Source organism: Strigops habroptila, chromosome 2 (assembly GCF_004027225.2).
Source record: "Strigops habroptila isolate Jane chromosome 2, bStrHab1.2.pri, whole genome shotgun sequence".
Lineage (NCBI taxonomy): Eukaryota > Metazoa > Chordata > Aves > Psittaciformes > Psittacidae > Strigops > Strigops habroptila.
The window spans coordinates 109,527,987-109,672,165 of NC_044278.2; the positions used below are offsets into that span (position 1 = coordinate 109,527,987).

Here is a 144,179-nt window from a genome sequence, read left to right on the forward strand (position 1 = left end):
GACCTTCACACCTCAAACTTATAAATTATTAGAAGCTTCACACCTTAAACTTACAAATCTCACTTAAATCAAAATGAAAAGGAAATAGAAAATGTTGAAGCTGTTATGCCACATAATTCTCATGGCTGTATGTGATCATGTCAAGCTAAACAACTCATTTGTACAAACACACTTCTTTGCCAGTAAAGATTAAATGTCATTAATAATTGTTTGAAATTTTAAGAACATATACTTGCTCTAACTTATTTGTCACTATTTATGGTACTTTTTTATCCCTTATCCATTAGTATGTCTAAAAATCAAATCTCCAATATGAGTACCACATACTGATTCTGTAAAATATGTCTGTGAAAGGCTTCAGTGTATCACATTCTTCACTCCTGTGATAAAATGAAGTGACAAGTGGAGATGCTTTGAACCGCTTGGGCAGGACACAGAAGTTAATATCCTATCTTGAGTGAACATGGAAGGCAAACTAAAAAGCTCTTAGGTAAGTCATTAAAAGGACAAAGGGTTATTGACAATATTTTGTTACTTTATGTAATGACAGAAGGTAGATAAAGGAAAAAATCTAACTTTGATCTCACACTGATTTAATAATGCTGTAATTCTATTGATTACTGTCAGATTACTCTGACGTTCTACAGCATACACGATCTTTGGTCCAACATCTCTTTACATATACACTCTTTTTGGAAGGTTCATACTTTTCCACTTTCTTGGAAACTCGCAAGATATTTTCTACTTAATTCTGTATAGGTTTGACATCAAATATCCTCCTACTCACTTATAATGCAGAAGGAGTATCTTATTATCTGTAATGGGAATAGGGTCTTGATCGCTAGTAGTGTTCTTATCTTTGAGCAGCAAGCCTCAGACTAGTGGGTTGGAAACACAGTATTTATCCCAAACCCACAAAATTATGTGCCCTGGTTTTGGCTGGGATTGAGTTATTTCTTTTTTCCTTAGTAGCCAGTACTGTGCTGTATTTTGGTTTTAATACAAGAATAATGTTGATAACATACTGATGTTTTAGTTGTTGCTAAGTTCTGTTTATACTAAGTCAAGAACTTCTCAGTCTCTCATGCTCTGCCAGTGAGGAGAGACACGAGAAGCCAGGGGGCAGGGGAGCACAGTCAGGACAGCTGACCCAAACTAGCCAAAGAGGTATTCCATACCACAGCATGTCATTCCCAGTATATAAATTGGGGGGAGTTGGCTGGAAGGAGCCAGTCACTGTTGAGAGGATGGGTATTGGTCAGCAGAGGTTTATTCCTCTTTCTCTCTCTTTGTTACCTCCTTTTTCACTACTATAATATTTTATTTTATTCCAGTTATTAAACTGATCTTATCTCAACCCACAGGTTTTATCTTTTTCCAATTCTCCCCATCCCATTGGTGAGGAGTGGGGGGAGTGAGTGAGCGCCTGCATGGTACTTAGTTGCCGGCTGTGGTTAAACTGTGACAGTGATAAAACTGCAATGGATTTAATGACAATATTTCAGTTGTACTGACTTTTGCATTGTAGATACAGTACAAGTGGGTGTTAGTGTGTTTCAGATTTTTAAAACTAATTGACAATAATTAATCATACCATGTAAACCAAGGCAAATGTAGCATGACAGACCTTGTGTGAAAGTGCATACAGAAGAATTGAAGATTTCTGACAGCAAAAAATAGTATAATGGCTGAGTGGGATCCTGTAAGTTGTGTGTGTATACACACAGGTGAGTGATGGTGGTAGGAAACTGACAGGCCAGCAATAATGATGATCCTGATCTCTGTCTCCACACAAACTAGAGTCCTGAGTATAAATATCCAGGTAGGAATACATCCTTAAATTCATTCCTTCCCATCACAGACCCTACTTCTCTCCCTTCTCTCTTAGAGTGCAAAAGTCCTTCAGCATCTCCGGCCCCTGAACACCCCACACTTTATTAGCCAAGACGTTTTGGACAGTTTTTGAAAACATTTCTTGTGTTTCTGTGATCCAGTCCTAGTGCTCTCACCTGGCTGTTCACAACCAGTAGCCAGCTGAGCCCACCTCCTGATCAAGCTCTCCTTTGCAGAAAAAAGGCTCAGTTGTAATTTATGACAGAGATTAAAATTAGCACTTTGGTTTCATAAATGTATCCAGGCAGCATTCTTAGGGAAGAAAAGGAGTACAGGTATGAAAGCTTGGATCTGGAGCAGTAGGCTGGATCATGGCCAGAAGAGACTATACAGAGGAATAATTTTAGAAACAGGGAAAGTTTTCTGGTGGCACAGCATGATTCTGCCTTCACTCACATTTAGACAAATGCAGAAATTATCTGTGATTAGAACTAGTAGTTGACAATGGTTATTCCACTTTTCTTATGGAGAGAACTAACAAAACCACTGAGTTGCAGTAGTTTGATTTGTTGGCGAGTTTTGCGTCCTGTACTATGCAGTAGGAAGGAATTCCAGCAGGCATCTCTCACACTTCCAAGAAACTAGCATCCTTTCACTGCACAGCATACTTCTTTCCAAGTAATGCTCACACCTACAGCAGTGACACTGCTTAGCCATGGCACAATTACGCTGACTTGCCCTTTTCCTGGCTTACTCAAGTGTATCTTTGACAGTATTTCAGTGCAGAACAGAGCCAGGAAACTACGACTGTGGTGTATGCTGGAGCATCTTTGTTAGTGCCTTTTAACCAGCTCACATAACAAGACATTGGTTGAACACAAGCAACCAAACATCATTCTACGAAACCTTGAAAGTTTCCTGGAAACTACAGGCTGATGTTGCCACTTTTGTTCCTAAACAGGTTTAGATTAGTCTGCAAGGAAGCAATACAATCGCACCTATGTTCTGCTGTACAGTGATAACCTTTATACAAGTTATTCAGTGAGGCTGAATCATGCTACTGTGCTATTCTGCATGGCTTCCTTTGCAGCTTTCATTGCCATGGTACCCAAGTGACTTCTAGCAGTGCATTAAGCAATGTGCCTGTCACTTGTCACGCAAGTTCACTCTGTCTCTCATCTTTTCCCCTGTACAGGGAACAGGAGCTTTCAGTTTCTTTTTCATCTTTCTGAGTGAAATATCTCAGTCACTACACTTGATTGAGTGAATGATGATGGAATAGTTTGTAACTTGCTGTCTGTAACACAATTAATTAAGCAAGCTTTAAAGTAACAATTCTATTTCACACTAAATATATCAGTTCTTTTTATCCAAGAAGACAGATGTATTTTCAGATTCTGTAATAAAAACGGGTGTACAAAAGGGAAATATTAAGCAGGTAATTTTTGCAGATTTTATATCATCAGACAGGGCTATAGATTTTTTTATTTCAAAAGAACAAAGGGTTAATATGTGTACAAACCGGATAAAGACTCTGTGGTGGGTTAACCCTGGCTGGACACCAGGTGCCCGCCAAATTTGATCTATAACTCCCCTCCTCAGCTGGACAGGGGAGGGAAAATGTAACAGAAGGTTCATGTGTCGAGATGAGGACAGGGAGAGATCACTCACCAATTCCTGTCATGGGCAAAACAGACACAACTTGGGGAAAATTAGCTTAATTTACTACATGTAATCAGAGTAGGGTAATGAGAAATTAAAACTAAATCTTAAAACACCTTCCCCCCAGTGGTGCAGGGGGACAGGGAATGGGAGTTTTGGTCAGTTTATCACACATTGTCTCTGCCGCTCCTTCCTCCTCAGGGGGAGGACTCTTCACACGCTTCCCTGCTGCAGCGTGGGGTCCCTCCCACAGGAGACAGCTCTCCATGAACTTCTCCAACGTGAGTCCTTCCCATGGGCTGCAGTTCTTCACAAACTGCTCCAGCGTGGGTCCCTTCCACGGGTGCAGTCCTTCAGGAACAGACTGCTCCAGCGTGAGTCCCTTCCATGGGGTGCAGCCCTTCAGGAACAAACTGCTCCAGCGTGGGTCGCTTCCACGGAGTGCAGCTCTCCAGGAACAGGCTGCTCCAGCGTGAGTCCCCTGCAACATCACAAGTCCTGCCAGCAAACCTGCTCCAGCGTGGGCTCCTCCCTCCACGGGGCCACAGGTCCTGCCAGGAGTCTGCTCCAGTGTGGACTTCCTACAGGGTCACAGCTTCCTTTGGGCATCCCACTGCTGCGGTGTGGGGTCTTCCCTGGGCTGCAGGTGGATATCTGCTCCACCATGGACCTCCATGGGCTGCAGGGTCACAGCCTGCTTCACCATGGGCTGCACCATGGACTACAGGGGAATCTCTGCTTGGATGCCTGCAGTATGTCTTTTCCTCCTTCTGCACTCACCTTGGTGTCTGCAGGGATGCTTCTCTCACATTTTCTCACTCCTCTCTCCAGCTGCAATTGCTCCTGTGCAGTAACTTTTCCCCTTCTTAACTATGTTATCCCAGAGGCACTACCACTGTCACTGATGAGGTCAGCCTTGGCAAATGGTGGGTCCATCTTGAAGCCAGCCAGAACTGGCTCTATTGGACATGGAAAAAGCTTCTAGCAGCTTCTCACAGAAGCTACCCCTATAACCCTCTGTTACTAAAGCCTTCCCATGAAAAACCAATACAGGCTCAGAAAAAATAGCTCTTTTGTCTAGCTCTGTATGCATTCTGATTTAAAAAAATACCTGGATGGGAAAGACAGCAGTGAAGATCTAGTAACTTTTTCTAGAGCAAATACAGCAATTTCATTGTAATTTGATTTGCAATTTACATGTGTAATGAAACACTGTATAAATATCATAGAAATATAGAATAATTTGGTTTGGAAGGGACCTTAAAGATCATCTAGTTCCAACCCATCTGCCATGGGCAGGGACACCTTCCGCTAGACCAAGTTGCTCAAAGCCCCGTCCAACCTGGCCTTAAACCTGCAAGGGATGAGGCAGCCACAGCTTCTCTGGTCAACTTGTGCCAGTGCCTCACTACTATCACAGTAAAGAATTTCTTCTCAATATCTAATCTGATTCTACCTTCTGTCAGCTTATAGCCACCCCCCCTTGTCCTGTCACTATATGCCCTTGTAAAAAGTCCCTCTCCTTTAAGAATGAGAAGGCTGCTTTAAGGTCTCCCTGGAGCCTTATCTTCTCCAGGCTGAACAAGCCCAGCTCTCTCAGCCTGTCTCCATAGCAGAGGTGTTCCAGCCCCATGATGATCTTCATGTCCTCCTCTGTCCTCGCTCAAGCAGGTCCATGTCCTCCTTACATTGGGGGCCCCAGAACTGGACACAGGACTGCAGGTGGGGTCTCACAGGAGCAGAGTAGAGGGGCAGAATCACTTCCCTTGACCTGCTGGACATGTTCCTTTTGATGCAGCCCAGGATACGGTTAAATACAAACACTGACAGTAGTTTCAATACGTGAATGTGGCCGAGGATGAGGGAGAGATTTTATCTGAATGTATGCATTTTTAACATTTACAAAATTTAGTTTTAAATGTTCCCGTGTGAAGCAGTAAGTCTATTATGTTTAATGTGGAAGATGCCTATGTTATTTCTTCAGTGCCTTACATTTTCTCCTAGAAAGGTTTGTCATTATTTTAGTCTATTTAAGCTATTATTATCTAAATAAGTAAAGTAAGAATACCATCAAAGTGCTACCAGTGAAGCAGAACTAGGAAATACAAGTGGACCGAGTTATTACTGCAGAACTATTGGTGGGGTTTTTGCTTTTAACGGTGGTATTTTGCCCCTGCTCTCCTCTGAAGTTATTAAAGGTGATAAATACAAGTTGCGTGAAAGGATACAAGCACAGCACACAGTGTATTGCCCATCCAAAACAAAGCCAGAGGACCCGACCTGCTCCTGGCCCCCAGCAGCGGAGCCAGCCGCACACGCTCCGTCCTGCCTTGCTCCCAGGCACAGCTCTGCGCGGTTTCCTTCGGACCAGGCTGTACAAGAAGCGGTGGAAGGGGAGCGCTGTCCCTGCTGGGGCGGTCTCTAGAACACGACCCCTTTGCGGGGCCCGCCCGGAGCACCGGCGTGCACACCTCGGCTCGGGAGGCTGCACCGTGCAGGCGCAGGTGAGGCGGTGCCACCTCGGCGGGCGGGCGGCCGCCGTCGTCCAGCTCCGTTGAGGCGGCGGGAGCCGGGGTGGGACCGGGCGGGAGCCGGGGCGGGACCGGGCGGGAGCTGGAGGGGGCGGTGACAGCGGCGCGGAGAGGGCACCGCAGCCCCTCGGGGAGGCGAGCGGCCCCGCCGCCCTCCCGGCGCCCGCCCCTCCCCGCCGGCCGCGGACCGCCGCGCCGCCTGACACGCCGCAAACTTTCCTGCGGCCGTTCTTGCTGCGCATCGACTCGACGCGGCGGGCGGGTGCTCCCGGGGCGGCGGCGGCGGCGGCAGCGGCACCGCTCGGTACAGGCACCGCCCAGCGGGGCGCGGTGGAAGCCGCTCCCGCGCTGCCCTGCTCCGCCGCGGGACACGGGCTGTGCGGAGACCGAGCCGCAGTGCCGCGCGCCGGCCGGCTCCGCGCTGCAGCCGCGGCGCGCTGAGGAGTCGCTGCGCGCCCCAGCCGCGGGGCACCATGAGCCAAGCGCAGCCCTACGCCCCGCGGAAGAGCAGCTCCCCGGCGGCCGGCGCCCGGCGGAACGACAGCCAAGACTACCTGCTGCTCGACGCGGAGCCCTGCGAGGAGAGCGCCCTGCCGCCTTACGCCTTCTACCCCGTGTGAGTCCCGCCGGCCGGGACCGGCTTCCCTTTTTCCCTGCCTCCCTCCCTGCGCGGGCGACATCAGTTAGGTGCATCAGTTGCTCCCACGGGGAGGATGCACAGTACAGGAGTGTTCATAAATCCATAATCCTTTCATTACTGTGTTTTGTCAAAGTAATACAGCTTCGTGTGCTTTTATTAAGTTTTGTTGGACAGTTATGATATAAAGTAGGATTGAAGAACATATGCAATAAAATCTAAATGAAATAGAAATTATAAGGGTTCCAGGAACGGCAGTTTTTAACATCCAGGTCAACTGACAGTCAGTGTTGACAGTATCCCTCTGGTTACCTCTTGTCAGCAGGACTTCTGTAATTACTGCTTGTTAATGCTTCTGAGAAGCCATCCCACAGAGGGGGAAATGGGTATTAAGCAGTGCAAAATGAGCCCTAAAATCTCAGGTGATTACCAGGATATGTGGTAATCCACTTTCTTTTGTACAAATTGTATTTTATTGCTTGACTGGCAAGTTCCCCTCCTAATTCTTGCTGTGTTATCTATGAGTGACTTAAAAGCCATTTGCCAACTACTTGGGTATAGGAAAGGAATAACAGCAACGGAAGCGGCAACACTCACAGTGTTTGATTATTTGTAAACTCAGCTATGAACAACCAGAGTTTTCAGAATTCACTGCTGTATTGCTCTTCTAACTGTCTTTTGGAGTACTAGTTCAGTATGCTCACGTAAGAGCACATGTAATTGCACATTGGACTTAAACTCCATATCAAAATATATGAATGCACCTGTTTAATGAATACTTTCTGAAGAAAAACCTCATGATGGTTAGTTCAGAGATTGGTTCTGATTAGTGGACTTCAACTTTGCACTAATATGGTAATTTGGAAGTTCCTTTGCTGTATATTCATTCAGAATGGTTGTGCAGCTCTGAGAGGATACATCTTGCAGAAGTGATTCGGAGCATTTCTTCAGACGAAATTGGCAAGGTCTGTGGGGTGCTGATATTTTCTCTTCAGCAGTATAAGCAGGCCTTGGTCCAGTACACAAGTGTGCAGATTGCCTCTCATCATCTCACAGTGGCTACGAGGACAGCCTACATCCTAATCAAGTGGCTTTGTAGAACTTTGTAGAACGAAGTGCAGGAATTTTTCTCCAGTTATTGTATGTCAAGCCCTTAGATGCCTGATTCTCTGTAAAGGTACAGGTAGGTCCAGGACGCTGGAGTCCCTCCCTGATGGAAGGTGCTTCCATCAGTCTGAGAGAATAGATGAAAGCTACATGATTTACGTCGTGGATATAAATCTGAGGAATGTGTTCCTTCTCAAATATATATAATCTTTACTAAAAAGGGTACTTTAGTAGGCAATGTTTGTTTTTTACATGCATGTTAAGCATGGGGAAGCTGTCCTTTGGGGCTTCTCTGGGTGTGGAAAGAAGCCACCTCTCAGGTGCCCATAGACAATGCCTACACACAACTTATGAAAGGACTTCCTTGGCTGGCAGGAGTGAATGCAGGGAGTATAGGCTTCTCCAGGGTATGCTGATTACTAAATACAGGTTTTGAATTTTCCTGCCTAAATTCTACCTACATCATGTTTTAGGTACATTTTGCAGATATGTCTTTTTGGCCAGAAGTCGTTAGCTTTACTAGCGGCCTTCGTATGGCCAAGAACAGATCAGATAGCCCATGTTTAGGATATATGGTTTATAATCTTTGTCATCTATGTGCAGTAAGAATACTTTTCTCTACTTTATCTGAAAATCCTCAAATGACCAGTATTTCCTGATGTTATTATGGTAGAGAGTACTGTATGAATCTTACCTTGTATCTGTAGAGTTGTAAGGTCTCTGGAGATTCTGAGCATATTGCTGATGGAGGGTCTGTATTACCCCAACAGATAAATTATGTAAAATCAGTATTTTATGTGCTGTGAATGTACTTGGACTCAGCATATGTGCCTTATGAAGTCTGCCCATACATGGCTTGTGAGTGTTTATTCTTTAGCTACTTGTCCAGAAATGTGGCAGCTCAGGAAGCTGGTCGTGCTGTCAGGTGCTGTATTTTTCCTTTAAAGTCCTTGTATGAATCTCTGGTGACCATTCAATTATGAGTCTAAACTATGGAGTCTGTGAGTCTGTCCATTGAAACGGAGCTATATGTTCCTTGAGGTTGAATGGTATGTCTCTGTTTAAATGCAAACACAAGAAAATAATCCTCCAGATTACATTAGTTGATGTATTTAAATGTTTTAACTAAACTTACATTTCACTTGGAGTGTTTTTTGGTATATCCAATTGCTAGGGTATTTTTTTTAACTAAGTGGAAAATGATAGGCATCATTTGCATGGGCAAAAATGCCCCAAGAACATCTCTTTGAAGGTGATAAATGCAGAACGGTAATGCAGAGTACAGCTGGCATCCAAAAAAAGCTGAAGTGACCCTCCTTTTAAACATTGAGAGGGTAACACGCTTACTGGTGTAATATGGCGTGTGACTGTCACTTGAAAAGTAGTCTGATACCAAGCAATAGTTTTCCGCAAGTGGTGATTTAGTGCTAATGCTGACATTATTGCTTGTGTTGTTTATAGAACATGTTTTTCATATGTTGTTTTGTGACTGCCTTTAAATGGTGTAGTGCCTGGATAATAACAACAATAATAAAAAACATTGTAAGAGTCTTATTTCTTGTATTTGTAGCTAAAGTCCTAATCCATCAAACTAGTTCAGTGGTGCTACTCCTGAGCCTTGATATACAGCCCCTTTGTAACAGCAAATAATTGTCTGTTTAATAAAAGACATTGAATTTGCTATTTTTTTCCCAGATGATTTTTCAGATGATTCATTAATTGTAAAAGAACAGGGTCACATTAAAAATCAGAAGAATTGTCAGTGTTAAACCCAGCTGGCTCGATGTGTCAGTGAGTTCAGCAGTGCTGACTGGGTTATTCTGTTATGTTCAGGCTGAGACATTTTGGTGTGCTTAAATATTAAGTTACCCGTAAATTGGAAAAACATTTGAAATACTGAGCTGTCAATGCTAACTGACTCTGTGAGTAAGTAGCAAGAGACCTGACAGACTTACGGATATTTTTGAGGCTTTCAGTTTCAGTACTGGTGCTCAACAGGCTGCCCAGGGAAGTGGTTAAGTCACAATCCATGGAGGTATTTAAAAGATGTGTAGATGTGGCACTTGATTTAGCGATGGACTTGGCAGTGCTGGGTTAGTTGTTGGATCCGATCATCTTAAAGGTCCTTTGCAACCTAAATGATTCTATATTGAATGAGTATGAATTCAGTACCACTCTTTCTGAAGAACAGCTTTATTGTGTCCGAGATAGCTGCTACCTCTGTTGCAAACAAGACTTCAGCAAGGTACCTTGGGCTCATCAGCTGTGCCAGTCTTTTGGCAGTACGTGGATAGAAGACTCTTACCTTTATTCTAATGGGATTTTGTGCTGAAAAATCTTGCTTTTCTTTTGAATTTCAAACCTTTGGTAGGAAAAACACACCTTAAGCTATCTGCAGAATTTGTAATTAAATGGTTTCCAAAAAGTGAGGCTACTTTTTAAGAACTGAATAATTGTGTATTAGAAATTATATGCAAGTAAACACTTTCTTTCTGGTAGTCCTATTCCACCTACTCATCAAGTCTTGCCTCTAATGTATCAAAACATACATTGTGACATACATGTCAAGATTGCCTCCTGTAGTACAGAAATGTGGATACATTTTTTTTCCTCTTGTGCAAGTATTTTGTTGGCAAAAAGCCCAGCTTTGTAGGTTAAAACAGGATAGAAAGTGCATTTTCAAGTCTAACCCCAAATCTGAGTGCTCATGTGTGGTGGGATTTGAAAGTGATAGCACTTGTACGTAAACTTCCTTTCTGAAAACACGTTATTGACGAACAGCTTGTCAGCGTACTAAGCTAGTGAGAATACACTAATTCAGTCAGACATCTGGTTATATTGAAGTTGGTTATATTTGAAATTTTTTGCACTGTGAAAAATAAATATGTTTTCTTGTACATGTGAGGAAGGGTAATTATGCGTTAAAATGTCAGTTGTAAAGTAAATGAGGCACACAAATTATCAGATGAAAACACAGGGGAAAAGGGTTCTGATGTGCATAACTGCCTTCAGGCATAGATTATTCCTCAGCTTTTGTGGTTTTCAGATCAAGTGCTTTTCAGCACTATCAAACCCAATGCAGACTTTTAAACCATTTCTTTGTTAAATAATATCTTTAATAATTCTTTCCTGCCCGCAATATTACAGTTTCTGCTATTGGCATAACATCAGTTTTATCTGCAGCCTCAACTATCTTGCTTGAAATGACCTGTAAAATTATCTTCCAGACTCTTCATTAGACATAATCTCTTCAGAGAGCACTGCACAGTGTGGCAGCTGTGTTTCAGATTACTCGTCTCGTTGCTGAGATGCTGTGTCCTCTGAAAATATGTTGCAATGGTTTTGTAAAAGGTAGAAGAGTTAGTATGGGGGAGGGGATTATTTCCTTTCATAGCCTAGTGGATGGAACACTTTCCTATGAATTAGGACTAGTGGATCTACTTTCTGCTGGGCTCAGGAAAAAAAAATCATGTCTAGATCTCTCATATTCTGGGTGACTGAATTTAATCCCCAAAGTCTTGGGTTAAAGAACATCACCATCATTACCAAGTGCCAGAAGAAAATCTAACTTCTAGTTCCCTCTGCATTTCCTAGCAGTATCTGGAAGAGAATGCTTCACTTTCAACAGTAAGTGTATCTTTAGTTCAGTTCTGCTTTTTTTTCCCCTTTTGATTTTGATGAAGATTTGTGGGATTTGTTGTGTTTAGTTGATAGGCACTTTTGTATTCACTTGGTGTGCTCTCTAATTTAGCTGTGAGCTTCCTTTTGTGGGCTACATTACCTGAATGGTTTCCTATGCTAATACTTCATAATTGATTTTGCTTCACCTATTGCAGTATTTCTGTAGGTTTATTCATACTTTAACCCTTACATAGTTACTGAACAAAAGAAAGTCACCTCCCTGTGGGGCCTAATTTTATGAAACTGGAAGCTTTCCATGCAAGTCATTTGTTAAAATTTGCATGAGGAAGGTGGAGTAGTGATTAAGAAATGTGTGGGATATGTATGGCGCACTTTTCACTGTAAATGTTAGTAACAAGTATGTTCTTTGTCAAACACCTTCACAGCAGTATTTGCTACCACAGAAGCTGAAGGTTGTAATAACTGGCTACTTGAAGAATTCCTGCCAGCTATCAGTGTCCCCAAGTGAAGGTGACTTGGCATGGTGGGTCTGCGTTCTCAAGCTGTATTTAGACTTTCCAGCTCTGCAAACACAAGCAAAAGAAAATTTTGGCAGTTAATCTGTATTCATCAAATTCTTTATAACTTCGTTTCATTCCTCAAACTGTGATGCAATGACTTAGCAAAGGGCTTCTATCTTAAAGTGCATATAACAAGTCTTACATACGTGTTTGTGCACGTTTGAGAGTATAAACACTTGCACACAGGGTCTACTCAAACTAGAGGCTTAAAGGATTTCTGTTGATAAGCAGTGTTTAAATGTAAGTTTTGGTAATTAAATGTGTACAAAAAGCTTAGTGGTAATTAAATTACATGCAGTTTTCTCTCGAAAGGATTATCACTTTTATCTTGCAGTAGAGTGGTTATTATTGGTTTAACAGTGACATTTTAAATACATAATGAAGTGTACTATTTTTAGCAAAATACAAGTTATGGAACATAATGTGAAGATGACTAATTAAAGCCTGGATTTATTTTCTATATCCATTTCTGTACAACTACGCTGTTTCATACCTTTAGTACAATCAACAGCAAATCTCTATGGTCCCCTCAACCTAATATATTTAAATAAGTGTCAGTATCAAAAAAGAAAAAAAGAGGAAAAGGCAAGCTTTGGCACTAGGAATGAAATGTGAGATTGGGTTGAAGAACCCCAAGTAAGTGGAGTAGCAAAGGAACTGCATATCAAGGGTTGTCATTTTAGGTGTGTTCTCAAAGCTGTGTGGGAAGTGTGGATAGCTTGTTTTCTGCCAGAGTTGAATATTTGTTTAAAAAAAGTTACTAATTTGAACAAATGGTAGTGGTGTGGGTGAAAGCTTTGTTGTGGATGGGCCACTTTCTTCTCATGTGAAGTAGTAGTGATGGAATAAAAATGACAAGTAGTAATAATAATAGCAATTGTGAAGAAGTAGATGTGATGCCTGCATCTTTGCTCAGACATTCCTTCAGTAGTGCCCTTAGTCATACTGCTGTTAATGTTCTCCCTTGTACATCAGTAATTACAACCAAAACCAATCTTGCCCACTGCCAGCTCAGAAGAATGTGACTGAGTTCTTTTTTGCCCTTAGAAGTTGATTAAATACTGGTTTTGATGTCAGTATTTACCTTAGTGAAGAGATTAAAGAACTGAGAGGTTTTTAAAAATTATTTAGTATCTGTGAGGTCTTCCCATGCAGGTAGAAGGAAGGATCATGAACCAAAAGATCATGGTTGTTGCAAACTGGATTTAAAAATACCCCAGAAAACAGAACATGGATCACAATGTCTGGTGCTGCAGCACTGTCAGTTTTACAGAGTATTCAGACTGGAGAATTTCTGTGAAACTTTGCTGCTTGTTGCCAAATCTTGGATGAAACAGCTCAATTCTTACAAATGGCATCTCATATTCTTTTGAGTTAAATCCTGGTTTGTTGAAGGGAGTTTTGGTGATAACTCAGGTGTTTAGCAGGTTCATATTAGAAATTGACTCAGTTGTAAATGACCAGCAGCAGCAGGAGCCACCACAGCCCCTTCTGACCATCTGCACAAATAGCTTTTCCAACAGGCTTACTCTGGGTGTACACCAATAGTTGTGCATGTGGCAGATTGTAATCCCTGAGCTGCACAGACCTCATACATTTCTAATCAGATGCTGGTTAATTGCTGCTAATAAGGGCAAATTACTGTGGAGCCAGATGAATTGTTACTTTGAAAAGAGGAACCTGGGTTTCACTATGACACATAGGGACCCACTATGTGCGAGCAGGCAGTGTCTAACTCAGAGCTGGACAGTAACTAGCCTGAAACTGAGGAGTTGTTGAAGAGAGTTGGCAGCCACAGCTTTTCTATTTTTTTCTGAAATGTTATTTTTATTAATCTTGATCAGCTTAGTTAGCAAATAGATATGTGCCCAGCAGACTGACAGGTAGACTACAGTGCTAATTGCACTGGTGTTAGTTCAGATGGACACTTGGCAGTGCTGATTTTCCTCCTGGCCCAGACTGGGTTTCTCCTCTTGTGCACATTGGCTGAATTTAGGAGTGATGACTGATTGTTGAAGCCTTTCAAAAGGGAAGATTCCCTTGTCTTTGAGGAGTGGTTTACATTTTCTTTCTCTTCTGTCAGTTTTTTGCCTGTGGTGTATGTTTCAGCTCTTATAGACATGATTTTTGTCCCCTGTTTTAGGACAGACTACTTTAGGTAGCCAGGTCAGACTGCTGAACTTTGTTAGACCTACTCTATGTACATGTCTTAGGCCTGCCAAGTGGTATTAATCCAACACTTGGTGCATTTTGGTCTCTTGAAGTGTATTGCAAACAGACCCGTTGCACACAGTCCAGCTGTCAGCCTTCCAGCTGCTGAGTGCTTAGCAGCAGAGAGAGCAGGTCTTTCAACAGCAGCGTTTTAAATCATGGATTGTGTCAATTAAACACCTCTACAGCACGTGGCACATTGCAGGAGAACGTAAAGGCGGTACCACCAGGAAATACTTGTAACTGAGGTGCAGCTTGTGGGAGGATGCTTTGGAAACTGGCATTGCGAAGCTCAGAATGACTGTGCCATTGAGACTTGAGCCATGAACGTCACAGTTACCATTTCTCTGCTCATTATGGTGTGGGAAAGTGCCCTCCCTTCCCCACATACCCATGTGTGTATGAATCACGCATAGCAGAAGCACACTTACGAGTGGGGGCTTGTGATGGGAACAGTGTCTGACATATCTGGTCATTTAGCAGTGGGTTCCGGCATCCCTCCCCCATGAAATAGATGGGCTTGAGAGATGTGTGTCGAGTCGCAAGCCCCACCACACAGGGAGCTTAGTGCTATGGAAGATCCCAGATATTAGTTAAAATAGGGGATTATATGGGTTGGTTTTTTTTTCTCTCTCCCTAAGCATTTGCAGCATGTTCCAATGTGGGATCAGAACCATTGTACTGGTATTTTTTTTTTAATGCATTCAGAAAACACAATGAGCTTCTTTGAGAATTGTTCCTAACCAGCTGGGGTTTTTTTATGATTAAAGACTATAAACCAATTTTCTCTTCTGTTTTGCAATGCAACAATTGATTTTTCTATATTAGTTTAGTTCTGCTCTGCTAATCTTTGGTTTTATGCATTATTTTCTCAAACTAATTTAAAATTTCAATTTTCAAGTGGGGTTTTTTAAATTTATTAATGGAATATCGCATGTACTAGAAATTTCTAGTCCATTATTAATTTCTCAAAACAGTTTTTGTAGAATGCTGCTCTTATGGCTTTCTTAAGTGAGTCTTAAAATCGTACTTCTCCCCTTACAATATAAGAATTCGTTTTTCTCTCTGTAAGTGTAGAAATCTGAACTAAAAAAATGCAACAACCATTGACAAAATTGGATCGAAGTGCTGTAGTGATAAGAGAAGTTAGTTAATATAATTTTATTTTCAGGTAGTGTGAATGGGATGAAACTTTCCCAGGGTACTAGATATTTTGTATGTAGTCTCACTTCAGGATCTTCAAAACTAAACCATACAACATCAAAATGTCTGGAAAGTTTGGGCAGCAATCTGTGTTACTGTTCAAGTCCCAGGGATGTCGGTGGGGTTGAGAGTCTGTAACAACCTCTTGCTGGCCAGGAAAGAATTAAGAGTTACAGCAACATGGCAGATGTGATGAAGGAAGAATAGCAGTATCTTGACATCTAAGTAACAAATAAAACAAGCGAAAATTAGAGTGAGAGAGGAATGTAAGTTTCTGAAGATAGCAGTTTATACAATCTAAAACATTTTGTAGAGCACTGGAACAAAAGACAGCAATAGCAGTATTTCCAGGAGGTCTAAAGAATGAACACTGCCTATGGTACAAAACAGTAGAAGTTAATGTTCTCCACTTTTCTCCAGAAAAAAGCCATAAAACTTCGAGGATTAAGTCAGAAATATTTTTAATCATTTAGCAACATCTGTTGTGAGCACAGTGGTAGGTAACAGCAGCTGATGTGATAGTGAAATTTCAGTACTGCTTTGTATGATAAAATAATAATGATCTTACCTAACAAGCTGATATATAAAATATATGCTGGGATTTCTTACTTCACAGCCACTTCCAGTCTAAAATCAGCAACAGCATTTAATACATAACAGGAAGGGAAACTTAAAAAAGAATCTAGGCAGGGATTTACAGACAGCAAGGCTAATTCCTTTAGTCTTACAAGGCTGTCTGAGGATCTTTAATCACCTGAGGTTTCTATGTTGTTGATTTTTACAGAAAATCTGAAATCCAGCAGAAATTTCCCCAATCATTCAGTGAGAACATTGATGATGCCTTAAAGGTAAAGAATATCCTTTGTGGATTACCCAGCTCCAGTTTGCGCAGGATTTGTGACATGTCTCCCTGGCTCAGCAAGGTGCACAGGTGGCAGGACGCCTGGGGATCTGCGTGTTGACCTCTGGCTGTGCAAGACTTCTTGCTCCAAGCATGCAGGTCTTGATATCCCTGGAGGGTCAGAAAAGACACGGAGGTACGCAGTGAGGAGGAGGGGAAATAGGGGAACTCACTGCAGTGTGAGGGATATGGTGCAGTTCCTGTCTGGATTTCCTTTTCATTGAAACTGGAGTAGGGGGTGAGAGGAATGGTGCATGTCCAACTATCACCCCAAAGACAGCATGCGTGCATGCCTACAGGAAGGTGCAGGAACTTGGGAGCACTCCTTGTGTTGGTGATGTATGCTTTTGATTGCTTCATGTTCCTGAGTTCCGCATTTCATGAGTCTTGAACTTCTAGATCACGTTCTAAGTATTGCATATTGTGGATAAAACATAGTAGGACTGGTAGAAACTCCACATCCATCCATGGTATGTTTTCAAAATCTATATACTTCAGTAAAATGTCTGGAACTTTACCATCTTCTTTTGATTTAGACATGGGATTTGAGGTTGTAAGGTAGAAATCTTCCTGGTACCTGCCTTCATCTCTCTGGTGGTCTTCAGGCTTTTAGTTGCTGCATCCCTGACTGCTGCTTTTGTGACAGGTGTGGCAGCAAATGTAGAAGAGGCTGAGACATTTGTCTGAAATGAAGCATTTAGCCTGACTTTGTGGTCTGGGCTCCTTCTGTAGTGCATGAAAGAGACGGGCCCCTTCAGAGGCTGGCTCATCAGATCTGTTTCAGGACTGGGTAAATCATGCTGGTGGCTAAAACACAGAAGATTGTTGATGAATGGCAAATCTATATTGTACCACATGCAGATGCGTTGATGCTGACTTCAGTGGGATTTGTGTTCATGTGCCTGTGGAGAATATTATCATCAGTCTTCAATATCCCATAATGCATATTTTGTGCTGTGTTTCACTGTTTGTGTTTGGGAACAGACTACAGAAATGTGAAATCCGTGATAGTGAAAATCAGCATGCATGTCTTTGATGAAAGCTAAAATCTGACATATGTATATTTATATAGATGGATTTTCTGACCTTTGGCTGCTGAACTATGCAACATTTAGATTGACTTTTTTTGGGAGAATTAAGAGGGGTACTCTGCATGTTAATCATCTGCACTGCATTAGTGAACAGAAGCAAGAAGAACATGATATATATGTAGACCCAAATGGTTTTGTTTTTTACCTAAAGTCATTTTGTTTCTAATCTTAAATTCAAATTTGAGCTAAGCAACTAGAGCGTAATCTTTCATTTTCATTAAAAGCTTTACTTGTAATTTGTGAAAGTATTAAATCTGATTTTTTTTTTTTTTAAGTAAACCGTAATGATAGATTCCATAAGCATCACAAAAGATTTTGCAGAACTTCAGTTCCTCTTTCCTGATTTCCCAGCTGTTCGTCATAGGTAAAGTAGCATTATTAGTGGTCAGGTAACTTTGTCTCAAAATAGGATTTCCTACAGCTAAGGCTGTTTACTAACATTCTGTGATATCAGATCATGTTCTTCCCTCTTGAATTATATGCATGGCTATATCACCTTTAATTAATGTAATGCTTCTGCAGTCTGCATGCAGGCTAGTTCAAACTGATGTTGAGACAGTACCTCACTTGTCTCCAAGATTTTGCTCTGCAATTATTTAAAATTTTAAAACATTAATTGCATAAAACTAGCATAAAGTTTACATAGACAACAGGAACATTTTCTTTTCAGGAATTAATCAAATTCTGAATTTTCAGTATCTTGGTCACCTGATTGTTCATGCAAAATGATTTTAATCCATTCACAAAGCATTTACATGTTTTTGTTTCAAGTGGCTAGTAACTGTCCCTGGAGTTTAAGGAAGGATCCTGCCCATGCTAATCGTAGGGTAGCATGCTGTTTTCTCCTCAAGGCTGAAAGACGCCATAGATAAAAGTCTCATTTGGAGACATGAGGACAGTTTTGGGGAATCCAAATTGCATGAGCGATGCAGCAGCACGCTGTCTTTTCTGAGTGAGAGGTAATTTCTTTATCTGGAATAGTTCTTTTAAATGTATCAGTGTTATATTGGGAGAAGGGGAATGTTACCCCAAATACGAATTACCATCGAGACAGCCCCTGGGCACTGGCACAGTACAGCTGGCTGCTTCTTATTGTAGGAAATATGGAACAAAAGTTGGAGTGCTGAATGTTACCTGAAAATTTGAGTGCATTCTTGTGTGCAGGCTCACAACTGGACCCAGCAGCAGGGTGCTGCTTCTTGGCTCACATGGGGTGTGAGTTGGCTCTTTTGGTGTGCAATGTAGCGTTGGGATTCTGCCTTTGTACCTGATGCTCTGCTGTGTGGTGGTAGTAAACAGTTAGGATTGTTGCAACTTTATCAGCATAATATCCCACCTCTTTGCACAAGATAAGCATATTTTTCTGTGGCGCTCATTGGGCATGTTTGCATGATGCTACACTTACAGCATTTGTCCTGAACATAGGCAATGAATTGTTATGGGACTGTGTTCAGTCATACCCACTGGTATCAATGGACTGGCTGAAGAGTCAGTGATGAATAGGATCACCGTACCTCTTGCTCTGCTTAATAACCCCTGAGCTCAGGTCTGAGACACAAGGTGGAAGAGAACAAGAAAGCATCTAATGCTGCTATTATGTATACCTGAAAGTATCCGTTCTGAGAATGTAAGAGGCAGTAAATACCAAATTATGACTGCTAAATACCTAACCAAAAAAAAAAAAAAAGGCAAGATGCTAAAATTATTGTAACTGTAACAAATGTTTCAAAGAATTGTAGAAAGTTAGGGATGTACAAAATAAGAATGACCTTTTCGCCACCTGTTTCAAATCATCAATCAACATCTTCAGAAAAATTCAAGGTAATTTCCATAAAAGAGCAAAGCCAGTTGAAGCTGCTGTACATTTTCCTGCCCTGTACCTGGACACTGCAGAGAGTTCCCCATTGTGGAGGAGAGGGACTTAGAAACTGTTTCATGACACTTTTCATATGCAGCATCCAGAGAAAAGGTACACTGACTAGGTTAACTTTATATCCCAGAGATTATTTCTGCATGAAGGTGTGACTGTTCGTTCCTCACACTTGTATACTTACTGCTGCTCCAGAGACTATGTATTATAACACTTACAAGAGGATCATGGGGAAAAATGCCAACTTCTAAGTAAATAAAAATTGTAAGTGAATCTCTGCAAGTGTGTGTTTTATCTCCTCCTCTTCGCCCCCCATCATTCTAAAGTGTCACCTTGTACACTTGGCAAAACAGAACAATTTCATTTTTCCAATAGGGAACACTGGGTTCCCATTTTCCCAAGTCCTATATAAAAGTGAAAGCTGAGTAGATTTGGAATTTCTATTCATGTGAAATGTTACTGTTTTGTATCTGTGTTCATGGTTAAAAAAATTACAGTTTCAGTTGGTTTATTTTGCCAAACAAGTCTTGTCAACACTGTTCTCAGAAATACTGATCATTTACTTTTTGATCCAAAATGTTTCAATATGTCTGAAATCAGAATGTTTAACTTTGGCTTGTTGAAGCCACCCACAATCACATGTGAGTCAATTTGATACTAATTGCTTCTGGTTTCCTCCCAGCTGACTGTGTAGAGGACAGTTTCAGCTCTCTGCTGTACTCTTTCCCATAACATATGTATGACGTGACTGTCTTGGCAGACAGCAGTATTCAGAGTGTATCTGTGTATGTTTGTGTTCAGTCAATTGTGTACTCTCAGGTTCAGCCCAGGCAAGGCAGTTGTGACCAAAACTACAATTCAGTCTCCCTTCATTAGGAAAATGTGGTTATTCGTTCTGTGGAGCTGATGCAAAGTGGCACGTTTCAGATGAGTTACAAAACAACTGTATTAATGCTTTCTGCTCATCCCCAGTGTTAAGGTTTGGATGCAAGAAACTCAACCTCCCCTTCTCCGCTTTATTTTAATGTATTTGTTTGAAATCTGGTAAGTGAAGTTAGACAGCCAAGCAAGAAAAATCCCTGTTGAAAGTTTTTGCATTTCAGAACGTGTATTCACCTCTGGATAAATTAAAAGGCCATTTTCATTGCTTATTCTCCTGGTTTAGTTTATTTCTCCAGCAGAAGAGTTTCCTTCTATCTCAAAGAACTGATGCTATAAGGGTCTTAACTCTGTTAGTGTACATGAGGTTTCACACTAAAAAATGCCTAAATTGTTATTTTGTTTTGAGTCACTGAATTCTCTGGGTATTAGTGTTAAGTTATAAAGGATGATGTTTCTATGTAATGAAAGTTTTAATTAAATGATAGTTCTTCTCGAGCATGGTGCAAACCCAGCATAATTTGATAATAAGTAGAACTAAGTAGGAACTATTTTTAGGTGATATTTACGGTTGCACCACAATGTCAGTGCTCCAAAATCTGCTTTTATATGTCAGTTTGAGTAAATACCACTTAGGAATAATTCTTGTTTCTTTGTTACACCACGGTGAATTACTGAATGATAAGGTGTGTTTACGCAGTGTCAAAGACCAAGTTGCAAGACCTGTTTCAGCTTCAGCAGAACAGAAATCTCAGTCCGCAGTTGCTACCTCCCAGAAAAATGTCAACAAGTTGGAACCATTGCCTGTCTTTTCCTTATGTTTCTTCTTGAAGATAAAGCTCTTGAGGTTTTCTCAGTGTATTTTGAAACTTTATTTTCTGCTGTGAAAGTGAACCTCTTGATTTCCATCTAGATACAATAACAGTCTTTCTCAAGTGGTTGTAAAAGCCTCCCTATGTTGTTCTATTATTGCTACCTAACTGGACAGCTTCAGTTACTAATGATATTGTCAAATATACTAGCTTATGGATTTCTTCTCTTCTGTGGGATCAAATGCAACACGGTATTCAGTGAATGCCAGGGCTTTTTCCTTTCTTTTGAGTGGTGAGGGCAGAAGATTCTTTAAATTTTACAGTTGTCACAGGAAAATATTCTGCAATTATGCAGTAACAGTAACTGTTAAAGGTCTCATTTTATGTTTTTGATCTATCAACTCAGGTCTCTCTTTTACATTGTACTGTTTATTGGAATTGTTTCTACATCTCAGGTCTGAGAAAGGCAATTCCCGCAGGAATTGCATGCGTGACTTGCCACCAATTTTCACTAGACATGTACCTGAGGTCAGGATACTAAATACTTTATTTGTGCATAGCAGGGAACAATAAATGTAGTGCAAGGTGTCCCTGCCCGTGGCAGAGGGTTTGGAACTAGATGATCTTAAGGTCCTTTCTAACCCTAACTATTCTATGATTCTATGATTATATAAGGAAGAAGTTCTTTACTGTGAGGGTGGTGAGGCACTGGAATGGGTTGCCCAACGATGTTGTGAATGCTCCATTTGTGACCATGTTCAAGGCTAGGTTGGATGGAGTTTTGGGGTGACATGGTTTAGTGTGAGGTGTCCCTGACTGTGGCAGGGGGGTTGGAACTAGATGATCTTAAGGTCCTTTGCAACCCTAACTATTCTATAATTCTATGATTCGTATAATTACTTTTTAATAACAGTAATTACAATTATTAACAGTAAACCAAAGTAATTACTTCTTTTTGGGTTTTGGGGGTTTTTTTGGGGGGGGGTTGGGGTTTTCTTTGGTGCTGAATGCATTATTTCTTCAGGCTACTTTGCAGCAGATGGTGGGAACATCTACAGAAGTAACTCTGCTCACTGCCTGTTTTCATGGAATTCAGTTTAATGCTTTTAAACTGGTTTTAGTTTTTTTCTGGGTAACAGCACTCAGCTGTTCTTTTTGTTGAATACCACTTTGGTTTTTAAGCACTTTTAAGGTGAATTTTATCATATTGCCTTGCTTCTTCCATTTAATTAATAATACATCATGTTTACATAATGAGAATTACTTCTTTTGAACATAGATGCAGGAAGAGTATAGACAGGCACATTGCATTATTTTCCCACAAGCAGATAAGGGGGCGGTGGGGAAAGACTTCTGTACTGGAACTAAAATTACTGTGGAAGTCCTTATTTTACTGAAGAAGGAAAAATTGGTTTAGATTTACTGTTTTCTCTGAACTTGTTAAAACCCAGAGTTGCTAGTTTTTAACAAGCAATCAGCATCAGCATTCCATCATTGGTTGAGTTACAACTGAAGCTATTCTGGGTAATTTTCAGTTTGTAGAAGTACTTGGTTAGACCAACATTCATATTGCTGATGGACACATTTCATTGTGTTACAGAGTATGGTGAATGAACAAATGGATAAATATGTTAAGGTCCTTAATCAGTCAAATGTTACTACTAGAATAATCATACCCATTACCTTTTTGGAACTGTGTTTGATATATTACTGCTTATCTGTTTTATGGGAAACAATTATCTCTAGGTTAATTGCTGTCTTTAATATGGTTATACACTCTTCTGCTTTTTTTGTGATGCAGAGACAACTTATTGTCTGTTCTTTCTTGGGTGCTGAGCAGAATGTCTATGTGCTGCTTCTGTAGAAGGTAGTTGTCACCAAACCCTAGTCACTTGCCTAAATGCAGCAGGTTCTCCTATTGCTCTTTCCTTTTCAGACATTTAAAAGATCTTTAGTGCTTTTTCCCATACTCTGAGTAGTCCTGGGGTTGTGAGTCGTCATTTTCCTAATCAGTTGTTTACATGGTTTTCATTTCATATTAGTCCCTTTTATCCACAATTGCATCCTCTCATAACTTACCATATTAGTCTGGTTCTCCTTCAATCATGAGACATTTGTGTTCAGCATGGAGAATCCGTGATGTTAAAGTCCATGTTTTTCTCCTTATTTTATTGGCAATTTTCTTCAGTTCAGAGCCCTCACGCATGAAGCTGACAAATATGATTAAAGCACAGTTCATTCTTATGTTGGAGTGCTAGTTCAGTGCTGACTGGAGGGCTTTCTCATGTGCCATATCCCTGTTACAGGCTTGCTGGTCTCTGCTGTACCAGTAGGTTTTACAGATAAAGCTTGCAGGTGTATTTCCCCTCATTCAATAAACTATTGTTTTTATTTCTTCCACTCTCTTCTATCTTTACTTGCATTGCTAGTGGAAATACTGAGGTGATTTTAGTTCCCACATCGTTTCCTATCTAGAATTCATACTTTGTAACTTGATGGGGTTTTATTGTCAACTCTGTACTATAGAGGATAAGAATTATTCTACTGAGGATCTTAATTTTTGTGCATCTTTTTCTTAAAAGATGCCCAGTAGCCTGGGTTTAGCACAAGCAATGAAAAATGTAAATAGCTAAAATGAATAAAGGTTTAAAACACTGAAGTGTTTGTTTCATATTTAGACTTCTTACCTTTGGCAGCATTTCTCTGACCAGGTAGCAGAGGAAGCAGCTAGCTGAAATGCTGTCTTGTTAAGGCATTTTCATTACTTCTATCATCCTTTTCTAAATCCTCTCCAGCTCTTCTATTGGAGATACTTTTTGTGTTTCTCTGACCTTTTTGCTGATTTTGTACCCTATTGCCTGAAACTACAGCTTTATGTAGTAAATTGTGCTAAAGGTAATGGTGAAAATTGTGTCTGACTCATGCCAAGAGAACAGGGAGGAGGAAGAAAAGGTGACCTTGTGAGTTTGGTCTGAGCTCCGTGCTGGTGTTTCACACTGTGCTTGAGTCTCCCCATGCAGTTCCTGGATTGCTGTTGGATTTAGATACATTCAGTGGCTGGGATGAGCTCATTAAACTGTGCTCTGTGATACATGTTTGTTTTCCCTCCTTTTATAAACCTATCTATAATACATGCATACACTCATACATGTTCCCTTTTTGAAAATAGATGGCATTAGATGGAATTAAAGGAAATTACTCTTTGTCGTTAAATGACAAAGGCTCAGTAGAGCTCTTGGCAACGCCAGCACTGGCTTGTGTTAGCCTGTCAGAATAGCGTCACATTGCTCCTCATCTGCTGGAGTCCTCTGAGTAGATGGTGCCTGGACCTTACATGGGTATGAATTGTGTGAAGGCAGTCAGGAGCTGCTTCTCCCTCCCCATGACCCCTGCGGGGCATTGCAGCTTCTGAGCTAAGGAAGCGTATAGCACTGCTGCCAGGATACCCTATGGCAAGGTTACCGAAAGACACAGAGAGGGACAGGGAGAAGACAGGATCATGTCTCTGTCCCAGAGGTACACAGAAGGGGTGGCCGAGGTAGTCATCCCTGTGGGATGCTGAGCAAGGGTTATTTTGCACCTTTATACATGCAGAACTGTTTTCTCTGGGTTTTGGAAATGCGATGTTAACTATTGCATGCCAATTCATCTCTCTCAAATGCCAACTGACATTGTTTAAAGGCTTGGACAGTTTGAGCATGAGTTTAGGGGGAACTGTCATGTCCTAGCATCACATCTTTTAAATGCAAGCCTAGAGAAGCTCTGAAGCAGAAAATCTCAGTGGCCAAGCACCCACATTGTTATTGCAATAATATGATTAAGCATGTGTTCTAGCATTTGGCAAGTGATTGCAAACATAAGCAAAGCACTTGAGTCAGACTATGGCATTTTCAAACAAGGCCCCACAGAGCTGAAGACACAAATATTTACTGCTTGACTTCAAATCTGTTGCCTGGAATGAAGATTCTTGGATTTTTATGTTGACCAGGCATAAAGTTGGGATGGCAAAAGGTAGAGTCCTAGTGAGCGCTGTCACAGATAGGTCTTGTTTGCCAGCCTGAAATCAGTTTTACTTCCTCTGTTTCAGCATATCCTGGCTAATATTTTTATACTTTGTTGCAGTTGCCAAACACAAGATGCTATCTGTACAATTCTCCAGGTTATATTGGCTAGAAAAAGATAGTGCTCTGTAAAGCTCACCTGCTGCTGGTAGATCATTACATTAATAAGGAAAGCAGTTAAATACTGTTTAAATATTGGAAAATAAACATATGTTGAAGAGATTGACAACTGAAGAATAAGAGATGTAGCTTGAGAACTTTTAAAAGAGAAACGTACTAAACATGGAACTGCAGAAGTGAAGATGCTATCCAGCCAAATGCCACAAAATCTGGTTTGACAAAAGCAACAGTAGCTTTATAATGCAGATGTTAAAATGGAGGGTACCACAGCTGTCCACCTGGCTTGCCCAGTTTCTGTGTTCTGCTTAATCACAGATGCCAGCCAGGGAGACTTTTGTGTCTGGGGAGGCATAACCCCAGGCCTGACAAGGAACAGGCAGTGCTACAAAAACTGCTGTACCTCTTCTATGGCTGTCTCTGCATATGGGGACTCCCTTCAAACAGAATAGCCATTAATTTCTGACCAGGAAAGCATGAAAGGATTGTTACTAGTAGTTTAAAATCAGAGGACTACCAGGCACTTGACAACTATCAGTTTGTTTTCACAACTGTTATTATATGCACTTAAATAGCAGCTCTGTTGAACCCTCTTTTGCTCTGAATTCATCTGTACATAACAGGAGTAGGGAGCAGTGACAGTGGTATGAAAATGTAAATTATCTAAGTCTATCCATAAGGTTGAATGCACATGTAAGGCTTCTCCAATTCAGAAAGCACTTGAGCTTGTGATTAAGTCTTCATGGTTTTAATGGAACTAGAGTGTGTCCTTAAGTGAAAACCACAGAGCGTCCTTAAGTTAAAACCTTTAGCTACAGAAGAGGAAATGGAAAGAACCCATTCTGGTATTTTACTATTCTTGTGCTCATAGAAAAAGGTTTTTTTTTTCTAGTTTCTCATGTATGGTATTTTCATTGTACAGAGCTTAAAGAAAAAAAAATTTAAATATATTAAAATAACTTTTAAGTTTCCCAGTGTGTATTTTACATCACATTCCTGAATACGGTTCTGGCATTTTGTGTTTTAAATAATTTAAATTATGGTTCTATTTTATTTTTCTTTTATGGTTTGTTTCATTGGGAAGCAATAAATCAAATTTTCTGTAGTGTTTATTTGAATATTAATAAGTCATTTAATTGAGTTGATAATAATATGAGTTAGAAATTTTGCAAGACATAAAAATTTAAGTTCCAGTATTTAAAATTAGTGAGCAGTATTCATATGATATGTTAGAAGGATGGGTAGGCAGAGAGGTATTTGTTATATGTATATTGACCTAATCTGTTTCTGTATGTGGATTTTATAAAGCTTGTTTTAAGGCTTTAAAACACTTGTCAGTTTTGCAAATTTAGAAGGGGATAAAAGCACAAGTTAATTTGCATAAATAGAGATTGAAAGATTATTTGGCACACATGAGCAATAGGACTTTTATCTGCTAAGAGATTCTATGAACTGTGAGATGTTAGGATGAGAATTAGTTTAACACTAGTGCTTTCTTTTTGCTACCTGAGTCAATTTAAACATGTCAGCACTGAGTAGTGGTGTTAACTGACACAGTATTTCATGCCTAGTTGAAGAACAAGAATTGGAGAATGAGGACTGCTCACTACAGGAAAAAAAATCAGTCACTCATTTAATTTAGAAGAGCAAATAAGAGTACTTAAGCACTAAAAACAGAACCTAAGTATATCTAAGGAAGTCTTTAAAAACATAGAGTGTATCTTGACTAGAGTCAAGCTGTTGGAACTACCTACTCTCGGAACTTCAGCTATTCCTACAGATGACAGTGAGCATGAGAACACCAGTGCTGCACTGTTATAGCTCTCCTGAACTAGCCCTGAAATTTGTGGTTTATGTTACAGAGAAGCAAGTTTCAGCTTAATTTAGCCACCTAGCATCTCTTCAGTCTATTTATGGCAGGTGGACTGGATTTGACTAGGTATTGTTATACTTACGCAAGACTTTATTTTCTAGTTATAAAACATGTGCTATGTTTTCTGCACTTCTCCAGGTATTTATCAGTTATCTTCTCAGTGTGTAGGCTGAAAGTTTGTGTGAATTCACGATTACATCCATGAGTTGCATTCTTACTGATTAAACTGCCTTTTGTGTGTGTTGTGAGGGGTGCTGTGTTTTGATTTGAGAACTTTAACAATTTGCATTTTTAGCAGTTAAGCATGACTGGATGATTTGTAATTTGAAAAACTACCAAAAAACCCCTTTACTATCATCCACTTTCTTTAATGACTGTTCAGATATCTTTATGGTTATCTCTGGAATTACTGTGAATTTACAAAAACAGAACTTGGCTGGGGAGCGGCTCTGTGGAAAGGGACCTGGGGGTCCTGGTGGACAGCAAGCTCAATATGAGTGTGCAGCTGCGGCAAAGAAAACCAGCAGGATGCTGGGTTACATCAACAAGGGCATCACCAGCAGAGATAAAGATGTCACCATCTTACTCTACTCGGCACTTGTCAGGCCACACCTGGAATATTGTGTTCAGTCTTGGTCCTTGCTGCCCAAAAAAGATGTGGACAGGCTGGAAAGCATCCAGAGAAGGGCTGCAAAGATGATCAAAGGACAGGGAAGTCATATGAGGAAAGGCTGAAAGAGCTGGGTTTGTTCAGCTTGGAGAAAAGAAGGCTCAGGGGAGACCTTATTAGCATGTTTCAGTAACTAAAGGATGGCTACAAAAAAGACAGAGACAAGGAGTCATGTGGAAAAAATGAGGGGTGATGGGCACAAGTTATTCCCAGGGAGATTCCAGTTGGACACTAGAGGAAAGTTTTTCACAGTGAGAACAACCAGCCATTGGAATAATCTCCTCAGGGAACTGGTGGATTCCCCAACACTGGACACTTTTAAAGATTCAGCTGGACAGAGCACTGGGACATCTAGTCTTGGTCATGCTTTGCCTAGAAGGGTTGAACCAGATGATCCCTGAGGTCCCTTCCAACCTGGTGTTCTGTGATTCTATGATACCTTAAGTGAGACACAGATAAATACTATGGTGATAATGGGGCATTTATGCATGTCATCATAACTGGGAAAAGATCAGTAGTTTTGTAACAGCTTACACCACCTGGAGATCACCCTTAGTTATGGCATGGTTTGGGGGAAGGGAGCGGTGTTTGGACAAATTTTATATGGATGGAAAACACTGAGAAACATTTTACTTGAACACCAAATTATTATGAACTTTAAAAAGCCATTTTTGTCATAATGAAAAGCCCTCCAAATAATAAAATTGTTTTAAAATTTTGAAGTTTAGTCTTTCTGATTATGAATGTTCATTTTGAAACATCACTTTTAGAATGAGGAACTTATTTTAAGGGCAATTGTACCTCCTGTGAAAATAAATGCCTTTGATTATTTGTATCTGATACTGGATTTAGGAGATTTTTGATTTTGAGACTTAAAAATGAATTTGCTAAAGTGAGCTTCAAGGTTTGATAAAGTTGCCAGTGTATGATCATGGCAGTAATTTTTTATGTGCATTCTGTCAGATTTTATCCTGAATCTGAAAATTAGAAGTACTAGTATGTCAGCAATTCAGTACTCAGCTATATTTCTTCAGTTACAAGTGTAATAACTTCAAGGAAAGCTAATGGTGACCTTCAAGTGTGAACAACACTGAAGCATTCTTTATTTTGAAGTTACATCTCAAGATATATAGTACACTTGCAAGCTGTGCATTTTCATTAATGATTTCTATACTGTGAGTTGATCTAATTTTGATTTTGGGGGTTTCAGCTCAGGGCAAATGGATACTCTTGACATTCTTATCCTAGGGCAAGTTTAGTGAGACTATTATTATCTATGTTTTCTTTTTTCTAAAATGTACAAAAAATTCTTGTTTAGGGCCTGAAGGCATCATCTCAATTGACACAATAATTAGAAATGGAATAATAATTAAATGGAATAATAATTAGATGGTGTGTGAAAGTATCTTTCCACATTTGGCGTTTGTTTAAAGTTTGCAATGTTTACTGCACATTGCACAGAAACTGGGGCAACTTTCAATTAAAATAGGTCCTACTTCTCATTCACAAGGCTGATTCTGATCCTTCTGCTTACGTTGGGAAGACCCAGACCCAACATATGCCCAGATTAATACTTGGGAAATGGTTTGTTTGTTCCCGTCTTAAGATGTCAGGTGCAAGATTTCTAAATAAGCTTCTTGGAAAGCATCGGAAATACAATTGATGGTTCGGGGACTTTGGGATTGGAAGAGGCAGAGACCCCACAGAGGTCAGTGGCCTGTTTGGCCAGTGCCTGGGAGAAGCCTGAGAGTTGGGTCAAGGTATGAATGTCATACACAGTGCATGAAACTTGACAAATGTGCAACAGTTGTCAAATAACTTGACTCTAAACAAAGGTGAAAGACAGCCAAGTGTATCTGGTAATGGTAATTACATCGTTTGGTGAACTACTCAAAGATGCTGAAGTGCTATGTTGAGGATTCCCAAAAAATTCTTGGAAGAGTGACACATACTCAGGTGAAAATATCAAGAGAGCTATAATGGTTTAAATGGTAATACAGTAATAATTAGCACAGCTAAATTGTTATAAAACCAGTCATGGCTATCTTCAAAGAGCACTGCTCTAATGCGAACTTTCAGCATCACTGGACATGACTTTTGTCATCACTTTCCTTAAAAAAAAAATAGGCTTGCACTGTGTTGTACATAATATACTTGATCATTGATATAATTAATTAGATCACTCGAGTTACCCAAAGGTCTCTTCATAATCAATAGAGAGAAATAGTCATCTTTACTGCACTGTTTACATCAACCTGAATGTACAACTCTAAGATGTCTACAGTAGTGCAAAATCGGTGAGGTGTACCCCAGGGATTTCTGGTTCTGCCAGTTAGGTGTGAGTGTGTGGCCAAGCTCATGTGCCCCTTTCCACGTTGTGTTCCTAAGGGTATGTTATTTGAATAACTGCATAGAAATGCAGAGCACAGCATATCTCCATGGTGGCGTAACACTCAAATGTATATGAATTGTGTTTAAATTAATCTTTCAGGCAAATTAAATGGAATATCTGAACTTCTGTAGATTTCTTCCTGCTTCACAATAGAAAGGCTATTTTCATATGAGTACTGAAATGTCAAAGGGTCATGTAGAGCACCCAAATCAGAAGCTTTTTCATCTTGGAACAAGTAGAACATGACCTATGAGAGGCTCAGCTCTGCCATTTTTTACTCCATTGTGTCAGTTAAGAGGAGACATATTGAGCAATGTCTGTTCCAAAATGAACTCTTCATAGCCTTTTTTTGACTATATTTTTGCATTTTGATTGTGAATCTCTGCTAATTTAGTCTTTTCTCTTTTTAAATACTACTAATTGTGATAGGATCCCTTTGTCCCTGTATTATCTTTTTTTAAAATAAAAGGTCAGTGAAGACTGATGCCAGCAGTACATTAACTGCTTTGGGATTCTTAGATGCATCCACTGTAGCTCCCCTTGTGGTGAAGCACTGGACCAAGACTTGTCCTGGTTCCTTGCTTCCTATTAATGTGTTCTTGGAATAATCTCTGACTATTCTTCAGGCACCTTCAAGCTGTTTGAATTTCATTTCCTGCCTCTATGCTTTCTGCTTCTATATTCTCTTTCTGTCGTTTTATTATTTCTTAGGAAGCTGCCACTTTTGTTTCCAGTATTTTCCTCATGTATCCAAAAAGGCGCATGGTTTGGTCAAGATCAGCTGTTAACTTTTTTATCTTTCATGACAGAAAAACATGCATTTCCCTTTCAGAGATTTTTCAAGATTTATTTACTGTTTCTTGAAATATATCCTACTGTAATCCACTATTTTTTTTTTATTTGCCATTATACTTCCTTCTTGTATTAAAACTATTTCCCTTTCCATTTATTTATGAGGTTCTCATTTTCCTGACTCAAGCAATTCGCTCTGAAATGCATAAAATTAATTTCCTGTTGCTCTTCAACTGTTTTGTAAACAAAAATGAGATAGTTGATTGAAATGAATTTATGAAATATGATCAATAAAAAGTAAGCTACATTTAATTCAGAAGCTCAGAAGAATTATAAGACAGTCTCTGAAAATGAAAGTTCATGTTGGTGGAGTTGATTAAAAACATGTTATAAAAGGAATAGGGTAATATTACAGTCATTTTTTCCAAGGGTAACAGAAGCTTTCAGTTTCTAAAGGCAATCTTTCTTTTGCCATTTCAGTTTTTAATAGACCTATCAAATGGGGGTAATATTTCATGACTGGTGAATGGTAGATGTACTAACCCTGTTTTAAGAACAGTACACCAAGTTCTAGAAAAAAAAGTGAAGGAAAGAATAATTAGACAAAATGAAATAAAATGCATTGCAGGCTAGTGACTAGGAAGAAGAAGAGTTAATTTATGAGAACTCAGTAAAGCATTTCATATAATGTAGGAAATTATTTGTGAAGTTGGAAAAGATTGTTGTAATTGAAGAAATTGGTTTAGTGGAAGGCAATAGTGTTGAGTTCTGGTTTCCAAATCTTTAACTTTTACAGTTTTTTCTTGATGTAACTCCTTGCTTAGTCCAAAGGAATAGTTATTCCTTTCCTCTTTGAAGCATTACCTGCCTGAGTGGAAGCATTTCCAGATTGAGCATAAACAACACAGTTCCTTCAGTCTTTTCTGAAGAGCTTTTTTTCTTGACTTCTAACAATTTATTGCCACATGTTTGCTGGTGATGATTGGGTCCCTATTCAATTATTTGCAAATCTCTTAGATTCAGGTCTCTCCTGGAAAGCTGCTTTCTTTCCACTTGTCCTCCAGCTTGTTGCATTGAGTTTAATCCATCCCAGGCATAGGATTTACAATTGCCTTTGTTGATTTTACAGACACAATGGTGAAAAATGAAGGCTATGATGTTGAAGGCTATGATGTTCCATTCGGCCCATTTCTCTAGGCTACCCTCTGAATAGCAGCCCTACCCTCCAATGTATCAAACATTCCCACCATCTTGCTAAAGGTGAGCTCTGTCTCATCATCCATGTCACGCATTAAACACTATTTGCAGTAGGATCATTCCTGGAAGATGCAGTGTTAACCAGCTGCAGTTGGACTTTATACTGCTTATCACTACCTTTTGAGTCCAAACAGCCTGGCATTTTTCTGCTCATGTTATCATGTTCCTCTCCGAACCATATCCTGCCAGTTTGGCTATCCCACCATGGGATCATTTGAAGGCCTTGCTAAAATCAAGGCAAGTGGCAGCCTTTGGTCTATGGCAGTGCAATGCAGTCTCGGAAGACAATCAATCAAGTTGGTCATGTATAATTTACCCTTTAGTAAATTGATGATGGCTGTTCCCAGCCACCTTGTTATCCTTCATGTCCTGGCAATGTCTTCAGTGAGTATTTGCCACATAGCCTTCCTGAAGAAGTGAGACTGGGCTGATTTGCCTACAGTTCTGCAAATCCTATTTGTGGGGAAGCCCTGCTTTGAAAATAGATGCGACATTTGCCCTTGTCTGCTCATCAAGAATCAGGAGCCTTTCCTGATAGCCAAAACCTTTCAAACATAGTAGAAGGCAATCTTGCAATGGTATTGACAAGCTTCCTCAATAGCTTTGAATGTGGCTGATGAGATTTATTGCAGTTACGTATATCCAATTGGCCCAACTTAATCTTCTTTAAAGGTGGATGATGCTTCAGTCTCCAGAATCTGGTAGTTGGCTTGGGGATCTGAGGGTTAATGACTGAGATGAAGAAAACAGTGAGTACCTCAAACTTACTCATGCCACTAGGTTCACTGCCCCGTTAATGAATGAGCCCATGTTCTCTTTAGCCTTCCTTTTTCACTGTTGTATCTGTAAAAGATTTCTGGTTGTTTTTCACATCCTTTGCTATTTTTTTACCTGAACTTTGGTTTACCTAACTCCATCCCTGTGTGGTTAGGCAATATCTTTGTATTGCACTCAAATAGCTTGCTCCTTCTTCCACTATCTCTATGCTGCCTTTTTGTACCTGTAATCAACCAGGACTTTTTGTTCATTCATGGTGGCCTTGTACCATGATTTTTTGACTTGTTTGGTACAGCACAAAGGACTGTCTTCATGCTTTGAAGAGGGTGACCTGAAGATCAACAAGTTCTCCTTAACTTACTTGCCCTCCTACAGGATGCTACCAAGCAGGTCTCTGAGCTCACATTTGCTCTCCTGATGTCTAAGGCTCTAATTCTACTCTTTGTCTTGCTGCCTTCTTTCAGGGTTTGAACTGCACAACCCCACAGTCAACAGCAGACAAGGCTGTTGTTGACTTTCATATCTTTAACCAGTTCTTTATTTGCGAGTGACAAGTTGAAAAGTTCTCTGGTGTGCTTTTTGCCTAAGTCATCCAGTCTCCCAAACAATTCTCTTCACAGTTTGGGAATTAAGAGTGTTGCTGGAACTGTTCCCAGTTATTGGTTTTCATGCAGCCACTCTGTTTTCAACAGTAAGAGAGTTTACTGGAACTGAGCACTGTGGTTGTAGTTGTGGGCTACTAGATAGCAACTGACCTTAGTGACCTGAAACATTCATTTTTACTGGTGCAGATGTAGCTGAGGGTTAGTCTCACAGCCTGCCATGCAAGCAGTTGACTAAAATTGTGAAATTTGCTGTACCAGCTAGTGCCAATGAAAAGAACACATATCTTTGTCCTGTGAAATCAGACTTTCTTTAGGTCAGTCCTGCCCTAGAAAGGTTGTAAAGAGAGAGTTTGTTGCTGGTGAAAGACAAATGGTCTGTCTGGTCTCTCCATACCTCTGTTACTATACTCGTTTTCCTTGCTCCTAAAGTTTTCCATTGGACTTAAGTTTGCTCCATGCTGATTCTGAAAGGAAAGCTTGAAGGAGTAGCTGATACTTTTACTCTTTCTAAACTGGTCTGTGCACACTTCAAAAGCCCTGCATCTAAAACACGCCCTGGAAGCTTCCAGGATCACAGTGTCTGTTCTCCACCTCCATCTTCCCACACTCCCCCTGTCTCCATTTGGTTTTATAGGAAAGAAACTTTAATATGCAGGTTGGGAGGGAACCACAATAGCCACAATGTAAACATTGAAAAAAATAATCTCTGACAATAAACTGAAAGGGAATGTGTTTATATTTGTGCAATAGAAGTGTAAGCGTGTTCTTGAATCCTTCTAATAAAATCAAAATATGTCATGGTAAAAAAAAGAGAAATTGGCCTGAGGAACACCTATGAATTTATTATATGATAGTGTTTCATGGAAAAGTTATTCACAGTGTTCTAGGAATTTATGATTTTTTCCCCCCCCACTGTTCACAGTATCTCCAGTGGATGTTTTACATCCATGAACTCCTCTATTTGGTACTTCTTAAACAGTACCCTCTATATGGTGCTTTGTAAGTTTGTTGAAACTGCTTGGGAAGATCTTGCATTTGTAGTGCTGAAGTTTAAATCTGTTAATTGATGAAGTTCTGCAGTGATGGGCACCTCATTCTGGATGGAGGTATCTTACTCTGCCATGGCTTCTACCGCACTGGAGCTCATGAGCCAGGACCCATCAAAGCTGGCTCCTGTGGAATGACTGTCTTGGCACCAGCCAGCACTGCCAGAGAGACAGTAGCTAGGTACTGCGTGCTTTGTATGTATCTACTGGCCCATGTTTGCTCCAGTGCTGGAGTGAATCATTTCTCATGTATCGTAGAATCATAGAATTGTAGAATCGTAGAACAGTAAGGGTTGGAAAGGACCTTAAGATCATCTAGTTCCAACCCCCCTGCCGTGGGCAGGGACACCTTGCACTAAACCATGTGGCCCAAGACTCTGTCCAACCTGGCCTTGAACACCTCCAGGGATGTAGCATCCACAACTTCCCTGGGCAACCCATTCCAGTGCCTCACCACCCTCACTGTAAAGAACTTCCTTCTTATATCTAATCTAAACTTCCCCTGTTTAAGTTTGAACCCATTACCCCTTGCCCTACCACTACAGTCCCTAAGGAAGAGTCCCTCCCCAGCATCCTTGTAGGCCCCCTTCAGATACTGGAAGGCTGCTGTGAGGTCTCCACGCAGCCTTCTCTTCTCCAAGCTGAACAGCCCCAACTCTCTCAGCCTGTCTTCATACGGGAGGTGCTCCAGCCCTCTTATCATCCTCGTGGCCCTCCTCTGGACTTGCTCCAACCGCTCCATGTCCTTTTTCTGTTGAGGACACAGAACTGTACGCACTACTTCAAGTGAGGTCTTTCGAGAGCAGAGGGGCAGGATCACCTCCTTTGACCTGCTGGTCACGCTTCTTTTGATGCAGCCCAGGATACAGTTGGCTTTCTGGGCTGTGAGCTCACACTGCCGGCTCATGTTAAGCTTCTCATCAACCAACACCCCCAAGTCCTTCTCGGCAGGGCTGCTCTGAATCTCTTCTCCGCCCAACCTGTAGCAATGCCTGGGATTGCCCCGACCCAGGTGTAGGACCTTGCACTTGGCTTGGTTAAACTTCATAAGGTTGGCATCAGCCCACCTCACAAGCGTGTCAAGGTCCCTCTGAATGGCATCCCTTCCCTCCAGCGTATCAACCGAACCACACAGCTTGGTGTCATCGGCAAACTTGCTGAGGGCGCACTCAATCCCGCTGTCCATGTTGCCGACAAAGATGTTGAACAGGACAGGTCTCCACACTGATCCCTGAGGGACACCACTCGTTACAGTTTTCCAACTGGACATCGAGCCATTTACCACAACTCTTTGCGTGCGGCCATCGAGCCAGTTTTTTATCCACCGAGTGGTCCATCTATCAAATTGATGTCTCTCCAATTTAGAGACAAGGATGTCATGTGGGACAGTGTCGAATGCTTTGCACAAATCCAGGTAGATGACGTCAACTGCTCTGCCTCTGTCCATCAGTTCCATGGCTCCATCATAGAAGGCCACCAAATTGGTCAGGCAGGATTTCCCCTGTCAGCCATGTTGGCTGTCACCAACCACCTCATTGTTTTTCATGTGCCTCAGAATGCTTTCCAGGAGAATCTGCTCCAAGATTTTGCCAGGCACAGAGGTGAGACTGACTGGTCTGTAGTTCCCCGGGTCTTCCACCTTCCCTTTCTTGAAAATGGGGGTTATACTACCCTTCTTCCAGTCATCAAGAACTTCACCTGACTGCCATGATTTTTCAACTATGATGGACAGTGGCTTAGCAACTTCATTCGCCAGCTCCCTCAGGACCCGCGGATGGATTTCATCAGGTCCCATGGACTTGTGCACGTTCAGGTTCTTAAGATGATCTCGAACCTGATCCTCTCCTACAGTGGGCCTAAGGTCTTCATCCCAGAGTGCTGGATCATTGCAGAAGTCCTGTGGACTCTGTAACTTCTGTTTCTTGCCAGCATGGTAGCTCTAGGCTGGCTTTGTGCAGTGCAATCTATGTGTCTCTGCAGTACAATCCCACTGTGCAGATTGTCACAGTTTTTTCATTATCTTCATATTCCCAAAGTGCTGCTAATGGGAGGTTGACTGTGTTAACTATGTAGAAGTACTGGTTTGCAGAAAATGAAAATTCTTCTGTGCAAAGGATCATGGAATGAGATTTCCTCAAGATTTAAGTAGCCTGAAAACAGACTGAAAGAAGTATCATCTACAGGTCAAGATACATGTGAGGTTCATAAATGTTTCTCTTTGTGCTCTGTAAAAGTTTCTTAGGAAAATTTTTGCTTCTTAAACACAGATTATCTTCTTACTGTTGTGCGTGGTATGGACATTCCCCTTGTTAAAAGCAGGTAAACCAGAAAATATTCTGAAAAAGGATGTCAAGACAGGTCGTAGCTAAAGTATGCATATAGTGACAGAAACAAGTCTCGTCAGTCTAGATTTTAGTTGATCCTGGAAGACAGAAAAACTTGGTGGATGAATAATGGGGAGTCTTGAAAAGTCCCTCATGTTCTATCACTGCTCTATTACATCCAACATAAGAAGACACCTAATGCCCCCTTTCAAACCTCACAGAAGAGATTTTCTAACGCTTTATGAAATACTACAATCCCACTTGAGAAGTTTTCTTTAATTTCCTACTGCAGTTTTCAAAAGTTGGTTGACTTTTTTTATAGTTTACAATTTCATAAGCATTTGTGATTGGCTATCCAAGGACTCTAGTTTCAGCACATAAGTATAAAGAACTTCAAGCAGAAAGTTGTTCAAAATTCATCTTTTCAAATAAACAACGTCTTTTATATGAGTACCTCCAATGTTTCATGGTAACCTAAGAACAAGCAACACTGCAATAAAGTGTGAGAATGAGGCAATGATAAAGTTAAGAATCTTTTCCTCCTCAAGCGAATTCACATCTGAAAAGTGAAGGCAGGTTTCTTGAACCTTTCTCCAAACCATTCCCTGAGGATTACATAGCACCGCTGAGATTTTGTGGTGGCGGAATACAAGGACTTATACTTCTGTATAATCAATTCAAATCCACTCTGCTATTAACAATGTGGGAAAGATCCTTGACTAACTAAAAATACGATACTTCTTGGAACTTCAAGAATCTAGCTTCTAAATTATTTGTAGCCTCTTGCTCTGTATTCATAAGAAATTACTTGGCATTCCCATTTTAGTTTCGCAGGTACTATCAACATATATGCACATAATGCTTTTGGCTGTCCAGAAAATATTTCCTATGCATAGTATAGATGGCTTACAGTTCCCACAGAGAGCCTCTGCGTGGATACATATACAGACACAGGTGCCAGCTTGGCCTGAACTTGCTCTTAGCTTGTAAATGCCATTGGTATGGTGCAGCTTTTGAGTTACGAGCTCCTCCTGAAGGCATTGAACTTTGGGTTAGCTGTGGTTACTCAGCTTTGCAGTTGATGGAGGTTCACATCAGGCCAGCTTAGAAAGTCAGGAGAATGAATACTCACCTGCAGGAAAAGATTATACAAATGCCAGAGTCTCACTTTTGATGTCCAGTAATGTTTGTGTCCAGGAACTTCAATGTGGCTGTTTCTACTACATGACATAAAAAGAGAATCTCCAGTGACTACTGGTGTATGATCTATTTTTCTACCACTACCTTAACTATAATTAAGCCACTGAACTGTCACTTACCAATAACATTGATTACAATCTTTTTCTTCCACCAAAACATTAATTTCCTTGCAATTTTATTTTGATTTCACATTTAATAACATTTTCAAAGCCTTTGTTTCTTCTTACTGCTCTATTTTCCACGCAGCTTAGTGCTTACCTTCATGAACAGGTGAAAGATTGCAAATTACCTACATAGCAGGATTGAAAATACCCAAAGGATCCCAACAGTTTTGGTGAAATTGCTGTGCCATTCTTTTTGGGTGGATTTTCCTCACTTTGTTTCATTTTCTAGAAAATATCTTAACATATCATGTAACAATTATAGTCTTAGAGCGATCATTGTTGGTTGAAGTTTAAGGTTCATTAGATTGTTTTAATTTTTCATTCTTCAAACTCTCTCCATTTACAGAATCTACAAGTTTCACATAGCCATTAGAGCAGATCCCTCCCTTCTTTTATTAGGATACAGCTATCTTTTAATTTTAAAATAATATTTACATTTTTACATTGCAAACAATATGTCCAGAAGAAAAACCAGATGGCTGTTTTTTTTTCTAATAGGTGTAAATCTGAGTTGATTAAAAAGGAATTAAGGAAGACTGGGAAAAAAAGGCAGTGTGTTTTCTTGTAGAAAGGAATTTTTGCTTTAGGAAAATCATCCATTCCTCTCAAATCCATCAATAACTGCATGGCATTCTTTCCTCCTCTTTATTTTGTTTCATTGCTTGTCCTTGGAAATATATGAGGGACAGGGAATCTTGCCATTCAGCTAGCCATGTTTCCTGGAATATGCAAGGTTTATTATTTGTTTTGGAAACACAGGAGCTTTATTAGGGTTATTCTTGGGCATCTGCTCTCTCCAAATTTTATTTTTTTTTCAGGACCAAATGTGCCTTTTTCAACTTTTTGCGAGTACCCAGGAGTTTCACAAAACACCTGCAAACAGCATCGGTCAGTACTAAGAATTGAAATGAAATTTGTATTTTTGTCTTCCTCATAAACTTGTTGGGCACAAAGGTACTGATTTTCTCTTATGTGTCTGAACAGCATCTCACACAATGGGTTTCTGCTTAGTGACTGGAGTCCTTAGGCTATGTCTGTACTAATAAATGAATAAATGGCAGAGAGCGTTCCTAGGCAGCGGAACTCAGTTGTCTGTAAAGCTAAATTGTTAGCATGGTTCCTGGTATGTTTTTGCACTAAGTCAGCTAGCACTCCCAAATATTCCCACGCACTGCTCAGGAGTTAGCCCAGGCCATAGCAAATTCTCATTAGGTAGTCTGAATGCTGCCACCCTGTTTTGGTAACTAACTGAGCTTAATAAAGGGTCATGGGCTGTTCAGTGCCAGTTCACTTCAGTGGCCCCAGCACACTTCACTTTTTAGTGCAGATACAGTCTTAGAGCTTTTCCCAGTTCCCAGATGTGTGTCCCACTGATACCCTAGCTTTACATCAGAACAAGACCCGAGAACTCATTATTTCCTTCAGATTTTCCTCCCATGTCTTGAGGCTTCCAAAGAAAAAAATGAGTCTGCTGGCTGGAAAATGGCCATAGCATGCTCCAGACAGGTCCATGGCCTGGTCAGGGCCAGGGCTGGGATGAAGGAGCACACAGCAGAAAACACCTGCCATTCTGTAACTCTGTGACCTTACATAACGTGTCCCATTCTGAGCAATAAAACAATTATTTCAATTCTTGTTTCCTTCATTAAAAGGGAGGAGTCTATATCTTATGGGGAAATAACTTGTATTGCAGGAAGCCTGTCATTGTCTTCAGGACCGAATGTACCAGAAGCAGCTCATTACCCTTCCCTGTGATCCGACAGCTCACTGCGCCTGGCATATGAGAGCAAGAAGTGTGAATGAACCACAAGTTGACAAGTTGAGAGCAAGAGAAATGAATGAGCCTCATCCTCTCTATCTGGGATCCCATCTGTGAAAATTTATATCTTAATTATAGGGTTAAAGTCACATGCACACCTCTACCAAAAATGTGATAGGCACAGTTTTTCCAAGTTTACACAGATTGACTTATGTTTTACATAGTGCAGCAAAGCAGAATACATTTGTCTTTGAAGAGTTGTAACTCTTGACATTGCCAAGTCAAACAGTGATATCCCAGCCTCATTAAAGTGGGCAGCAAAGCTTCTGTTGTCTTCGATGGAGTAAGAGTTTTATTCCTGTTGGATTTTGGGGTTTTTTGGTAGGGTGTTTTGGGTTTTTGTTAACATTGATGTTCCCATACAGTGTGGTAACTAAAGATGGCTGCTTATTTTAGCAATGATTCATCTCTTCCAAATAGATAGTATTACTTCATCTCATCGCAGGACTTTTCAGACCCTTTTTGACCATTAAAGGTCCAGACCAGTTCCCACACAAGTCAGTAATACTTGGATCAGATCCAAAGAGATGTTTGGCTTTGTCTAGCTTATGCTGACATGGTACAAATGCAACTGCCCGGGAAATTTTCACAGCATTATTTGACCTTTTGCAAGAGCTTAGCATGAATATCAGAAAACTGTGTTTTGAGAGGGCATTGGTTCTTGTGTAAACCTCTCGTATCCATGCTTTAATAATTTTTGATATGACTTCAAGCGTAATTCTCTGCATTCTGCTTTATAGATAGAGGGGCTCAGTTTGAAAAGATAATATGTTTCAGGTTCCAGGGGCAATGTTCTTACAGTCAGAATGAATTAAGGATGTTGGCAAGGTAAGGTTTGTGGATAGGTGTGGTACCTTTCTTGGACCAAGTAGTGCAGACCTGAGTCAGGTTATGAAAAAGTCTTACTCTTCTCAGATAACTAGTGAAGTATATACAGGTATCTACATCTCAACCAGGCATGCTTAGCTCATTTTATAATCAGTGGTGATAAACAGGCATTTCTGATGCGCAGTTCGATTTAGACGTTTACTTGGGGTGGTGAATCATGCTGGGGAAGGGCTTATTTCTGTCCATCAGCAGTGTTGGAGGTTTGGGGTGCCGAGCTCAGTTGCAGATGTCTGCATTGTGTGCATCTATATTTAGTCAAATCAATCCCATCTGATTGTGTCACACATAATGGATATGATTAGACATTGTCTCATTTTCCAAGTCAGTTCTGTTGTCAACATGAGTATACTCCATTGCAAGCTATCAGATTGTTTTCTACAGTGCTGAATGACTAATGCTTAATTTTTTTTAAGAAAACTACACCATACTGACATACATTATGTTTCTTACTAGTGGGTTTCTTGTGGAGCTTAAGTCAGAAAGATCTAGTGTAATAATGTAGACTATGCACAACAGGAGAGAGCATGCTTGACAGAAGAGCTCCCTCCAGATCTCATTAGGAGTAGAAATGTGAATGAGTCATAGTCCTGAGTCCTTTTAGGGAGTATTTGGAAGTGCCTGCGGCATTCTGCTCAGATGTGTGGAACAGAGATTTCCTATGGCCTAAAAAATGTGTGTATGGTAGTTTTAGCAAGGATCCTATAATGCCCTCTAATGAACAGCTTGACAAGAGAATATCAGAGAAGTTGAAGCAGAGAGGTGCTTGTGGGGTTGCCCTTGTGTTGCATTGGCAGGTGCTCACATATGAATGCACCTACACAACCAGTTTTTACTCTCTGAAGTTAGACAATACTAAGGACACCTACAAAATAATAAAAATAGAAGTATGTAATTAAAGGAAATTCAGATCTGGAAAGGGAATTATATCTCCCCTGCTCCGACTCATCCTGGTGCATCGCAGGTCCTGGGTAAATGCCACTGCAGGAGATCTTGGCCAGGCAGGTCGTCCCAGCAGGAGATGTCATGCATAGGGCAGGTGGTGTGAATTTTGTCCCTTTATGAGCTGAGCCACAACATGAACTGCTTGCTTTGGAAACTGAGATGATAAAACATTATCATGAGAGAACATTCTGTGAAACCTCTCGAAGCCTACGATCATGATCATAGGAGGCCTGTATTTTTATACATTCTTGCCATAAAATGGATCAAGGTGGGGCATATATAGAGAACCCAGTGACAGCTGTGATAGTTGATGGGTAGTTTTGATTACCAGTTTGTCATCTTTCAAAAAATGTTTTTGTGACAGATGGTGCTCATAGAGGCATAGATCAAGATCCCTCTAAGTTCTTCTAAGTCTTCCTGGGTGTCTGTGAGGCAGCTAGCAAAGTAAGAATTAGAAGGCTTTAGATGCTACATTAGTAAATAATAATAACAGCAAAACCTTTGTCATAGAACGAGTGGGTATTATTTAGTTATGTGTAGTATTTTCAAAGAACTTCTGTCACGTCATTGAATTCAGTGCACCTGAAATGGATGTGTGTTTTTTTTGGGCATAGTGTCAAAAGGCGTTTCGGTGTACACAATCATAACCAGATACGGGATATGCAAAGAGCTGTGGCTGCCCATCACAAAAGCAATTTCAGAAGCTCAGGAAATAGAACATAAACAGTGATATTTCACAAAACACAGGACATTTATTAGTTCTTTACCAAGCGTTTAGGGCATACTTTAATCCTAGCAAAACAGGCTATTTGGGAACATTATTTAGCTTCTGATAGTGTTCAATATAAAACCACCCTAGACATAGTAATGCCTACTGCCACATAAATGTAAGAGGTTGCATTTTACTCCAGATTTATTTTATGATATTTATTATTCAGTTTCTAATAATTTTGCTTTTTTAAACCCTGAGGAAAAGCATACTGTTGCTTAGTGATCTGGTAACACAATGATAGTGTTTCCAGAAGCAAAAGCAGACAGAAATTGATTGTTACATCACAGGGCTGTTAACACCAAGTATGAGATGCTAACACAAGACTTATTTTTCTTTTTAAGGCCCAAAAATGGCAATTTGGCAACTAGCTTGTGACCCTGAAGATCAGGATCAAAGTGTGTCCTTTTCATGCTGAGCAAAGTACTTAAGACACTGGCAACTTTGCACGGATAGGCCTGCAGGGAATCCCACGTTAATATTCAGGTTTTGCTCCATGCCTGCAGTCACTGAAACCTTTCATTTCCTTAGTAGTGAACTTCAGGACAGAAAAAGAAGTTCCCCTAGAAAACAAGGTGCTTCATCCATTAAGTTCCTTTGGTGCTATCCCAAACCAGTGGGAAGTTTTTCCTTTGTTGTCTGGTTTTGGATTTGAGTTGCTGTTTTGAGTTGCTGTTTGCTGTTTCTCACAGTCCATTTATCCACAACGGTTCCTACGTACAAACTTGTGCATCGTGTCTGCTGGGGAGTAGCATTTCAGAGATGCATATCATCAGATCCATAAATCTTTCACTGTTCTGGAGAAGCACACTTAGACCACCTCACTAGTTACTGTGCTTATGGGAATGGAGAATACAAAAGATGATTTTATTTTTCTCTGTGTCTCTGTAGCTGTCTGGTGCTACAGTGTGAAGGTTCCCTGCTCTCTGAATATGCAGAGGTGACAAGTTTGAACTGGGTACTTTCACTGGCATGGAAATCCCATTAAATATTTTGTAGGGCACAAGAATTCTTCAAGTAAAGCAAGGAACATCATAGAGTTTGAACAGAGTAGACTAGCATGTTTTTCTTCTTTTTTTCTTCTTTTTCTTTCGTTGTGGAAAACAGTTGATTTAATGATGCAAAAGGAGAAGGGGGACATGCAGCCAGAAAAGGCCTGACAGTGCAGTGTCCTGGAGTGTGTATGATCCAAATTCAGGCCATCTCTGACACCCATGGATTTTAGTTTTGCAAAGAAACATCCAAGATCATACACTGCTTCAGGAAACTGAATCTGTATTCTTGAGTAATTTCCTGACCTGAGGTCCTGGTTGGTTGTTAACTTCTTCTTGAATTTTCTCATGCTCTCTCCTATTTAAAGAACATTTTTCCCCTTTGGATCATCTGACTGCCATCTTGTCATTTTTTAAGTGCCTTAAATAATCCAGGTGCCAGCATGAGAAGTATGTTTATGAGTCAGATTTCTTACATTATTTTCCTTCTTGTCATCAGGCTTCCTGATACAGCTGTGGAATGATAACACAACTGTTTTAGGTCATTTAGCCAATTTTTCATGGGGCAGTCCAGCAAGTCCTACTCAGAAGACTAAGACTTCATTCAGTTTTTACTTTTTCTCTAAGAAAAAAATCTCCAGTGAAGACTGATACTGTTGATGATGTTTCAATTATGTTGTTTGATATTAGATATTATTTATTTTGATTACTTATTTCCAATTTAACTAACTTAAATTTTTTTTCCTTCCCTGCTTTATCTTAGTGTTTGCTTCTCATTTTTTGTTAGTTGAAATTAGTAAAAAACTTGAAAAACCATACCTTGGAGGCAGCAGAAGTGAAAGGAAATACGTGGTCTCTGCCTTAGGATTGTTTTTCTTCTCTAATCAATTTGCAGTAAGTTTAGCATCTTTTCAGCAAGTTCATTATTGCTATTCTAAAGCTGTCATGATTCTTCCAGCGATTGCAGTAAACAGTAGTTTCAACAGAGGCACGGTATACATGAAAAGTTAAGCAAAGGAACACTGAAGAGTTAGACCATGATAAATAGACTGTTACGGTTGATGATGCAGACAAATGGAATGTAACATATGAAACTTACTTTCTCCCTGCTATGGCAATGGAAGACATTGATTTTCTTGGAAAAGATGAGGCTGACACAGCATATAAGCGTACTTTTGCTATTACTGGCCTGTATATAAAAATGGAACAAACTAAAAAGAAATACAATAAATTCTATTAAAATTTCTGGCCTGATTTTCTAAAGGTTTTTAAGACTCATTGTTAGAGACCACTGTATAAACAGATGAATAGAGAATGGGAAGAAATAGTACAACTTGTATATGAAGACCTAAGAACAAGGTCCCTACGTTTTGCGTCTGTAATTCTGGGCAATTACATACAAAACATAAGGAACATAGTAATCTGTTTGTATCTGTCCTTCCTGCCATTTCTACTTTATTTCATCATTTCCTTTTATTCAGTCTTGAATTTATTTTTAATTTGTTCTTAGTTCTCTATGTAAACTTTCTCATAATGGATAGTAGAAATCTATGCTCTTCTGCATGTTTCTTCTCAGACTTTCTTGTAATGCCTGTCTTTTTCCCCACAAGTCTTTTCCATTATGGTCTTCTGATCTGAGAAATAGAAAACACAATAACCAAAAGCATGCAGAACTCAAAAAGAATGAGCTCATGCACCACATTTTTAACTAACTTCTTTTAGTGCCAGGCATCGCACAGCTTTAAGAGGACACAAAAGGTGCTTCAGTAAGAAATTCATCCATTCTGAAATTAAAGATAGCCTGAAATGAATCTCTATGAATTTATCTTAAGTAAGTGAATCACTTTTTTTTTTTAATGATAGCTGAACTACTTTTTGTACAGTGAACTTGGCCCATATGCTTCACATCACTATTACTTATTTACAGGTAAAATCTAAAGTATTTTTAGAAAAAAGAAAAAGCCCATTCTTTGCTTACAAGAGTTCTTTATTTAGGTTCCATAAAAAGAAGGGAGTGGGAAATTTTATACAATATACATGAAATATGAATAAGGAAATGTAGTTCTCGCTGTGTTTCCAAAGGTACCACTCTAGATTGAAGCTGCAATGAGATTTGCAGCAAGGTGAGGAGAGGGTAACAGTTATACCAACCACTGGCTTCTTTCAGCTAAATTCAGCAAAGCTCTAGGAGATCTGAATTACTTTTTCTGCTTCCACAAATGAATTCATCTGATACATTTTTTCCCTTCAGTTTTGAGTACTGGAATGTGGAATGCTTTCACTTGGGTTTTCTGAGCATTTTCTGTTGCTTGTCTTGTATGTAGAGATATCAGGCATCTCTACAGAAAGTTTTTCTTTGGGCAGCATGCAGGTGGTATGTGAAGAGATTTTGATTTTTGGCATAATAAACTAAAGTTTAGACTTTGGGATGGTTCGCTTTCCCTGCTTACTGCAGAAAAAACAATTCAGAGTGACTTCTGGAGTCTTGAACAGTTGGACTAATTGAACAAGCTAGTTGAACAAGCAGTTGAATGGGTCGATCAGGTACCTTCTAAAATTGTCCAGTATGTTTGCTTAATATTCTTTATCAGTGTGGCGTTGAAGCATTGCACAAACTCCTAGATTAAATGACAGGACTTTTTTTTTTTCTCATTCTCTCCTAGTTGATATTCCACTTTATTATTTACATATGAGACTATCTTGCATCCACTGATTTTTTGCTGCATACAGAAGCTAATGTACCAATGAACCAGTGAAAGTCAAAGCTCAGCACTCAGCAAGGAGCACTCAGCCACTGGCTTCTGCTTCAGCAGAGTCCTCTGAGTGGAGTGGCCTTGACCTGTGGTGCTCTTCCCCTTAACAGAGGGTTTCCAAATATTTGAAACCCTGTTCGATGACAGCTTGTGTGAGCATAATTACCTTACTTCATCCCAGTCTATTTCCTTTTTTGTTGTGGGTATTTTTTTCACTTAAACCGGCCAAAGCATAAGTTGACTTTTTTGTTTATTTCTGGAAGATCAAAACTCACATGGATTTTGGGTAGATTTTGTTGTGTTTGTGTTGTGAGACAGATTTTTAGTGTAATACAGAGACAAATCTCCTACTAAGCAGAACAGAGCTGGAGACAGACAGCAGTGGTTTAGTTCTCAAATTTGGTTTACAGCCTGGAGTATTTCAGAGCACCTTTTGCTTGCAGAGACGTTGTCTTTTGTGATTCTTTTCAGTCTTCTTATACCTACTTCATCTCTATATCAATTACAGTTGCATGAAGTATGCTCATGTTGGTGGTAGGTGAAATCAGGAATTTGCATCAGGAAGATCCAGCTCGGGACCCGTCATGTTCTGATTTCTCTGCATTACCAGTAATCTGTGACAGCTCAGACGAAAAAAAAAAAAAGGAATAAAGAAAACGGAATGCTTTAAAAGGCATAGAGAGTGGGTGTATTTTTTTATCAGCTTAATTAAACAATCTTCAAATATAGTTTCTTGAGTGGCTATAAGAATTATTATTTTGGTACTTTTTTTCTCCCCCTTTCTACCCTGCAGAGAAAATAATGATTGTCCAGGCTTGATTTAATATCCATGTTATTACTTTAAAAATGGTCAGCAGCACTAGAAGATAACCTGCTCTTTGTACAGGTTTAGCACTGCTTGCTATGAAATGTGTGAATGAAAATTTGGCACTTTTGGAAATAGAATGTGAATCCAAGCTCTGTGTGGCAAGTCCATCTGGACATACAGCTTGTGTTCCTCCTGTGTTATTTCCAGTTCTTGTGCTTCCATGGCCATCTTTCATTCTGTTGCTGGACTGTTCAAAGGGAAAGAATGTCGAAAGGCAGCTATATACACTATATACAACTATAGTATTTTAATTTGGTAAAAGTTTGTTATATAAACACTGAAGTTTCTGTGGTTTGAGGAATCGGAGAATCCCTGGGAATAGGTGGTATATCTGTCAAAGGTCAGGAGAGTTTGAAAATGAGAGAGCATGCCTTGTAATTTTCGGAAGTCCTTTTTAAGTAAATTAAAAATTTTGCATCAGGTAAGTGATACTCCTTTATGTTTTCTAAAATCCTTTGACAAGATTCCTTGCTGGAGGTTATATGAGCTGTGTTAAAATGGTGTTGAGTGAAAGATGAAATAGGATATTGGCTAATTCCCAGGAACCAAGGAACAGCCATAGATGGGTCTTTTCATAATGGAAATGAGCTAAGCATGGAGTAATCCAGCAGCATATTCCTGTCGGAAGGGGAATTTTATTATACTGCTGGGCTTGTCTCAAAGGTGAAAGACAGCTGAAGAGTGGTGATAGCTCAGAGAAGAGAGACAAACACTGTCCTACATACTGAAAAAATTGTACCATGTGTTCTGGGAATGTAAACATACCCTCAGTATTTCAAAGAATCAGAAATGGAAATGGCAGTTGAGCGTTTTTTTTCTGAAAATATAATTTGGTTGGGATTGTTGGATTTTAAGGATAAGACCTCTACACTTATTTGTTACATCTGCAAGGCAAAAAAGGGATTTTGAGCCCTGATTACCTGGGTAGGTAGTTATCTGTCTGCCGGCATCTAGTGTATCTCTATGCAAAATTTGTGCATCTTTTCCCCTGTTGCACAGGGGAAATTCCCCTGTATTCCCTAGGGAAATTCAAAGTAGGGTGCCTTTTTGACATGTTCTGGTTCAATTGATTTGATTGCTATTAACAGTCATCTTCTAGGCTTAAACCATGTAAAGTGCAGCCTACTGCTGCCCTGAACAGCTTTCATTATACCCATAAAACCAGGGAGCCCACAGGTCTGGGAAGAAGGGTGCTGTGTTTTTCAATTTTTGTTCTAGTATTTTAATTTTATTGTGTATTATTATTTCCAGGCAATTTATTAATATCTGCTGGCAGGTTTTGAATGTGGATAAAGTAGATGACAGTATTGTCTCTAATGAGTGATAGTTTAAAAAGAAACAAAGAAGTTAAGAAAGTACTTAGGGAGAAGCATTTCACAACTGAGGTTAATTATCACATATGTCAGTAAGCAGGGTTCAGTTTAAGAAAATAAACCCCAGCAGAATGAACAAGGGCTGTGGTAAAGGAAATAAGGTGCAATTAAAATAAGCCAAAGAGGAGCAATACTAGCAAGAGTATCTCTGCTTTTAAAATGTCTTAGTGAATGTGGCAGCTTTACAAGCTGAAGTGAAATTAATCTTTAAACATGCAACTCCAGTGTTATCAGCAGGCTGATGCCTCAGGACCATAATAGGACATCTCTCCGTATCTGAGGCATAACTTAAACATATCCTTGCCCAGAACCGCTTGAGTTTTCTTTCTCCTTTCCTTTTTATTTTTTGGTCAACAATATTCAACCAGGACTTTTTCTTGTCCCTCAGTGCAGTATCCCACAGATCGACCTATTCCAGCAAGCAAAACAGTATACTCCATGAGATTCTGTTACTAAAGGCTGCCAAGTTAGGTTTACCCATGATTTCACAGATTTAGGCAGTCTTTTACATGCTGCACCTACCTACAGTGTTCAGCTGTGGTAACTATTGATGGTGTCACTTCCCTGGCCACAAACAGCCTGAAATTGTAGCTCTGCAAGTATGAACTGCCCAGTTATTCCAAATTACATATCTGAGGTTTTCTGCCTTTATTCAAGGTCGCCTGCTCCCAGCAGCGTTAAGCCTTGCATGTAGGAAAGCACTATTAAATGGGATTAAATGTACCTCACTGAAAGCCCTTGTAGTTGCATCTTGTGGCTTTTTTCCTCTGAAGGTCAAGATATGCTATGCAAAGTATGTTTTGTACGTTATTGTGTGCACTATTCAGAAGAGGGTAACTACTTTTAGAAAAAGGTTCTGAGCTGTCAGATACTTTAAAGGACTTGAATTTCAAACTAGGGTTGGAGAACACAGGGGAAAATTTTTCTCAGCTGTACTTTTTACAGTTAATTACTCTTGTAGGTAGAAGTTCATCATCAGAATCATGATGCTTACATCTTTTAGCTGTGTGCCATAGTTGTATAAGGTTTTGCAGAGGCAAGAAGGGTTGGGTGTAGAGGATGATAGATGACGGTACAGTAAATCAGAGTTGCTGCAGAGTTTATAGGCTGTTGCTGCAGCATCAAGAGCTCATGCCATTGAACTTTGACATTTCAGCTCTGGAATTTGCTGATGAAGAATGGACTACTGCATTGCAACCAATGGTTGATCTCCCCGTCTTTCTGATACATTGTACTCAGATGTTAGTGTCTTTTAAAGCTGGTTTTTAATATCAGACATTGATATTTCTTAGACAGGAACTTAAATCAAGATCAGCTGTCTGAACGCTTGAGTTCTTCACTATTCTAAAGAAAAAAATGTAACTCAGGCTAGTTTCTAATCCTGACACTTGTTTGCACTAATCTCTTTAGTATATTTTTCTCTTAGGTGTGAAGTGATTTTATAAACGTAAAGCCATTAACTGTAAATTACCACTATACTAAATCAGATTCCATGTCTCTCATATATTGTGGCTTTACTCAGAGGAGCAATGCAAATGTAATCTTGTCTCTAGTATATAGACATACTTTCCTGTTGCCTAATTTAATAATTTTTATCCATACTCAAGTTTATGTAACAAATGCTCATACAGAAAAGAATTTTTATTAAGCTACTTTGTTACAGCATGCACACATCTATGTAATACTTAAAAGTATTAAAATTATTGGCCTAAATCCAAAGCTATTCTAAGTCCTGGTCAGAGGATGAGGAAAGAAACAGTCCTTTGAAGAGGTTCCTGTGCTTTTCTTATTTGTAAGGCACCTAAAGGAAGGCTGTTCACCTCTCATGGTAGTCTGAGCAGCCTCAAAACCCTAGAGAACATGCCACTGTAATGTGCTCTTGGTGGGTTGACCCTGGCTAGACACAGGTGCTGGCCAAAGCCACCCTATTACTGCCCTCCTCAGCTGGACAGGGGAGAGAAAATCTAACAAAAGGCTCATGGGTCGAGGTAAGGACAGGGAGAGATCATCCCTCAATTACCATCATGAGCAGAACAGGCGTGACTTGGGGAAATTAATTTATTACCAATCAAATTTCAGTAGAATAATGAGAAATAAAAACTAAATCTTAAAACATCCTTACCCCAGTGGCAGAGGGGGCAGGGAATGGGGGTTGTGGTCTTTTCATCTCATGTTAGGTATGTACGTGGTTTTGTATATTAAAAAGATATATAAAAGGGCTAAATTACAGACCTCAGGGTATCCTGTCTCCAACAGGGGCCAAAAAAAGTCTCTAAAAAAGACTGTGAGGCTAGTGAAGACAAGAAGCCATACTTTTCTAGGAAAGTAGACTTCGGAAACTTGGTATTTAGTACCAGCAAGGGATTTCTGTTTGCTGGATTTGTCCAGGTGCCCCTTGAATCTGTTGTTAATATTTAGCACTTGTAGCATTGTGTGGCATATTCCACATACTAACTGCACGGTATAAAGGAGCATCTCTGATTTTTTTTTTCACGATTACCTGCTAATTTACTTGCTGCTCTATTTTCTTCAATTTCCTTTGTAGGGAAGAGTTACAGGCTCTGCTTTTACTTGGTCTTGGAAAAAAACCCAGGGAGAACAGGCAGTATAAATCATCAGCTCTCCCTCCAAGTGCTATTTAAAAACATGCCTATGTGTGGTCAAAATCAAAGAAGGCATGACAGAAGGAAAATACACATTATGGAAGCCCAATGTTGCATTGACAGATAGTTTTAAATATGTTGTTCTGTCAGTTCATCAACATATGCTCTCTAGAGGGAAAGTGTGTGTGTGTGTGTGTGTGTGTACACGTGTGTGTGTACACGTATGTGTGTAAATGCGGCTTTACTCTTTCTAGGCTCCTGGCTGTTCTCTTGGATTCCCAGTAGCAGAATTTCAGTAGTTGCCTTAAGGTGACTCAAAGATTTGATCGAGAGCTGTGCCTGAGCAGTCCTGGGGGCAGGAAGCAGACAAGGGGACCAACTGCAGGAATCCCATTTGTGAACTGTAGACAGTGAACAGAGAGTAAAGCATTAAATGCTGAGAAAATAACCTGGATCTTCTGGACCCATAGGTTTCAACTTGTTGTCTGTTTAGTATTCACTAAAACTGGAGATATAGTTGCTTTCAGGGCTTAATGCAGATGAGCTGAAGGACTACTGTTACTGATTTAAATATGAGTAATACGTCTGGGTTCTGTTGATGAGGTTATGACATGGGCAACCACAACACAGAGCTTGATAGAGAAAATCCACAGGAAATAACATTGTCTGTCCTGCTTTTTGCCTGTCTTCTAGACCATCTATCTGTCCACTTGATCATCATCATCTATCACTTGGTGAGCAAATACAAAATGTTGATTGGAAAAAAACCCCTATTTTTTACATCATAACCTGTTGTTCTGACTAACAGAGCTCACAATGTAAACATAAGATGACATGAAAGAGAGTTGTGCAATGGACAGAGGTAGAGCACAAGGAAACAACAAAGTCATACTAAGCAACTTGGTAGACAGCAAGTTGTCTTTGTGGCAGGCTGTAGAAGCTTGTTAAGTAATGTTAGATTTCCATACACTCCATTCTGGGTGACTGTAACAATCACTGTCACCACAAGAATCAAGTCTCCCTCTCTCCTCACTCCTTGCCACTAATTCATGTTTTCACACCACCTCCTAGCATGGGCTAGCACAAGTGTTTGCATCTCTATGATGAACTGAGTGAGAGAGCTGGGCTTAGACTAAGCTTGGGGTTTTTTTCATTTTTCTTCTGAAATGTGATTTTTCACTTAGATAAGCTCCTTGATTGGGGTCAACCTGGAGATGCCCCAGTACTTATGTCAGGATAACAAACAGCATGGTGTGAGAGTAGCAATGAGCAGAAGGTTGGGATTGCTTCTGTAAGAATGTACATGAAACAACATCCTGACCTAATGGACTAAGCAGTTAGCAAAACTGCTTCACCAGATAAATTACAAAAGTATAGGAATTAACCTGTTTAGTTGAATAGAAACCAATTTTAATCCTTTAGAGGCTAGGAAAAAAAATATATTTGTCCCTCCATCTCTACAGGATCAACATTTTGTGCCACCAGATTTGATTTGGAGAGATGAAGCACTGAACCTTGTCTGTAATTTATACTTTGGAAGACAGTTTCTCCTTAGGAAGAGTTTTCAACAGGGGAGTACCAAGTTCAAGTTGCTTGTATATAATAGAAGTTTGCTTTGTTTGTATCCAGTTTTAGCATTGGTACAAGTATCCGGGCTCTATTTTAAGTGTTTTTATTTATAACCAGTGGGACACAGCACTAAAGCACATACTGCACGGTAGCATAACATTCCAGAGATCTGTATGAGAAGTGGGGTTTGCTTTTGTTTGAACTTCTTGTTACTTTGTTCCTAAGGAATTCTGAGAAAATAACAAGGTCTATCTTGTTGATGTCTGCTACTTCATTACTAATGTAGTAATGTTCTGTTTATAGTAGCATGTTTGTTACAGCCAGCCAGCTGTGTTTGTGTTGCAGCGGTTGTATTGATTGTGTTCCTTCTAACTGGACAATGTTTTAGCTTCATTTAAAAAAACATGACCTGTTAGCTTTAGTGATTCAGTCTACAACTCATTGAGGATAGTTTTATGAGAATAATAATGAAAGAATAGTAATAGAAAGAAGTGACATTAAGAGAGTTATGAAAATTTTAGTGGTGGATCTAATATGAACTACATAGACTTTTTCATTGAGCTCATGCCTAGGTAAACAAATGGATCCTAAATTGCCATCTTGGATGAAGTCAGACCTTGAGTTTTTAGATTGCCAACTACAGTAGCTTATTAACACAGAAACCCCAGTGATAACTAATGGAAAGGAGAAGCTTGCTTGAGGCAGCCACTCACCTAACAATTGTTATCTATAGTAGTATTCATGATAGCAGCAACAACTAATAGTCATTTCATAATGAAGAAGTGAGTAATGGAAGCCAGTAACAGCAGGCTGCTTGCTTAGCACATATACTGTATGGCATTAATAGCTCTGGAAAAGACATGGCTTGAACTGGACAGCCAGCACTTGACTGGAAGACTCAGTTTCTGAAAGGGGAAATACTTTCCAACAGAAGGAACTTCAAAAAAAGCATCAGCTGCGGTGACAAAGACACTGCCTGATAAGTGCGTGAACAAGGCACAGGCCATTCAGATTTGCAGAGCATGCAAGCTCAGATAGACCTACACAAATTGTTTAATCCCCAGCTCCAAAGATACATAGGTACCTCTGGAATTGCAAAATTATTTGCTTCAGCTGAAAATGGCTGTTTGCCCTGTGTTGCGTGCTTTCTCTCCATCAACCATTAAATAGCCACTGAACTACTTTCAATGGGAGAGAGAAAAATCTTTTACTATTTCCTGAAGAAAATGTTTGTCAGATCACTACCCTTCCAGGTTCACACCAACAGACGTGAACTTTTCACCAAGCTGTGGACGAGGAAATACTCTCTAAAATGGAATTGGTTTTAACTGTTTCTGTACAAAAGCATTTGCACAATATAATCAATGAGCTTGGAGAAAACACTTCTCATCAGTATGTAAATAAAAAGCTATGACAGTCCAGGTCTCAGAAGTGCCTCCAGGGCAGTCCCAGAAGACGCATCAGTTTCAACCATAATGTCAGTTAACAGTCTTAAAGATGACATATTTTGTACTTGGTGTTGGATGTGCATGTTCTGGTAAAAAAACCCACGAGTAGAAACACTCTTATTTGTACCTTTCAAATGATGCAAAATGAAATACTTAAGGGATGTTCATTATGGGCTTTTCTCACTTCTAATGCAGTCAGTGTCATTGATTATTTGGAAATGTTGTAATGTGTACAGCTGGTTTTGGCTTGTTACAGAGCTTCAAGCTTTAGCTCTAGCCCACTTACAATTTTAGCACCAGCTTCTAAGGGTTGTGCGGGAACTGTAGATCCTGTACCAAAGTGGATGTTATTAAGAGGCCTTTCCCACTATCATTAAAAAGATCAAGGAATGATCAAAAATCATCCCAGTTAGAAAACCCCAGCAGAAGAAACCATATTGCTACCTGTAAAAGACAAACGTCTCTCTGATGCTGTATGGGTGGTGGCCCCGCAAGCTCCCCCATCAGCTGTGCTAACTTCAGATGTGAAGACTGTAATAACCAGTGCCTTGATTCCATGTCCAGACCTGTGAAATGGGCCATTATCAACACTCCACGCTCTGCATACTTCCAGTTTGTACAGGCTCTAACTTCAACCATCAGATTCAAGCCAGGTAGCAGTCATGGTCTGTAGGTTGTTACTAGTTTCCTGAAGGAGGCATATCTTGTTACTACTGCATGTGTGTGCTATGTAGAGTAGTAAAAGGACATGGGACTGTCGTTGGCTTTAGTGACTGACTGATAATGGAGAACTGCAGAAGCAGCACGAGTGCTGAAGATGGTCTGAGGGGTTTGTCTTCTCTCATGAGACAGATATATGTCCCTGTTAATAATTTCCAGCATCAAATTATAGACAATAGGAGTAGGAGACATGGACATCTTAGCTAATTCCTCTCCACCAAGCAAAGCCAGCTGTCCCCAAGCCATTGCTACCACTTGTTTATCTCAGCTGTTCTTCAAGATCTCTGGTGATGGAAAACCCAAGTTGTTTTTCAGATATTTGTTTCCAGATGTTCACTGTCATCAGATTTAGAATTTTAATCCAATCTTTTCTACAGCCTATCACTTTCTGTCCCTTAGCATGACATAGAGGTTCAGACCATGTGTCCGTCTAATCTCTTATTGGACTAAATATATATTGTTTTATTTTACATATGTTACTATATATTTTAAATATAACAATATATATTTTTATAAAATGTCTTGCAAATTATATAAAATATGTTGTATACTACGTATATTGTTATATTCTTATATAGGTATATGATAAAGAAGAGTAGAAGAATAGAATGTTCAAATAACCCTCTTTCCTCTGAAATTCTTTTGTACCATCAGGTTTTAGGAACTTCAGAGCTACAGGTTGCCTACTGATCCCAGACCCAGAGACAAATTATTCCCTTCCTTTTACACCATTGCTACATTACACCACTGTTGATCTTCCTTCAATCTTGTATAGATGAAACAAAACCAACTTGTATTTTATTTCATGTCTTCCAGACCTTTGATCAGCTCTGTAGTCATTCTCTGGGCTAATTGCAGTTGATTCGTATTGTTCTTGAAGCGTAGGGCCTGTGTCGCCACAAGGTTGCATAACACCAGTAGTATTTCACAACTACCCCTCCAAACTAATCTAGGCCATTCCTAGCTTTTGATGTGTGTTTGCTTATTCTTACTTAGGTGCAAGTCCTTTTACTTCTTGTTTTCAAATTGCATAACATTCATTTCACATCACTTCTTGTCAGGTCCAGTCAAAATGCCAGCCTTGCTTTCCACCTTCTTTTAGTTCCTCTCAGACTAAGTTCCTATGCAAATGTAAAACACAGAGCTTCAATTCCATCATCCTTCTCACTTAATGAATATATTAAATAATACCAGATCTAAGTAAGATTTTCTGACCAAATAGGCTTTATAACCTTGGATTGATAACTAGTTTTCCAACTAGCTGTGCTCCCTCTTCACGATTTCATTCAGCCTCTTTTCTCCAGTTTGCTTTTTAGAATATAATGTGTGACAGCAGCAAAAGCCTTGCTGAAGGCCTATGACATATACATGGGTCCTGCCTGGTTCACATAGCTTCTTATTCTGTCCCGGAAGAATGTTAGATTGTTTCAAGAGAATTAATTCTTGGGTGTTTGGTGTTGATGGTCTTATGTGGTGGTACTTCTTATCTGATCTAGCTAACTGATAATTATTGAAGTTTGCCAACAGCATATGAGAACCACAGAGGTAATTCAGAGGTGATTACTAATGGCTTCAACATTGTTTCAACTAGTTGCTTGAGTTTCAAAAAGCAGTAGATACTATTGTCACACTTAGTAATTGGCCAATTTTCAAAATTCCCGAACTTCAGGAGATTGAGGAGCTTGTCATTAAGCCAGTGTGGGCATGTAACTCTAATATTCTCCATTCACGGTGCTCTGAGACTATTTACAACTTAAATATTTTTCTTTAGGATGCTGACAGCAATCTCAGCCACCTTTTTTCCTTGCCGTGCTTCCTGTAGATTTGCATTGCTGTCAATCTACAGGGGTATGCATTTATTTTGTCTTCATGAGAACTACAGGCATTACGTCTGATTTGCATGAATATACACAAGTAAGGGACTTCAGTGTGGTGTCTTTTGCTAAAGCATGGTTATGAAGACAGAAGCATAACTGGATTCTGTGGGCTTATATGTTCTAATTTCCTAAGAAGTTGTATAGTCTTCTTCCAGAAGTAATAAACTTTTGAAGGTAAGCCAAACCTCAAGTTTAAATGAGTTAACAGGGTTCTCTTACACAGTAAGTTTAGAGCATAATAAACCTTTTTACATGAGTAAAGGAAAAAAGAGTAGGCTATCCTGTCACTATGCAAGCTTGTTCAGCCTCTAGCAGCTATTGCAGACTCTCCTAAAAAGCTTCTTACTTTGAATTATAGTGCCGTGGATGCTCACAGTTGTTTCCCACGCCCAAATTTACCCAGCTCCAGAACTCTTTGTAATGAAAGTTTGTGTCCTCAAAGAGAGCTGAGGGTCAAAATCGGATCTTTCAGCACAGTTCTTTCAGTTCATAAATCAGAGACTCACTGTCTGACACCTGATTAACGAATGTCAGCAAAGGCAGAAGACTTATCTCTGGCTCACAGAGGAATCCATATTGGGTGTAAATGCACCACAGAGATAGCCAAAGAAAGATGTATGTTTTAACACAGAATGGTTACTAATCATTTTACTGCGAACACTGACACATGGGATTACTGTATAGTTTAGGAAAGTGTGCTTGAGCATTTTTTTGTTCTGTGTCAGATTTAACTGCATGGACACAGCAGGAAATGAGAGGAGCTTTATTTAGCTCAGCAAAATGAAGGTTGAGAGAGGATATGATTGCTATCTGTTTGTGTGTTGCAGATAACCATGGTCAGGGGAAGGTGCTACTTAATTTGAAATACAATTCTGGTTCCTAAACAAAAACAAATAGATATAAATTGGCTGTTATTAAATTTAGGTTGAAAATTAGATGAATGTTTCTAGAAAAATCAAATTCTGGATTAGTCTTTCATTGGGATTATAAGAGAAAATAGAATTCCAGCAAGACAGCAATTTCCTTGAAGACAGAGTCTGATATTTTAATGGGAATTTTTGGGGATGATGGTATCTGTTCTTGTAAGACACTTCTTATCCTTCTGTGGCCTATGTTCCTACTAAATTATATACATTAAAAGATGTCTTAAACTCACCTAAACAGCTAGGATTCTTTTTTAAACAGTGGGAAAATGTAGATGCTCCACATGAAAATTTATGCTATCCTAAAATAAATCTTAAAGGTAGATGAGAGAGTAGTCTCTCCTTTACCTACGGAGTAGATTAAGATGACTAATTTATACTAGACTCCTACTGTTCCTGTAGGGGAACTGAGATGAGTGCAGTAACACCCTATATAGTTCGCAAAATCAACCTTACTATAAGGTGGAAAATACAGTAGAGACTGTGTGACCCCTGCTGCTCTCTGGCTTTTAATTTCTTGTTTTGTAGAACTCTGTCCTGTAATATGGTATCGAAAATTATGACAGTATTCCAAGCTTGGCCATGTTGGCTCTTAAGTAATAACTACTAATAAGTACGGTCATTTAGACCGTGTTTCCTCTCAAGTGCATTAATAATCTCTTGTAACCAACAGTTATTCAATAGTTGGGGAAGGTTGAGGTTTCAAGTGGCTTTAAGATTTATGTGGCCAGAATCTGTGACAACAGGTGCTAACATGGGTATCTTTTTGATTAAAAGGTGGACTGGAAGGATGTTAGTAATGGTGAAATAAATGTAAAAACATCAGGACAAAACCGGACTGAACATACTTTTGTAGATCATCAAATTCCTTTCCTTGCTCTTGGAGGTAGTCAAATATCTCATACTCTTCTTATCAAACTCCTGGATTAATATTTATTGTGTGTATCTAATTAAGCAGAAATAATAAAGCATAGCAATTTGCTTTCTCTGTTACAGTTAAACATATTTATAGTCTTGTGCTGCAAGGACCAGTTTAATTACAGACTGTTAACTTTTACTGTAATTGCAAATGGGTGAAACAGGAAATTTATATTTCTTACATATAAAATATATTGATGAAGGGAAAATGGATTACACTCAGATTCTAGAGCACTGCATCAAACATGTGCTACAGTCCAGCAAAAAATGCAATAATCTTCTGTTTCATTCTGTAATCAGTTCTACTCCAGAAGATGAGCTACTATCTAGGGAATGTATGTACTTCATCTCCCATTTAAGCAATGTTTTTCTTCTAAATACAGGCAAGGAAAGAGGAAATGCTACTGAACCAACAAGCTAATTCTAAGTATTCTTCACTAGCAATGATTACTCTTTGTTATGATAAATCATACTGAATGTATTCCTGGAATAGGAATATAATTGGTTTCTGTTATTTGAAAAATTAAAGTGTTTAATGAACTGCAGGTTTTGGCTGGTTAACCAAAGTTGTTAACATCTCAGGAAAAAATAATGACCATGATCCTGTTGAAAGGTTTGTTTCCTTGTATGAGGATCAAATGCTAGCAGAATAATTTTATACTGGATTAGTTTTGCAGGGTGCATAAAGATACGTATTTTAAATCAATGATACTGTTATTGTCACTTAGTTTAAATAAGATCTGAATCTACACTGAATGCATCTTTTTTTTTTTTGGAAGGTGTTTTAAAAATTATTATGATTATTTTATGGGCTGAATTTATTGTCTGTTCAAATTATTTCAGTATAAATTATTTAAATGATGTTTAGCATTAAATGACTGCTGCACAGATCATGAAGAAAGCAGCAGTTGAAGCTGGATACAGAATTTGCCAGCATGATGCTCAATAGGATGGTTTCTGCAGTTCAGATTATTGTGCTACTGTGATTCAATGATCAGTTTATTCAAAACTGAGAAGCCAGTGGGGAGCTAAGAAAGATGGAAAACCTGTTTCCAATTCCCCCAGTCACTATGCACTTTAAAAAGTGATAGAAAGCAGCTTTGCAATGATATATACCAGCTCCCTCTGTACCCTTGGATGCACAGTTTCAGGACTGTGTGTCTGGCTGGCTTAATTGTAGCCCAGGTCAGTCTTGCTTCAGTGTGGGTAGTGCTTTATTTTGCTGGGGACCTTTGGGGACTGGGGACCTCACTGGTGAAACCTGAGGCAAAGAAAGCATCGAGTACCTCAATCTCACCTGTGTCCTTGGCCTCTGAGTCCACCAGTCTGTTGAACAGTAGGTTCACATGAATTTCCTCAGTCTTCCTTTTACATACTTTCAGAAGACATTTTTTTGGGGGTCTTCACATCCTTTGCTACTTTAACTCCAGCTGAACCTTGGCTTTCCTAACTCCATCTCTGCCTGCACTCATATTGTCTCAATGTTTCTGCCAAAAGTGAGAACCAGTAGGATAAGCAGTAGAGATGTGTTATTATGAATTGAGCAGATGTGGGGAATTTAGGCTATTTGTCTTAGGCTAACATAAACATAACTTAGCTAATGTTAAGTTAATGATGCTAACCATCTTATATGCGGTAGATAATCTGCAAGAAGATGGAGTTCCTGCTCTGAATCCTGGTCTCATGGTGTCTGTTTGCCTTTACTGACTGTAGGAGTTGGAGAGATTAACCTCATTAAAACAAACTTAGTCTTTGTGAACACTTCCCATGCTATATAAGAGATGCAACATGGCTTTTGGGGTAGCAGATATTTGCAGGAGCAGCTTTCATGTACACAATCGCAACACATACAGAAGTAATGGGAGAGAAACTGATGAAATAAGGATTGAAGAGAGGTAGACCCATGATACCAGTTGAAGAAAGACAACAAATATTTCTTAAAACATGGTGGTTTGGGTATTTAGAATGAATTGTGGTGAAATAACGTAGAGGGAACACCTATGGTCTAGAGATTTCTAAGGTGAGAGATACTGCAGTGACTTATGCTGGAAGCTGGTCATCACATAGTGATGCACAATAAAATGGCTCACACCTGCTGGCCAATGCCTAGCTCATCCCTAAGCAGCGATTGGTCCCTTCCAGATAACTCCCCCCAGTTTATATACTGGGCATGACATGCTGTGGTATGGAATACCCCTTTGGCTAGTTTGGGTCAGGTGTCCTGTCTCTGCTTCCTCCTGGCTTCTTGTGCCCCTCCTTACTGGCAGAGCATGAGAGACTGAAAAGTCCTTGATCAGGGTGAGTGCTACTGAACAACAATTAAAACATCGGTGTGTTATCAGCGTTGTTCTCAGACTAGAATCATGGAATCATAGAATAGTTAGGGTTGGAAAGGACCTTAAGATTATCTAGTTCCAACCCCCCTGCCATGGGTAGGGACACCTCGCACTAAACTATGTCACCCAAGGCTCTGTCCAAGCTGGCCTTGAACACCGCCAGGGATAGAGACTAAAGCCAAACCACAGCACTACACCAGCTACTAGTAAGAATATTAACTCTATCCCAGCCAAAATGAGGACATCATCTCTGAAGAGTTATTCAGTGCATGAATCTTAAAACCCATTAGGTTTTAAAAGTTTCCCTTACGTTCTTTTCTTCCTCATCCCCATACATTGATCATCTTGCAACAAAATATTTCCATTTACATTGAAGACTTTAGCAATTTGAAGCATTTCCAATGCTGCAGAGGACTGTATCTCTGGAACTGAGAAGGCAAAAAGGAAATTTATACTGAAGTTAAATAGAAACAATCTAGCAGAAATAATATCTTGTACTGCTACTTTTTGTGAAGACGTTTTTAGTCACAAAGGACGGGATTTTTTACTGTCATTTAAATACTTAAATTCATATTCATTAGTAAGTAAATGAATAAACTATTGCTTGTGGTTATTATTTTGCAGGAAATACTAAAAATACTGAAGTGTATTCAAGCATATGTATGTAAAGAATCATTCAGCTACCATTCAAAATAAGAAAAAAGATGAAATTGTAGTGAATATTATGTAGTTTATTAGAGTAATTCTAGGAGAGAAAATTATTTGCAATTGAATTTCTGTTAAGGATTGGGATCTTAGTTGACTGAAATAAGAGAGTCATGAATTAGATTTTCTTCTTGTTAAAGAGAATGTAGCATTGCTCAGCAAACAGCTTCAATATGGTTCACTTCATGTTTTAATAAATAATTTTTAAGTAGCTAATTAATGTAAGAGATGAGGAATGGCTGAGGGTTTAAGTAGTAGAAGTAGAATAGCGGACAACATTTCAGAGCTATCTTGAAGCAAGAATTGGCAGGATTTGTTGGCAAGCCACTGAGTGGAGGAATAAATAGGCTATCAAGGCTATGAACTGTAAAAATGAAAAGGATGATGGAGATAAGGAGTAGCAGATGTCATATAATGTATTCAACATGCTTTTATCTTGTACAGATTCAATTTATGACTGAGAATTCAATCATAGATGTCATAAAATCATCAGCAGGGCTAAGAGGAGAAACCAGATCGAAAATGTAAGTTAGATAGATGCTGAAGTAGTGATGGGGATAAGAATACTAAGAGCAAGGGAAGTCAGGCTGCCTGTTTTCTGGAGGCAAAAGGTAGTTTAGAGAGCTTCCATGTTTGTGTGCCCTGTGCAGTACGTTGTCCCTCATCTCACCACTGCTGATTCCTGTCACACTGTGACTTCTCTTCACTCTGAGCTGTGACTTAGCATCAGCACAGATCAGGTGAAGAGCTTTAGGTGAATGGCATCCTGAAGGAATGGTTGCTTTCAGAAGGGCCTCCTGGGGGCACCTGGGCTCATGTGGGGTCACTGGACCTCCTCCTGACAGTTGGGCTGTTCTCACTGCAATGTGCTGTTGATACTGGCTGTCTCAGGAATGAGGCAGTCATTGCATGTCATCACTATTCTCTGGGTCATCTTTGTATTTAAAATACATATTTAAACAATGAACTTGAGATCTGATGGGTTTTTTTTTTTAATACCCACTTATTCAAGTGAAGTCCTGCAAGATATCTGCCAGATTTACCAAAGGTGTCAGGAAGTAGTACATTCATCCAGAGAAAACATAATTTCACTCTTGAAGCAATTCTCAAACTTAGCTGAATGTTTTCTGCTGGAAATAGTCTTGTAACCAGCAAGTGAAATCTTGGCATATAAAAACACTATAATGTTTTTCTTTCTTCTTTTCTAGATTAAAATAGGAAGCAGTTTTTCTGTGAAGTGGCCATACATATGAGAGGGATGTGTGGGATACCAGATGGTGATAACAAGTTTGAATAGAAGAGTGCTGGAAAAGCAGAGAGGGGCTTCTGTGTAAACCTAAGAACCTTACTTTTAAAAATGTTATTCTACCTATGTAGAATAAGCACAGTCCAGCTTCAGTAAAAATAATGCAAAAGCTGTCAAGGACAAAACAGGGAAATTCAAGTGTAATCTTAAATGGTGATTGACTAAGACTTTTTCTTCTTGTTGAAATAAAATGTAGCTGGCTGCTGATTCCAGGGCTGTGTAGTAACAGCGGTTATAAAATGCATCAAAGTCAGGGTTTCTGGTCTCCTGGCAGCATTAAAAATTTGCAGCAGATAAATGATTAAAATATTTGTCATAATTAGTATTTTAAACGGATATGCCCTTGCATAAAACAGAACTAATAATTTCTCTGTTTCCACACAGCCGAGGCAACGAGAACAGACTAGCACTACGACGACAGACCATTCTCCGGGAGAAGGGGAGGAGGCAGGCCAGTCGTGGGCCAGCCTATATGTTTAATGACCACTCAACAAGTCTTTCTCTGGAGGAAGAGCGCTTTTTGGATGCAGCAGAATATGGAAATATTCCAGTGATTCGCAAAATGCTGGAAGAATGTCCCTCACTCAACGTGAATTGTGTGGACTACATGGGGCAGAATGCCTTGCAGCTAGCAGTTGCCAATGAGCACCTGGAGATCACAGAACTTCTGCTGAAGAAGGAGAACCTGTCTCGGGTTGGGGATGCCTTGCTTTTGGCTATTAGCAAAGGTTACGTTCGGATAGTGGAAGCCATCCTAAACCATCCCGCATTTGCTGAAGGCAAGAGGCTTACATTGAGTCCTAGCCAGTCAGAACTCCAGCATGATGACTTTTATGCATATGATGAAGATGGGACACGTTTTTCCCATGATGTTACACCGATCATTCTGGCCGCTCATTGCCATGAGTATGAGATTGTCCACACTCTGCTGAGAAAAGGAGCTCGGATCGATAGGCCACATGACTATTTCTGCAAGTGCAGTGAATGCAATCAGAAACAAAAACATGACTCTTTCAGCCATTCAAGATCCAGAATCAATGCCTACAAAGGTCTGGCCAGCCCTGCTTATCTGTCTTTGTCCAGTGAAGATCCTGTAATGACTGCCTTAGAGCTCAGCAATGAGCTGGCCGTTCTTGCCAACATTGAGAAAGAGTTCAAGGTACGTAAAGGATACTGATTCTGGCAGACACAGATTTGGAAAATTCAATCAAAGCTCTTTCTCCCATTCCTTGAGCAGTAAGAGATCAGCATCATCTTCATAAATCAGAGGATAATATTGCAAAATATGTAATTGTTCAATGAATGGAAAATTTCAATCTTTGGGAATGTCTTATTGCTCTGTGCTGATTGTAATTCATGCTGCTTATGTAGAATGTATGAGTGAACTCATTTTCCACTTCCCATCAGTAAAGGAAGCCCTTCAAACCAATGGGTGAAGCTGGCTTAGGACAGGGGAAAGAGGAGACTGAAGTGGTACAGTTTGGTCACTGGTGCAAGACAAATTGCACAGCTGTGTTAAACTATCATGCATTCTCATTATTCTGTCATAGTTGGACTGAAAGCTTTCTCTTTGCAGTGTTTTTCATTTATTCACAAAAAGGACTCTAAATAATGTCCTTCTTTTCCTTCCTTAATGTGCTGATTTTCTCTGGTATTTCTACTCTGTTTTCCTTTTTTTTAGATCCTTGAAGCATGAGCTTTCTTTGGGACTTTTATATTATGTAGATACAATGGTGCACAATGTACAAAAATGTTTACCACAGTTTATTTCTGTTAAGACAGTAAGAATGTAAGCTTTTTGCTCTCATTAAATGCAAAGCCAGGCCTGGCAGTGCTAATTATGACTTAAGTTAGCTAATATCCCTTCAACTGTGTTTACCTTATGGGACACTGTTGAAAGCTAATGCTAGTATATGGTACTGCTGTGACAGAGCAAGATATGTAGACTTCACTAGGAGGAGATCAAACCCCCTCCAAAGCAGTAACAGAGTAATTTCCAAATTATGTTAAGAAGAGTTGGAAGTTGCTGTGATCAATATTTAACATTAATATTTTAGCAGTGGCACAGTTCACAAGGCCATGAACCACCCTCTGCACAGACAAACCTAAGCTGAGATGCTGCAATTCAGGATTAATTATTCCTGTCTCACGCTCATAGATGTACCTTTGTTGTGGCACCAATCTGTAATATGAAGCTGAAATATTTCTTGGAGAGAGGAAAGGAGGAGGAGGAATGTGCAAGGGGATCTTAAAACCAGAAGCTAAATAGCCAGAATAGAAACAGAGGAGAACTTTTGTCAATAAGATGAAATGCTGGGAAAAGCATTTCATTAATGCAGTGAATTAATGTCTGACCGTGAAGTTCCCAGCAGAAGTCCTTAGGACCTCAGTGGGCTGAGATTTCATCCACTGCTTGCATGTACAGTTCAGAGAAGAGTATTTAAACCACATATTCTGTTTTTTTTCTCTTTAGCAGCTGCTGAAGATGTGAACAAAAGGACTTGATTAACTTAAAGGAGAGTAAATTTAGAACAGAAGAGAAAAACATTTTTCATACACCATAAATGCAGCCTGTTAAGTTCACAGCTATGTTGAGATAAATAGCATGTCTGATTTGTAGGGACTGTATAGCTCCATTTACCACAGTTGGAGCAACACAAGCTAAAATCATCTGGAACAGTCAGCAAGAAGTGTCCTTCAAATGTATGCTGCAGTACACAATTGGTGAGATGAGCTGGGAGTGCAGTATTTGTTATTTGTCCCTGGTCCACCAGGGCAGGAATGGAGCACACAGGTGAGAAGAGATGGACTGGTTCAGAGAGCAAGCTTCTGCAGCCTGTCCTTCAGTACCATGAGGATACCCTTCCTGAGTGACTTTTGGTTTCTTAGTTCTTCTTTTGTCTCTCTTAGTCTTCTTTCAAATTAGAGCTCTGCTCCTAGTGTAGTGTTGAATAATGAATTGCAGCAGAGATTTTGTCCCTCGGCAGAAACAGAAGGCTAGACGAGAGACAGAACAGCTCTGTATTGCTGGACATTAATCAGCTAAGCTCTGCTGGGGACGTACATACTCAGTATGTAGAGGTGGAGTGAAGGTAAATAAGAAAAATCAGGAGCAGGAGCACAAGGCAACATGAAAATTTAACTCTCCCTTAACTTGAGGTTTCACCAGGAGCAGTTGGCTTGCAACATAAGGTCTTTTGGGAATGTTTTTGTAGGTATTAAAATCATGTGGTGGTTCTGGATAAATGTTAAAGACCATGGAGTACTTTTACATGTGCATTGATGAGAGTTGACATTTACGCTATTGATAAGTGATAACTTTGACAATACCTAGACAGGCTGGGGGCTTGACTGAGAAATACCTGTCTTAGGTTTAGTGGAGGCAGTACAAAGGCTGTGTGTACAAGTTGCAGAAAATGGATACTATCATCTTTACTGAATCTGGGCTTGTTTGTGCTCCTGCAAGCTCAGATCCCTGCCTGCAGCAATTTATCTGAAAATTATTACCCTTACTTTATTTCATGAGTTTCCTACAGTTGTCTGGATAGTGCGGTCCCTGCATGAAACTGGTTTTCATAAAAATGTGTTACACGTGTTAGTGTAATCAAGTATATTTTTAGTGCACAGATTAGCTGGACAGGCAAATCTTTAGCTCCACCTAGGGTTGGCCTCAGCCATTTAAAGTGTTTCAAACCTTACTTAAATGGAAATTGAACTTTCTGGTAATACACTATTTTAATTCACCTATTTTATAGTTCTGATGGGGTATTTGTCTGCAGGGGAGCTTCCTAGTGGGTGCCTGCAGCAATCAGTGGAACAGGTAAACCCCAGGTCTTCCTCAGAGGGAATGGAAAGGGTTAATGCTCAACTGTGATGCTGGTTGTTTCCTGACTATCTTATAAATTACTCCTCTCTCCTGTATTACACCATCAGTTAATGTTAGAGATAACACTGGACTTGAAACTGTGATTCACGCAAAATAGGAGATACCATAATTGGTAGAAACCGCTATTCTCTGGAATAAACGCCTTCCTTTGCCTCAACCCTCTGTAGGAGTGTCATTTAGCATTACACACCTGTTGCATTTGGTTTCGGGTATTGTTTTTACAAGTGTTATGGAGGATAATTTTTTATTAGGAGTAAGAACAAAAAAGTAGAAGATGACTTCTGCAGGAAGACTAACTGGACAGATGTGTCAAGCACAGTGTAGTAATACTGTACCTAGCAAACAGCTAATTCAGGCTTCCAGAGTAATTCTGAGATCTTCAGGATTTTAGCTTTTTATGACATGTCTAAGTGTGCAGCTTTACAGGATTGATATTATATAGAATATTTTTATTTTGGAGGATTGTGCTCATATTTTCTGTCATCTAAATCGTTTGCCCACCCTAGGGCTAATATTTCTACTATGTCCATAAGGATGCAGATGATATCTGACAAATGTTGTCCTGCAGAGATGTGGCCTAGAGTTTTGAGAGGGACAGCTGTGGCCCAATGCTATTCAAAAGGGATAAGATTTGCATTTAGTACAAAGTCCACTGCAGTTATAATGGCAGTAGACTGTTTTATTGTTTAATGGGATGGAGTGGAAAATGTGTTTTTAAATTAAGCATAGATATGTTAGTGTTTGCTGCAAATTAATACCCCTAATAAGGTCGTCTGAGTTTGCTTTTCTAATGAGAAGCAAAATTCCAATTTATCATCTCAAAGCTGATTTTCTGTTTGTTTTCATTTATACTACTCCCGTTACAGAAATCAGATCCCAGTCTTCATTAAGAATACTGACAGCTCTCTTAAAGAACAGGTAACTGAGGCACTGAAGGAGTAAGGGCCACCTTTGTAGGGGGAGTAATATGTTTATCTACCAAGATGCCTAAATGCAACATTCAGGTCCCACTTACAATGCACTTTGAAATTTGCAATCCCTGCAGAGCAGTACCCATGTTTCTGGTCTTGGCCTTTACAGTTCACTAAGCAGGGCCAGGGCATGGTCTGGAGCACTGCTCCATCTCATCTGTGGGGTTCAGTGTCAGCCTGTGTCCTGAGAGTATTTTCATCCTAGGCACAGTCTGGGGGACAGCAGGAGCCTCTGACAGGTCACAGGAGGCTGCATGGAGAAGGCCCCTTTCTTCTGGGAGAAACAGCCATGCTGATGCTCTCCTGCTCTCCTGGCCATGCTCTCTTGTTCACATAGTCCAAAATGAGACAAATCGTGGCCTGCTGAGGCTTTCAGAGTGACCATGGCCTGCTTGCTCCCTTACCTGGGACACCAAGGCAGTCTGTGGCTGCTCCTACCACAACAGGCAGGTGACCCCACTCAACAGCAGCCACTGTCACCCCCACCCTCCTGTCATTCCTCTGCCGCCACCACTCTGGTTCCTCGTCCCCCACACTGCTCACCCCAGATCATCACCTTCCTTTTGCAGGGTGGGAGCAGCCAGTGCTGCCCCTTCATCTTTGGTGTGTTGAAATTTGGCAAAACTGGAGTTTTCGTAAACTGCCGAAGAGCCCTGAACCAATGTTGTCACATGCGTGCTTTGTTGCAGAATTAAAGGCTGATTCTTTTTAGAGCCTCCAACTATACGTTAATTGCAAACTCTCTTCTCAAGTCTCGCAGGACTGCTTTTTTAATTCATTAACTTTACAATTTGCAGTGAAGGAGAACTTGGGGAATTACCCATGTGCCTTTGGCCATTTTCAAAACTAAGTTAAGCCAATAAAATTCCCATGTTCCATTTGCTCACATTAATGGTAAGATATATGGGAGACCCTGGGAGAGGGAGAACTTTTTGTGCATGTGTGACAGCGTGTATTAATCATTTTTGCTGTCACTACATATTGAAGTGGACCAAGGAGACAAAAGGCAAGAGGCAGCTGGTGCAGTAGTCTCTGCAAGTTAACACACTTGATTTCTTAGAACCAAAGTTGCCCAGATAGAGCTCCCTGCCTCATGTTCAGACCCTGACAAATCTCCCTGTAGCAGTTTAAGATGTTGTCATCCCATTTGTCCTCTAACCTTCCCTGGAAGGATAAATTCTTCATAAGGAATATGTCTGAAGGCAATGACCTGTGAACTGGAGCAGGGCTGTGCACTGCCTTCAGCTGAGTCTGCCGTGTGACAATGGTGCTGGACAGCCCTCAGCTCCCCAAACCTCGTCTGCTGTAACCTGACCACTGGACATTTCAGCTCAGCTACCACCACTCATCACGGCTGGGGCAGTATTTTGCAGGAGGGAAAGCTGTTTTATTGCATTTGCAAATGAGAAAATAAACGGATGGAGTTTATGCATGAATTTACTGGCTGCTAATATGTATATAATACCATGTACAAACCTAACTTCAGAAGGGATAATTCTGCTAAGTGTGAACGGGGGTATATGGCTATTTCTAAAAGTACCTGTTCAGTATTCATTCTGGTAAACAGGACTACACTCGGAAAAAAATAATATTCATCTTTAGAATAAATTGTATATGATTTTTCTTTTGAGAATACTCAAAGGCGTTAGACTCCACTGTGGAATAACTGCCTCCTCACATACTGTTTTGAACATCCCTGTCATGTCTCAGTCACCAGAACCGGAAAATACAAATGAAGAGTGTGTGAGAGTGTGCATGTACAAATATGTGTATATCTCCTACCAGAAAATATGCACACACCAGTATATTACAAATATATTACACTATTTTTAAGAGTTATTTCTGAAGACCAAATTATTTTGTTCCTAAATTTATTGGAAAATATTCCTTTTTTCATTAGACTTCAAGTGGCTACTTTTCCTTTCATTTTAAAGAGAACATTTACGTATTAAGATGATTGAATACTGAATCTTATCTTAGCTGCTGCTATAAAGATGAAAGCCAAACAGAGGATGATATATTACTCTCAAAAAATGTCTTTCTGTAGTGCCAGGAAGTAAGGATTTTGGTTAATCTTTCTTGTTACTCTTCTGAAGAGAGGGATAATAAACAATACAATAAAAAATATGTAGCATGTCATGAAATGATTAGTTTTAGTATTTAACTTCTGTTGTCTTTGTAGAGAAATTACATTAAAGTTCCTTTCTCTTTTATGACAGATCTGAGCTATCTTGCTTACATTACTGTGTTAAAAAAATAAATCACTAGCAGTTTTATGTAGACATACAATAGTGTCTATAACTATTTGTCTATGAGTGTTTGCATCCATCTAAGTAAAGTGAAATGTAAAACTTGGATGAAACCCTTTAATATATCCAAGTAATAAATGGTGTTGTGGGTAGTAAAGCAGAAACATGCATGAAGTACAGCCTCGGCAAATAAGTTAGGGTATTATGTATACTCAAAATAATGGTTTATCTTCTAGGGTGCGCATCTTTCATTCCTGCATGAAGAAGGTAATTAAAAAGAAGGGACTAAATAGACACTAAGAGCAGGAGAAGGGGAATGCTCTGAAGAATCACTAGAAGAGGGGGAAATGTGTAGCTGTAATAAAAGCATTCATAGAAAGATACTTTGAACATGAAACAGAGACTACATGAGCAGTCCTGTATGGTGTGGGGTGGTTGGGAGGGATTTTTTTTGTTCTTTGGGAAAAATTCCACAGCAATTTCATCTTTTTTAAGACAATGTTGGCACACATATGAGTAAATCTCTTGTAAGGTCTAGGCCAGGGGCAATATGTTTGTACAGTATATGTATATTTGGGCAATATATATATACGTGGGCAATATATATAGTTTTTAGCTTTAGATATCCGTCTATATCTATGTCCACCTGACTCACTATCTGTCTAGCTATATTAGTCTTTTTTGACCCAAACACAGCTGCAAGTAAGGGGTAGTTAATGATCTGTGGATTGCAATGATCAAAATTATGTTTTTCTGTTTGATTTATGCTTTTTGGAAAACAGTGACTCAAGTTGAAGTAGTCATTAAAGGATGTCATACTGTATTTCTGAAAGTGGTTTTTTTTACTTTCAATTGGCTCTAAAGCAAGTCTAGAGAAGTTACTTGGCTGTAGAAGCTGATAATGTAGATGTCCAAGGTAACTGAAATGAAACGAATCCTACTCTTTGAACATTCAGGGGTAACCAAGGTGAGACAAATCCTTTGAACATTCAGGGGAAGTAGATGCCTGATAACGAAGTGCTGTTAATCTACCAGACAAAAAAACCCAAAACATAACAAGATGTAAACAAACTATTGGTGCTTACAGATGTGTAGCTGGGATGTAGAACTATTTCTCTCGTGTTAGGTCAAAGCAGCAAGTTATTTTCTTTCTTCTTTTCTAGAATGATTACAAGAAATTGTCTATGCAATGCAAGGATTTTGTAGTTGGACTCCTTGATTTGTGCAGAAATACAGAAGAAGTAGAAGCTATTTTAAATGGTGATGTAGAGATGAGCCATAATAATGAACATGGTCGCCCCAGCCTTAGCCGCTTAAAACTTGCCATTAAGTATGAAGTTAAAAAGGTAAGCAATTTTGTTGACCAAGCAGACATGTCATGATAATGGTATTAAATTGTGCTATTATTAAATGTTTATGTTTTGGTAGCCTATGACACTAGATTTTGCCCAGATGAAGTTTATGTTTAATTATCCTTAGATGGAAAGTAATAGTTTGTGATGGAACACAGGGGCAATAAAATAACAGATTTTTAAATAAAGGATTTACTATTGCTGATAGCAACATGCCTGCATGCTGGGAGATTATGCTCATCAAAAAACTTTTTCTTATACCTTATTAGTGCTCCTTTGAATATTAGCTTGAGTTGTTGCTATTCCAGCATTCTTAACGCACTTCATGTAGGTGTTACTTTAATAAAAGATTTTCTGATAGCAATACTATTTCTGTGCTCCTTTTCTTTGTTACAGTTTGTAGCACATCCAAACTGCCAGCAACAACTTCTTTCAATCTGGTATGAGAATTTGTCAGGTTTACGGCAGCAGACCATGGCAGTGAAGTTTCTGGTTGTTCTTGCTGTTGCAGTAGGACTGCCCTTCCTTTCAATGGCTTACTGGATTGCTCCTTGCAGTAAGGTCAGTCTGTGAAATCTTATAATGGCATTTTATTAACTCCTATATCATCTGTAGGTATTCCAGCCTGGCAAAGGTAAAGCAGGAGTATAAATTACTTAAATAATACTGCAGAAACGTGTTATTTTAATGCTGAGTTAGAATGGAATGGCTACAAAATTGCAGCCAATGTCAGGACAATTGTAATTAAGACAGGTAAATGTATTACGTTAAAGGCTGTGTATATTAAATGACAATGGTTGAGCAAGAGTTTCTTTGTAGAAACTGTACTTCAGGAACAGAGTCAAACCATTCTTTATTTCATTGTCGCTGTAGAAGGCAGATGCAAAGGGTCCTCATATCCCATTGATTCAGAGATAGACTAAGTTCAAGCTGTGGGTTGATTCCAGTTACCTCAAAGGCAATTTTAATTTTGATTATTAAAAATTAATAAATAAAAGTCACTGAAATGTGAATGCCAGAAATTAAAACAATCATCATCAGTTTTAACTGCTGACTTGTCCAGATGGTGCTAATATTTATTATATTTCAGGAGGTTTTTAAAGCAGTAACACAGCCTCCCTTGCCTCCATTTATAATGAATGCACTGGCTGGATTTGGATGCTACCACTGTGTCTGTTTTGGATGATATACATAGTATGGAAAACCTTTCCACTGAAGATGGATTGCAGTCTCTGACCTCTGAACTATGTTGAATCTCTGTTTTATTTGGTCACTATCCATTTTAAGTGAACACTGATGGAAAATTCCCTTGAGAATATGTCAGAGAGAACAAAAGGGATCCTGTAAGGGTTGTTGAATGGGTTACAGTATAACACCCATGATTTTAGCAGGTTGAATCCTGTACACATACAGTGATTCCAAGGGAAGAGGAAAGTTGAAAGGGAGGACTGAAGCCTTTGTGTTGTTTTGGTTTGGTTTTTTTTTTATTGTTCTCTGAGAGGGGAAAAGTGGGCCTTTTTTGTTTTGGCATACTTTTCATTTATTTCAGTCTGGACAATAAAAATTGGTTATATAATTTTCACTTTTGTGTATAGCGACTAGAATTTTTATGAATACTTTTGTCTTAAAATGTGCCTTGAGATTGAACATACTTCAGTAATTGCTTTTCAGCTCTAGCAGTAATTTACCTATTTGTCATTTTCCTTTTTCCAATGATTTATCGTATCTTAAAGTAGTTTTCAACCATTGTGCATTCTGAAGAAAGCTGTTTAAGAGTACCTTTTTAAAATCAAGGTTCAAAGGACAACATCCTTTAAGGTTCCACTTCCTTCGTCACTATTTAATCGCCTCATTGTGTGATATATATATTGAATGCTTGTTGTTTCATTACATTCTTCAAATATAAAATCTAATCCACCTTTTTCACTAGTTGCCATTTCTTTCCTTCTGCTTCTCTCATACCTCAAATTTTGCTTCTGGTTTTTGAAGACAAAAATGTTCACTGTTTGATTTCAGGATAGGATGGCTCCAATATGGAACATGATCTCTATCAGTAGAGTCTATTCTGTGTATGAATAGGTGGAATCTTATAAATCTCTTCTCCTACTGAGATAAAGTACCCATTGTTTTTCCAGGTTTGGCACTATAGGGCACAGTGACAGAAGAGAGAAAATACTCCCAGTATTTGTGGGGAAAATAACAACTTGCAGTGGAGTTATTGTGACACATTTCTCTATATTCTGATGCCATGGCTCTGAGAAAGGCAAAAATATCTTTATGATATTTGCAACATCTCTGTCAGTTACCTATATAGCTGACCTGTTTTATTTAGGAAAATGATGACTTGAGCTTGGACCACAGATATTGAATTGAGAGTTTCAGATCTGAAAGAAATTTTGTAGAAATATGTGGACAAAATCCTGTTGTTTTGGCAGGAATTCACTAGAGTCAGATGCTGAAAGGAATTAAAATTGCCTCTTGTTTGGGTTTCAGCCAGCAATCCACATGGAGGCACTTCAAAGTTTTATGACCTGTTTGTTCTGCATTTCTAATTGGTAATTCGGTGTAACAACTGACATAATTAACCCCAAACCTCTAGAATACTATTTTATTACATGACATTTTGCAAGAGTAAAAACTTTTTTCAGTTATCTCAAAGAATCTGTAACGTCCGTGCTGTTCAGCTCTAATTAATAATAGAATTCAGGATTTTAGTTTTGTGAATTCATAAGTAATTCAGTCAACCCCTGGCCAAGATGAAGGATCTGATTTGAAATTGAGTCTTTCACTGTTCCCAGCCACCTGGGTTGGCATTTCTAAAGAAATGACTTGGTAAGTCCCTACATGCTTTCTAGAAGCATGTTCTGAGGGTTATACGTATTCCTCTTTCACACTGTGATAAAGGAAAAGAAGTTGACCATTATGTCCAGTATATGAGGACCTAGGAAATTGCTCTTCCTAAGAAAGTATAAGCATTATCTCTTTTTTGTTATCAGGCCTTTTCTCCTTTGTGACAAGTGTGCTATATAAAGTCCTATTTTATCATTTCTGTATCAATGCCATACTCCATCACATTATGAAACTGATTGTTTCTGCAGAGTCACAAAGGGGGAATGACGTGAATCACTGACGCAGTCCTCAGTGATTTCAGGTGACCCTATATACAGGCAGATACATGTTGAAGTATCCACAGTATAACTACTGTATATCTTGTCCTAACCCAAACCAACCTACAAAACACTCTCCAAAACTCTGTAGCAAACCAAAGACCATAGCACAGAAGATCAGAAACCAGAAAAAAACAAACAAAACAAAACCCAAACCCACTTTAATTACAGAATGAGATTCTGAGCATTTTAGAAGATCATGTCTTGATCTTCATACCTTGGTCTGTGAAATGGGAGGAAATTTGTTATGTCAAAATGCACAGTGAAAGTGTATTAAGAAGGGATTCTAGCTTATAGAAGAGTCCAAAATTGCAAGATTATGGCCTTGTCTTTATATGTTGTTTTTAATTTCCCTGATTTGTACTTTCTGAGCTATACCTTCTCTATAAAGAGATTGGGAATTTTAAAAGTGTCATTTCAAGATTTTATTGGATCACTGATACGTGGCAATGTCATAAGAACTTCCAGCATTTGTGTAATCGGTTCAACCATAGTCAGTCCTACTTCCAGGGAGATTTTACTACTTGTAAAAAATACTTTTTGTCTCTTTTGAAGGGGTGGGAGGGCACTAGGAGTTCAGTCTTTTAAATTTCCTATTTTTTGTTCGAGGCATATATTAACATTAACTTCTTCAGTATTTTTTCTTCTTTTCTGACTATGTCTCTTTCTGACATCTGTCTCCTAACCCATCTTCGTTTGTGAACACAAGAATAATGCATTTAAAAGGAAACTGTCAAGGTACTTTATCATTTTCCAGCTCTGCTTTATCATGTGTTGTTTATGACTCTTCCTTCCTAGCTTGAAATAAAAACTTTCCCCATGACGGTTACCTGTTCTTTTTGTAGTTCACGCAAAATGATTGGTTGTTGAAGTTCATCTCATGAGGCTGACGGAATATTTTATTTAATAAAAGATAAATTAATTTATTGAGAAAAGTAATGAATGGCATGGGTTTGCAAAATAATAGAGAAAGAAGATCAAATTTTGTGCCTGCTAACCTTGACAGTGTTCCTTTAACAGTATCTTCTTTTTACATTTGTCTAGTTCTCTTACTGTTATCTGTATTTGAGACCTTACCATCACATCCTTGGCTGCATCCTCTTATTCTGTGTTTCTTGAAAAGTTGACTAAGGTCAGAAAAATTCTGACTTTGATATTGAAACAAGTGTAGCAAAAACATGAATACAAATAAGTTATCTTTCTGCTTTCCTCTCCCTTTTCCAGACCACAGATTGTTATATGTTTCAGTTGAGATCCATGACACTTGCATTCAATTCTTTCCAGAGAATTTTGGCAGAGATACTATCTTAATCTAAAATTAAAAAGTATTTTTCTGCAGCTGCTAACAAGTGAGCAAGCCAAGACTTTTACTATTAATACAGGCACTCTCAAAAAGAAAGTAAATAATCAACAGAAGTTCAGCCTTGTGTGAGCTTGCATAGAACTTCAGTTTTTTAAATGTGACATTAAACCATTTTAAAGTTGTTCTTATTCATGACATGATGACAAAGTTGAGGACATATCCATTAAAGGAGTCAGGAAGGAAATGAAGACCCTATACAGACCTATAGACATGACTTTTTGAGGCCTCATGAATTTTTTTAAAAAGGAAATTAAGTTGGGAAAACTGCACAATAATTGTGTTAAGCTGAGTATCACATCAGTCAGAAAACAGAATTCTTTAGTCATAATTCACTCCTAGTGGTAATTTAATGTTTTTAGTGTCAAAATCTCATTGTCTGTGTTGCCATAAAAAGATGACTAGCATGTAAGAAATTCAACATCTATAATACATATTTCTCTTGATTACCTATAATAGACATAGATGCCCCAAAATAATTACAGATTTATTTCAAAACACTGAGTTAAAAATACATGTATGCTGAAACTGGTAGATTATGCCTCTGAAAATAGCAAATAAGTAGAAACTTTTAAAGATGACTGTCAGCATGGCATCATAGTAAACAACTTTTTCCAAATATTTGTTCCTGTATGTTATTGCAATATATATTTCTCCATGTTACTGTTCTTTTCTATACATTTTTGAAGAAGACAACACAATATCCTTGTGTTTCATAACCTCTGTTGCAGCTGGGGAGGATAATGCGTGGACCATTTATGAAGTTTGTAGCCCATGCAGCCTCTTTCACCATTTTTCTTGGTCTACTTGTCATGAATGCAGCTGACAGATTTGATGGCACCAAACTTCGACCTAATGAAACGACAGGCAATGTAAAACAGCTATTTAGGATGAAAACATCGTGTTTCTCATGGATGGAGATGCTCATTATTTCTTGGGTAATAGGTAAAGAGTAATTTTCACTTAAATTTGTCTTGCTATGATTTCAGTGAAGCTGGATTCAGTTTAATCCTTTGCTATCAATTGTATGTATAAAAATTGCAATGAAAGGAGTTTATTCACCTGGCTGCATTCCCACATAGGCCTCGTACTTCTTACTGGATGTCAGCAGGATTCACATGTGCCTGGTTAATCACAAACATTCAGGGTAGAGACTTAGATGAAATCTACACTGTCTCAACATGAATAAATTCAGTTTTATGAATATCAAAGGAAAGTGTCTACGAGTTTTCTGGGGTTTTTTCAGTCAGGCTGTGTCAATACCCGAGGGAAAGGATTTCCACATCATGAGCCAAGTTTTTTTTATGTCCAGCTATCTCTTTTTTTTCTCTTATTTTGCAAGTATGCCAGTAGAATTAATAGTGTATAGCTGAATGTATTATTGACAAACGGGAAGAAGAGTACAGACCCCTGAACATTCAGTGGTAGATTTTTTCCACCCCAAAATAGGGATGAAATGAACGTTATGAATAGTACTCTGAGCTGACCTATTCAATTTGATAATTGAACTTGACCCTCAGCATGTACCCTCAAAAATATTTTACTTGTCTCATTCTTATTTACAAGTCTAATACCATTTATTCCAATGGACCAAATATTTTAAGGATCTGTGTTCTGGTTGTTAGTTAAATCAAGTCAGTCATATGGGAGAGTTAAATTCAAGTTAAGTAAAATCTGTTTCTATTCAAGAGGTTATGAATTTAAAATATTTTGCTTTTATGAGCTCTCTGTGATTGAAATTGGAGCCATTTGTACACCAGCTGATTCTTAGAGCTTTAGAAGACATTGACAATCTTTATATATTTCATCATAAAGCTGTCTATAAATTAATATCGTTGTGTATTATAGGAATAATATGGCACTTAGAATTCCAAATATTCTATAAATGTCGATGTTTTCATCTGATAATAACAAAGTAAATAATAATTTCCCAATTTGAAGTTCTAATTTTCTAATTTAATCTTTTTATTTATTTCACTGTCGTGCATAGTTGGTTTATGAAACAATGATTCAATGCATACAGATGTAGCATTGAATTTAGTCACTGCAATTGAGATTATTGTTGTCCTTATCTGAAAATGATGAAAAGTTCCTTCAGACAATTTGATAAGCGCAAAAAATAGTGACATTTTTCCATACAGTTTTTTATTGACTCTCTTTAGAATCCTATAGATGTAGTTCATGAGGAAATAAATTTTATCTTGAAAAGGACAAGGATTTGCTCAATAAAAAGGAAGCCAGAAACTAATACTGTACTCTCATATTTTATTATTAAGGGAGAATAATTAGGAATCAAACAGATACTTGTTCCCTGTTGAAGAAGTATTAGGTCTGATTTATACTTTCATGCTGGTTTGTCACATGTATTCACAATTGCAGTAAAAGAGACTGTACCCAAGGTACTCTGGAAATAAGGAAATGTGAGTTCTGCTATTAGTTCTGCCACTGCTTTATGATCATGTCAGAGCATTTCTGCTCTTCCCCTCTCTTCCTGTGTCTGTAACAGATGGTAATACTCATATCCCATTATTCTTTTTGAGAGCTTTTGTAGTTGTATAGGAAGAAAGCCATATGAAAGATTGTTTTTATTAATTACTCACATGAGAAAGAAGGATTGGAATGTATATGAATTGGCAGGTTCAAGGATTTTAGTTTGTGTTCAAACTCCCACTGACCAAAATTGTTTTGAGTTTGACTGCAACTATGAGCAGTATGTATCTTATACATAATAAAATATCAAATAAATGTGAAGATAAAAGAACACACCGTTTTCTCTGTTCTCTTTTATACAGGCATGATATGGTCTGAATGTAAAGAAATTTGGTCTCAGGGTCCAAAGGAATACCTTTTTGAGTTATGGAATATGCTTGATTTTGGTATGTTAGCAATTTTTGCAGCATCGTTCATAGCAAGGTTTATGGCATTTTGGCATGCATCCAGAGCCCAGAACTTCGTCGATGCAAATATGAAAGATCTGACAAGTCCAACATTGGAGCCCAACATAAAATACTACACCTTGGGTGAGTTAATTGTACACGATTAAGATTTACTTAGATGAATAAATGAAGATGAATTACCAAGATGAATTGATTTTCTGCTAATAAGTCTCCAATACTTTAGTTCTACAATGTACTGCTTAATAAATTCCCACCCTTTCGTCTTTCTCATCCCTATTATTTGATCACAGTTCCCACAGCTCATACATTTCTTTGGGGACTGTTCTAGACATCAGGTACTGAATTGGTCTAAGATTAAAATAACCCCACTGTCATCCCCCATTTTAAATATTATTTTGATCCAGGTCATTTAATCTGTTCAGTTACACAATGCTATCCTGCAGACACTTGTGTTGGTACAACTGTGAATATGATGTATTGTAATGCAGGCACAGAACTAAGCAATGAAATGCATTAACCTCTTAAACTTGTTTTGCCAACATAACCAATACATGCTTTTGCTCAGAGACTTTTATATTATTTTAATAGTTCTCAATCCATTGTCTTTACCAATAAGAGATAAAAATGTTAATAAACTTGCTTGGAATATATGAGAACTGTCTAAAAGCTATTTTGCCCAAATGAGGAAAAATTAAGTTCTGTTCACTGCCATCTTTGATCTTAGTTATCCATGAAATTTGAGATAAAGCTAACACAGGTAAGCCTGCTTGTGTGAAAATGTGGAGTCTTTTGCCATACAGATGTTTTCTCATTTGAATATAGTGTGTAGTAGCCTTTGCAGCAAGGAGCTCAATAAACAAAACATGCACGTACCTGCAAGAAACACAGCAACTAACAAGGCAATGAATATGTGCTAACTGAGCCTTGTTGTGCCTAAAACCAGAGTAATTTATTACTTTGTCATGATACATGAATATTGGCATTGCAGTAAGTTTCTTGAAGAATATAATTTTCTGATGTATGTAAGGTCACTTTGAATAATGCTTAGCATCACTGGGTATGAATGTATTATAAAGCTGTACAAATAACTGACTTTTTATTAAATGGTTATGTGTTAATTAACAGCTCAAATTAGTATTTTTCCAAATGACAGCCAGTCAATATAAATTATTCATTGATTTTCCTGGTTTTACAGTAGAGTAAATATGGATAACAACATTCTGGGATGTAGATAACCCATCCCAGGTTAACCTCTTCTCTTTGCCTGAAGCACAATAGTAACTTGAATTTAAGTCTCCCACATCACCAGACAATGTCTTAATCTCCAGCAAGGACGTATTCTGAAGAATATTGCTTTAGATTTCTTCTTCTGACTCTTTTCTGTAAATATTTTTTTAAATACAGGTTTGAACCTGAATGCTGTCCTCTGCAGCTGAGTGTGTTCCCTGTCAAAGACCAGTGTCACATTCACTCATTGATTGAAACGATATTCAAGTAATTCACACAAGTGAATATTAGCTTCAACAGAAGAGATTGATACAGATGATGATAGAAAAGGTGATAGAATGGGTGTTTGGTGTGTGCTAGGAAAGGGCCATAACTGTTTCACTATGAGTAAAAAGATGGAGTAAATAGAAAAAGTAGAGAAAAATTGTTGTTCCCACAGGTTTAGAGTTATGAATGGCATCTAATGATTCCAGATCCCTACATCAAAACAATTCATTTTGGGTAGCTCAAACAAATCACATTTCTAATTTAATTTATTCAATTGACACTGTAAGCTGAATTTTACTTAAATTCCCTAGCAGGCTGGGATTCAACTCCCAGAAAGTTACCTCAGTGATCCAACAGCCCACGTTTATAATCAGTGGAGATCTAATCAATACAGTCAGTGGAGCTGTGAAATGTTTTTAGTGCTACCTGGCTCATTCAGTTGGCTAAACGTAAGTGATTAGCACTGTTTGAATTGCCCAGGGTTTCTTCCCTCACTTCCAGCTGCTGTTCCAAAAAGACCTCCCATAGATCTGTACAGATGTCTTGAAATACTAATAGAAATTCTCATCTTTTGTTTCTAGCCAGAATAAACTGGGATCCGTCTGATCCTCAGATCATATCTGAAGGCCTGTATGCAATTGCGGTAGTATTAAGTTTCTCCAGAATAGCCTACATCTTACCAGCTAATGAAAGCTTTGGACCACTGCAGATATCACTTGGCAGAACTGTGAAAGACATCTTCAAGTTCATGGTGATATTTATCATGGTGTTTGTGGCTTTCATGATAGGCATGTTTAATCTCTATTCCTACTATCTGGGGGCAAAACAAAATGAAGCATTCACAACGTAAGTACAGCTGATTAAACTATGATGATTGTGGGCTGTTTTTTCTGGAAAGATGGTTGCTTGCATTGTATGTATTAAGTTTACTAATTGTTTTCTAAAATTTGCATCTCTTAAAAATGTGCCTTGGATTAAGTAGTCATTTTCTCTCTTGTTCTGGTGCTTAAAGGATATATTTGAAATCAGAGGATGAGCTTTTGATCCTAACAATACTATGATAAATAGGGAAAGACAGGCTGGGGAGTTGAGATGTAGTTGTCCTTTATGTGAGAGAGCAGCCAGAATGCCTGTACTTCTGCCTAGGGATAGATGATGAGCCAGAGAGAGCTTACAGGTCAGGACTAGAGGGCAGAGCAGTATGAGTGATGTTGTAGTGGATGTCTGCTACAGAATGCCCGATCAGCCATGGTTGACCCTGAGATTGTGGAGTTCAGGTTCCTGAGAAGAGAGAACAAGGCAAACAGCAGGACCCCAGCCTTGAGGAGAGCACACTTTGGGCTGTTCAGGGAAGAATCTCATGGCATAAGGCCCTAAGGAGGGCAGTCCAGTTGATTTTCAAGAATGCCTTTTCAGTGCTCAAGATTGGTCCATCTCAATGGGCCAATGAGGAAATCAAGCAGAGGTGTCAGGTGGCCTTTGTGGGTGAGCAAGAGTGACTGATAAGCCAACTGGTTGTGATGCCACTCAGAAGGACCTTGAAAGGCTTGACAAGTGAGCTGGCAGGAACATAGTGAAGTTCAACATGGGGAAATGCCACATTCTGCCCCTAGGAAGGAAGAACCCCATGCACCAGGACAGGCTGGGGCTGACCAGCTGGAGAGCAGTTTGACAGAAAAGTCCTGATGGACCGTAAGCCAGCAACATGCCCTTGTGGCAAAACCTCCTGAGCTGCACTAGGCTGGAGATGCTCATAAAAAAACAGAAGTACCTCAGACCTCTTCACAGATGTGCATATGTCAGATGATCTGGCAGTGCAATCTGTAATAGCACTCCATGCACAGGACTTGTTCCCGGGGTTGTTCCAGGATTTCAGGACACAGGCTGGGTCAGACCTGGAGCTTGCAGGACAGCATCCTGCCTGTGAGGGAGGCTGGCACTGGCACTTCAGAGTGCACTGTAGCAGCTCCCTTGCAGCACATGGGAGCAAGGCTGGTTCCTCCATCATGTGCTGCTGTCATCTGTAGTTGAAGCAGGCTAATCACTGCAGTGTGATACACATGAGAAAACATTTGTAATTTAGTTCAGACAACTCCGTATATTCTTACTGGTAAAAAAACCCTCATCTAATCCCTTTTTTAAGCACTGCCTCTCCATAGTTATTGCCATAGTGGCAATAACCTAGTCCATCTTGAGAGGAAAAAATATATTCCTTTTTTTTTTTTTTTCTGACTCTTTATTTCCTTGGCTAGTCTTTTTTTCCTCTCCACCATAAGAATAGAAATTCTGAATTTACTTGTCTGTCAGGGGTTATTTGGTATACATTTGTCATGCCTCTCCTTTCTAGCTGTGATTTTAAGATAAAGCACTTCAATGAAAACTCATTCTTTTGTGTGCTCTGCAGCTCTTTCCCACTTCATTTCTGGCTGTCATGATGTTCAAGCTATAGATGTTACGAAGTATACTCATCCAGGAAGCAAACTTGGCCAAGAGGGAAAATACTGTTACTACTTTTTTTAGTATTATTAGTTCACACAATAGATAAAGTACCTAAAGCTACAACTCACAGATGGAATATGGATAAAATATTAGCAGAGAAGTAAATTCACAACTAAAAATTAGGGGGGGTTAACTTTTTTTTTCCTTAACAATAACATGATAAAATCCAAAATTTGCTTTGCAATGCTACTGCATGTCTTCAAACAGGTGGAGATAGATAGGAAAACATACCTCAGAGCTTTGGACTTACGTTTATGTGTGTATATATATATAAACTGATTAAGAGGAAATACATGTATCTAAATGAACTAACCTGAAGAAGTCAATATCCTTACACCATGACTTATTACCTTTACCCTGGATTTGCGGAACAATGAAAACTCAACTTCAGGTTTAAGGTCTGTGAGACCAATTTTTTGAAAAATGCTGACTTTCTATCAGATCCTGTCTTCTTCACAGTTTCAGAATGCCAGTCCTATTAATGGTGAAATAATTCATACTAAGTGAACTAATGGTGCAATTAAAATAACATATTTACAGGTTGATTATTTTGATTTAGGTTTGCATTGCCAGCAAGAGTGTAGCATATAGATTAAAGTAGTTAACAAGTGAATCGTTGTAATATTCTTTTGAGGATGTGTATGTAATTCCTAAATGGAATCATATGGTTTTATTGTCAATCCTAAATATTAGGAATCTTATATTATGAAACAGCCTGTACCTATGAAATTAGATAGTCTACTTGTTGTGTATAATATCACTGTGGTAGAGTTCTACATTATAATGGAACAATTTGTACACTGTGTAAAAATGGTAACTGGCAATTTGAACAGTAAGAATATACAGCTTTTCTTCAGTAACATATGCATGTGTTCAATTTCTCTGTTCAGTGTTGAAGAAAGTTTCAAGACATTGTTCTGGGCTATATTTGGACTCTCAGAAGTTAAATCAGTTGTCATCAATTATAAACACAAATTTATTGAAAATACTGGTTATGTCCTTTATGGAGTCTATAATGTTACCATGGTCATTGTCTTACTCAACATGCTTATTGCAATGATCAACAGTTCGTTCCAGGAAATTGAGGTAAAAATTGCATTTATTATGAAATATCACCTCATTTACTGTTACAGCTAATTGTCTAGATCTGAAAATTTTCTTGTTGACATTTTATATAAGAAAAATAATACATATTATTTCTCCTATCTAATAGGAGAAAATACCCATTCCTCAGTACACTTGTATTATAAAATATGTGGAAATTACCCAAATGCATGTGCTTGCAATACTAAGAACTAGACTGGACTAAGAAACTGCTGTTGTACTGTTTTATGTTCCTGAAGAGGAAGGGCTGCATTGTGTGACTGTGAATCTTTCATTTGCCTCAGTTGTGGTTATTACGTAACTACGATTACTAAGTAATAACAATGAGAGGGAGTAGTGCCTCTCTGCTGCAGGGATGTTCTTGTTCCTATGTCTTGACCTTGCAAGCAGGTCTATAATACATTGTTTTCTTCTTTTATTTAAACAACTGTTGCTCTAGTCCTCTGCTGTGAACAAAACTTTACAGAGTAATCAGCAGGGCTACTGAAAACCAGCAGGAACTTTGCATGCCATGGAAAACAAAGGGCTAAATCATTATCATTGTTTAAAAAAAAATGAAGCAGATCTCCAGAAGCGAGGCCATCCCAGCTTTCCCCTGGTGACACTCTTGTCACAAAGCAGCAGACTCAGGTTTGACACCACTCTGGTGGCAAGTTCTGGTCTCCCATTTGTGGCTGTAGCATTGTCCAGCTTGAGCAAGAGCAACATGCATTCTTGAGGGAGGTTCAGATTCTTCTGACTCAGGAGGCCACAGAACAAACTATCAGGTTCAGAACAATAAAAACCAGGCTATTATCCAACAGTGTGGTGACTGGATACAAACAGCTTCTAAAAAAAGCTACAGCAATATTGAGTCATGTCCTTGAACGTGACATAAGTCCTTTTTGCAGAAAACCGTCTTGAACTTTACAGGGAGGAATAAAGTGAGTGTTTTGGCTATCATTAATGTTACACATAAACCATGGTGATGATAACATACTTGATTTAATCATATATTCCAGCAAATGGAAGGAATTAGATGAGAATCACCTAACTTGTTTTAACTTCATGTTTAAATTAACAGAGTAAATTTCTAATTTAAAGTTCGAATACTATGTCTTCTTCACAAAACAGATAATAGTCTTATTGCTATAGAAGAGACCAGTAAGATAAGAAATCAGAGTCTTAATGAGAGATTTATGTTTTTGTTACATTAACATAGGATTTTTCCATTTTACTTACTGAGGTGCCAGTGTTCCAAGCAGTTTGAGTGTTGCCATAAGCTTTAACTTAGGCATTGTACTGTGTGCTTTTAAATCAGAGCTTTTGTTCTTATCAGTGTGTTTACAAAGAGATCTGTCTCTGTGAATGCTGTATTGCAGAGTGTTAGCACTCACTCTGGAGTAACCAATAATTAAATCAAATCTGCTTTCTTCTTCTGTAATTGTGTCATTTTAAATGGATTAATAAGAACAGTTCTACTCATTGAAATTCAGTTTTCACAGATTATAAAAGAATTCTTGATCTGTTTGAGATTAACTTCAGCCAGTTACATTCAAAACATAGATAAGGTTTAGCTAGAGCATCTTCAATAGTCAAGGTGGTATTAACAGTTTATTAACAGCCATGTTTCTGTTTAACAGGATGATGCTGATGTAGAATGGAAATTTGCAAGGGCTAAACTTTGGTTTTCTTACTTTGAGGAAGGGAGAACTCTTCCAGTACCCTTCAACTTAGTGCCAAGCCCCAAATCTTTGCTTTATGTTCTACTCAGAATCAAAAAATGTATTTCTAAACCATTTCTGTGCCAAAAGAAGAGCTTTCAGGAGGATGCAGAGATGAACAAGGTAATCTTATAATGTGTATACTGACTGCTAATTTGAAAAGATAAAACAAATTTTAACTTTATTTTTGTTGTTGACCTGTTCTCATGATTTTCCCAACATAGCCCATACTGAAGTCAGTCACTACGTACAGGCTTAAATTCTTACTTTCTTTTTATATAAATACTTGTCTACATCTGTAATCAGTTCTGAGCCCAGAAATACCATTGTTAATTTACAGCTCTTCCTGCTTCTTGTCACAGAATCAGAGAAAATTCAGGCCAGGAGGGACTTAAAGAGGTCTCTGGTCCAACTTCCTGCTCACAGCAGGGTCAACTCTGAGGTCAGGCCAGGTTGCTGAGGGCCTCATCCAGTCAGATCTTGAAAACCTCTAGGGATGGAGACTGCACAATCTCTCTGGGCAGCATGTGCCACTGCCTGTGACTGTCCCTCATGGTGAATAAGTTGCTGCTTCTACCTCTCATTCGAATATGTCCACTGTCTCTCCCTCTTCTGTCCTGCAGCACTGTGAAGACCCCAGGTCCATCTCCTCAGTGATCTCCCGATACACAGTTAGATGCTGTTAGGTATGCCTGAATCCATCTCTGCTTCTGAACAAGCCCGTATTTCTCAGTGTCTCTTCACAGGAAAAGCATTCCAGCCCCAGACATCTTTATGACCCTCTGCCAAACTTGCTGCAGTTTTTTAATATCTTTCTAACTGTCCCCCAGCATCCTCGCCCCAGTCCTTTTCTCTGAGGTGCTCCCCAGCCACTCTCCAGCCAGTGCTATTGAGTTATTCCTTCCCATTTGTCCTTACTGAAATTCACAGGGTTCCTATCAGCCCTGTCCTCCTGGATGACATCCCTGCCCTCAAGACTATCAATCAGCTCCGCACCCCCTCCCCCCAGTTTGGCTTTGGCTGCAATTTTGACAAGAGTGTGCTTCAACACCTTCTCTGACACTTCGTCTTTGATAAAGATGTTTCAAAGGGCAAGTCCCAGGACAAGCCCTTGTACTACCCTCTTAAGCACAGGATTTTAAGCACCCATCCAGCCAGGATTTTGCCCATCTAGTTGTCCACCCACCCAGGCAGTAACAACCTAATGTGGATACAAGAATATTCTAGGATAGAGTGTTAAAACCCTTGCTAAAGTCAAGGTGGATGACATCTCCAACTTTTCCCTCATCTACAAATCCAGTCATTTTATCTCAGAAGGCCATACAGATGGTCAGACAGGTTTTACTTTTCATAAATCCACATTTACTTTTCCCAGTCACCATCTGCTCTTCCATGTGTCCAGAAATGTGCTCCAAGAGGACTCAATACATTCTTTTGCCAGTTTCTGAAGGGAAGTTGAGTGGCCTGTGTTTGCAAAGGTATCATTTTGACCTTTTTTGAAGACGGGTTTGACATTTGTCTTTCTCCAATCTTTTGGGGACCTTTCCCAACATTGTCTTTCAAAGACAATAGCGTATTTGCAAGGACTTCATCTGCTCTCTCAGCATCCATGGATGCAGCCCATTGAGTCCAGTGAACTTGCCTGGGTCAAATTTTCTCAAGTAACCCCTGACTTGACCCTGCTCTACAGCTGCTCATTCTCCTTCTCCTCAAATCCCTTCACTAAGTGCAGAGGCCTGAGACACTGTTGGTAAAGCCTGAGGCAAAGAACGCATCAGGTCTCTCAGCCCTTTCTGAATCCGCTGTCAGTAAATCCCCTGCCCCACTGAGCAACAGGCCCGCATTTTCCTTGTTCAGCCTTATACTGCTATTGTAGCAGTATAAGCTCTTCTTACAGCCCTTGCAAATGCCAACTTAAGGTGAGCTTTGTCATTACTCACACTACCCTCATATGCCTCACATGTCCCCCTTTGTCATGGGTTGACCCTAGCTGGATGGCCAGCACCCACCAAAGCTGCTCTGTCACTGTCCTCCTCAGCTGGACAGGGGAGAGAAAATGTAATGAAAGTCTCATGTGTCAAGATAAGGACAGGGAGAGATCACCCACCAGTTACCATCATGGGCAAAACAGATTCGACTTGGGGAAGTTAGTTTAATATAGAAACATAGAATCATAGAATCGTAAGGGTTGGAAAGGACCATAAGATCATCTAGTTCCAACCCCCCTGCCATGGGCAGGGACACCTTGCCCTAAACCACGTGGTTCAAGGCTCTGTCCAACCTGGCCTTGAACACCGCCAGGGATGGAGCATTCACAACCTCCCTGGGCAACCCATTCCAGTGCTTCACCACCCTCACTGTAAAGAATTTCTTCCTTATATCTAATCTAAACTTCCCCTGTTTAAGTTTGAACCCATTACCCCTTGTCCTACCACTACAGTCCCTAAGGAAGAGTCCCTCCCCAGCATCCTTGTAGGCCCCCTTCAGATACTGGAAGGCTGCTATGAGGTCACCACGCAGCCTTCTCTTCTCCAAGCTGAACAGCCCCAACTCTCTCAGCCTGTCTTCATACGGGAGGTGCTCCAGCCCTCTTATCATCCTCGTGGCCCTCCTCTGGACTCGCTCCAACAGCTCCATGTCCTCTTTATGTTGAGGACACCAGAACTGTACACAGTACTCCAAGTGAGGTCTCACAAGAGCAGAGTAGAGGGCAGGATAGAATCATAGAATCATAGAATCGTAAGGGTTGGAAAGGACCTTAAGATCATCTAGTTCCAACCCCCGTGCCCTGGGCAGGGACACCTTGCCCTAAACCGTGTGGCTCAAGGCTCTGTCCAACCTGGCCTTGAACACCGCCAGGGATGGAGCATCCACAACCTCCCTGGGCAACCCATTCCAGTGCTTCACCACCCTCACTGTAAAGAACTTCTTCCTTATATCTAATCTAAACTTCCTCTGTTTAAGTTTGAACCCATTACCCCTTGTCCTACCACTACAGTCCCTAAGGAAGAGTCCCTCCCCAGCATCCTTGTAGACCCCCTTCAGATACTGGAAGGCTGCTATGAGGTCACCACGCAGCCTTCTCTTCTCCAGGCTGAACAGCCCCAACTTTCTCAGCCTGTCTTCATATGGGAGGTGCTCCAGCCCTCTTATCATCCTCGTGGCCCTCCTCTGGACTCGCTCCAACAGCTCCATGTCCTTTTTATGTTGAGGACACCAGAACTGTACGCAGTACTCCAAGTGGGGTCTCACAAGAGCAGAGCAGAGGGGCAGGATCACCTCCTTCGACCTGCTGGTCACGCTTCTTTTGATGCAGCCCAGGATATGGTTGGCTTTCTGGGCTGCGAGCGCACACTGCCGGCTCATGTTAAGCTTCTCGTCAACCAACACCCCCAAGTCCTTTTCTGCAGGGCTGCTCTGAATCTCTTCTCTGCCCAGCCTGTAGCAGTGCCTGGGGTTGCCCCGACCCAGGTGTAGGACCTTGCACTTGGCTTGGTTAAACTTCATAAGGTTGGCATCGGCCCACCTCACAAGCGTGTCAAGGTCCCTCTGGATGGCGTCCCTTCCCTCCAGCGTATCAACCGAACCACACAGCTTGGTGTCATCGGCAAACTTGCTGAGGGCGCACTCAATCCCACTGTCCATGTCACCGACAAAGATGTTGAACAGGACCGGTCCCAACACCGATCCCTGAGGGACACCACTCGTTACAGGTTTCCAACTGGACATCGAGCCATTTACCACAACTCTTTGCGTGCGGCCATCGAGCCAGTTTTTTATCCACCGAGTGGTCCATCTATCAAATTGATGTCTCTCCAATTTAGAGACAAGGATGTCATGTGGGACAGTGTCGAATGCTTTGCACAAGTCCAGGTAGATGACATCAACTGCTCTGCCCCTGTCCATCAGTTCCGTGGCTCCATCATAGAAGGCCACCAAATTGGTCAGGCAGGATTTCCCCTTAGTGAAGCCATGTTGGCTGTCACCAACCACCTCGTTGTTTTTCATGTGCCTTAGCATGTTTTCCAGGAGAATCTGCTCCAAGATTTTGCCAGGCACAGAGGTGAGACTGACTGGTCTGTAGTTCCCCGGGTCTTCCACCTTCCCCTTCTTGAAAATGGGGGTTATATTACCCTTCTTCCAGTCATCGGGAACTTCACCTGACTGCCAGGATTTTTCGAATATGATGGACAGTGGCTTAGCAACTTCATTCGCCAGCTCCTTCAGGACCCGTGGATGGATTTCATCAGGTCCCATGGACTTGTGCACGTTCAGGTTCTTAAGATGGTCTCGAACCTGATCCTCTCCTACAGTGGGCCTAAGGTCTTCGTTCTCACAGTCCCTGCATTTGCTTTCCAAGACTTGGGTTGTGTGGTCAGAGCATTTGCTGGTGAAGACTGAGGCAAAGAAGTCATTAAGAACCTCAGCCTTCTCCAAATCCATGGTAGCCAGTTCTCCTGATAGCTTCTGGAGAGGGCCTACATTGTCCCTAGTCTGTCTTTTATTTGCTACGTATCTATAGAATCCTTTCCTGTTATCTTTTATATATATTTTATGTATTACTCATCAAATCAGAGTAGAGTAATGAGAAGTAAAACCAAATCTTAGAACACCTTCCCTCAACCCTCACTTCTTCCTGGGCTCAACTCACTACTGAATTCTCTACCTCCTCCCTCCCCAAGTGGCACAGGGGGACAGGGAACAGGGGTTGTGGTCAGGTCATCACACATCTCTGCCACTACTTCTCCTCAGGGGAGGACTCCTTATACTCTTCCCCTGCTCCAGCAGCGTAGGGTCTCTCCCACAGGAGACAGTCCTCCATGAACTTCTTCAGTGTGAGTCCTTCCCTCCTGTCTCTGGCTGCTGTTGCACAGTAACTTTTTCCCCTTCTTAACTATGTTACCCTTGACCAGTGGTGAGTCTGCCTTGGGGCCAGCTGGTGTTCAGTCTATGGGACATGGAGGAAGCTTCTAGCAGCTTCTCAAAGACGCTGCCGCTGTAGCTGCCCCCACTACCGAAACCTTGCCATGCAAACCCAATACAAGCCTGTTGCTGCTTCCACTGAGAATGCAGCTGCTTTTTATTGTGTAGCATTCTGTTATGTTTTATTTACACAAGTGCAGGAACAGCATTTAAATTGATTCATTGCTGTATCTCACGGGCTTATTTAAAGAGTTCGTAGTCAGTCTGTTTTTCCTGCAGTGTCTTGGTATGAATCAAATTAATTTCTTTAGGAGAACATGGGGCATAAAACATGGCATTAGGTGGTTTTGGAAGTATAAAGACTAGCACTGTTGTAACACGTTAGGGAAGAAGAGCTTTCCAAGACAACCAATAAGACGTAGTGAATAGAAAGTTGAACATACAGTAACATTCACACAAAAAAGAAAGGTTTGTCATGGTGGCAGAAACAAATGTGTCATTTATTTGTGGCAGACAAATTTTAGTTTCCTTTTTATGTGGAACGATCTTTGTTAAAATAGGCAGTTGTCTAAGCAGAGGTCTTTTCAAGGGAAGGAGTTCTTGAGTCTGTAGTCAAGAGTCATTCGTTATTAGACTGGGAATCAGTAAAGAATTTACATGCATCTATCAGCTCTCTGTCATCAATGTCACAAGCACTTTTTCCATCCAGTTATAAGTTGAAGAGTAAAGAAAAGAAAGTGATTGCAATCCTAGGGAAAAATACTGTGTCTATAACAAGCCTCTGTATCTGGTTAAGTTCATAATAGTCTGTAAAAACAAATGCAGATATTACAAACACTGTCACCAAAGTCAAGATTCTTATTAACTTCAGTTGTCTCATGTGTGTTACCAGTAATTTTTCTAGCATTTCACAGGTCTCAATTATTTTTTTGGGAGAAGTCTAATCCTCATGTATTTAACAGTCAATGGAGGTGAGACTGCATTTGCTGAAGTTTTTGATGACTCTGACATTTGCAAAACTTTTCATCAGGCTACTTGATGCAAGTTGGTTTCACAACTTCCATGAGTGATAGACGTCACTGAAAAATCATGACTTTAAGGAGGTGCATATAAACTTCAAATTGAGTGTTGACAAGAAACAACAAATCAAAGGGTTTTTTTTTTTTTCCTAATTCACTTAATTTGTGACTTTGAAAGCACTGAGTTAGAAGCTTATTTTTAATGACTTTTTAATGTGAAATTTATGTTGCTGTAAAACAGATACTCTTTAAAATCCTGTTCTTACACCCTAAGGAAAGAAGCTGTATTTTTTCATTACCTTCCAAAATAATATTCAAACCTAACAATTCAGATGTTAATGCGTTCTGCTCACTGCAGATTGTAGTATAGCTAATGCTAAGTGAAATGCTAATGCTAAGTGCTTACTCTCTAGCCAAGGAAGCTATAAAAGTGTAAATCAAATTAAAAAAAAAAAGAAAAGCTTTTACATTGAAAACCATAAATAAAGCAGCTGAACCACACCTATTCATTCCTCAGCTTTTTCAGAAGGGTGACTTGATACTGCCAGAGGATTACACTTTTACTTGCCTTTTGGACCACCACATACTGTGGGGCTGACTTTATCTGAATCTATCAGATGCTGCCATCCTTCGCACTTCTGAAACGTAACTAAAATATTTTTGTGTCACGTTTGACCCACTGTTGGTGATTCGTTATTGTTGAGGCTGTTTTATGGCATCTTCTCAAAGACATTCTTAGGCTTTTTGGGTTTTGACTTTGGACTCATCCTATGCTGAGCTAGGCAGGTTGGTGCTGCTGTGAGTGCTGAGCAAGGAGGTACTTCTGCAAGGAGCTGTTATAAACTCAGTGAGCTGTGCAAAGATAAGAAAAGATCTGGCAGTACCAGACCCAAGATTTGTTGGCTGTGTCTGTGCTAGTAAATTAAATATGACAGAGAGCGTATCTGGGCACTGAGGCAGACTCAGGAACAGCTTGCCCCTATTCAAGTAGTTTTCCTCCCAAAGTAGGGTTGCTGCAAGCTATTGTCCCCAGACCACTCTATTTGCCAAACTCTGCATAGGAAGGGAGACAGTTGCTCTAGTGCAAGTGCTACTTGGGAGGACACTAGAAGTTTAGTGATAGAAGACATTGGATTACAATACCCAGAAATGTTAACACGCTCTTGAGTTTACTGCTTCACCCCCAGCCTGTGGGTCTTTCTCCTGCAGGGCCTGCATCTTCTCAGTGCAAAAGTAGCAGCAGCAACAGGGTGAGTGTAAAGACAAGAATTAGGATGTGAAGGGTAGTTCTGCCCCTGGAGCCAGCTCTGCCCTCATTACCTTTGGCAGAAAATGAAGCCAGATGCCATCAGTGCTAGACAGCAAGTGATTTACATAGCTGTGTTCAAAGTGTAGCACACCAGAAACTAATTTCTTGAGCCATATCTACATATAATAACAAAGGCTGCAAAAATGTTTTCTTTCAGGCTGTTGATTAAAACCTGCAGATTTCTTCTGTTTCAGGCTAGAATTGGTGCTTTAAAAATCAAGTGAGCAAGAAACTCAAACCAAAAAAGGGGAGAAATAAATGAAGAAAAAGGCAAGTTTTAAAGAAACCTAGGTTCTAGATTGGAAAGCACACGTGTGAATGAGAAAATTTATGGTTTAAGAGTTGCAGAACTTGTTCATCTTCCTGAGCTAAAAACTGATAGATGATGTATTTAATACTTTTTCCTAAAACATGGCCCTTCAGAATAGAAATAAGGAAGAACTAGTTATTGAAATAATTTTAAACCCTCATTCAAACAATAAAAAATGTTAAATTTTACTTACCTAGTATGAAATAGTTTCTGAAATTTTTACAAGTGACCCCTGGTTATGGGAACACAAATTGAGTCATTTTCTGGGAACCCTTCCTACTGGTCTGAGCACATACAATCTACTGGCACTGCAAGTTGTCAGCTGCTTCTGAAAACTGTTAACTGGATGTTAACAAAGTGTTACACAAAACAGCTGCAGTACTTACATTACTCTTCTGATTGCACTGAATTTTAAATAATGGGAGAGAAAGCAAGTTCAAAGAAGGTGTTTTATAGGAGCAATGATCCATGTGTGCTGCATTGCTTTTTCACACAATACCTGGGGGAGAGTTATTTTTATTAGGGTTTATGTTGTGGTTTTATTTAAATTACATTTTTTCCCCTCCTGTTACTCATGTGCAAATGTTCAATAGATAGTAACTTAAAATACGAATTCTAGTTCAGTCATCAATGTGACAGACTGAGTTTAGTAGTAATTTTGGGGAAAGGAAAAAGCCATAGGCATGAAGCTTAAAGAGATTGTAAAAATTTTGTGTAAAAATGACGTGATAATGAAATCTTGGCAATCTCTGCCACCAAGTGGTCATTCAGCAAAGTGCAACAGATGTCCTGTCCTGTTACTGCTACACATAAGCAGATTTAATAGAGTGATACACTTCTAATTTATTTGCCAACTTCCAAGGTGCTGTCTGTAGCTAAATAAAAGTACATTATTATGCTAAAAAAAAACAGAGTCCTGAAGGGTCAAATTTAAGATAAAAGTGTTAGTGTGTCTGGTTTTGTAAGTTTGCCGTTTGTCACAACTCATTTCACCACATCAAGTTTTAGTTAAGCATTGGATTAACTTTTGAAATAAACCAATGTTACATAAATTTGAAACCAGTGACCAGCATGCCAGATTACATTTCAAATACATAATAAAATACATAGTAAATACTAAAAAAAATACTTTAATAAATAATAAAAATAATAAAATTAAACGCAGTTGTACTTTAAATGTAAACTGGTAAGTAACAGGATCATGAATAGTATCACAGCTGCAGACTAAGTCCCGTTTATTCCTCATCCAGATCAGTCACAATTTATATTTCACTTTCTTTTTAATTCCTTGAACTACTAATCATTGAGCTGACCCCATTATCAGTCTAAAGTAATATTCATTTCGACAGTTGCTTTTCACTCTTACTGCAGCCTGGTCATTCAGCTGGAGCCTCAGTTCACCATTTTTTCATGCTTTAGTCCTCAAAGATGTAAATCAGTAACGAAGCCTGCAGTTTGTATCCTTGGTGTTTCATCAGAGAGTGATACCCTTTCAGCACATTTAATAAAGAAGATGCTACTCAAAAATGTCAGCTGATAATTTTGCGGTCCCTGGCATGAACTGAATAACAGATCACATTCAGCCATTAGTGCAAGTGAGTGCAAAAGCAAACTCCTTGTGTATTTTGTGGTAGTGTAGGTGACATTAGATGTGATCAAGTGCTATGAAAGAAAGGAAAAGGATAATGCTGCTACCTCTCCTTCTTCCTTGACTTCTCCCACACCATGCCCTGACTCCTTCATCCATTGCCTATGAAGCTGGTGCACCAGTGTTGCCTTTCTCCTGATGTGGATCCACCTCCTGCACAGAGGGAAAGGCTATGAGGAAGTGTCTGCTCTGCTTTGATCTGTTGGGCGTGTTAGGGGTAGTTGAGAGGCAGAGCAAAGGGAGAAAACTTCCCAGTTATCACTTTCCTGCATCACAGTCTGAAAGGGTTTGTTTCATGAGGACTTTACCACAGTAATTGAATACTTCCCAAATTGAGCTTACAGTTAATGTTCTGTCATACAATATATGCATGAGATAATTTAACCATATTGTGCTTCTATTTATTTTGTACTGTAAATAATGTTTCCATTTCAGCTTGGTCAAAGGAAACAATCAAGTATAAGAAGCTCAGATGAAATCCACTTAAACAGTTTAAACAATCCTCCAAGGCAATACCAGGTAAAAAAACAGTTTATTTTTAAATGAGATTAAGTATAGAACTGGCAGACTGACAGCATGAGGACAGTGTTGAATTTATGTTAAATAACATGAATCAAGAATAATCCACAGACCTTGTATATATCATAAATAAATGCAATTATTTAGGCATTTCCAGTACAATCAGGATGTTTTTCTCCTCTCGTAGTTTATTAAATGCTACCTTTAATGTGCAGCATTTTAAAGCTCTTGAAAAATGTTTTTAATTTTAGAGATAGGTTGAGTCCTCAACTGCACAGTGTGAATTAGAAAAAGCAAAAAGAATCACAGAATCTTCCTGTTCCATCTGCTGAAGCAGCTCAGCTTATTGTGTCACATCTCTATACAATACCTCATGCACTGCAAATACCTTTCAGCCTTTATGCTGTCAGTACAGTCTGTTTATTCTTTGTCTCCCAAACAACTGTAGTGCAAACCTTTGTGCAGTTAAGTATAAAAAGACCCAACACAGTCCACATAAAGCTCAGCTGTTATGGTCCAGAGGCTGCTCCTTTCCTTCCTGTAATACTGCAAAGCTGGTGGAAATGAAGAAACAAGAGCTGCCTGGGCAATAGAACAAGACCATCTGAATGCAAAAGGGTGTAGAAAACAAGTCCTGTAAGAAAGAAAAAGGTTTTTCCCCTTGGGCAGGCTAGCTCAGCTGCACTATTACATTGTACATACGGTGTCTGCACAAGCCCATTCCAAAAACTTCCTGACTTTTTCACAGCCAATTTCATTATGCAGTGACAGATATTAAGATTACAAATGTATCCATAAATGTGAGGATGTGTGGCTTTGTATTTGAAATATTCTTGTATTATTAGACTAAACAGTACAGCTGCTGACCCTGCAAGCATGACTGTAGTGATGGTCCGGAATCTCTAATCATGGATGATTCACCTCACAACCAACTCTGGTCAGGTCTGTTATTGTGGAGACAAAACCAGACACATAAACCTATGTATATTTTGTGTCTTGTAATGAAAAACAAAAAGTATTGTGTTGTCATGGGTTGCATCATATGAAAATACTAAACCCAAAGTAGAAAGGAAAGACAGATCCTCAAAGGTAATTAGATACTGTGTTCTTACTCAAGTAATTTGAAGTAATGGGAGAATCAGGGGTGGAATCCATTTTCCTGGAAAAGTAAAGTTTACATTAGAATTTTCTGCCCTAGCTTCCCCTTATTATTAGCAGAGAGGGTAGTCATTCTAATGGTGTGATTTATTTGATTAATTTTAGTTGTCTGAGATGAACTGTGCTCTCAGGTTTGCTTTTTCTGTCCATAGAGGGAATTAAAGGTGACTGCCACAGATACGCATATTTACATTAGAAAGTAACTGTATTTGGTTAAATGAGTCCCAGCTGAGATGCTTAAATGACACTTAGAATTGTGGGGCCCATCTTCTCCAAGCCTAGCATTGGGAAGAGATAACTTATAGAATATAATCTAAAAAAAATAAAATAAAGTAAATTAATGGCAAAAGGGTTTAGCAGTAAGCACTGCGAATTATCTTCTAGTAGCAGTAAAGGCTAGATGGTTTCACCTACATGGAGAGCAAAGCTGCAACTGTATTTATTAATTATTCTCATAGACTTCAGTATTAGGTTACGCTTTGTGAATTATTACATTTGTAAGATGTGTTTAGTTTTCTAACTTTCATGTAAATATATGCGCAGATTCATAAAAAAATTTAAATATCTACCATAGATGAAAGCAGAGATTTTTACATTATATTCCTTTAACCTGGCAAGTCCTACGTTGAAGTATCTGAATGCAACACAATGTAAGAGCTCATATTTTAAAATGTCACTAGAAAGTCCAACTAAGAAAACTTCCTTTCTTCTCTGCAGAAAATAATGAAGCGCCTCATTAAAAGATATGTACTGAAAGCTCAGATAGATAAGGAGAGTGATGAAGTCAATGAAGGTAAGTTGATGAATTGTATGTTTATCCTTAGACAGAGAATCAAAACAAACTAAAGTGATTATATATGTCACTTGAAAAAATGTTACCAAAATACTTAATCTGCTAGACAAGTTCAAGATGTAAAATTAACATGAAATTGAAGTTAAGGAAGAGATGCGGCTTTCTGTCTCTGCTCTCCCATCACAAAATACTACTACTGATCTGAACTTCTTGTGAAACATGTTGCTACTTCTAGTAATACCCATGCATTTCCCATGGTGAAGCTGTGTTTAACGCAGCAGCTGGTTTGGGGCACTCCTTTACAAATTCCCCGTTGTGTGTTCTTATTGCTGATTCATATATGGGGATACACATGCTTCAGCCTTTTTTTGTGTGTGTGATTTATTAGCTGGAAACAGCTAGTGAATGCACTTCACAGGAATGTTCTCATCTGTTTGACATAGTGCAGCAGAAAGAGGAGAAGACCGTTCTGTTTCGGACAGTGAGGGGTCTTATTGCTGTCCAAGAGGACTCAGGCACTCCTGATCAGCATGATTTGCAGAAAAGAACCTGTAAATACTGGCCAACTGACAGCCGAACATGAGCCAGCTTGTGCCCAGTTGGCCAAGAAGGCCAAGAGCATCCTGGCCTGTATCAGCAATAGTGTGGCCAGCAGAACTAGGGCAGTGGTCATCTCCCTGTGTTCAATTCTGGGCCCCTCACTACAAGGGAGATACTGAGTTGCTGGAGTGTGGCCAGAGAAGGGCAGCAAAGCTGGTGAAGGATCTGGAGAACATGTGTTATGAGGAACGGCTGAGAGAACTGAGGTTGTTTACTCTGGAGAAAAGGAGGCTGAGGGGAGACCTTATCGCTCTCAACAGCTTCATGTAAGGACGTTGCAGCGAGGTGTGTGTCAGCCTCTTCTCCCATGTAACAAGCAATAGAACAAGAGGAAATGGCCCCAAGTTGCACCAGGGAAGGTTTAGATTCGATGTTAGGAAAAGTTCCTTCTCTGAAAGGGTTGTCAAGCATTGGAACCAGCTCCCCAGAGATGTGATAAAGCCACCATCCCTGGACATATTAAAAGACATGTAGATGTGGCCCTTAGGGACATGGTTTAGTGGTGGACTTGGCAGTGCTAAATTAACAGTTGGACTCAAGGTCTTTTCCACCCTAAATGATTCTGTGATTCTATGATCTCTCTTATCTGTGATCTCAGCAGAGCAACAGATTCCATTTAATGGATCATTTGAGTCTTGTGAACTCGTGGTCTGTCACACTTTTGCCTTCAGATTTGATTCCTGAACTGTATTTTCGTATTACTATCCCTAAGCCACCATTCACCAATGAGTAGCAGAAATCTGCTTTTTCTGTTTCAGGAAAGAAATCCAGCGAAAGCTCATGATAACTGTGAGATATTTGGATATGCTGGTTTTTTCCTTTGTTTCTTACTAGTGTGGTCTTCTAACGTCTGTTACAGGTGAACTGAAGGAAATTAAACAGGACATCTCAAGTCTCCGATATGAACTCCTTGAGGAAAAATCTCAAAATTCTGAGGATCTGGCAGAACTTATAAGGAAACTTGGGGAAAAACTGTCAATTGACTCTAAGGAAGAAGAAAGCGAGAGATAACCTAAATGTTGAAGAAATGCAACAGAACATTAACAATTCACTTAAAGCCATATTTCTGTTTTGCTCAAGTCTAGCTCACATTTCTACAACAGATTCAGAAATTAAATCATTCCAATTCTTTATTGAAAAAACAGAGTGACAAATCCTCTGGGTCTACAGCATGGAGGAGATACCACTCAAGTAAAGATATTTATTCTTTACCTGCTGAAGAACAGTTAATTTGAGATAATTTTAATATTCCATTTGCCTCTTTTAGAATTCCAGTGGAATCTTGGTAAGCCCAGTCATGAAAGATTAAAAGCATAAATCTTAACTTTTCCTACATTAACTGGTTATTTTTGCAAATTTCCTTTTATAGACATTCTTACATATATTTTAGTGAAGCAAAAGAGAAAAATTCCAGGCTTTTACATATTTATATCAGAATAACCTATTTAATTTTTCAAGCATTTCCAACTAGGAAAAAAAAAAAAAAAAGCAATCTGCCTTTCTTACAATGTGGAAGATATTAAAGTAATTTATTTGAACATTTCCTTGAAGAGGTAGATAGCAGAATACTCACACACCATGTTACACTTTTCCCTACTTACTCTTGTCACCACTGGAGTATCCTGAAAGTTACCTAGGTTCCAATGGGAGTTAGCGCATTAAGAAAGAAATATTTTTCACCAAGCTTATGAAAAGCTATTGCTGAGGCCTAAAGAAAAATTATTCAATCAAAAATAATTAATCCTTGAAGTTCTTATCTGTTCCAGAATTTCCAAGTTCTTCAGCATTTATGTGTTGAACTAAAACTCCCAAACTGCAGGGTAGGGGTTTGAATGTAAAGCCAATAAGAGGTTTATTTAAGATGGAAGATACTAAAATGTTAGATGCAAACCCTCTCTCTGAAATCTGGAAACATCATACATTGGGGACCATGTTTTCCTGCAGTTAAACTTGTTTAAATCCTTGAAGTTTGTTCAGATCTATCCCTAGCAAGCAAAACCATGTTATTGCAAAAGTTCATGAAATATCATCTTTGGGTTCACATCCCTTGTCCTTTTTCCCTCTGAAGAAAGCTCGGCTCTTGTGCTGTATTCCCTAGGCATCATTCAATGAAGAATCTTCCCTTCATGTCATCAGCAGAAGCCTCCAACACTTCCACCCTGCCCACTGCAATACTACTTCTATCTCTTTCTGTTAAACTGGAGAAGAGGTAGCCCATGCCATGCCCAGCTGGTAACTGTGTGACTAGCCAGCTAATAAGTCCATGCAGGACAGTCAGCTGGTTTCTGTCTCTCCAGATAGATCAGGCCAAATTCCGTTTAATTTTTTCCCCTCAGTCAATACAGTAATTTGGTTTCTCTCTGACCGTCAGCAATTCTGGGGCTGTTAGAAGCATGTATTACATTGGTGTTCTCTGTTCCTCATTAAGCTTGGTTGAAATTAGTGAAAGAGCTGTGCGAAATTGTAACAGGAACTTCAAGCTTTATAATACTCTCGTAAAAGCTTTGTATGTTTAGGAAACAAGGCTGAAAATGGCTTGTCAGTAATTGCTTTTAAATCAGCTTTGTGAAACTTATTTACTGTAGAATGTAACAGAATGTTTCCACTTCTCCCCTTTAGGCTGGAGGTTATTTTTTAATGGGTTTAAATTAGTTTCTAGCTGAATTTACTGATAGTCTGTTTTTAAAAAATTGTTGGTGAAATTACTATGCATTTTCAGGGAAAAAAAGAGTGTATTAGAACAGGTTTTGAAATCACTTGGAGACAAGTGGACGTGAGGGGCTGTGTCCTGCCTGGAGAGCAATGGAAGCTGCTGAGGAGGTCAGCCTTCCCTGAAGGTGGGTGTCATGGTTTGTCATGGGGAAACTGCTCAGCCTTCTGCTTGGCCCATTAGTTTAGCCACAAACGGAGTGTGTGGAACAATCCATGTCCTATGGGCTGAGTTCAGTAGCGAACTGAGGGTTTAGAAACTTGTAAGGCTTCTTCGTCTGAGGGAGGAGAAGGGAAGTGAGATTTTCAAAGGTAGTAGACCAGTTTGTACTAAAAACCACAGTGTGCTGACCTGAAAAGCTATGAGCTACAGAATAGCCAATGTTATAACTCGCCTTTGATCATGAGAAGGCATTACCTCATAACCTGCAGCATTTCCTGCGGTAATCTGCGGGGGGTACTGCAGATTCTGATATGACCCAACTGGCTGGTCTTTGGCAGAAGCACTCTGGGTTCTGTGTTAGGTGTTGTATGGAAAACGAAGGCAGCTAGGGTCATCTTGTGCTGGAAGGCAGCATGACGCTAACTTCACTGCCATTTGGCTCCTGGATGGTTCCTGCCCATCTCTTTTGACCAGGGCTGGCCACTGATTTTGGGTTGAGTATTTTGGGCCTGGTTTTCTGAAGCAGTAAGAACTTACTACAGCTCTATTGAATGACCGTGTTAGAGGCCATACTGCTCAAAGCAGATCTTCCACCTTTGACAAGCTCTTCGGAAGATCTGTTGATCAGAACTTCAGGTAACAAGGACAGTCAAAGCTCCCTTTTGGTAACAAGAAAATCTTTATTTTTGGTCTTTCCAATGTACAATTTGGATCTGCGGTCCTGTGCTAGATGATGGTAAAACCTTCATAAACCCAATATAAAGAAATACACAAACACAGTTTAAGATCCAGACACTTTTGAAGTGAAAACTTTTACTACAGAGGCAAAATGTACACTGTGAATTTGTTTAAGCCCAAATTTTGACTTACCTTAAAGCTATAAGATCATAATGTATATATTGTATTTCTTGAAGAAAATACATATGGATTTTTTAATTCAATGAAGATATTTTATATGTAGTTATTACTCATGGAACAATTTGTTAAATATATTTGAAGAGGTCTATTGCCAAATGTAGTGTGACAAGCAATGTAGTATTTAAAATGAGCACAATACCAAATATATTATTCTGATAAAAAAATTAAAATGTACCAGACTCAAAATACCTCTGTGATGTATTGTATGAACACATTGGTCCTTCACTGGGAACCTTTGTCTGCTCTTGCTTGGAAGACAGCAGCAAGACAAATATGGTGAAATAATTTGCTAGCAACACTAGTACAAAAAAGGTTTCACAGAAGGAACAAAGGTCTTTTCATTCTTGATTAGACTCGAGGTCAAATATTTTGTCTGCTGTGACTAGCTGTGACTGATGCTAGATGTTTCAGAACATCTGTAATAGGTAACAGATCCTTCACATCCTGCATAGTTCTCCTAGTTTCTAATAAGACAAGATTGACATAACTTTGGCGAGGAAGTGTTTCCAGGGTATATTTTTGTGAGCTATTAGCGAGATAGTCTTGCTACCTACTCAATTGTTTCTTTAAATATTGTTAATTTTTTGAGCTCAGCAGTTCACAGTTTCTGCAGCAGCAGCTTACACATCAAAACCAGACCTCCTCTGAAGAAGTATTGCCTTTATAACTTCTTTATAATTTCTAAGTATCCCTAACTGTTGGAAAAAGCTCATGCATCATGGAGGACTGCAGATATTAGAAACTAATACTGCAATGCAAGCTTAAGGTACTCAAGATTTATGGTAATAGGTCCAGAGTAAGAGTTACAGGGTTTCACATATAGATCCAGATATTCCAGGTTAAAGTCTTCTGTATTTCACCTCATAGTAGAGCACTGCCAGGCCAAGCCAATGAATCCTGCTGGTTTTAGAAGTGGTATTTACAGGTTCATCTGTTTTTAGCCATGACGACTGCTGCATCTGAGCTCATCTAGACTTTCTTTGTAGTCAGTGGATCGCAATGGTCAAAGGCATGATTTTGTTTCATGTTACAGTAGGCAATTATCCCAGGTAAGTCATATAGTAGAAGTGGATATTTCATTCCAATTAGTCTAAGAAAGCTTTTACAACTGTAGCTGTTGCAATGTTTATAATGAAGTGTGAGAAGTCTCAGCTTGGCAGGAGTGAGCACTGCAGTACACTTCGGAGCCATGACCCATCACAAATGCTCATCTGCTTGGAAGTGCTTGAGCCAATTAGGCCAGTTGTTGAGAGAGGAAGGATCTAACCTGCCTCCAGAAGAATCCAGCCCATCCCCTAGGAATGATGGATGAGTATAGTTTTTCTTTGCGACAATATTACATTTTTTCCTTCTTCATTAGTCTAATTATGGGTAGATATAAATGAAAATACCCATTTACTGCATCTACCCCAGAAATGAGAAAAACTGTAACTTAGTGTGCACATGGCAACTAAATTCTTGTTGATAAACCAGAAGCTTTATGATAAAAGTTCATATTTTTTCATAGTTTCATTTTTTCCATAGTTTTAGTATCTTGGTGAGCATATCTTTTCAATATTATGTCTTTAAAATTTACAAAGTACAGTTTGATCTTGGCAGTACTTCAGCTATAGCAGCTGTATCATGTAATTTACTAAGAACATGTTCTCATGTCTGCTGGGTCCCAAAATGCAGTTTAGACCAATGAAATCTTTAATTTGCCTCTCAGAGATTTCCCTCAAGCTCAATATTTGTAGAAGAACGTTATAATTAATAGGCCACATAATGTGCAACTGTGCTCATTTACACAATAGTGGAAATTGTCTTTATGTTGAAAATTGCTCATTTTTCATGTATTTAACACTTTTTTTAATTCCTTAGAAAATGCCTGGTGTGTAATATTTCCAAGCATTTATGTCCCTGCTTAAATTTTAATTTGGTCTGTGGAAAATAGAACTCATAAATTTAAAAGTTTGTGTTTGGAAAAATACTTGTACTTCAGGAGCTCATGTCGAAAGAGAAGTTAGATGAGGCTGAGGAGAGTACCTTAAACTCCATGCATGTAGAAGGCCAGGGAATCCCATACAATACACTGCTCTTCCCTGGTGTGTATGACCTTGAGTAGCTCAAAATATTTCATTTGTTCTCTTGTTTCCATTGTTGCAAAACACAAGTCTCCTGTTCCTCTTTCTATTCTTGTCACTGTCCTTAATGTGACAGTGTAGTAGGGATCACAAGGTACAATCTTTCAGTGCTTCTCGTGTCCAAGCAATTGTATTTTAGTAGCATCTGGTTTTGTTGTAACCTTTTCAATATATTGTGGTTCAGCTCCTTGACGTTTACTCTTTGCTTCTTTAAGCAATGGATCTCCAATCAAAGTAATTGAAAAAGAGCAGATCATAGAGTATGCAAAGTACAGTTCACCAGATAAATTATCGATATTAATAGTGATATTTTTATGCATCTTTATATATGAAAATTTATATAACTTTGATATTTCATTGTGCTTCATAAACAACAAGGAGTATATTCTGGTAGGTTTGCATATTCTGTCATGAAGGGCATAAGTAAAATGACAAGCAGCCCAAAAAGCTTTTGACTGTAGGCAAAACCTCCTCACTCTTGGCTAGTGAATGGATTTCTGCAAATAAATTTATTTTCCCATGACCTTTGTCAGGCCAGTTCAACTCTCTGTTCCTTAGCTCCTTCATTTATGCCAGAGAAGAATGATACTAACCGATGTAAACATGCTCAAATGAGCAGTTTGAGGAATTTATAAAAGACAGAACTTCAATCCTTTCTCAAAGGGAGAATTTCCTTGCTTCCAGAAAAAAATTAATTAGCTATATGAGAACTCCAATGGTGTAATCCACTTCAATAGGGAAAAAACATAGGATTTTGCAGGTAGAGTGTCTTCACAGCAAAAGGCATTGCTATGGGATTGTTCTTGAGAACTGCAGTTCTAAAGATTCCAGTTAAAACACTTACTGAGCTGATCCTGTTTGTAGCCCAATTAGTCAGTCCCAATCTCCTCCTGGTAAATTAAGGCTCTGCAGCTGGCTCATAACATACTTCCGAATGGAGAAAAGTCACTGACACAGTAAATTGTTTAAAAACGTCTATATCATAAGCAAGCCTTTCTGGCACACAGAAAACAAGGTACAATATCAGGTTGCCATCAAACCATGTTGGTAGTAAAAGATTCAAGACTACTTTGGGCAGCTATGTGATCTCTCCTGAGGTGGTGGTTCTGTTTCTCCTGGAAATGACCTTGTGCTGAATTTGCCAGCATCATTTACAAATTCTGGGATTTTTTTCCCTCTGAAGCGGACCTTACGCTTTGCTGCTTTACTTTGCAATTTATTTGAGGAAACTAAACAGCCTGATAAAGCCACATCCCTTCAGCAGAGACATCTCTCTGCTACAGAGAACCTACCCTACAGGAGGCCATTGACAGTAGTAGCATTAACAGTGGTAAAGCCAAGCCCTGGCTGGACCAAGAAAGATTTCTCAGTATCATAGTGGGAAGGAATAAAGAGGAAATGCCTCCCAAAGAGCCTAAGGTACTTTTACTGTCAAAGTTTGCCTGTAACACCCATGAGTGTTCCACGTCTGGTGATTTTGTCTCTTCTGGGTTAGATATCCACAACCCAGGTAAATCAGCAAGCCATCTAGTCTTCTAGTCTCTGAAAGCACATAGAAAATTCTAGGGCACAATTTTAGATGTCTAAAATATGCTAGCAAAACATGCTTTCAAAATGCCTCTTTCTCTCCACTGCTCAGGCAAATCCCACCCGCTACCATAAAACTCTTGTTGTCAGTGAAAACAACCACAAGTCAGCAGCACCCTCTGCTTCAGGACATCCACTCAGCTCAGGCTTTTATTGCCTGGATGGTGCTTCAGAGGTATATCGTGGAGGCCTTCAAGTGGAGGCACAGCTTTGGCCCAATCTCGTTGAGAAATTTGGAATCCCTTATTGGGTCACCATTGAGGTCTGCATGGAAGTAGTGAGCTAACAAGAACTGCTGGCACTTGCACATAAAAATATGCTGATTTCTTCTGTGCAGATGGTTTCACAGCTTCAAACAATGTACCTTAGTAAGATTCAGATTTTAGGTAATTTATTTGTGTCTGTTACAAATTAATCCTCATTACACTTGGCTTTACAACTATAAAATCCATCAGTTCCAATTGATCTAGTAGCTGATCACTCAACCTCAAATTACTCAATTGTTGCATTAAGCGAGCACCAAGATGTTTTTATTTCATGCAGGTAAATTTTCTAGTCACCAGACAAAACTTAGTATGAAGGAGACAGTGTTAGGGATAGGATGTGTGTAGATGACTGGATGTGGTTCTGAGCAACCTGATCTAGTTGAAGATGTCCCTGTTCATTGCAGGGGGGTTAGACTAGATGACCTTTGAAGGTCCCTTCCAACTCAAACTGTTCTACGATTCTGTGATCCTAGTGAGGTACCACCATCTCCCTGCCCAAACAGTATGTCATAGGATGCTGGCATATCATGGTCCTCATGAGTTTCCTCAGGAGCTCAATAGGAGAGCATACAGTTACACGTAATTTAGAAGAATGAGGACTGTTTTAACAGATGTTCCTGTTGTCCAGCTTGAAATTATTTCAAATGCATGTATTTCTTTTTGTTTATTTTATATAGAGAACCTTCCACCAGCCACAGGACAGCAATCAGTGAGTGTACAGCACTAGCTCCAAAAGAAATAATTCCAGGTCTTCCTTCACTGTACCAAACAAGAGACTTGAAAACTTTGGAAGCAGTCTTGATCACTGCGAAGTTGATGTATTGGTGCCTCTCCAGTAAACTGTTTCTGTTAAACTTACCCCTTCAGTTATAATAACACTTCTTTTGAAAAGTAAATTATTAAGGTTACCCATTTATTTTTAGGTTTATTGGTTTACATACTTGGTTTAAGCAGGAATTCCACTCTGAGTGAAATAACTGTATTTCAAGTCATCATTTTCAATGTCTATAAATTTTACAGTGTTGATGTAGCATAGTCAGCAGCTGCTAGCCAACAATTTGCCATACTAAGGTTCTTCCATGCACATTAAATAATCATCAGTTTGTGCAACAGTAGGTAAAGCCCTCTGTGTACCCGCAGACCACAGGATGCATGCTAGAAGATGACAGAAAGTGATAGATAGGCAGGACAGCCCGGACTTTCTGGCAGGCAAATTATGTTTGGATTCACAGGGCATATTGTAGCAGAGCTGATACTCCAGATTTTGCAGACCCTAAGTCAAATTAACCCATTCCAGTGACTTCAGTGGCATTATAGAGAGTGAGCTTGCCTTACTGTGTACCCAGACAATTTAAATTAATTTTGTTATGGGAGTGAAAAGTATCTCTATGCATGCTGTTCTGTGTGAAACAAAACTGTAGTTGTTTGTCCGAACTGCATTTAGTCTGATAGCAAAGGTGAAAACAACCTGGAAAAACAGGTCTTCAAATGCAATCTAGGTGTTTCTCAGTTCAGGTGACTTGATGGGTAAGAGGGAACTAGAGGAAAGTACTACAATGGGACTGAGGTACAGTGAAGTCCCTACAGGGCTGTGGGTAGGCTCCCAGAGCCAAGCAAGAACCATTCTGGGATCTCTAATGGCAAAGTTCAGTAACAACTGCAAATTTCTAATCCCAAAACTTGCAAAGCAAAACCTAAGGACGGTTCCAGTATAACTCTAGTAGTAGTGACCATCTGAAAGACAGCTTCTGACAACTTCTGATATGTATGGTCCACCAGACATCTCAGGAGAGTTAGATGCATAATTCCTTCTTTGCCAAAAACCACATGGTAGTGGGTGTCCACATGTGAACAACAGGCAAAAAAACCATTAACAACTCACCATTAACTTAGCTGAGTTGCAAAAACAGATTTTTTGTAGTGCTAGCCAAAATATATACAATTACTGTCTGGATCAAAGAGAGGATTTAACATTGCTTAGAATCTTATCACATTTTCTCCAGTTTACTAGAATTATATTCACTCTTGATACACTAACATTGTTTTATGTGAGTCCCACTAAACCCTGTCTTCTGCTGAGTCCATCCCTGTAAATGTCTTAACTGGGTATGTAAATACATGAGAGATCATTCTCTTTCCAATAAATCAAATATTTTAACAATTTTATTTCCTAACTGTATTTCCATGTTCCCTCATCTACTCTTTTCCTAAGTAACAATGAGCTTGAAAACGATAATGTCCCACAGCAGTGCCTTGGCCCTGCCAACATAAGCTCATTATACAGTGGCCAGAGGTTTGAATTAACAAGTACTGTTAGGAAATAGATGTATTGATTTAGTAACGACTATAATATAACTTACTTATCTTTGTGCAGTATATTTATCAATGTCATGGCTAATTGCATTAAGCACATCAGCTTTCCAGAAATCATGCTATAAGAAAGGGAAAAAAGACAAAAAACCCCACTTGTCTGGGCAAACTCAGTTCTGGAAATCAGGACCACTGTCCTCATTCTTATTTCTTCTTGTTTACAGTGTAAAAGGATTTGAGTATTACAAACAGGCCCTTAAAAGCCTAGTTTCTGCTGGGAGAAATTATCCTCAGCACTACAAGTGTCTCTAAACAACTTAATATAGATAAATCACCTACAGCAGGTTGCACCTTTATAAAATTCAGACCTTATCACCTGGTTTGTATTTTACCTGCAACCTCAGGCTGTGGCACAGGTGAATGTGATGGATGTCCTGGCTGGGCATCAGAGTAAAAACACATCAGCCCCTGATGGTGTGGTGGCTTACTCTATTCCTACATGAACTCTATTTTCTTGGACATGTACATGTAACCTGCCTGCCAAGCGTGAACACAAGCCTTAAGCAAGCTAAAATCTGCACCCCACCTAGATTATTTAGATGAAGGTGTTTGTTAAGAAAAAGCTGGGGATGGAGACAGAGCCCGTGTGTACTGTCAAAGTAGGTTCAAGAGTATTCCTAGCTGAATGTTAGCAGACCTGACATAGGAATAGGATGTCTGTCTGGCCTGAGGTCACTGTTGTAATGCCCACAGTGCTGTCACTTGACTTCATATGGCTCACTCAGGACAGATAAATCCGTCTAAAATCCTATAAATCGGGTACAATAAGGCTGGATATCAGTTATGCAGGTGCAAGAATGACAGCCATCTAAGGGCAGCAATGCTGCACAGAGCATATCAATACTCATCTTCTGGGTGACATGGGCCTATGGCACTTCTTTTCTACTCAGGAGTGAAAAAAAATGGGAAAATACGGGGTGACTAGAGCTAGTGCCTCCATGAGGTCTCTCTGGGACAAGGTGACTGATAAGGTGAGCAAACCATAGGAAATCACAAGCACAGACATCACTTCCTACAAATGTTTTAAACAACTTGTGTTGATCTGCTTGTATTAATTTATAGTGTATTTTCTTGTGTGTGACTTCTTAAACAAAAAGCAAAGCATGGCACTGTTGGAGCTGCTTAATTAAAAAACAAACCTATTATTTGAGGTTCAGGCAAACTGAAGTACAAAGTAAGCCAAAATGCTGCTTGAACCTGTATCAATGGTGCAAAGCTTTAAGGATGAAACAGAAAAAGTTCAGTGAATTTAAGACCTGCATTTTCAAGGCACCTGCAAGAGCACAATTCACCACGCTGGGGCAGTAATTCCTTGGTTTTGCCTAAAAAGCAGGTGATGGACTGCACAGCCCTTTCAAACCCGGCCCCGTCAGGCCTCATCTCACTGAGCAGTGCTGGGAAAACGCTCACACTGACACAAACATGCACACGGTTTTATACATATACGTAATATGTACAGATAAATTTACACGTTACATACAGGTTCATATAGACATATGTATATACTATATAGATGTATATATTATACATACACTTTCATACCCCAACCAGCCTTATTTTATTTTTACAGTGCCTAGGGCATAAAACTTTTCTTATAAAGCAGACCATCAAATGAAAGTGACTGCAGTGAAACCACCCAAAGGCTACAGTAAATGCTGTGGAAAACGTTCAGACTTACAGTTATGCACACAAGGAGAATAAGGGGCAATGGACACAAGAAGCAAGAGGGAAAATCCACGTTAGATATTAGGAAATGTATTTTCTCACCGGAGTTGCTCAAACACTGGCCCAGGCTGCTCACGGATGTGGTGTAGTCTTAATCTTTGGAGAATGTAAAAAATTGACTGGACAAAGCCTTGAGCCACTTTAACGGGGTTTGGATCTACTTTGGCCAGGAGGCTGGTCCAGATGATCTGTTGAGCTTGCTTCAAAACTAAATTATTCTGTAATTCTGTAACTCTCTGGTTATATTGTGGATACTTTTATGTGTATTTACAAGCCTCAGTGATGGAAAGTGTTATCTGTACTTATCCAAAGCAACTATTTGGGATCCCGGACCAGCCATGTTTGTAAAGCCTCTGGTTTGTGTTCCGGTAACTGAAGGGATGTGAGATATCTTCTGAGATTTCAACATTTTGCTTTTCCCTTGGTGAGTTTGGGAAATCTATTAATTTTTATGTGTGGCTTCTAGATGTTTGATTAATCACTTCCCTCTCATCTAAATACAGCAGTTTTCCAGTGTTTGTTTATTTTAATTTCCCAGCCAAGGAAAATAACCAAGGAACAAGCAGCCAAGCAAAAGCCCCAAGTAGACAAACGAATACAGGCAAACACAGGCTCATTCCTACTTGGGAAGGCTGGAGGCTGCAGAATGCAACATTCTTATGTAGCTGAAAACAAAATCATTCTGATCTGACACAGCAGAGGTAAAAAGTTGCCTAGCAAATTGTCTTAACAATTCTCTAGAAAGATATCAATTCCTTATAGTATCATCAAAATGAAACTCTATAAAAGAAGTCACACCTCAAGGACAACTCAATATAAATGTTTTAAATCCATGAACACTGAAACTTCTAAGTCTTCAAATACATCTGCTGTCACTCCTAAGTCGGACACTCCAAGCATGAAATTGGTTATTTTCAATCTACTTTGCCTACTGTCATACTATCCTCTTTCTAGAAACATGACTACAAATTCTTTTTCACTTGCTTCCTATCTTGCATCTTTTTTTTTTTTTTTCAATAAACCCTTGGTCATCAATGTTTGTTGTCGATTTTGATGTGGCTGCCCCATCCCTGGAAGTCTTCTAGGCTAGGTTGGATGGGGCTTTGAGCAACCTGGTCTAGTGGACAGAGCAGTTGGAATAAGATGATCTTAAATGTCACTTCCAACCCAAACGATTCTATGATTATGGGATAGCTGGGTGGAGGGGTGTTTGTCAGAGCTTGTGCAGAGTGGGAAAAGCCAAGAGAGAGAAAAGCACAGAACCTGATCCAGATTTACAAGGTCAAATTAGTTGGATTTTTTGTATTTTAATTACCATGGATCAGTTTAATAGATTATAGGTAAATAAGATTTGTTTTGATTCCTTCTTTTCTTTGTTCTTGGAGTTGTACTAGATTTAATCATATTTTTGTAAAAAGATGATTTACAATGACCTCTGTTTTCATTCATTATTTTTTCATTAATGCAAATATTTCCAAATTCCAACAGCCAGCCAGTGTTGTAGCTTTGAACAGGGCTTGTGCTCACTCAAAAAGGATGGAGCCAGAGGTTTCTGATAGATGCCTCTGAGTAAATGGCCTCTTTGGGCAGCATAAGCTCTGAAAATAGAGCAGGGAATTTGACCCAGCAGCCCTGGAGTTCAAACCCAGCTCAGGTACAGGACTCAGCACTGGCTGCTGCCCCATGAAGGCAGCAAATCTGTGCTGCCCAGATGGGAGAACGCCTAAGCTCCAGGGCCGGTGCTCCTTCCAGCTCTGCACAAATGCAGCTGCTGGTGCTCCTTACCCCAGTTCTCAGCTGCTCTGGCTTTACAGTGGTTGAGCCTGCAGAGATGTGAGAATATAACCCTCAGCTCTGTTTTTTTGGCTTTCCCGTGTTAGAACTGTTTACTGTCTCCCAAATGCCTCTCATTTCAGAACGGTCTAAAGGCTGTCTTGTTTTTACCCATAAAAAACAAAACATTCCAGCTACCTGTCCCACCATCTTGAAGCATCACAGAAAGCCAGGGTGGTGGCACACCTTGAGCAGGCTTCATGATTTTGGGCTGGATATATTTCCTTGGGTCATGTTGCAGTAGTGGACACTAAAAACTGCAGCACTGTCAGGCTGTATTTTTATAGTTCTCATCCACACAATTCCACACCTGCTAATTGACTGCCCCTTGCCTCATTTATAAATGTGAAATTTCATTTCAGTGTTCACTGTCCTTGTAACTTACATTTGTCAGTCTGATGTCTGGTTTCTTCTTTTGGGGCTGTCATGACTCCAGTCCTGGCAGGGTCATGGGAGTGGAACTACTTGAGTCTCTGGGGTTTATTCTGCAAAAAAGTGATTAGGTGACATGTCCTTGTGCCTATTCACTTCCTTCCTTTGCTCTTGAGCCTTGGCAGGATGAGGAGTGATGTGACTAAATTGACCACAAGTTTTCTATGCCTACTAGAAGCTAAGCTGAAACTGCTAACTACCTGGAAAAACCACAGCCATTTACTGCTGTATTACATTTTAACACTTTTTTTTTTTTACAGGTAATTTTCAATAAAGCCAGGCCTTCAATCTGCACACTGCATCTCAGAAAGGAAGAAGGACTTTTCAGAGTTTTAGTGATAATTCGTCAATGAAGCAGGTGGCCTTTTGGCAAACTTTGTGAGTTATCATTCCTCAGAGTTCTGTATCTAGCTGCAGATAAGATTTGTGAAGTTATATGGGATCTAATGAGGACCTGGTAGAACAGAGTAAATACATTTCCCTATTTAAGGTTGGGAAATGTTCTTGTTTTTACTGGGGTTTTGTGGAGGACGGGTAAGCAATAATATTGTCTGAAAGGTCTGCACAGCTGCTTCCCAAGTCCTAAGTGAAGGTGGTTGTGTGGAAAAAATATGTGATAAAGGACTTGTCCTCATACTGAAAAAAATGACCAAACCAGTTAGCTTGATTGATTTTTGGCAAATAACCTACTTTAATCTACATCAGGTAGATCAAGGCATGAATAGCTTGTCACTGTATGTTCTGCACAACACCGGTGCTCATAAAAGAAACACTGAGTCACCCCCCTGCAGCTATAAACAGCAAGGCTGTAGCCTTTCTAACCGAGAGACAGAGCCGACTTGTGTGTATTTGGTGCTAGGGCTTTATGATGAGCAAAATAAGAGGCATTAGAAGGCTTCCATTGCTGGTATTTCATTGCAGAAAAGGTATCCTAGTTTTAAAGGAAATAGGAAGCTCTACTTAGGGTTTAGGCCTAGGTATGGTGCTGCCACCAGCTTCTACTCTCATTACTGCTTATATGGCTGCCTGATTTCCAGCATGAAAAAGGACACCTTTTGTGTTAGGAATGTGTTGGGAAGGGGTCTGTGTGTCCTTACCTCCAAACTGGACCCCTAGCAGAGAAGTCTATGCCTGTGGGAATCCACCCAGCACTGTCTGCCCAAGAGCTCCAGTTGCCCCTCCTTGGGCTGCTCCCAAGCAGTCCAGAAGCCCACACCAAACCTCCGTGTTCTAGACATACTTATTGGATACGAAAAACAGTATTGCTTTCATTCACATTATTACTTAGTGCACTTTAAACTAAAGTTCCTGGAATTTGACCTGAGAAAGCATAAAAATGACAGGCAAGAGACTTCTACTGCCAGTGCTGTAGAAGCACTCAGTCTGCTTTTTCTCTGAAAATGGATAATGTCGCTGAAATGGGAGAGTGAAGATTTCTTATCTTTCTTTTTCATCAGAAGAAATATTTTTTTGTTTTCTCCTCTTGACAAGCCCCATTTCCTATTGTCCCTGTATAAGAAAGTTCAGCATCTTTACTTTCTTATGAACAAATTTCTAACTACACTAATCGAACTCCTTATTGGGAAAAATTCTCCTTAGTCTTTTTGTTGCTAATGTATTTCTGGAAACATTTCACTTTTACGGCAGTAGCCAGATTAAGTTCTAGCTGTGCTTTGGCCCTTCTAGTTTTCTTCCTGCATAACCTCACAACACCCTTGTAGTCCTCGAGTTGCCTGCCCTTTCTTCCAAAGGTCATAAACTCTCCTTTTTCTCCTGAGTTCCAGCAAGTCTCTGTTCAGCCAAGCTACTGTTCTTACCTGCCAACTTGTCTTTTGACACAAGGGATGGCCTGCTCCTGTGCCTTTAGATTTTCCTTCTTGGAGAATGTCCAAGCTTCCTAAACTCCTTTAGAACTGACTCCCAAAGGACTCTCTCAGCCAGGCTCCTAAACAGGCCAAAGTCTGCCCTCCAGAAGTCCAAGATAGCACTTCTGCTGACCACCCTCCTTATTTCTCAGAAAATCGAAAACTTTGTCATTTCACAGAATCATAGAATCTTAGAATGGTTTGCATTGGAAGGGAACTTAAAGATCATCTAGTTCCAACTCCCGTAATTTCATGAGCTTTGCCCAGACAGCCTCCAGCCATCTCATCACCCACAAGTCCTTATCCTTTCACAAACAACAGGTTCAGCGCGGCACCTTTCTTAGTTGGCTCTTTCACCAGCCATATCAAGAAGTTCTCTTCCACACACTCCAGGAACCTCTTGGACTGTTTCCTCTCTGCTGTGTTGCATTTCCAGGAGACATCTGGTAAGTTCAGGTCCCCCACAAGAAGAAGGGCTAGCGATTGTGAGAATCCTCCCAGCTGCCTATAGAATAGGTCATCTCCCTTTTCGTCCTGGTTGGGTGATCTGTAACAGACTCCCACCATGATATCTGCCTTGTTGGCCTTCCCTCTGATTCTTACCCATAAACACTCAACTCTATCATCACCAACAATAAGCTCTGGACAATGAAGACGCTCTCTAACATACAAGGCTATGCCACCTATCTCCTTGCCTATCCCTTCTGAAGAGTTCATAGCCATCCATTGCAGCACTCCAGTTGTGCGAGTCATCCCACCATGTTTCTGTGATGGAAACTATGTCAGTTTTTCCTTCTGCACAATGGCTTCCAACTCCTCCCGTTTGTTGCCCTTGCTGCAGGCATTGGTGTTGATCGACTTCAGTTGGGCTGTTGATCCCCCCACCTTTTTGGGGTGTGAAGTCCTAATTCCTACGTGACCATTCTCAGATGCTTCCATGGTTTCTAACATATCAATAAACCTTGCACCTTTGTTGTCCAATGGATCTCCGTCCCCCACCTCCACTGAGATGGCAGACCAAAGTACTTCACTAGCACATTCTCCCCCCAACATTGATGTGCTGCCCTCAGGCTTACCTCTTTCAATCCTTGTTTTATCCCTTTCTCCCTTCAAATCTAGTTTAAAGCTCTTTCAATGATCCCTGCTAACTCCTGTGAAAAGATCCTTTTCTCCCTTTGAGACAGGTGTACCCTGTCTGTGTCTTCTAGACCTGAAATGTCTAAATTAAGAAATTTGGCTCACAGGGTTCTGGCACTCCTAAACCTGAGCTGCTGCTGCTTCTGTACAGACTTCATACATGGTCATGTGCTATTATAAAGGTTAAAACTAAAAAAACAGAATTCTAGTTGTTTTGGGGTTTTTTTCAATCCATCACTATAAATCACAACTGAAGGGCCAGATTCCAAGAGCAAAATAAATCTCCAGTCAAAATAAATCTTTTTTTTTTTTTTTTTCCTGGTTGGAGATGTTATTAAAACTGACTGAGACCCATGGGATATGAAATGCTGGAAGTGTCAGAAGAATTGTCATTAACTTTTCAAAACCAGGCACAGGTAATGTATTTTGAGTACCGCATAGGTTACACATTGAGCTCACTCTAAAAGAACTGCTAGACATATTGCTGAAAAATCAAGTGGAAGCAGGTTTCTCCTGGTTTGAAACTCAAATCCTGTAATTTCTTAAAATGCCTTAAAAAGTTTTCCCCAGTCAGCTCCCAGTGACATCCGTAGCATCACTTTGCCATACCCAAAGTTCTGTAAGTGGCCCTCAAGATTATCAGTGTTCAGGAAAAAAAACATGCAGGGAGTTAACTCTTCCCAGCAAAGGGTAAAAATGTATTTATGGGTTAAACTACCTGTGGTGGTTTTCATGAAAAGTTTCAAACCCAGAAAGTTTTCAAACCAGAAAAAAAAAAGCAGGGATGGCTGACCTGCTAATATTTGCAATGAAAATAGACCAAGCAGGAAAGACATTTCAGTTCTTCAAGGCAGACTGATTGCTGCAGACGCCAGCATGGTCGAGTGCCCTGAGCATGCCGGACTATGCTGGCTACTACAGCTGTGGTAATTGTAGTCTCCAAACTAGAGGGTAAAATTGAACTTAGTGCCCCTGCAGGTTTAGGTACTGATGTATCTCACACCAGCTGCAAATACCTTGATGCCACAATTAGCTCAACATGAAGTTGTCACAGTGGACCCCGTGCACGCTGCAAGTTTGCCTACTACCTGGAAAGCACTATCAGAGTTTCATATGGAAAACTGCAGACTTAATGTTTCTGTGCCTGTTTCTTGTCGGTATGAGAGAAACAATAAATTGTTTTTCACTCCCATGTTGTCTCTTATAAGTTCTCCATTGACAGTTTTATTTTGTGCTTTCTCATGTCTCCCACACGTGGAAGACTGTAGTGCTGGAATAACACAAGCAACAACCATAAAAATAGGAATCAATAATGAAGTGCAACACTGTTACAGGTCAACCATCTGGCAAAAAAGGCTTCTTCAGTGTTTTTTACTGTTCTTATTTTGATGCTCCAAGCTATTTGTTGCGGCTAGGATGAGGGAATTGGTGGCAGCTGCACCAGCAATCCCTGTCAAGACCTGGTCAAAGAAGTCATAAGCCAGAAAGAGGGAGGTTTGTTTTCTCTGCCTGGAGTTTGTTTCCTGTTCATATATTTCCTTTGGTCTTTACAGGAGGAGATGTGAATTTATTTAAAGTGAAATATTGTTTTCCAGTGTTCCAGACCTCACCTAGGATCTTTTACCAGTTCTTGCTCCACTCTGGATGAATATAAACATTACCTTTTTTGTGAAATCTATAAGGACAGCCACAAGTTCCTGCAGAATTCAGTGGGAATGTGACCGGTAAAAAAGTGAAATCTACTAAAAAACCTGCTCCCATGGGGCCAGGCTCCAACCCGTCTCCCATGTGCCATGTGGCTGATCAGCTTTGCCTTAAAATACTGTATTCTGGCAGAAAAAGACTTGCAAGTATTCTCCCCCCAAAAGCAGCCAGGAGGCATCCTCGTCTTTTAATAGCCTTTAGACTCAGAAGTCCACCCCTCATCCTGAGATGGGATCAGCTTTATAGATTTCTTGTCTCACTCTGCTTCTAAAACCTCAGATGCTGGTGACTCCACAGCAACCATAACTCGTAAACATGCTTTACTGTCCCTAAGGTAGATTTTTCTTTCTCTCTCTTTTTTTTTTTTTTTGTGATCTAAAGTTTTCTTGATATATTTTCAGGCCATACCATCCCAGCACAGAGTTAGAACAGATTATTTTCTTCCTCTTTGCCACAGCCTCCTATGTGTTTGAAGACTATTATCATTTCAGTCATTTCAGACTAAACAACAATTCTTTCTTTTCCTCAAAAATCATGGTTTTTAAACTCTTCATATTTGATATTTTTTCTTCTGAAATTTTTTATGTCCCATGCTAAACATGGCTGTCCAGCTGAGGCCCTACCAACACAAAACAGAGCTGTAGTATGACTTTCTCTTATAAGTTCACCTTCATATTATGCTTGTCTTTTTCTTGAGAGCATGTCAGAGGTGACCTTCATTTCATTCTTGATTTGGCATAACCCCTCAATCCCTTTTTTTGGCAGAATTCCTACCTAGTCTGCTGCTTCCCAGCATGAATCTGCAGACAGCTGTAGATTTCTGCTCACATTTTAATTGAATTATATTCTATATGGGGTATTCCCCAAATCGTTTCACTAACTTGTACACATGATTTTGCATTTAGCCTGTCTTCCAGCAGCTCTGCAGTCCCTGACAACCCTGGGAAGGCCAATTTGGAATTGAATGTTCTGCTTTTCTGCAAAGTTGGTGCCTAAGGACCTCCCTGAGTCCGAGCAAAGCTATTCTTTGATATAACACCATTGACTTCAGCTGGGGCCTGCTGTTCCTCACGCCGTCAGGCTCAGATCTTGCTGCATATAAATCGGGTTTTGTGAGAGGTTTCACAATGCTGCTGCCCAGCCTGCCCAAGGAACTCCTCTTTTCCCTTACAAGGCTGTAGTGAGCCACTGCTGCTAATTTCATACACTGTCTTTCCCAGTCTTCCTGCAGTTTCTGGGACAGATGATTTTCTTGTACAGCAAGCATATAAAAAAAAGCGATCCCCTCTCTCACCATGGGGGAACATGGATACAAGATAGTTTGCTGATAAAGTAATGATGAAAAGGAGACAGTGGTATCAATGCCAATATAACATTTTCCTCCTTAGAAGTTGTGTGAGCTGTGCACATATTTGTCTTGATGTATGTAGTGTCCTCCAATCTCATCTGCTTTTCTTCAGGGCAACAGCTGTATTTTTCAGGATGGGCACCACTGTCTGGCCCTGCCTAGAGTGATTAACCCTTTGCAATGGGCTGCAGAGCCTGTTGTGTGCATTGTTCCATCTCTGCAAAGTTCTCTCTGAGCTGCTTTCTTCCTTCTAATACATTTTGTAATCTTCTGCAGTATAACCTAGCCTTGCCTTGAAGCTGTACTTAGAGCCATTATTCCATCATGTTCTACAGTATTTCTCTGTGCCCTCCATTCGACTTGAAGGGAACTAGCACAAGACACTTGTCTCTAACAATACTTTTCAATTGCTTTGGCCTTCTGTACACCCTGAATTTAGACCAGAAGCCCTATTAAGTTGTTACAGCTCTAGCCTGGTTAGCTTTTTACAAATCCAGATCATTTACTAGCAGAACAGACTATACAAGTATTGCTACAGAAAATAAAAAGGTAATTTAAGGTATGAGATCACTCAAGAAGAACTAAAGATAGCACACTGATATATTTGTTGAGGAAAAGTCATTATAGCAAATCTGGTGTTTATTCCCCTATAACCCAAATTTGAGGATTTCCTATTTGGCAGCAGACTGTGATCCATGTGAGAATTGTCTTTTTGTTTTCTTCTGAGTGTCATTGAACTAATTTCTTGATGATGCGAGGAACTGTTTTCCTCACATTCCCATGTATTTTTTGGGGAGGGGGGAAAAACAGGTTTTATAGTTGACTGTTTCTGTTACCTGGTTGCACAGATGTTCTGTAGCAGATTTATGCTGTTTGAATAGTTACCTTTTTCCAGATGTAACTTAGAGCACCGTCTCAGAAGTCTTCTAGGACTTTCATCTTATTGTGATGGGAAGTGGCTATTCTATCAGTGTGGAAGCTGACCTTGGTTTCTGTGGCCCTCTGATTTAGTTGGTTGGCTTGACAGGGCCACTTACAAAGCCATATGTCATTTTTGGTGTGGGTTTTGTGTGGTAGTGTCTGCTAGCTAGGTGTTAGTTCTATATGATGTTCTACATTTTTTCTCCACTCGTTTTTATGAATAACAAGCAATTAAACTTAAACTGACTCCCTGTTTGCAACAAACCCTTTGGTAAATATTCAGCTGTAAGCTTATGTCTAAATTCTCCTTAACTATTGCCAGTAATAAGTTCTGGCTAATTGTCATAACTATTAATCGATTATGTGTTTAAGGGGCTTGACTAGCAATTCCTCCAGTGAATCTTTTAGTTCAAGGGTTAATTTAATTTTCTTAGAAACAAACCAGGCAGCTAAAATGTTTGTGGCGGACGCCAGATGAAGCTACAGAGAAGTACAATATTGGAGTTCTCTGGGCAATGTGAGGGGCTGTACTGTCATGCTTTACTGCTCAGGAACACATCTGAGAACTATCAGGGAGTGAAATGTCATGAACACAAATGCAAATGTCTATTCTCATGTAAAAGCTGTATAATTTACAGAAGAAGAAAGCTGATGCAATCATCTGTCCATGTTTCTACACTCATTCATACCTTGGCTGACTTAAAAAAAGCTTAGAAAAAGCTGTTGGACACATGCAGCCAAAGAAAATGTAATTAATTCTGCCAGGAATGGATACTGCGTTTTGCTGACAGGGCTATAACCAGGAGGTAATTAGGTTTCATTAGGCTTGATCTTTAATACTAGTGAATCCAAACTCACTGAGACTCTAGGATCAATGCTTATGTGCAATATTTTAAAGGGCACTTTCCTTGCCATAGATGTAGCAATAGTCTGTGCATTATCAAATGCTAGAAAATAGTGAACATCCAACTGGTGCTTCCATAGGCCCAGTTTATAATTTTTTGGTTTGCTGGTTTTCTACTCCACTCTTGGGTCACTCTTCCAGAATTAAGCACCCTTTTCTATGGTTGTTCTCCTAAGTCTAAGTTCAAAGATGCTGTGAAATTATATCTATCTCTTGGATTTGGGTCATTTCCCCAGTGCAGTTTTGGCATCAGTGAAAAATACTTGGCTGTCAGGAAGAAAAAGAGTTCAAAAGCTGCCTACTTAGCTCCGTTATGCAGTGATCAATTAAAAATATTACTTTTTGAAGTTAATTGTGTAGTCCCTGTTTTATTGAAGAAGGATACTGTGGTACAGACAAACAAAGTAATCTAAGAGCCCCAACACAGTCATACTGTTTTCCACTGCATCCACTCAACTAGAAAATGTAATGTGAGATTTTTCCTTTAAATAACAATACCTTTTAAATGGTAGAAAATGGTAATAAAGATACCTGTGAAGAAAAGAGTTTGTATGAAAAAAATAACTATTAGAGAGAAATACTAAACAAGTGATCCTTGTACCATCACCCTAGGTGCTTAAGATCCCCAAGCCCTGGTTTAGCAGTATCTTCCAGCACACTGCCAGATTTCTCTAGGGCAGAAGGCTAACAAGACATTAGGGAATTTATTCACTGACAGCAGCCTCAGCCCTTTCAGCTCTTGTTACTTCTTGGCCAGTTGGATGCTGGGTTCTACACAGTGCTACTCCAGACAATTTAATCTGATTTCTTAACATCAACAGATTATCTCCAGGATAGCAGTCTGCAAGTACCTTAACCAGGAGAAGAAAACTGAAAAGATGATGGTTTTCTGTAGCTACCTTAGCTTGGGCATGCGACATGGCAAAGATGGCATGTTCAGAAATGTTTACTGAGGCAAAGACAACTTTGGAAGTCATCTTCTCATAGAGCAGATAGATACAAAATAATTTCACTTTGATAGCATGGTATGACTAGCAGCAAACATGTCACAAAAAGCACTATGAATAACTTGAAAATAATTCATAGTATCAAAGTTATTAGTAAAAGTGAATGGTTATTAAAAGAAAATAAATCTCCAAAATCATCTTGTTTCATGATTAGGTGAACCTGGTTTTGACTGAAGACTATGGAGCACATAGAAACAGGTGGCTTATACAGAGGTACCAATATTAACTTATTCTCAGCTTTCTGTCCTAGATTTTAATGAAAAAAACACTCAACTGGGTCTACCATTTCACACCAATTAATACTGAGAAGGATAATCACAAGTTCAAGGAAAACTATATTCTCCTTTTCATAATCTCTACTGGCACGGATAATTAAGTAAATGTGTTCAGGGATAAGGCAGATCACATTAAGAAGGCTCGGTTCAGTTCATGTAGACAAGGGGCATATGATATCTTTGTTTCTGTAACAAAGGCCAAAGTCCGGGTGGGAGCTATGGATGACCTGAGGAAGCACTGGTTACTCCCCAGTTGTCTTAGGTCTCTCAGCATCCCGTGTATCTAAGATTGTAAAAAGCTACTGTGCTACAAGCAGAGATACAATCCTACAACCAATGAGCCACTATACTGCAGAAATGGTTGACTGAAAATCCTAGTAAGTAGAACAACTAGGCAAGCACTGGGAAAGAACAAGGGTCTTCTTGTAGCTAGGGTAGATCCGTGGTATATAGGAAACCTGGCTTAGATTCCTGTTCTGTCTAATTGGGTGCTTTCAACCACGTTTCCCGCTCCTATACCTTAAGTACAATCTAAAATTTCAGGTAATTGGGATAAATCATAGAACTGTAGAACAATTTGGGTTGGAAGGGACCTTAAAGATCAACCAGTTCCAACCCCCTTCCATTAGAAGAGATCGCTCAAAGCCCTGTCCAGCTTGGCCTTGAACACTGCCAGGGATGGCGCAGCCACAGCTTCTCTGGGCAGCCTGTTCCAGTGCCTCATGACACTCACAGTAAAGAGTTTCTTCCTAATATCTAATCTAAATCTACCTTCTTCCAGTTTAAAACCATTCCCCACTGTCCTGTCACTACATGCCCTTGTAGAAAGTCCCTCTCCAGCTCTCCTGTAGACCCCCTTTGGGTATTGAAAGACTGCTCTAAGGTTATCTCTGAGCCTTCTCTTCTCCAGGCTGAACAAGCCCAACTCTCTCAGCCTGTCTTCATAGGAGAGGTGTTCCAGCCCTCTGATCATATTCCCAGACCACCTCTACACTCACTACAGCAGCTCCATGTCCTTCTTATGTTGGCAGCCCCACAGCTGGATGCAGTACTGCAGGTGGGGTCTCGCAAGAGCAGGGTACAGGGGCAGGATCACCTCCTTTGACCTGCTGGTCATGCTGCTTTTGATGCAGCCCAGGATACGGTTGGCTTTCTGGGCTGCAAGTGCACACTGCCGGCTCATGTTCAGTTTCTCATCAACCAACACTCCCAAGTCCTTCTCCTCAGGGCTGCCCTCAATCCATTCTCTGCCCAACCTGTGTTTGTCCTAGGGATTGCCCTGACCCAGGTGTAGGACCTTGCATTTGGCCTTGTTGAACTTCAGGAGGTTGGAACAGGCTCTCAAGCATGTCAAGGCCCCTCTGGATGGCATCCCTTCCTCCCACCATGTCGACTGCACCACACAGCTTGGTGTCATCACCAAATTTGCTGAGAGCATACTCAATCCCACTGTCCATGTCACTGGCAAAGATGTTGAACAGCACCAGTCCCAATACCAGCCCCTGAGGAACACCACTCATCACCAGTCTCAACCAGGACATCAAGCCATTGACAACAACTCTTTGAGTGTGACCATCCAGCCAATTCCTTATCCACTGAGCAGTTCATCCGTCAAATCCATGCCTCTTCAATTTAGAGACAAGGAAGTCATGTGGGACAGTGTCAAGTGCATTGCACAAGTCCAGGTAGAGGGCTTCAGTCTCTCTTCCTTTATCCACCAATGTTGTCACCATGTCATAGGCGGCTACCAAATTTGCCAGGTGTGGTCTGCCCTTAGTGAAGCCACGTTGGCTGTCACCAATCACCTCATTAATGAATCATTTCTATTATTTTTGTTGCACCAAATGTAGATATCAGAGCACAAATCCACAGGGACATTTAATTTCCACCTCCTTCTGAACCACCTCCTATCTTCAATAGCTTCAGAGGTTTCTCAGGATCAGTTCCATGAGTGCCTAATTCTCCCCAGGGCTGACTGGCCTGCAGACGAGAATACCACGTTTGGTGCCCCTAGGTGTTGTTCATCTCTGCGTTGGAAGCCTTAAGTACCTTTAGGGTATAGCCCTTAATCTGTCTTGTCCATTCTTTACCCACATCCATAACAAAGTTCCTACTTCAAAGCCACAGTTTGTTCTGAGGAACGATTCATTCTTCAGTGCTTGTGAAGAACTCAGTTACTGTAATAATGGAGATAAAAGTGGACAGGCAGATATTATATAGCCATCTATCCAACAGCACAGGGCACTGCATACATGTTAAAATACACTTTAATTTATTTGAGGGCAAAAAGGTTGAAATCATACCTATTGAAAATTCTATCACACATTCCTAAGAAAGAGAGCCGTTTCAAAAAATCTGGTTTCACATTTGATTAGGTTAGGTTGACATGGTTTCTGGAAATCGGAGAAAAACATATAGAGATCAGCTACAATGAAAGATACTTAGGAAGCTCTTGGAAGAAAGTTAAACTGACAAAACCAGCAGCAGGGTACTTGAAATCTCAGAAGTGGACTGTGAGGCATTACATTTCTCCTGACTGCAAACTTCAGTTAACAATTTGAAAGGCTTAGAATAATGCTAAGAAAAAACTTATTCGGTTTTGCTGGTTTTAATTGAATGAAAAAATGTCAAGTGCGGTTCTTGCATGGATTAGTCTCAGAAATAATATGTTTGCTTCTGAGTCAATCCCTTTTCTTTTGAGTAATAATATAGGATTCAAAAAATTAAGCTGCAGACTGTCTTTAAGTAAAGGTAAACATGACATAACTTGTGCCTCACAGAGCTGCAAAATGAAGATCCAATAGGATGACTAGATTCTTGACGTCAGAACAACAGGCAGCCAAGCAAAAATAATTAACCACATACTACTTCTTGTATCACTGGTTAGGCCTGAAAAAAAACTCTAAAAAGAAATCTCTGGAAATTGGTATGACACTGGTTTTGTTCCTCACCTCTTGTGGAGCACTTTAAAGGCCTTAATGAAATATGGACAAGCAATCTGCTCTGCAGACTGACTGGTTTGGGCCCAGGTATGACCCTATAATACCCACAGATATAAATATTTCCTCAAAGACAAGTGTGATCAGGAGACTTGCCTATTGGAAAATGTGCCTTCTGTTTGCGTATCTCAATGCTAGTGGCTGGAGAGCTGAGGGTCCAAATTTTAAGTCTTAAATCTACAGTGGGAGTAAGACTCCAACAAGTTAACTCAGCCCTTCTTCTACCTGTTACTTTATGATTTATTTCAGGCTATCAAGGAAGACTGCACAAAAAAGCGATCTGGTCTCATGGATCTCACCCAGGGTGTTGATCACTGAGAAGCCAAAGAATAAGACACATCTTTAGTCACCTAAGACAGAAATACATCTTAACGTAAAGTCAAATAGAATTGTTAAAGTACTTAAATGTCCTAATATCTTATGAAACAATCAAATCTAGGGATGTAAAAAAGCATAAATAGTTTTAGAATTTCTATGCATAAAAAAATCAGGAAAAGGCAAAAAAGAGCACAGCTGAATAAGTCACATGTGCCTCAGTGTGATAAACCCTGATAAACCATGTCTTGTCTTTTATTGGACAACGCTCATCTCCATCACGCTACTGAAGAAGAATGAGGGTGAGTGTATATAAGAATAATTTAGGTACCTTGCAACATCCGTTGCAGCATTCTTCTCCTGTGGATGGAGGAGACAAACATTTTTAAGGGTAAATGTTTCCTTGCCAAATGCATAAAAGGACACAGAATTACGAAGTGACAATGAAAAACTAGCTTGTAAAAGTATCATTCATTGCTCCTTAGCTTATTTTATTTGGCTACTATAAATTGTTGCTGGGCAAAAACCTCTGAAGTTACTGCCAAGTGAGCAAAGTGGGTGCCCTATGGATGCCTCAGAAAGCTCATCCTCTGGCTGACAGTGACGCACAGAGGCACAGTCAGGCAGCGAAACACGAATGAGGGGAGCATGGTATTTAATGAGCTACAAATTTGTAGCTAGTTTGATTTCCACATTCTCCTTCTTATGTTTCATGTGATATAATGTGATGATTTCAAGCATTTTTCTTAGCCTTCAAATAATACTTCCTCTGGAAGGGAAAAAAAAGAAAACATCTCTAACAAACTGAAATTCATTGGAAATGTTCTCAGAGCACCCTTGAGGAGAAGGACTTGGGGGTGTTGGTCAGCGAGAAACTTAACGTAGGCCATCAGTGTGTGCTCACAGCCCAGAAACCATATCCTGGGCTGCATTAAAAGAAGCCTGACCAGCAGGTCGAAGGAGGTGATCCTGCCCCTCTACTCTGTTCTCATGAGACCTTACTTGGAGTATTGTGTACAGTTCTGGTGTCCTCAGCATAAAAAGGACATGGAGCTGTTGGAGCAAGTCCAGAAGAGGCCACAAGGATGATAAGGGGTCTGGAGCAGCTCCTGTATAAAGACAGGCTGAGAAAGTTGGGGCTGTTCAGCCTGGAGAAGAGAAGCTGTGCGAAGACCTCATAGCAGCCTTCCAGTATCTGAAGAGGGCCTACAAGGATGCTGGAGAGAAACTGTTCATCAGGGACTGTAGTGATAGGACAAGGGGTAACAGGTTTAAAATTAAACAGGGTAAGTTCAGGTTAGATATTAGGAAGAAACTCTTTACAGTGAGGGTGGTGAAGCACTGGAATGGGTTGCCCAAAGAACTGGTGAGTGCCCCATCCCTTGGCAGTGTTCAAGGCCAGTTGGACAGAACCTTGGTCTAGTGTGAGGCGTCCCTGCTCATGGCAGGGGGTTGGAACTAGATGATCTTACAGTCCCTTCCAACCCTAACCATTCTATGATTCTATGATTCTATGTAGTTATCAGAGCACCCTGACTTTGTCACTACATGCAGCTGGCCATTTCTTTACCTGCTGAAATTGCAAGAGCCGCCCTTGTGTACACAGCTGAGAGCGTGCACACATTGGTTTGAGCAATATTTGATGAAATATAGTCTGCTGCCCTCCAGGAACTGCTGGAATTGCTTTGATTAGTATCTGTTTCACACAAGACGTCTTCTGGGAATGCTGCCTCAGTGGCATAATCCCTTTCCTATGGCAAGTTACCTCGATGTACAGTTTAACACTTCAAACAGATCATTGACTGTAAGTTATAGCTGCAGCCTATGCCAGAGATCATAGAACCATAGAATCATAGAATCGTAAGGGTTGGAAAGGACCTTAAGATCATCTAGTTCCAACCCCCCTGCCATGCGCAGGGACACCTTGCCCTAAACCACGTGGTTCAAGGCTCTGTCCAACCTGGCCTTGAACACCGCCAGGGATGGAGCATCCACAACCTCCCTGGGCAACCCATTCCAGTGCTTCACCACCCTCACTGTAAAGAACTTCTTCCTTATATCTAATCTAAACTTCCCCTGTTTAAGTTTGAACCCATTACCCCTTGTCCTACCACTACAGTCCCTGATGAACAGTTTCTCTCCAGCATCCTTGTAGGCCCCCTTCAGATATCGGAAGGCTGCTATGAGGTCTCCACACAGCTTCTCTTCTCCAGGCTGAACAGCCCCAACTTTCTCAGCCTGTCTTCATACGGGAGGTGCTCCAGCCCTCTTATCATCCTCGTGGCCCTCCTCTGGACTCGCTCCAACCGCTCCATGTCCTTTTTATGTTGAGGACACCAGAACTGTACACAGTACTCCAAGTGAGGTCTCACAAGAGCAGAGTAGAGGGGCAGGATCACCTCCTTCGACCTGCTGGTCACGCTTCTTTTGATGCAGCCCAGGATACGGTTGGCTTTCTGGGCTGCAAGCGCACACTGCCGGCTCATGTTAAGCTTCTCGTCAACCAACACCCCCAAGTCCTTCTCCGCAGGGCTGCTCTGAATCTCTTCTCTGCCCAACCTGTAGCAGTGCCTGGGATTGCCCCGACCCAGGTGTAGGACCTTACACTTGGCTTGGTTAAACTTCATAAGGTTGTCATCGGCCCACCTCACAAGCGTGTCAAGGTCCCTCTGGATGGCATCCCTTCCCTCCAGCGTATCAACCGAACCACACAGCTTGGTGTCGTCAGCAAACTTGCTGAGGGCGCACTCAATCCCACTGTCCATGTCGCCGACAAAGATGTTGAACAGGACCGGTCCCAACAGCGATCCCTGAGGGACACCACTCGTTACAGGTTTCCAACTGGACATTGAGCCATTTACCACAACTCTTTGCGTGCGGCCATCGAGCCAGTTTTTTATCCACCGAGTGGTCCATCTATCAAATTGATGTCTCTCCAATTTAGAGACAAGGATGTCGTGCGGGACAGTGTTGAACGCTTTGCACAAGTCCAGGTAGATGACGTCAACTGCTCTGCCCCTGTCCATCAGGACATAGATATAGATGAACAAATGGAAAGTTGAAAGTTTCACAGTTTATTCAATTGAAGGGATTACATTCTTGAGGGTCCATCACATTCTCCTCCCCATATCAATGTCACTCGGCTCACTAGGCAGAGACAATAATATGGTCTTGCTCACAAATCAGTCACGTAAGCAACACCAGATTGCTTGTTTCACTGAGGGCAAGTCATTTTACAGCACTTGGGCAAAGCATCTTGTTATGTTTGATTCCTTGAACAAAAATGCCTAAGGACTCTTCTACTTCATGTTCAGCATTTAAAGTTTCATGGGTTTTGGGGAATAGTTTCATAGGAGGACTCTAAACTAGTCAAAGGTTTCAGGCTGAACTACCTGAGAGTTTTTAAAGACATAACCCCAAGGAGATGTTGAAGCCAGCAGTACTCAGTCATCCCTGAAGCGGTAAGAAGCAGAAGCATAGCTTTCACCCCAGGCACAGTTTGGAAGCAGTTATTGTGGCTTGGGATCAATTATGTTAATTTTCTGAGTGCTCGGGCAGGCATTATGATTTGCTGTTAAGTGACAGGCAAAGGTGAGACAGTTTGTTATCTTTATTCACCTCCTTGGCAGAGAAGCAGAAAAACTCATGGTAAAAGCAACTAATACCTACAAATAGCTTTACAGCATGCCACCTGCAGAGTTAGCAAAAGAAGCTCTAGCCTCTGGCTGCTTGTTCCTCCTTCTGCATCCCCTCAGCTTGTCCCATTCTTACATTTTTACCAGTCTATTTTATTAGGAAGTAAACTGGATCACAAAAACAGAGGTTTGGGAATTTTTTTTCAGCCAAGTGCAAAGTAAAAGGAGAACCCAGTCCATAAAATACAATAACACAATAAATGTCATGATTATTCTAAATTAGAAATTCATAAGGGGAACAAGACATCAAGTATAAAAATGTGCTGGCAGGGCTGAGTACAACCTACGCCCAGTTTTCAAATAGGCAAGGGTTAGAAGAAATCCTAATGCTAATGTTTGCCAGAAAAAGGCAGTAATGAATAATGAAAAAAATAAACAAACAGTGGAACCACTCAGTAGCTGGTTAATCTTCCTCTGGTCCTGGGAAGAAGCAGTCGTATAGCATTCTAGGTGATAAGGTACTTTCACTTACTGAGGGTGACAGTGGGCAATATCTATTAAAATAGCATCAAAATGGTTAGGTGTGTTTATTCTTTGGTTTCCACTACTCCAAATGGCAGATTATTCCAGATCCTCACTGGTCTTATGATAAGAAATATTCTTTTAATTTGAAGACCGTAGTTCTTTTTGGTGAATTTATACCTGTGTGTTCTTGTGCCTATACTGTCATTTAGCTTCTGTTTTTCCCCATACTATATTTGTAAAAACAATTCACTCAGTAAACAAAGGCAGTTCCCTTTGTTTAATTGTGTTAAAAAATGAATCCTTTCTACTTTCTGATCTGTGAAAGGGTCTCCATTCCCTACATCAGCTTCATAATACTTTCCAGTCATGATGAAAATTCAGTTTTCATCCCAGATAACAGCAGTGCCTTGTACACTGGCACACACATTTCAACCGTTATTGAAAATTTCTACTCTTTAATATGCACTAGAATACCCTTTGCTTTTTATGCCATCAAAGCACGTAAATGAATTAGTAAAATGTGACTGTGTAGTGTTCTGAAGTCCTTCCTCTTCCAATCGGTGTGCTTCCAGTATCCAGCAAATTTGTGCTTGCTTAAATTTTCATGCCCAATTGTGTATTTTTCTGATGGTAAACTTTCTTCCAGTCCTCAAGGTACTTATCTTCCCATATTTTGACAAATCAGTCAGGACATTGATAAAAAAGATCCTAAAAGAGCTCCTTCAAGAATTTCACCTTTAGTCCTCTTTAATCTTGCCTTTCTGTTTGATGCCCTAGTCTATAAAGTCTCTGCTTCAGTTAGTTCTCAACCATTTCCTAATCTGTGTTCTGATCTCCATCTTTTCCAGATTAGAGGCTGTCTTTGTGGAACTGTGTCATCTTGACTTCAGATAACATTACCAGGCTAGTTGATTTTGATCCAGAGGAGATGACAACAGTCTTCTCCTTTCCAATATTTCCTTTGAACTGCTGACTGAGATAATAAAAAACTCTAAGTGAGATCTAACTGAAATTTTCCTACTTCAAGTATTTTATTTAATTCACTGTGAAACTGTAACTTGTGATCTTTTAACCCATGAGGGTAAATCAGTCAGGATTCCTCCAGAACACAGAATCACAGAATGGTTTGTGTTGGAAGGGACCTTAAAGATCATCTAGATCCAACCCCTCCCATGGGCAGGGACACCTTCCACTGGACCAGGTTGCTCAAAGCTGACTGGATCACGAAATTTTTGAGAAATAAAAACTAACAAAGTACGATTTGATAAGAAATCTATTGTTCATGTATGATCACAGGCATAAATCTACCCCTTCCCAAAATACATGTGTCCATATCTGTTTAATAAACACAAGATAGAGCAGTCTGATATTAGGAAAAAAATTATAAACCAAACCATTTTCTGAAAAGGAAACAGCACTAACTCTCCTCCTTACAGCAGTCACAGACTGGTGTAGCATAATTTAATTTACCAAAATCCAGTGGCAGAACATCACTGGAGGAATACTTCACCAATCAACTACTCTTCATAGTTAACCCACCCCAGCTGAATTGCAGAACTTTTAAAACACCTATCTGGAAGCCTATAAATGAAGAGAACTAGTATGGGCTGGCTTTGATCAATTTTTAAAAATAATATATTACATGAGCTCTGTAGTTCACATACTTTGAGACCCTGATTAAATACTATCCTTTGCTAAGCATTTTCCTTGGGCAGGCCAAGGCCAGAATGAAGCTCCTGCCCAGTGGCAGGAGATGTGGAGAAACCCACCACCCTCTGTGGGAAGGCTTTAGGCTTGATGAGACGCAATGAGGGAGCATCGTTTGAATTATTTATAAGAACATAGTGTAGAGCATTGTTGTCACTCAACCAAGCACCTTACACCTCTGAAATGGTATCATTTAAGCATCATTTTCTCACTGATGGTTTCCCATAGATGCTCCTTGTCTCCCTGCTAGAGCCAGAATGTGACAGTGCGTACCCACAGGGTGGGAAAGGGCACAGCTTTCAGCTGCTGCTCAGCTCGGTTTGCCAAAGTGAAGGCTGAGAGGAGCCTTTTGGAGCTGCTGCTGGCCAGGGACATGCCTGGCTGCCTCAATATGGCTGCTGAGAGCCCTGAGCACAGTCCATACTGCAGGAGAGGGGTGGGTAAGTGTGGGTGATGCTGTGAGCAGGAAGCTGGAAGAAGGCTGACCTCCCCCACAGAAAAACTTGAGAAAGGGTCCTTTTACTTGGTTTTGTTCCTACTCCTTCAGCAACGAGCCAGGTCTAGCTGAGGACTGCCTCCAACCATTTCTCTGCCTTGCTTTGTTCCACATCTGCTGTGCAGAAATTATGTGAGTAGTCTCTACTCTCATAACAAATACCATGTCCCTTATGCTCCTATAAAACTGTTCTCTCTGTAAGCCTAGAATCTTCAGTTACAGAGCCACATGGTCTTTAAAGTCCCTTTTACTAAGCAATAAAATAAAAAATTTATTAAGAAACTGCATACACAGATTTATTCAAGTGACTGAAGTGCACAGTACATTTCGCAAGGAAAATATGGAACACAGTGACCTGAAAAGCTTTGTGTTGGTAGCCAGTAGATCCTCATGGCAAAACATCAGACAGAGTGGGTGTTGTTTTTTTCTCCTCTGTACTGTTAATAGTTTATTACCTCTTAGCATTCCTTTCCGAAGCAATATCAGAAAGAGAAAATGATGAGTCTCAACAATTTTGAAGTGGCATCAAATTGCTATTTCTGTTACAATGGTTTCTATTAATCCTCTTTTCTTATTTCAATTTGTATTCAAGTCATGCTCATGTGAACAGTGTTTGTTCTGAGGTTAAGGAAAGTGCTGAGCAATGATCTGTGCATAACTGCACAATCCTTCAAAGGCACTGCCCTCCCTTGCCACACATTCCCACCCCAAAGTAACCCACAGGGAGGAAAGCTGCAATGTGCTGTTGAATGTACCCACTTGTTAAAGCCATGATACTTCAGGGACAGAACTGAAATCAGCTGTCACCCTCTCTCCCATCAGATCAAGGCTGGCAGGAAGAAGTTTTGCTGGGTCTTACGGCTAATTTTTGGTGGATGGTAGAGTGTGTGGTGGGAGGGTTTCTTATCCTCTTCATCTCTTGTACTGCTGTGTTGTCTACATCACACTTTAACCCTGAAGAATTAATCTGCTGCTTTGCAGAGGATGTTCAAGATGTAAAGTTGGCAAAGAGTAAACGTCAAATTAATTCATCCCACCTACTTACCCAAGCAAGGTCAGAGAAGGATGAGAAAGCAATTAATTTATATGGCCTCAGAAAACTGAGCTGCCACTATAATTCATTAGTTTAATGTGTTATTTTTAATTATATTACTATAAACAGCTATATTATGAAAGTAAAGATTGTTGTAAATGCAAAGTCAAGGTACCCAAGGAGTCAAGTACCTTGGTGCGTTACAAGCACAGTGCAGTGCCTGCATTTTGACTGAAGTCCCTCAATTTGCACAGGGAGCTAAGACCCATTCCTGGGCTCTTTCTCAATTGCGTCTCCAACTGCATGGTCAATGGAAAGCACATCATTTTGAAAACTATCTTTTCATTTGAGCCCTGCTATCCTTTAACTGTACATTGCTTACATACTGCTACTACATTCTTATTACATTTGTGTAAGTCCATAACTATACTGCATTGTGAATTCATTCCCTAGGGCTGGCTGACTGATTCCCAGGAAGAGTTTGTGCTTTTCTCCATACACAAGACGTGGCACTACTACACAGGCCTTTTGCAAGATCTTTCAAGCCTTCCTCCTGTGCCTCACTTACCAATTTGTGTGCCCACCATGCTCCGTTTGGTGTCATGCCACAATGAGTCTGCTGGGCTCAGTAAAGCTCTGCCCTTTGAGGTGATACACCTCAGGCTGCATCCAGAGTGGTCTTGCTATGTGAGACAGTGCACATAGCTTCCACATCCTCATGTTCCCCCTTCTTCTGGCAAAACATGGTTTCCAGAGATGTGTGCAGCACCCTGATCTCTCACAAGATAAGACTGAAGTATTCACTATACATTGGGTTATCACCTCAAAAGGAGATGAACAGGCAACAGCTGCCTTATTTTTGGAAAGAACACCAGCTTTTTATTTTTTTGGTAAAACCTTAATATCAGTCTTGACTCATCAGCTCCTGGCTACTGACATGTACTTTTGTCTTTTCACTACATTTCATGTAGCTATCAGATTTGTCAACCTAATGACCTTTAGGGGATATAAAGCTAATTTCTAAATGACTGCTCAGTAAATGCTACTGCACAGATAGTTAACTGTGCCTATAAGTCAGGATTCATGGTGAATTGAGTTCTGAGAGGCACAGCTAACTTCTGAATTTTATTTTTTTTTAAAGCTTTTAAGTAGTTAAAAAGTTTTTACAAATGAAACAATCTTATAAAGATTTGGAAGGAGAAACTTTGTTCTGGTTTTTTTTTTTTTTTTGTTGGTTGGTTCTCAGGTTTTATTCCTATTTCTTGAATAGTTTCAGTTGGAATAGAGAAGTACCACAATTTCATTTATATTAAAGAAAATAAAAACTCCAACAAAGGAGAAAATATTTATTCATCATTTACCCTGATAATATTTTTCGGCACCTCTTGAAGATGCTTGAAAAATCTTTGAGGTTACCCAACACTGACTTTAAGCACAACCATCCTGTTTCTCTTCACTCTGCACAGCAAAGGTTTTGAAATCACTTTGTCCTTAGTTGATGCATGTATTTATTTTGATGTCTCATAAATTTGCAAATCAGTGAGTAACTTCTCCACAGATAAAGGGACTTCAGATACGCCAGCATAATAGGAGATCACCCAGGTCTATCATCTCTGACTGTAGAAATGGCAAAGTAAACGGGTGACATCACAGCTACGCTAAATTAAAGATTAAGTGCTTTAATGTAATTTGGATATGTCAACTGCTGTACCTAAGAAGTGAATAAGCTTTTTGCTGACTTCCATCACTGCCAGTGTCCAGGCCTTTGTATTTCATAACAACTTGGAGCTATTCTCTTTCCTCCTGTTCGTGCCTCAACACTTGCTGTCTTCTGAACTCAGCAGAATCCAGGAATTTGGGCACATCCCAAGAGAGATCAGCTTTAGACATTCAAGAAGAAGTCCTCTATATGAAAAAGCATAAGACTGATCTCCTCCCCCCCACAAAATTCATTGTATATATGGACCAAGTCATACACATAGGGAAAGAACAACAGCATCATATATTGATACACTCAAATGTTGAAAGCACACAGGAAATAGATAATCATGTTATTGTACTAGATAGATATCTGCTAAGCAGCTGCCTGAACCATGATAGACTGGGACATGTTAGCTGGAAATGACTAGGCAGCAGAGCAGATAGCACTGGTATGCCACTGCCTGTTTAGTGACCATGCAAAAAAACGCATTTCAGTGTGAAAGGTCAGATAAAGTCTGAAAACTAAGGACACAGGTTATACCTCTGAGTTTTAAAACACCTGGTTTTGGGAGGCAGTATTTTTGGAAAAGGCTGTATGTAGTGTTAGTGAAACTGGCACTAGATGGGATTGCAATCAGACAGAAAGCTCACACAACAGGGCGTCATGTTAAAGTCTGACTCACCTCAAAACACACATTTGATATCTGCCATATATAATGTAAATTTATGTACTTTCGTTTTGTAATTTTCTAATTACTTAGAAGTCTGCAAGAGGTAAAGGGGGGAGCTTTTGTAAGTACACTTCTTTTTTTATAAACTTGTTAAACCAGCAAGAGAAATAAGATAAGCCATCTTATTCTAATCTCCCTACACAAAGCAACACACTCACGTTGGAAAACAAACAGAAAACTACTTCAAACTAATCACTTAAGAAACTCAGAGACCAAACTGGGTTTTAATTGTAAAAGTATTTTTCCATCATTGCTGGAAGGCAAGAAATAAATAAAATTGATGAAAGCAAGAGTACATGTTTGGAAAATACCCATTATATGTCAGACTGAATTGAGGACATGCAGTAAGTCCATGAATACCTGAATTCTCATGTTGTACAGGTAAACTGTGTATCTTATCTATAATCCACGATTATTTTTTTTTTTTTTTGTAAATTAGGTTTGAAAAAGTAAATTTGTCTTTTTTTCCTTTCCAACAGACGTAGAAAAGGTATTCAAGCTGAAGAAGATCATATAGGCAAGTCCATGTGCTTGACTGAATTCAGAGAAGGGCCATGAAACCAATGCAAGGATTGAAGAACATAATATTGTTTGGCTTCTTGAAAAGAAGGTTAAGAGATGGTTTGAATCCTACTCTGTAAGTAGAATCCATTTCCCATGGATTACATAGGATTTTTCAACATAATTAATAGAGGCTTAACAAAACACTATTGCTAGTTGTTAAAGATTGGAAATTCAGCCTAGAAATACAGAATAAGACAAGGATGATGAATTTTCCACCACTTACTTACCCTTAAAATAAGGTCAGATTTTTCTGGAATACTCTTTTTGTGGAAGAAGTTCTGTGTTTAATGTGTATCCACACACGTGTGCAGGTTACCCGAGATTAAATACTACTTGTTAAACTCTCCACTAAAAACATGTTTCTAAGCTTTGGCCATTGATATGACAACTTACACCAGTTGTTAGGATGGGGGGTTGGGAAAATTCCTTCCTCAGATCTGAGATCTCAAGGTACTTTTGTTTTCTTCTGTGATTCATCTGTGATGAGCAAGGCACAGTTTATTTGTTGTTTAGATGTCTCAGATTAACAGCACCCTAAGCATTAATATTGTCAACCAGCAGCACACAGTTCTTCATCCTAGTGACTGCAGTTTTTTTCCTATGTAAGTCTTTACAAAAGAATATTTAATGACTTACAATTATACAGGTCAGAGTAGAAGATGCAGTATTCCCTCATGGATATAAACAGTGTGTAGTGAAACATTTCTATGTGTTGTACTGAAGAAGTATCAGGCAGATTTGAGTAATAAGGTTAAGAAATGCCTTATGGCATATTTTTAAGGGACAGCATGACATTTACAGTTAAAGGAAGCCAGAACAAATATTTTTAAATTCAATGTACATGAAGAGAAAATGTAAAAATAAATGAGGGTATACTGACCCACCACATGTTGCTGTTTTCATTGAGTAAGCTACCTTGAAAAAGAATGGGAAGGTTTACAGAACCACCCATACTCACACACCAGTGACATCTTAAAATAAGTAGGTGTAGCTAACCAATAACCGCTGCTCGGCCTCAAAGTAGAGTATTTGTCATTGTGCCCTAGTTCCAGAAAATCATGTTTAGGCATCACCTACTCCTAACACATTATTACTCCCCCAAAATAATACTTGCTATCCTGTCTAATCATTAGCCAAGAGTCTTTGCTCTCCTATCAAATATTTTATAAAATATAATAGAATGAACTAGAAATAATTGGGCACCTGAGAAAGTTTTAGAAACTTTTATTACTCAATGGGATGTGATTAATTTAAAGCACATACTTTCAAAACAGACAAAGCATTTGCATATGGCCAAAAACAACATTGCACTTGTGAAGTTTTGTATTAACATAGAAAAAATCTTTGTCTAGAGTCATCTAAACATTGAATTGGCTAAGCCCATTTGGCAGGAATAGCACATTATGTAGCAAACACTGAAGATCTGAGAGGCAGAACAGCATTAGCATGAACGGGAGATGGTGCTGTGACTGAATCCGCTGTCAGAATTTAGGCTGAAAGAAGCCCCTGATGGTGAATCTCTTATTTTAAATAATCCCTGTAGGTCTTTAGCAGGAAAGTTTATGCCTTTGTCATGATCTTATTCAGGCACAGCAAAATCTATGGATGGCACCTAGCTAATGGATTAATTCTCTGCTCATACTTTTCTCTTGAGAGAACTGTTCATCTGACCAGCCATAAGGTGTCTACTACAGGAACACCCTATAGGCAAACTTTTTGGGTAAACTGAATTACCTCCAAGTAATGGGGGAGCTTAGCCACCTTGTTTATCTGCAGCCACTTTCTTGCGCAGACCCACATCTTCGTATTTTGATAACAAAATGAACACCACCCATACAGTTCAGTTAAAGCAGAACCAGACTCTTCTTATAACCTCAAGAGGCACTTAAAGAGGTTTGGAGAAAATGTACAGTGCAGAAGTTGTCTAAAGCCTTTAGGTATTTAAAGGGTGGAAGAGGGTGCACAAGGTGTTTTTCAGGCAGAACAGGGAAGAATTAACAAGCCGGTGTGTGTGTTAAACTGTCAGCCTCCAAAAATTCAAAGCAAAAAAGCAGTTACCACTATCCAGCAGCTATTTGCAACGCATTCAACCTGGGTTTAGGCTGTTCATCAGGAGGAAAAGAAACTAATTTCTACCATAAATCTGCAGTTTGGGACGGGCTGTATATAGAGATGTATGGTATCAGGCTGGTTTGTGAGCTGCTCAGTTCCTTTAATAACAGGACTGACAAATAAACCTCCTGCTTATTTCGGTACTGTGGCAGTGATACTGTTGGACATTTGAATTAACAAACCACTTAACTTTCCACAGTCTCAGCTTTTGATAATTCTATAATTTTCATTTCCTTCTGCATGACTTTCATCACCTTTACTCCAGGGTGAGGATTGCACCACCATTTGGCTTATCGTCATTACAATAATTTAGAAACCCTTTCTATAGCACAGAGACAGCAGCTGCTCCCTGTAGTTTTTCTCCCTCTGCTATACTAGCCCAGATTATCCCTTACAGTGTCCAGTACAGTTTAACTGGACAACATATCCCTGTATTTATAGGAATTCACCTCTTGACCATTGGTTCCACCCTGTGTTTGATTCTTTATACAGAATGATAAATGACCCCCTTTACGTACATGTTAGGTTGCTTCCCAATCCCCCCCCCTCTGCCATTTAGCTCCCACACTGAGTAAAGCTGTTAGTGATGATTCATAGTATGTTTTCCTCGTGACTGTTCAGTGCTAACTACAAACACACGGCATTTTGCCCAGCATTTAAAATATTTTGCTGCTGAGCCATGATCCATCAAGGGATCTTTGCCCTGCTCTACGGACATACCAGATAGAAGGATACATAACTAATGGCAGACAACCTGAAGGTGGTTTGCTGTCCTGCACAAGAGGCACTGCTCTTGAAAGCTGCCCAACTGCAAAATACTCAAGTTCTGCCCACGCTTCCCTTTCATCAGCTGCTGTCTACAAGTTCAGATGTTCTCTGACTGAGCTTGAAGCAGCACAGCTTTTTATAAGGTGTTTCACCGACTTGAGCAGAACTATCAAAAAGGTTTTCATAATTTTCTTCTTAAATTTAGTGTCACATTTTTTCAAGTTCTTATGGGTACTTTTGTTAAAAATCCTTCACAGGATGGTTTTGTGCTGAGAACCCAAAGAGTAATAACTTCATGTAAAGCTGAAAGTACCATGCTCTAACTCAGCAACAGTCAAATCCTCCCTTACGTAATGTTGAAGTTTCTCATGGTTTTAATTAAACTGCAGTCTTAATCACTCAGAGTAATTTGATATTGTTCTCTAATCTCCTTTCTGCTTTGAAATTTTTCTAACTGTTGCTCTTAGGCAAAACTGGGGAAACTAGTTTATCCAACTAATCTAACGAATTAATAATACTAATAACATTAAACTTGGATTATATTATTAACGATTTTAGTTTTACCAAATTAGCTATACAAACTTACATTTTTATCAGTCAAATGAATGGGGGTTTTTGCAGAGCTACAATAACACAAATTAATAGAGTGAGATGATTTTAATGTAACAATAATGTTCCCATAGTTATAACTCACTTATTTTCCAGTGTTTGGAAACTTTTTAAATGATATACATATTTTCCTTATCTTTGCGTCTAAAATAGTGGGCAGGTTTTGAAACCACTTATCCATCTTATTCTGGGCATCTATTACTATTGTCTATATGTTGGTTTTTTGGTAATAGGTATATGTACAGCCTCAGCACCAAACTTATGAAAAGCTATATGCTCAGGAGTTTTAGTGGCTCAAGTGCTAGAACCTTTTCAGGGGTTAAAATTCATCAAGACTGCTAATAACTATTATTTAAAGAAAAGCCTTCAAACTAAACCAGGATAGCATAACACTAAGTATTTTTGTGATTTCAAAGGAAAAAAACAAGTAATAAAATCTGCTAACAGTCTTCCAATATTATGATTATGAAACAAACTGCTGCAGAGAGATACTGGTTATGGTGGAGGTACACAAGTCACTTTGAAGAGCAGTAGATTATCTTATATATTTTTCAGACTGGTGAACAAAACTATCCAGCTCAATCCAAAACATATTTCAATAGAAGTCAATGAATTTTGCCTCTAAAGAGTTTGAAAGTAGAATAAGAATGATAACAATGTCTCTTGTTCAGCAACATCCTTAAACACAAACTTATTTCTCATCTAAGTCAACACGACTTAAATTCATCCTTAAGTGCCTGGCTGAACGGCAGCTTACGCATCTGCTTCTACAATTCTCATTCTTGCAGAGCAGTATTTATAGGGTCAGACCAACTGGAATTATGTCAGCTCACCCTCAGCTGAGTACAATTCCAGAACAGATAATATGGGCTTGATAAGATCAGCATCCTTGCTTGTGAGCTGCACTTCTCCTGGGAAGCTGGCCAGGGTGATAGCAAAGGTGGGCAAACTCTTGTGCTTCTCAGAGCACTTACAGCACTTCACGACAACTGAAGATTCATTTACAGGTTTTTCCCAGGTGGTCATTTATGCAGTCCAGAGGTAATGAGTGGGTTCAGCACTAACATCTCCACTGGTGTATAAAGATCCATTTTGCTTTCCACTGGAACATAATATGCTTGTCTATCCAAAAGCTGCTTTGAGAATCAGAGTAAGGTTGATGGTAGAGTGAACTGACAGCAAATATTCAAGGCAAATTGCTGCAGCAGGCACAGTCAAAAAGGCTTTTCCTCTGGAATTGCCCTTGCTGCTTTTCTTCTGAGACAGCATTGGACACTGTCAGAGACAGGATACAGGGATGGCTGCATCTTTGACCCAGTACAATTGTTCTTGTGTCCTCACAACATCCTTCCACTGCAGACAGCAATGGGCAGATACACACTGATAGTCCCCAATGAAATGAAAGCTCCTAGACAGTCTGTGGCTGGAACAGTTTCTGCTGTTTCTACAGGACTGAAGCCAACATTTGCAGCTGCTTTATAACTTTCAGTAAAGTTGCTGTTGCTATTCCAACACCCATGTCAGGTTTTTTTAAGAGAAAAGAAAGCTGAACCCAAAAGCAGAATTTGGAAAAGTCCAGAAACAATAATTCAAGCACTTCTCCAAACCTACAAGCATGGACCACACGTTAAGTTGATGTCAAACTCCTTAACTTCCTGACATTTGTTTTTGTGGGTTTTTTTATTGGTACTTGTTAATAAAACACATAAAGATAACAGAAGAAATGATTAGTTCAAACTTCCTCTGTGCTAGGACTGTTCCCAGGTTTTCACTGGCCCACAGCTCCACATTCTCAGGAAGTCACACGCATTCACTCTTTCCTTTCTGTTTCCTCTACCTTGCAAAATTAGGAGTGTGCTAATCCTGCAACCCACAGGGTAAAGCAGAGATGTGTGAGACAACTTCAAAAAAACCAGCTCATGTACTGAAAACATTCTATTCTTCCCATGGTAGCACTGAGCTGTGCGGAGTTTGACTTAACTTTCTAGTTTTCAGGCAAAGCCTCCCAGCATAGTCCTCAGCAGACAATCAAAACCACTTAACTGAGTCCTAAAAGTCTCAAACCATGTACAAGTATTGGAGAGAAACATTGCACACACTTTGAAGATTTTGGTTTGCAGAATTTGATCATCAGAGCTAGAGTTATGGGTACATCTCATCACAAAATTTCTACAGTCACACAGGAACTTGTTAAGACCTTGCACTGGACTTAAAATGTGTATTGGGTTTAGTTGTTGCTTGAGTTTGGATTAATAGAAAGAAGTAAAGTAGAATATAGATTATCAATACACAAAGTGTACTAAATACAGGAATTTAGTGTTATTAAAATATTAAATCTAGAAAAGAAAGTATTCACAAAATCAATCTAAAAATAATGTGTTTCAAGACACAATAGTTATTAATTTGTGTCAGCAGTCTGTCCATAAAATGCAGTGTACATACATGTCAATTATTTTTTTAAACAGTAATCTTGATAACACACAGTTTGATGTATAGAAATTTGCTTCAATTTAAATCAGTTTTACTCAGGGACATGCCACAGCATTATACTTTTAATATTGCGATAAGCACAAAAAGAATAAGATTGACATTTCTAAAATTGTTGACTAAGTCAGACACCTTCATTTTTAGCAGCTTCAATAAATTATGAGATTATCAGGATTACCAGTGTCCTTGAGTTGTTAGTGACTTAAATCTGTGGCCTTTGGGCACAGATATTTGAAAATGGCAGCCTTTGATCTTGTCAGCTAAACAGGAACTACGCTGTGATTTCTCAGGAATGGCCTTTGAAATAGAAAGTGTTATTTTTTTTCATTCTACCTATCACTGTAAATGGAAGAAGAAATCAGTGGCTGAGAAGAATATCCTTGCTTCACTTATGACTTTCCAGAAACAAAATGTATCTTCATACTGGAGGTAATCTTTGGCATAAAAATCCCTTACATGGCAAGCATAAACAATAAATTGCAGTAAGCATTGGTTCTGGAGAGATGCAAAGACAAGATTTCTCTTATAAAACTTTGCTACAAATGTAAAATATGTAATGCAAGAACTTCCAGGTAAGAACTATATTTTTGAGATATGCATAAAAAAATTAAACTAAGGTGAGTTCTTGTGCAAATACAGCAAAGATGCAAATGTCCAAGTCAAGAGCAAGTTGTGTTTGGTAGTATAATAATCAACCAATCGTTTCCCTGTAATCACTTTTTCTCACTTAAATATTTTTTTCCTGGCAATGTCTTCACCATTCCTATGGCTGTCTTGTTATTTCTTAATCATTACTTGGTTTTGTGTAGCCAGATTATTCTGTCAACCACCTACTTCCCTCACCTCCCACTCCCTTACTAGCTAGTCACTTTCCTTTTTGTGCCACTTCTCTTTTCACAATGTTCTTTTCTGTTCTTACTCTTTTTTTTCCATAGAATGAACGTATTTCTTTTACTGTATTAAAAAAAAAAAAAAAAATTTACTGTATTTTTTTTTTCTCACTGTTGTTTTCTCTATCTTCTTCATGCCTTGGCTTATAATCTTTTTTGACTCAGCACACATTTACCCACTGACCATGCTTCTTCAAGATATTTCACTGGCACTTTTCATGAACCACATTGTAGAAGCAAGGAATTTCCCCTGGAGGTGTGAGTAGAAGCACAGTGCTTCACTAGGTGATCATCTGCTTTCAGGGTACAGCAAATGACTGAACCACAGAGACATGCAGAAATACTGCATTGTACATTTGAAGCAATCACAAAGCAAATAAAACAAAACAAACAATAAAGAGAATGTAACTGAATGATTAAAAAATGTTATCTCCTAGTCAAGAAAGAAGACAAATACCTAATTTAGATGAGAAACAACTATATTTGGACTCAGTACTTTCCTGTTAGAGGAAACAAGAGTATAATGTAACTGCCCAGGACCTCAGTGAGGTCCATGACTCTCAGAGATCCTCTCTCTCTCCCCTGCAAACTCTCAGGATACTTTCATCCAGGAATTCTTCTCCCTCCCTTTCCAGTTACTTCCTATTTTCCTAGACTTGGTCCAGCTGCTGCAACCAGTCTGCTCCATCTGCCACCACAGGCCTGTGGCCCTTTTGCAGACTCAGTGTTCAGAGCATCAGCAGCAGCACCTTGAAAAGACCTATAGGCATACTAGAGGGGCGGCTGAGTTATGCTCACATTCTCCAAGTGTGCAGGTTACAAAAGTGCTGGTCAGGTTAATATTTAAAATATACCTCATTAAAGGAAAATTAGCACAACAGATATAATTTGATTTATCTTTATGGGGCTCTGTGAAGCTGCCAACTGCTATGGAAATGGTATGTATATTATTATTACCATGCTAGGAAAAATTCACCAAAGATTGCATCCTTACACCACTGGAATGCAGGGGTCACAGACATGTTCAGAGACACTTCATTTATGCTCACCAAAATAAAATAGCACTGTGAGATATACACCATTAAAAATACCATGAATACCCTGAGTAGTCTTCAGAAAACAGAAATACTGCTGCACAGCATTGCAGCAGTCCTCTGAAGCTTTCTTAAACAGAGCCATGGCTGGGCAACTTTGGTAAGGCTCGGCCAAGCACGGGGCCTATGGTGAAGGTCATGGTTAGTGAGAGACAAAGCCTGAGGCTCCAGCAATGGTGAGGTTGCCAAAGGGAAGAAGGGAGGGAGTTCAAACATAAATATTTTTGGGGAACTTTTTTCGGGAGCAGTATTGTGTGTTACAGAGTAGTGCACAGTTGAGACTAGGTGCCTATTGGTCTCAGCTGTGCCTTTAGCCTGAGATGCCCAGCACTATAGTGTTGAACAAGTTGTCGGTAATGACTTCTGTCTTTAGCCCACACCTTCCCCTGGAAACCCTGCGGCAGCCCCACACCAACTGCAGCTATGGGCTTTATCTCTGTATGAACTATCACCCTAACCTAACCCTAAGCCTAAACGTAATCCTATGATATGTCAGTGACTGAGCCTTACTCCAAGACTCTCAGTCAAGTTCCCAAGAATGATTTCGTTCTGAAGTCCACCCCCTCCTTTGGCAGCCCCATTGTGGTCCCACTCCATCTATAGCCCTGAGCCCCTTCCACACTTGAGCCCTATGTTTTGGGTTTCTCCTAACTCCAACTTTAGCTCAAGACCCCCTGACTTCATTGCTTTAACAAAGTTCTAAGGAGACATATTTTTCCCACTGCTCACCCCTTTGTTGAGCAACAGATTTGCAACTTCGCTCCAGCTGGAGCCCTAGGCCTTGTCTGTCACTTATCCTAAACCTAACTCTGGCATTAAGATCTTGGCCTCACCATAAATTTATCACAAGACTCCCATTCATGCCACTGTTGCAGAAGTTCCCATGGAGGATTTGACTTTGCAATCTACCCCTTTCTTGATCAGTCCCTTTGAAACAACACTCTCCTGAAGTGTTGCCTTTCTTGTAATACTAATCCTAAAACAAGGCCTCACTCTTGGGTCAGCCATATTCCGAGATCCTCAGTCGTGGTCCTCTTGAATAAGCTATCAGTGTAGGTTTCTTTGTGTCCCACCCTTTCCTTGGGCAGTCACTTTTGCAGCCCCACTCCAAGTGGAGACAAAGGCTTTGTCTCTATCCTAACCCTAACCCTTAGCCTAACCATAGGTCTTGACCTGGACTGAACACTACCCCAACACTATTAAGACATTGCCCTGTTGCACAGGTTCTCAGGGGGGATT

General features: G+C 39.8%; 1 protein-coding gene across 5 annotated transcripts; it reads left to right on the forward strand.

Moving 5' to 3' along the window:
• Positions 1-6,133: 6,133 nt before the first annotated feature.
• Positions 6,134-99,522, forward strand: TRPC6 (transient receptor potential cation channel subfamily C member 6). 5 transcript variants are annotated; one of them, XR_003989943.1, is made up of 13 exons: positions 6,137-6,642; positions 63,411-64,185; positions 71,296-71,478; positions 71,881-72,045; positions 76,743-76,956; positions 78,804-79,031; positions 80,984-81,248; positions 83,792-83,987; positions 85,628-85,831; positions 95,353-95,436; positions 96,282-96,378; positions 97,312-97,387; positions 98,847-99,522. XR_003989943.1 is itself a non-coding variant. In XM_030475693.1 (12 exons), the coding sequence occupies exons 1-12, from the start codon at positions 6,500-6,502 to the stop codon at positions 98,996-98,998; spliced, it is 2,685 nt and encodes an 894-aa protein (XP_030331553.1). In that variant the 5' UTR covers positions 6,137-6,499; the 3' UTR covers positions 98,999-99,522. The 5 variants fall into 5 exon arrangements, 2 of the variants coding, with proteins under 2 accessions (XP_030331553.1, XP_030331554.1); XR_003989942.1 differs by having other exon boundaries at positions 96,282-97,387; XM_030475693.1 differs by lacking the exon at positions 96,282-96,378.
• Positions 99,523-144,179: the final 44,657 nt, after the last annotated feature.

Coding starts and splice junctions, on each gene's coding strand:
- TRPC6 (XM_030475693.1), top strand. CDS start 6,500: ATGAGCCAAGCGCAGCCCTACGCCCCGCGGAAGAGCAGCTCCCCGGCG. Junction 64,186..71,295: donor ACATTGAGAAAGAGTTCAAG/GTACGTAAAGGA, acceptor CTTCTTTTCTAG/AATGATTACAAGAAATTGTC. Junction 83,988..85,627: donor GTTCGTTCCAGGAAATTGAG/GTAAAAATTGCA, acceptor TCTGTTTAACAG/GATGATGCTGATGTAGAATG.